The following is a 144,179-nucleotide window of genomic DNA, read 5'->3' as shown; positions in this document are numbered from 1 at the left end:
AAAGCCTGTTTGGTCCTTATGAATCTCTTCTGCTAAAACTCTTTTCAATCTTTTTGCCAAAATGTCTGCAAAAATTTTGTAATCCACATTGAGTAAAGATATAGGGCGGTAGTTTTTAACCTGGTTCTTCTCAGTCTCTGTTTTCGGTATAAGTGAGATGAAAGCCTCTTTCCACGATTCAGGTGCCTTTTTCCCCTTCAAAATTTCATTGCAAACTTCCTTCAATGGTTGTATCAGCCATTCTTTCAACATTTTGTAGTATTTGGCCGTCAGGCCATCTGGTCCTGGTGATTTTCCCAATTTCATATTTTGAATGGCACCCTCTATTTCTTGTTCTGTTATTTCCTCATTTAAGATCCTTTTACTTTGTTCTGAGATTTTTGGTAAACCGTATTTTCTGATGAATTCTTCTATTTCTTGCTCGTTGATTGGCCCTTGTGCATACAATTTCTTAAAAAAGCTTTGAAAACAATTGTTGATCTCATTGGGTTTATGGATAATTTTTCCATCCATTTCTAAACTTGTTACAGTATTCATTTTCTGCCTTTTTTTCAATTGCCATGACAGAAATTTCCCACATTTATCCGCTGATTCAAAAGTTCTTTGTCTCATTTGCCTTATCTTCCATTCTATTTGTTGGTTCATAAGCTCCATGTACTGCATCTGATAGAACTTTATTTCTCTCAAAATCTCATGGGATTTTGGTTTAGACCTCAACTTCTTCTCTCCTTCTTTTATTTTTTCTAAAATTTTTTCCTTCTTCTCATTTTGTTGCTTCCTCTTAATAGAATTTTGTTGAATCAGGAAACCTCGCATCACGGCTTTGCTTGCGTCCCAAATTATTCTTTTTTCCACATCTGTTTTCCTGTTGATCTCAAAGTAATCTTTTAATGTTTTAAGGGCCTTCTTGTGGATCTCTTCATCCTTAAATAGGGTGTCATTCATTCTCCATCTAAAGGATCCAGTTGTTGTTAGTTTCATCTCCATCTTCACCGCATTATGGTCGGAGCACGTTTTTGGGCATATTTCTACTTTTTTTGTTCTTGGCGCCAGACTGCTAGAAATCCAGATTTGGTCTATTCTTGTCCATGTCATTTTTGCTTCAGAGAAGAAAGTTCCCTCTCTCTCTAGAGGGTTCTTTATTCTCCAAATATCAATCAAGTCCATTGTTTCAGTCATTTCGAAAAAGATCTTTGGTAGTCTCCCTTCTTTTGAAATCACTTGTCTCTGTGCTTTATCCATGTTTGTTGAGACAACTCCATTCATGTCTCCCATCATTAGGATTTTATAATCTAAAAAGTCAACTAATGTCTCATGCAACTTCCTAAAGAATTCGGCCTTCCCTTCATTTGGGGCATAAACTCCCACAATTAATATCTTTTCTCCTTGAATTTGTATTTCAATTGCCAGGTATCTTCCTTGTTCATCTTTAAATATCAATTTTGGAGCCAACTTTTCCTTTGCATAGATCACCACACCTCTTTTCTTTACTTTGTCTGATGAGATAAATTCTTGACCAAGTCTCTTATTTATCAGTAATTTCCTATGTATCCTGGCAATATGGGTTTCTTGCAAACATATTATGTCTAATTGTTCTTTCTTCAAAATGTGAAAAACCTGTCGTCTTTTCCGAGGAAGGTTCAAACCGTTACAGTTCCAACTAAGGAGTTGCAGAGACATTTTGTATTTAGGTAGCTGTTCCTCCAACTGCTCCAAGCTTCTGCTCTTCCTCCGATGGTGGTAGTGAAAGTCCAAATGACAAATTTGCTATATCAGGTGGTTCCCTCTCCTCCACGGTTCCTTTCTGCAGATCCTCCAGGTACCTCTCCAAAAATTGTTCTTTGTCCTGAATTGTTTTTATTTTAATCTTCCTTCCTTTGAAGTTAAAGGACAATCCTTGTGGAAACTCCCATCTGAATGGTATAGTGTTTTTCTTCAGCAGGTCTGCTAGGCTTTTGTAATATGTTCTCACCTCTAAAATGTATTTAGGAATGTCCTTAAAAATCTGTATCTGACAATTTTGGATCACCAATGCCTTTTGATAATGCAGATTCAATATTCTATCTCTTTCTTCTTTTGATCTCAGTGTAATTAGACAGTCCCTTGGTTTTTTATCCTGCTTTCTACCCAGTCGAAAGGCTGATATTATCTCAAGTTCCTCGTCTTCCTCCCATTCCTCCTGCCAAAAAGTTATAATGTTCTCTGTAAGAAATTTCACAAGGTTGTCCCCTTCCCCTTCAGGCACCAATCTAAATTTTAAGTTCTTCTCTTTACGTTGAAGTTCCAGTAAGGAGAGGGCTGCATCATGCTCATTCACTTTTTTAATAAAGGGCCCAAACTTTTCCCTTGTCTCTTCAGCCGTTGTTTTTGCACTTTCTGCAATCTTTCGTGTTTCTGAATTTTCCTGAATTAATCTATTTATAGAATCTGTGTTAGATTTAACACTAGCTGTATTCACATCCAATCTTGTTGTCAACTCTGTTAATTTTTTAGAATTCTCTGTCGATAGCTTTGTCAATGCTTCCAGGGATTGATTTATTTTAAGTAGTGCCTGAGTCATAGGATCCATAGAAGCTGGTGTTTTTTCCTGCACAGCTACAGTTCCTGATATAGAGCCCCTTTTCTTCTGAGATTGTTTTGCTTTCAGCCTTGTTACTATCTCTTCTGTAGGGGCACTCATATCCTCAAGGTCGTTTTCACAGAGTTGATTCCCAAGTGGAAAATCCCACTGTTACTTTTCCAAGTGCAACAGTTTCACATAGAACCCTCTAGAGGGAGCATTCAATTGTATCCAAATGGCAAAGATAGAAAAAAAAACAAAGAGGCAAGGAAGTATAACAGTAGCCAGAAGTTTCCAATATCCAAATTGTAATGTCTCTATTTTCTATGTGGCCAAAATGCAACAGGGTACGTCTAAGGTCCGGTAACTTTGTTACAAACAAACCCCCACTTCTCAAAGTTTGACAGTCCACGTCCCGGTGTCTTATTTGGGCAGCCCGACCCCGGGGGATTTGGCAATGGAAGATCTTAATTTTCCATTAATTTTCCAGCAGGTTAACAACGTTCCAATCCCTTCCCCCCTTCTCCTGCCAATCTGGGGGGAGGTTTTAAGTCCGATGTCAGTTTGACAGCTTAAAAAAATTAGAAAGATTCCCTTTAAGTGCAGCTTGATTTTCGTTGCTTTATCTCTTCTGCAGTTCCGGGGAGGCAGACTTCCTTAATTTTTGCCTTTCCCGTTTTCAGCCAAATTTCTTTTTTAATGTCCCGTTACTTTTTCAATCTTACTCACGGGTGCTGTAGTCAAATTCCAATTGCAGGAAGGAATCGGCGCTCTCCGCTCATGGCGACGCGGCTTCACTCCGCTAGCTGGGTGACGACTCTCAGCACCGCGCTTAGCCCGATGCCGCTCAGAAGCCTTTAAAAAGGCTCCCTCACAGTACCGGGGGGCGCAAAAGGTGCCCACCGAATCTCCTTTGTTCACAGGCTCCGCGCCTGTGATTTTAGGGGTCCCCCGCTTGCCGTAGCGGGTAAGACCCGAACTAACGAAGCAGTCCTGCCTCGGAGCTCGAGGCTCGGACCGCCATTAAGCGCTGGCGCCGACCGGAAGTCTACAGCCAAGCATTTAAAAATGTATTGCTAGACAATTCAGCACCAATTCCTGCATTCAGCAATCCAGCCACACAGGGTCCCTCAACCAGCTGCAGGGCAAGGCCAGCGATGTGCCTTGGCAATGAGGGCTACGTAAAGTATAAAAGAGGGTGAATAATTTGTGGCTCTCCAGGTATGGCTGACTCCAGCTCCAACCAGTCCCAAACAACATGGCCAGTTGTCAAGGATGATGGAAGTTGTAGTCAAGCAACTTCAGGAGAGCCATAGGTTCACCTGGGAAAGAGAAACCCTACTTGAAATCCCATCACCACCAAAACTCAGTGTAGGCATTCTGCATATAACTTTTGAAAGGCTCTCTAACTAGATGGTTAATGGAATCCACATTTTTATGGCGTGTAGAGGCCTTGGCAGACTTTTGTAGAGAGCTCTGGACAATAATGTGCTCCCCAGATGTCACTGGCACACAAGTATCTGAAGCCCACTGCTAAAGGTTTGGTCCTTGGTCTTACAGGTTGGCAAGGCATCCTTCTTCCGGAATAATTTTCACCTTTGTGCCATGATTAATTCTGGCACAAAGGCAGAGTTGCCACAACTTTGTATGACCTCCTTCCGAAATGTTCTGAGGGAAAGGGTGAGGCACGACACAGGCATGTTTATATAGCTTGATATTGCAGTGCCTCCAAATTAAGCAATTAACATCTACAACTGGGGCTCCTTAATTAGCTGCAACTGCTGCTAAAAAGTAACAGATATCTCCATTAGAATCCATTCTTTTCAATGGTTCAAAAGCAATTTTGCTTGAGCTTCCTTAATTAAGCCATGCAATTATTTCTCCTAAATTTAAAGGGTTACCAAAGAATGGCTTAGAGATAACAACTTTATATCCACATATTTTGACCCTGGAGAGAGAGAGAGAGAAAGGGAGAGATATTTAGACTGGAGCACAAATAAACAATATTACAATCAATATTCCTCTTCTCAAATCAAATCCTCAAAGCTCCCCAATCAAGAGGATAAAATGCCGAAATGAATAACAGCTCAAAGGAGGCAGCGACCTTTTAACCCAACCAAGGAAATAACAATTTCTTGTGACGCTGATTGCCCCATCTGCCAGGGGGATGCTTTATGGAGGCTGTCTGAAGCAAGTAGTTTCCCCAGTTCCATTTGCAGCGAGATTTGCACAAAAAGCAATAGGACCCTTTTATTCTAAAGACCACGGAAATAGTTCTTCATAACAAACTTGCACTTTCAAAGCAAAAAATGTTTTCATATTGGCTGCCTGGGTCTCTGCCTCTGTGCTTCCTAATGACAATGCTGGAGCCACTGTGAGACGCAGGAGGCAAAAGCAGACAGGGAGCAGACTCACAGAGCAGCCCACTCACCGGCAAGCTATTCACCATTTAAATTATTCCATTTTGCCTGGTGCAGCTCAGTTGGACTGAGGAGGAGGAGGGGACCGTTCCAGTTGTTGCCTCGCCAAGGATATCTGAAGTTGACTTTTATCAGCATGAAACTCAAGCAACGTAATAACTGAATAGGAAACTCTATCTTCCGATTGGGAGCAGTTAAGCTGAATGGGACAGAGTTTCAAGTGCAGTTTCACATATACAAGGCTGGACAACAGGAAGCCTCCCAGCCCTCTGGAAGATTAAATTGTCATTAGCATGTCACTTTTCCTGGTCCTTGTTTAGGGGGTAAACTAGCAGTGGGTTTGGTACTACAGGGCGGAACAAAGTATACGCAGACCAGGTCTTTGGCACCTCAGTGCCGTTATACAGGGCCAAATGGTTCTTGCTCATATGCAACTGTTCCAGGGCTATTTTAGACCTTGGGAGCACATCCTTACATGTCCATAGCAGCATACGAGCCACTTGGACGGTGCCCTTCCACTAGATGAGACCTGAAAATTCTGTAACCCACCATCACGGCCCACCAACCACCAAGGTTTGGCTAAATGTTTTGTTTTGTGCCTGATTAGAACTCCAGCAACAGGGGAAGCTGCCAAGCCCCTGTCTGGCCTCACCATCTGGCCAATGGTCTGTGTTTGGCTTGGTGGCCCTGGCGGAGGAAGAGGAGTGGGGGGGGAGCACACCGTCCCCAGCAGCGCGATCCCAGCAGGGTGCCATTGCGGCTGCCCCCCACCCGCACTGGGCGCCAAGCCCCCACAGGTGGCGCGTCCCACCCCTAGGATGCGCGCCAGCCCCGTCCCCACCTGCTCTCCGCCCCCGGTGCCGGAGCATGAAGCTCTGCCACTGCTTGGTGGGTCACAAATTGTGCAGGCCTAGTCTACATGGATATACCACAAAAGCAGGGCAAATACGATTCTTCCTTTCCACACTAGCACTGCTACATATCCACAAAGTATCTTAAATCAAAGGAAGCTGGAGTGTTTTGTTTTGTTTTTAATCAACATGGGTGCAGGAAACATCTTATGTTACCATGACAACGTAAGTTACCATCCATATTCATTCATTACATTAGGCAACCAAACAGCTTGTTACTGGTTTTTTTTAAAAAAAAAAATTATAAAATTTTCAAATTTAACAATAAAAGAAAAACATTCCATTTGAATTATACATCCAATTCTAGTCTTTCCACTTTCAGACTTCCTTCAGTCTATCTGGAAATTTTTATGTTTTCACAGTTATTCACATTTCTTTTTTTTCTTTTTTTGTTAAAATAATATTTATTAACATTTTAAAGACTGTAAAAGAAAGACAAAGAATTAAACAAAACAAAACAAAACAATGCAAAAACAAAAACACCACACAACACCAACCCCCAAACATTAAATTAACAAAACCAAACAAACACAATTTAAAACACATCTAATAAGTTCAGTATCTTAACTTTCATTTACTTGTTTCAACGACCTCCTCACACCTCCCTTTTTGTATTCCACTTTAATTAACTGTTTCAGCAATTCCTTTCCATCTTCCTCTGTTTTCTGTCCTGTAATTTATCTTAGCATATTCTAGCCTTTTTCCCCCCTTTAATATATAGTTGTCTTAACATATTTTAACTTTATTTTCCCTTTAATACTCTAATAATCTATTTGTACTTAATTCCTTGTAACATTTCTACTAAAGCCATATAGCTCCTTTCCAACATTTTTCTAACACTCATTAATTTTACAATATTTTTATAAATAGTCTTTAAACTTTTTCCAATCTTCTTCCACCGACTCTTCTCCCTGGTCCCGGATTCTGCCAGTCATATCCGCCAATTCCCTATAGTCCATCAACTTGGTGATCTTCTGTCCGATGCTCTTAACTCTTTTCCAAGTCCCTTCTGCTAGTCTTCTTCATATTTATACATGGACTTTACTTTGTCTTCCACTGATCTTATTTTCATTTTCCTTCCTTTGAGGCTAAAGAGTAGATCTCGGGGAAACTCCCACCCAAAGATGATTTTATTCCTTCTCGACAGGGCAACCAAATCTCCGTAGTTAAATCTAAGATCCGAAAGGTATTTCAGGACGTCTTTCAAAATTTCCACTCTTGACTGTTGTTCTTCTAAGTTCCTCTGGTATTTCCAACAGTCTCTTATTTTGTTCTTCTCTTTTTCCCCTCCTTTTCCAAGTCCGAGAGCCCTCACAGTTTTAACCTCTTCTTGACCCAAGTCCCGGTCCCAAAAGTCATCAAATTCCTGTGTAGGGAAATCTATCAAACTTTCCTTCTCCAGTTCAGGTAGGGCTCTGATCCTCAAAATCTGATTTTCTTTAAATTCAGTCATAGCAGGCATCAACTTTTGATCATCAAATTGCATCTGTAAGGCTGGGACTCTCTCTCTCTCTCCCTCTCTCCCTCCAATTGTGTTACTTTAGGTTTAACTGCAATAACTTTCTCCCTAGCCTTCTCTGCAGTTTGCCATGTCAAAGTAGATTCCTGTGTCAGTTTCTGAATAGTTTCTATATTGGTGTTCACTTTTTGTTCCAAATTGTCAATTTTGGTAGTTACCACATCCACCTTTTTGTGAAGCTGTTCCAATGAGTCACTTATCTTGCATAATACAACCACTAAGGCCTCTTCTGTCAACATTCTTAACTGATTCAAGGTCCCCAGAATCTCACAGGTTTTTATCTTGCAGCTGGAGATTCCCCCAGCTCAACTCTTGTGACAGTTTCAAAAGCTTCCTCTAGAGGGAAACAGTTCCTCTAGAGGGAAACAGTTTCTATTTGTATTAGTCCTTTTAAACTCAATTCAAACCATAAAGTTAGTTTCAATTTTCTGTTACTTTTACTCCTTTTTAAACGCAGACGGAGACCATGGAAACAATGTATTCCTCTTATTTAACTAACTGTCAGTGAACGTTCTAATCACGGTCAGTCCTGTTGGCAGCCCATTTCCAGGATCGGAGCAGTGGTATATTAACTCTGTTCGCTCTCTCCTGCAGGTATACTCAGTCCAAAACTTTTTCCCCTCTTCTCCTGCCACCAAGGGGGGTTTAGTATTTTTTACTGATGGAAATTTAGTCCTTTACAATAGGCTTTCCGAGACTTCAGCTTGCATCCTCATTGCTTCAATCTATTTACAAAAGGGGAAGGTGGACTTCCTGTTTTAGACCTCCCCGTTTCGGCACCAAATTAAGACGTTTAAAAATCCAATTCTCTGCTCTACTCACGGGTAGTTGCTTTAAGACCAAATTGTCCACAGGAATAAGTCAGCGCTCTCCGGCAACAGCTATGCGGCTTCGCTCCGTGGAAGAAGCAGTCAATTTGAAGCACCGTGCCGCTCACCCCACGTCGCTCCGGATCCCCGAAACCGGGTCTCCCCGTGAGTAGGGGAGGCGCAAAAGGTGCCAGCCAAATCCCACGTTCACAGGCTTCACCCGCCTGTGATTTCTAGTGGGTCTCCGCCTTCGCTGTGGCGGCCAGACCCAGATTTCCACGAGGCAAATTCCTCCCGATCAGAGGAATTCAGCCATTACCAGAGGCGCTAACTAATATTTACAAGAATATCATGGGGCACCTTGTCAAATGCCTTGCTGAAATCAAGGTAGGCTACATCCACTGCATTCCCTTCATCTACCAGGCTTGTAATTCTGTCAAAAAACGAGATCAGGTTAGTCTGACATGACTTATTTTTCAGAAATCCATGCTGACTATTGGTGATCACAGTATTCCTTTCTAGGTGCTCACAGACTGTTTGCTTAATGATCTGCTCCAGAATCTTCCCTGGTATTGATGTCAGACTGACTGGGCGGTAATTATTTGGGTCCTCTCTTTCCCCCTTTTTGAAAATAGGGACAACATTTGCCCTCCTCCAGTCTGCCAGGACTTCGCCTGTTCTCCAGGAATTCTCAAAGATGACTGCCAGTGGTTCTGAGATCACATCTGCCAGTTCTTTTAATACTCTTGGATGCAGTTCATCTGGCCCTGGAGACTTGAATACATCTAAACTAGCCAAGTATTCTTGTACTATCTCCTTAGTTATTCTGGGCTGTGTTTCCTCTGCTGAATCATTTGCTCCAAATTCTTCAGGTCGGGCATTGTTTTCTTTATCGGAGAAGACTGAGGCAAAGAAGGCATTGATGAGTTCAGCCCTTTCTGTGTCCCCTGTTTGCATTTCACCATCTTCTCCTCTGAGTGACCCCACTGTTTCTTTCTTCTTCCTTTTGCTACGAACATACCCATAAAAGCCTTTTTTGTTGCTTTTAACCTCTCTAGCAAGCCTGAGTTCATTCTGTGCTTTAGCTTTTCTGACTTTGTGTCTACACGTGCTGGCTATTTGTTTGAATTCCTCTTTGGTGGTTTCCCCCCTTTTCCATTTTTTGTACACATCCTTTTTTAATCTTAACTCAGTTAAAAGTTCTTTAGATAGCCACCCTGGCTTCTTTAGACACCTTCCATGTTTCCGTCTCATTGGTATTGCCTGAAGTTGTGCTTTTACTATCTCCCTCTTAACAAACTCCCAGCCATCATGAACTCCCTTTCCTTTTAGTATTACTGTCCATGGGATCTCACCCAGCACTTCCCTAAGTTTTATGAAGTCGGCTTTCTTAAAGTCAAGAAATTGAGTCCTAGTATGCTTGGCTGCTCCTTTCCGCTGTATAGTAAACTTCAGAAGAGCATGATCACTCGCGCCTAATGATCCTTCCACTTCTACCCCACTAACCAGGTCATCAACATTGGTTAGGACCAGATCTAAAATGGCTGTTCCTCTTGTTGCTTCTCCCACTTTCTGGACAATGAAGTTGTCTGCAAGGCCAGTGAGGAATCTGTTTGTCCTTTTGCTCTTGGCTGAGTTTGACATCCAGCAAATATCCGGGTAACTGAAGTCCCCCATTACTACTATCTCCCTTCCTTTTGCATGCTTGGCCATCTGTTCCAGGAAGGCATCATCTATGTCCTCCGTTTGGCTTGGGGATCTATAGTAAACTCCCACAATGAGGTCACTGTTATTCTTCTTTCCCTTAATTTTGACCCAAATGCTCTCACTTTGGCTTTGAGGTTCTAAATCTTGGATCTCTTCACAGGTATACACATCCCTGACATATAACGCCACTCCTCCTCCTTTCTTGTCTGGTCTGTTTCTCTGAAATAGATTGTAACCCTCCATTATTACATTCCAATCGTGGGACTTATCCCACCAGGTTTCAGTGATGCCTATTATGTCATATTTAGTTTGCTGTACCAAGAGCTCAAGCTCATCTTGTTTATTTCCCATGCTTTGCGCATTAGTGTACAGACATTGAAGTCCATTAATCATTCCCCCGTGTCTCTTATTTAAGGATTTTTTCCTCCCACCACTAGGTCTGCGTGCTGTTTGCTCCATTTGGTCTATGACATTTGGATGATCATCTTCATCAATTGATAGACTCCTACCTTCAGGAGCACTGTCTCCCTCCCCCACATTAGTCAGTTTAAAGCCCTCCTGATGAGGTTTCTGAGATTTTTGGCAAAAACATTCCTCCCAACCGTTGTGAGGTGCAGCCCATCGCTTGCCAGAAGTCCATCTTCAAGAAACTGCAGTCTGTGATCTAAGAATACAAACCGTTCCTGTTTACACCATTTGCGAAGCCAGCTGTTCACTTCCACTATTTTTCCCTCTCTCCCTGGGCCACGTCGTTCAACTGGGAGGACAGATGAGATGACAATTTGTGCATTTAGAATCATAGAATAGAATCATAGAATCATAGAGCTGGAAGAGACCACAAGGGCTATCGAGTCCAACCCCCTGCCAAGCAGGAAACTTACTTCAATTTCCTGCCCAGAGCCTCATAGTCTCTTTTGATCTTCTGGAGGCTATTATTCTCTGAATGTTATGGAAGTCAGGGTCATTCCATGTAAAAGATGTGTGAATGGGTGCATGTTGTTGTTGTTGTTGTTGTTGTTGGTTTAAGGGTACCAGATTCTGGATAGACATACATATAGGAATGAGATGCACAGTGCATTCTCTTTCCTCCCCCTGCTCCCTTTGGCTTCTGTGTTACTTGTCATGTTGTAATACTTGTAATGCCTACTAGGTGTCACTATAGTGCTATTTGCACAACACAATATCAACACCTAGTGACAAAAAGAAGCATTTAATCTTTATGGTAGAGAGGAATGAAACTTTCTAGTTCTATGGAAGAAGATATTTATACCAATAAAGAAGCATGGAAGAAAGCAAGAGAGGTCTCATAACTAGATATTCAATACAAGGTAAGAAAGACCCACATGAAATACAGAGAAGGGAAACCAGCCCACATGTTTTGTTGCCTGCAAGCTTGTGTTTGCAAGTTATGGTCACAATAAGAAAAAAAAGTAATTTACATGGAAGGAAATTGTGCTCTTTACACTATTATTATTATTATTATTATTATTATTATTATTATTATTTATACAGTCTTCACCCATAGATCTCAGGTTGGTTCACAGCATTAAAATACAAATAAATACAAAATGCGTAATAAAAACAAGGGCAAAAACATAAATAGTAGTGCCAAAGAGGCAAACTGCTTTTAAAAGATGTTTTCACAGTTCCCTTAATGCATATGCAAACATTTCTGAACATGACCAAAAGGCTTGATGCAGTCTCTCTTTGATAACTGCTTTCTAGAACAAGGAACAGGGACTGGATTCCCTCTAATAAAGAGCTAATAATGAAAAGGAGAGGTCAAAGTGGGAAGAAAAATGATTAGTCACCTAACCTGGCAGCATACCGGATGGTGTTATTATGTATTATGGACCATTCATGTGAAGAGGTGAATAGGGCTGGTCATGCTCAAGGCATCACAAATGGTGCTGAATCTGTAATTCCGAGTATTTTGGTGGGGAAGGGGAACTCTTTGAGACTTCAATGGTTGTTACTTTAGCTGTGATAAACTACTAATTAGACAAATTAGAAGTACCAGATTTAATGCTATGGAAGCAAATGAGCGTGTGCTGTGTTGACCCGGACACAACAGAAATATATCATGAAGAGCTCACACCAGCATAAGCAAGTTTAAACAGCCAATATGTAATTATCCATGTTGCACAGGACTGGACATTCTGAAATCAGTCAGCTGAAATACGCTAGTTTGCTAGATTCACTCTGCATGTAAGGAAGGCCCCCCAAACACTAGCCCAGGACTTTTTCAAGGGTAAGCAAAGAGAGGAGAAATCAGAAGCAGAGAGCTCTTCTTGCTCCCCTGCAGGGAGGGAAGGGGCAGAGCATCTGCTTCACATGCAGAAAGGCCCAAGAGTCACTTGCCGGCATCTCCAGGGCTGGGAATAGTCCCTGTCTGAAACCCTGGAGAGCTGCTGTCAGTCAGAGTAGACAGTACCAAGCTAAATAGACCAATTGCTAGAGGAACCTAAGGCAGCATCCTATGTCCGTTTGATTCTAGTGCATAGACAGTTAGTGGGCATTCCAGCACAGTCTTTCATGCAACCCCATTCACTCCCCTGGCTTTCAGTCACAATGTGACTTATATACATCCTATATTTTATATACATTTTATGTAGCAGATTAAATCCTTGCTCCCCTAATAATGGTCTTGGCAATCTCCTTATTCCCCAAAACTAATCTGGATTCACCCCTGCTAGAAGAGCTCACTGTGCCATTTTCTTTCCTCTACTTGTTTATCTGTTCTTCTCCATTGCCCACACACCCCTTCTCACTCTCTCTGCTCCTCTGCTAGCTTTGTCCTCCTTGAATATAAACCACTCATTCCATTGTCAAACTGAGTCCCTTCTGCTCCTCAGTTCCAAGCATCCATTGGGCTGTTGGTGGCATCCACACTCATTACACTTTCTCTTCTCTTGCAAAGGTGTGCAGGTTGCTGTACTGTTTCCAAACCTTGCAAAACTGTTTAGGCCAGAAATGATGGTCTATGGCACATGGAATGCAATGCTTCCTTCAAGTTTTCAAGAGAGAGAGAGAGAGAGAGAGATTTTCTTCAGGCATATTGCGTGGTTCTTTTAGTAACATCTCAGATCTTGGGTGCAGACATGGGATCAAAAGTCTTTTCCTTCCGTTCTTACCCTCAGCCCATCTAAGATCTAGATATATTTTTCTACCACAAAAAGGAGAGAGACAAATCTTCTTTGAGAGACTTTAAAAAGAAAGACAGGAAAGAAAGTAAAAACTTTTTATGAGGAAATAGCACATTTAATTATCTTTTGAGGGTGAGGGGGGGGGAGTATGTGTCTGGAGGACCAGTAGCTTCTTCAATCAGTCTTCAGATATTCATGCATCAGTCTCTCACTTCAATTCCCTCGTGACTTCGAAGAACCAGATGCACAAATGAGGGACACCTAGATTGCCAGTAGTACATGTGAAAAAGATCTAGGGGACTTAGTAGCCTACAAGCTTAACATGAATCAACATTGTGATGCAGCTGCAAAAAAAGCTAATGGTCTACTAGGCTGCATCAACAGAAGCCTAGTGTCCAGATCATGGGAAGTAATAGTACCACTCTACTCTGCCTTGGTCAGGCCACAACTGGAATACTGTGTCTGATTCTGGGTGCTACAATTTAAGAAGGATACTGACAAGCTGGAACGTGTGCAGATGAGGACAACCAAGGGTCTGAAAACCAAGCCTTATGAGGAATGGTTGAGGGAAGTGGATATGTTAAGCTTGGTAAAGTGGAGACTGAGAGGAGATATGATAGGTAAAGGTAAAGGGACCCCTGACCATTAGGTCCAATCATGACCAACTCTGGGGTTGCGGCGCTCAACTCACTTTATTAGCCGAGGGAGTCTTCCGGGTCATGTGGCCAGCATGACTAAGCCACTTCTGATGAACCAGAGCAGTGCACGGAAATGCCATTTACCGCTGGAGCGGTACCTATTTATCTACTTGCACTTTGACGTGCTTTAGAACTGCTAGGCTGGCAGGAGCCGGAACCAAGCAATGGGAGCTCACCCCATCGTGGGGATTCGAACCGCCGATCTTCTGATCAGCAAGTCCTAGGCTCTGTGGTTTAACCCACAGCGCCACCCGCGTCCCAGAGATAAGATTCCCATCATCAAATATCTCAAGGGCTGTCACATGATGGATGGAGCAAGCTTGTTTTCTGCTTCTCTGGAGCTTAGGACCCAAACCAATGAATTCAAGTTACAAGAAAGGAGATTCTGAATCATCATCATCATCTATTATTTATACTCCGCCCATCTGACTGGGTTTCCACAGCTACTCCGGGTGGCTCACAGCGTAAATCAGAACATACTAAAACATCAAACATTAAAAACTTCCTGATACAGGGCTGCCTTCAGATGTATTCTAAAAGTCAGGTAGTTGTTTATTTCCTTGACATCTGAAAGGAGGGTGTTCCACAGGAAGGGTGCCACTACTGAGAAGGCTCTCTGCCTGGTTCCCTGTAACCTTGCTTCTCGCAGTAAGGGAATCAGCAGAAGACCCTCAGAGGAGGACCTCAGTGTCTGGGCTGCACAATGGGGGTGGAGACACTACTTCAGGCTTGAAGGCCAAAGCCGTTTAGGGCTTTAAAGGTCAGTAGCAACACTTTGACTTGTGCTCAGAAACATTAGGAAGAACTTTCTGACAGTAAGAGCTGTTTGACAGTGGAGCTGACTCCCACAAGATGTGGAAGAATCCAATTCCTTGGAGAGTTTTTTTAGCAGAAGTTGGATGGCCACCTGTCATGTATGATGTGGTTGAGATTCCTGCATTGCGGGACTAGATGACCCCCAGGATCCCTTTCAACCCTACGATTCTGTGATTTTTTTTTTTTTTTAAATATTTTTATTAAGTTTTATTAAGATTCTGTGATTCTATGGTAACCAAGGGTGCTTCCAGCTGGGGGCTTAATTTGCAAACAAGTTGTGGAGTTACTGCAAATGGGTCATAGGCAACAGTGTTTGTTTTTTACTTATTGAATTTTGCCTGGAAAATATGAAGCCTTTTAATACCAATGATATCATGTGGATGCAGCAAAAAGAAGCAGCAGCAAAAAGCATGCAGGTAGCCTGCCTGGAGATGCCAGGGGTTGAACATGGGACCTTTCGCATGCAAGGCAGATGTGCTTCCACTGAGCTACAGCCCTTCCCTGTATCACCAACCTTTTTGGACTAGTGGATACATTCTAAATTTTGAGAAAGTGCTGGGGCATTTGGCATAACATAAAATGGCCGCCATGGGAGCACAGCATAACACAAAAGAGACAGCTCTCTTCTTCTCCCCACCCCCCCAACCTTATGCTTATCATGGGAAGTCAGCTATGTCCTGCTGGTCCTGATTGCAGAAATCACATAATATCAATTTTACAAAAACACTGATGCTGTTGGTGTTTGAAAATAACAGGGAGCATTCCTCAGTACCAGGGAAAAGACACAGCCTACACATTTTGTCCCATAACTTTCTTTTTGGAGGTCTACAGACTTGCTTCAAAGAAAGAAAGAAAGAAAGAAAGAAAGAAAGAAAGAAAGAAAGAAAGAAAAGGGAAGGGAAGGGGAAAGCTCAGTGTCTGGCGGCCCCTGCTGTAGATTATCACCCCCACCCCCCAGTTACATATAAGCTATTTTATCTAAATTCTTTATGCTAGTGGTAGATCTGAAAACAAAGGATGACAGCCAAAGCAGCAGATTAAAAATTAAAGGAACTCACCTGAAAACCCTTTTCCTCATACAGCCTGATCAAGGACAGTTGCTAAGAGAAGGACAATTTCTTCTTATATCATATATTTGAACATGAGACCCTAGCACAGAACACAAATTGGGGGGCGGGGGCAATACTTCTGTCACCACCACCCTGGTACTCTCCCATTTCCCTTTGCAGAAACCTTTGACTGGATGGCCTCTCCTTAGCGCTGATGCAGCCAGTCTTGCCTCAGTTACCTGGGCTCTGCTAACCTCCTGCTTTGACTACTGCAATTTATCATACACGTGACTGTCCTATAAAACGGCTCTGAAACTTTGAGTGGCCCAGAATAGTGTAGTAAAACTGTTAATGGCGTCTCCAAAATTTGATCATATTCTGCCAGTGATTTACCCTCTGCACCAGTGTCCAGGCCATTTCCAGGTCCAATTGAAAGTCTAAAATGTTTGGGACCAGATGATCTGAATGATTTTGGAGACCCTGAGATGACCTCCAGAGGCCCTCCTTGATGGGGTTCTCCACCAGGCAGCGTGCGACAACTACAGAAGTCATGTCCATTCCCCCAGATTTTCAATAATGTGAACTTTTGAATCCCTTGCATTTTGCATGTGTTGTATACTTTTACCGATCCCACAATTTTTTGTACTGCTTTACTATTTGCTGCTGAGCTTTAGTCCTGGGATTTGCTCATTTTTAGTATATTTTAATGTTTTACAGTATTGTTTGTATACAGTGTAGAACACTGTGACTGGGTGACATATATATGTTGTTACTAATTATAAAAACTCCAGTGAGCTTCCGCTGGCACCTGATGCTGATGCTTCCTGTGTCACTGCTGCATATTCTCCCATATTATTAAGGAAAGAAAGGTCTTGGATTGCCTCAGATGAGTGGGTACCTTCCTTCCTTCCTTCCTTCCTTCCTTCCTTCCTTCCTTCTTTTTGCTAGAACCACAAGATCTACAGTACCAACCAGAAAGCCTTCTGTTAAAAGACAGACTTAAAGCACAGTGTGTCTCTGAGTCTAACAAATCATTTTCTCTACCAAAATTAAACTTGAGTTCACAAGCAAGTGTTAACTTCTGGTTAGATTTATTAATTTCCACAGTTGTTGCTATTGTTAAAACAATCAGGATCCAGAAACCCATATCACTCTACAAAAATCTATCTGCAGTTTCCTTCCCCTGCCCTCAGCTCCATTAAAGATGGGAGAGATATTCAATTCAGTTCATATTTAAATGTGAATCAATCCAGTTTGCATTTTCCCAAACAGCATGTGACCTCAAATACCGCCATCCTTTGAAAGCCATACTTCTCCAAACTTTACAATGTAGTTCTCCAGACAAGGGACATCTACAAAAATGCATATACTCAGGTAAAGTGTGTATAAAATACAGTGACAGTAACATGCAAAAAAAAAAAAAAAAAAAGGGGGAAACACTGCTTTGCAAAAATGTGATTGTGAGGCAAAATTTCATACAAATGTGTTTATTAAAAGAAATTCACAGCTAAATGCTGATGAATTTCCATGAGCACTTAAAAAAAATCCAGCGCCAAGGCAATCTTTCTTTGAGGGGGCCGAGCCTCCTCAATGTTCAGAGAGCCCCACACCCAACATCCTGATGTTGTGTTGGGCCCCCTCAGTCCTCCAGAGAGGCTGGCACCTCCGATGTGAAAATGTAGAGAACCAGACATAAGACTAGAAAATGAGAGGAAGCAAAATAATTAGATTCACCCAGCCCTAGACTCCATCTGTGCTAAGGACTGTATTTTAATTCTGTTTCAGAATTAAACAGAATTGTTGCTCTAGAGTCATGTTTGTTCTCCCCAGAAGCCACACAGGACTCGCGAGACACAATTGGCTCACCCATCCAGAGCAATTCAAGAAGCTGTAGTGCTCTCTGTGAAGTAAACTCAGACAAAGAACAGGATTGATACGACAGTACAGAACACAGTGAATCAAGATGGGGTGGTGGGTGTGAACACAAAATAATCATTCCAATGTTGGGGCATGGGGATCCCCCAATTATGGATGGCCTGAGCTGTGGCTCCTAATCAGTGTTTCTGATAAACCTTTGAGACCTCAGACAATACAGATGTGGGCAGTTCTCCCAATACAAAATCTCTCAAACAATCATTACAATCAACCATCTTTCAATCAAGAGACTGAGGGAAAGATCCTTACAGCCAACTCATCATTCACTGAAGTAATCCACATACTTTCCTCCCATTACTGATTTGACCACTTCCTATTGCTGCCAGAACTATAATTTGATTTTCAAAGGGGTGGGAAGAATGTGCTGGAGTGGGGAGTAGATGACATCTGTGATTTTCATCATGGAAAGAACAACGCTGAAAAGAACAAGCAGTTCACCTGTCAAATACACGAGATTTCCATAGTGAGATTGGTAAACACTTTCTCTCTTCATAAAGAATTATAGGATTTGGAAACAAGTTAAAAGTCACTTTAATACTAGTGGCAACAGCGGCTCCATGGCTTATCTTTTGTTGTAACTACTGCCATTCAATTCTCTGCTTGCCCTGCAGCACCAATGGCCACATTCTGGGCAAGGCCAGTGAAGGCAGCTGCCTGGACTTCCATAGCAGGACTCCCTGGGCTGCAGGGTTTAGAGTGCCCGGCCAGGACCTGGGAGGCCAGGGTTGAACACGCTGCCCAGCCATGTGGGCCACCTTAGGATCCTTGGAGGAAAGGTGAGAGATAAATGCAGTAAGTAAATAAAGACTACTTGTCAAGATATCTCCAGCTCCCCTTATTATTTAAATTTGTTGAACTGATTTTATTGTTTTTAGAACTTGTGTTTCAATGTGTTTTATCTTGTACACCACTTCAATGGCTTTAAGTTGTGAAGCAGTCTATAAAGGTAAAAGGTAAAGGTACCCCTGCCCGTACGGGCCAGTCTTGACAGACTCTAGGGTTGTGCGCTCATCTCACTCTATAGGCCAGGAGCCAGCGCTGTCCGCAGACACTTCAGGGTCACGTGGCCAGTGTGACGAAGCTGCTCCGGCGAACCAGTACCAGAGCAGCACACGGAACGCCGTTTACCTTCCCGCTAGTAAGCGGTACCTATTTATCCACTTAAGGGTGCTTTCGAACTGCTAGGTGGGCAGGAGCTGGGACCGAACGACGGGAGCTCACCCCGCCGTGGGGATTCGAACCGCCGACCATGCGATCGGCAAGTCCTAGGCGCTGAGGTTTTACCCACAGCACCACCCGCGTCCCTTGAAGCAGTCTATACATTTTAAAAAATCATTTCCCCTCCAAATTCATTCCCATCACCAAAAGCAGTTTAATAGCCCATATTGTCCATGGCTCAGCCATGCACTGGAGTGCCAAAATAGCTTAAACCCATATAATTCCCGAGGTGGGACTGAGTAGGATAGCTCATAATACCAGGAAAATGGGTTAGTGAACAATTAAGATACAAGACCACAACTTAAAAGCCTTTCTGTTTTTTGCTTTAGAGAAAACCCAGAAAGAAATATTGTAATACACAACAACAACAACAACAACAACAACAACAACAACAACAACAACTTATTTTTATACCCCGCCCATCTGGCTGGGTTTCCCCAGCCACTCTGGGCTGCTTCCAACAAAGATTAAAAATACATTAAAACATCAGTCATTAAAAACTTCCCTAAACAGGGCTGCCTTCAGATGTCTTCTAAACATCAAATAGTTGTATAATCTAATACACACACACAGTGTACACACACACACATTCTGTGGCACTGAAGACAGGAGAAGTTACACATCTCCTTGAATGCAAATACAACATTATGTATGTATCCAAATCCTGTTCACTGAGTATTTTCCTGATTTGTCACCAAGTACTCATTGAATTCAGTAATCCAGACAGATTACCATGGGACTTCTATTTTTAGGGATCCGTCTGGTATTGTGGCAATTGCCGTTGATCGGATTACTGCTATATCCTCCACATGTAAAATGCATTGATGCTGCAACAGAAACCTGCACTCTCCCAGCCGCACTGTAGTTACAGTGTCAGTCTGAGAGCTGGAAATCTATAACCTAATTTATTTTGAAACACCCTTGTACCAGGGCTGATTACTAATTTATGAGAACCCCTATTACCTATTCAAACTTGGCACTCTCCTTCTCTGCACACTGGGGACTACAAGGGTTTTCTGTAGTTTATTTTGGATGCGGTTGGTAAGCGGAGTTTGGGTGGCTGACACAAGCACATTTGAAGGCCCCTGACATATCACCCAGGAGCTTTTCTGAAGGGGGTAAATGTGCCACTGTGCAAAAGAACAGCCTTGCTCAAATATCTACAGCTCCATCTAGTGGTATTATGTCATGCAGTTTCTTAAGAGCAAGAACACACCTTTTATTTTATGCATATGAATTAATAGATTAAGCATTTTGATGCGTCAGTAAAATATTTTCAACTGAGGAAGTGATTGTACATCTTACAGAAACTTTTCCCCAGCTGACAGTCATGACTGCAAAGCATGCTTAGTTGTCATAGGCCTTTTTCCAGCCCTTAGTTTTTGTTTTAAAATTTTATTTATACTTCTGCAAAACTTAGAATATTCCCAAGCATGCTGATCTCTCTCTCTCTTATTCCTCAATGGTTGTTTTGACTCCAATCCTATTAATATTCAGCACTTGAGATACCTATTAAAGAGAGTGATGCATTCCTATAAACAGTGCTATTTTCTAAAAAAAATAAAAAATGTTTAGGAGTACTCCCATTTTCCTACTCATATTGAAATACTGCCCCTCAATGAGGCCCAACTTAGATTCACAAAATGTTTAGGGGTATCTGTACCCCTGTGTACCCCCAGAAAAAAGCACTACCTATAACATTTTCTAAATAAAAAAAAAAAATAGTCCAGTAGCACTTTAGAGACCAACTAAGTTTGTTCAGGGTATAAGCTTTCATGTGCATGCACACTTCTTCATACACACTGAAACAGAAATCACCAGACCCATAAACTTAGTTGGTCTCTAAGGTGCTACTGGATTAAAAAAATTTAATTTATTTCGACTGCGTCAGACCAACACAGCTACCTACCTGAATCTATAACATTTTCTATTCCACATACACAATAGCAGGGGGTTTTTTTCAAGCTCTGGCCCACAATCCAATATAGACAAATACACAAACAAACAATACAGACAAATACACAAATTCACTTATTTAAGATTGCTTAAGATTCTCTGTTTTGTTGTTGTTTAGTCGTTTCCGACTCTTCGTGACCCCCTGGACCAGAGCACGCCAGGCACTCCTGTCTTCCACTGCCTCCCGCAATTTGGTCAAACTCATGTTGGCTTCGAGAACACTGTCCAACCATATTGTCCTCTGTCGTCCCCTTCTCCTTGTGCCCTCCATCTTTCCCAGCATCAGGGTCTTTTCAGGGAGTCTTCTCTTCTCATGAGGTGGCCAAAACAGTTATCCTTTTAATTGTACTTATTACTATTGGTGTCTGACGCTATAAATAATTATGTCACTCCGCAATATAAAACCTGATCCCTCCTAAATATTGCTTTGGCCATTCCTAAACTGCTGGAAGGCTAGTACACAGGAGAAAAGCCCTGCTGGGTTAGGGCAAAGGTCCACTTAAGCCAGGGGTCAGCAAACTTTTTCTGCAGGGGGCCGGTCCACTATCCCTCAGACCTTGTGGGGGGCTGGACTATATTTTGAAAAAAATAATAATGAAAGAATTCCTATGCCCCACAAATAACCCAGATATGCATTTTAAATAAATGCACACATTCTGGTCATGTAAAAACACCAGGCAGGTGTTATTTTTTTAAAAAGCACACATTCTACTCATGTAAAAATACGCTGATTCCCGGACCGTCCTCGGGCCGGATTTAGAAGGCGATTGGGCCGGATCCGGCCCCTGGGCCTTAGTCTGCCTACCCATGACTTAAGCCAACATTCTGTTCTCATAGTGGCCAATCAGATGTCCATGGAAAGTTCACAAAGAGATTGAACATTAATACTAGCAGAAGCAACGAAAGAAGAAACATTTCCGTGGCTTGGTGGTGCCGGTGGGTCAGTTGGTGCCTGAAGTATCCAACCAATAATTTGTTTGCAGGCAGCTAAGTTGATTGACAGCTGGGTCTTGCACACATGGGCCTTCTCTAGGTTTGATTATTTTGTTCTTGATGATTGGCAGCTGAATGTGGGTATCAATTCTGCTGGCAAACATTGTGTTTGTGGTGATGGCCAGAAAAGCGAAAAGCACTCTGTTTAGTGTTTTATTGGTGATGGCCAAAGTTGTATCTGGGGGTTTTGTTTTTTAAAAAATAAATGCACTTCTGATTTCAACACAAAAAACCCCCACCCTGAAGGTAATAGAAAATAGGATAAGGAAAATTCCATACAGTGGTACCTCGGGTTATGCACAGCCTAGCCAACTAACTTTTTGGATTAAGAACACTTCGAAATGAGTGTTCCGGTTTGCGTATTTTTGGGGGGCATTGCGAACATAATCCCTTCAGGGGTACACTTCTGTTTTGCCGGGACGGCCTTCCCTTGCTCAGCGCCGCCCAGAAGCCGCACTCCTGGGTGGGACAGAGGAAACCCGCCTTGCTGGAGCGGGAATAAGCGCTGGGCTGGCAGTCTCTTCTGGGGACTCCGCAAGGCAGCTGGGGCTTGGAGGGCAGGAGAGCCCCCAGCCCCCGCCCGCGGCCTCAGGGACCCCGGCCCCTTCTCCGCGCCCCCTTCCTCCCGACCCCCGCGAGGCTGGGAGAGGATGGGGAGCCTGGCGGCTCGGCTGGCCCGGGGAGGGCGCACCGGGGCGGGCGCCGGGCGGAGTGGCCGAGAACTGAAGGCGAAGGGGAGCGGGGGCAAGGCGCCTTCCCGGCTGAATATCACACCGGCCCAGCAATATGAAGGGCGCCGCCCACCACCCACTGGCGAGGGGCTGGGCAACCAGCCCCGCTGCCCTTTGCCCGCTCGCCGCAGGAACCCGAGCGCCAAGACCAAAAGAGTCTCTCCCGGTCTTCCCCAGAAACCAGGCGCGCTTTCCCCCTTCCAGCGCAGGCCAGCGCTCATTCCCGCTCCAGCAACGCGGGTTTCCTTGTCCCAGCCAGAAGCGCAGCCTCGAGGACCCCCTGCTCCGCTGCCCAGCTTGGCCCCAGAAGTGCCTGCTGCGCCATTCCCTCTCAGGGCGCAGGAGGGCGCGGGCAGCGCAGGGGTTCTTATACTGGCTTGCAGCCTGGTCTATTGCTTTCATTTTATCGTTAGATAGTAAAATTCATGTTAAACTGCTGCTTTAGGGGTTGTTTATTCATCGTCCGGAATGGATCAATCCGTTTCCCCTTACTTTCTATGGGAAAGCAGGCCTTGGTTTTGAAACGCTTTCGTTTAAGAACGGACATCAGAACTGATTTAAGTTAGTAAACCAAGGTACCACTGTATTACATATTCTATTACACTTAAAAAAACCCATACAGTCATTGACAGACTTCCCTTCCTTTCCTTCACTGATTCCTTTTATCTTCCACTTCCCCTCGCATTTTCTTAGTTTCCCCAATCTTTCTCTGCTCCTCCCATTAACTCTGCTGAAAATATTACAACCTTGCTAGGCTAATCGGCTGCTTATAATAATTTTTCACATAATAAATAATACCCAGTCCTTATATCTTGAGAGGTCCAGAGGGTGGCAACACGAGAACAGGGCCTTCTCTGCAGTGGCTCCATGTCTGTGGAATGCTCTCCCTGGGGAAGCTCACCTGGCGCCTTCATTATACACCTTTAGCTGCCAGGCAAAAAAGTTCCTTTTTAACCAGGCCTTTGGTTGATCCAATTTACATCCTATGCCCTTTTAAAATGTGTTGTTTTTTAAAAGGGGAGGCTATTGGGTTGTTGTTTTTATTTTTTATTAGGTATTTTGTGGTTTTATATCTTGATTTTATTCTGTGAACCTCCCCGAGACCCCCAGGTATAGGGTGGTATATAAATTCAATAATAATAATAATAATATTTTTATCATTTTGGTTTCTTATTCTAGTGGTCATGCCTGCTAACTCCACATATTCAGTTTGAGATGCCACTCTTCTTTTGTTGGTACGTTATCCATTTTTGTGCTTTTTCTCCTTTTTTGTAACTTCTGTTGTGATTATCCCCAACAAAAAGGATTCTGGGTTTTTGGTAAAGGTTTTTTGAGTGTTTTTTAAAGTTCCATTATAAGTTGCATCTGATTGCTTATTCACACACACGTCATCATCTGATGTTTCAGAAGTGGATTTGTCTTTGTGAGCCACATCTACATACCCTCCAACACTCCTCAGATGAAAACACCAGCAGGAACCCTGGACTCCAGTCCTCAAGAGGGCAGGTCACTCACACCAGGAGGTTCAACTGCAAAGATAGGCCACATGTTCTTATCTGCTTGATTTTGTCTGATGCAGAAGGCTTAGGGTGGCCATAGAATCATAGAGTTGGAAGAGACCACAAGGGCCATCGAGTCCAACCCCCTGCCAAGCAGGAAACACCATCAGAGCACTCATGACATATGGTTGTCAAGCCTCTGCTTAAAGACCTCCAAAGAAGGAGACTCCACCACACTCCTTGGCAGCAAATTCCACTGTCAAACAGCTCTTACTGTCAGGAAGTTCTTCCTAATGTTTAGGTGGAATCTTCTTTCTTGTAGTTTGGATCCATTGCTCCGTGTCCGCTTCTCTGGAGCAGCAGAAAACAACCTTTCTCCCTCCTCTATGTGACATCCTTTTATATATTTGAACATGGCTGTCATATCATCCCTTAACCTCCTCTTTCCAGGCTAAACATGCCCAGCTCCCTTAGCCGTTCCTCATAAGGCATCGTTTCCAGGCCTTTGACCATTTTGGTTGTCCTCCTCTGGACACGTTCCAGTTTGTCAGTGTCCTTCTTGAACTGTGGTGCCCAGAACTGGACACAGTACTCCAGGTGAGGTCTGACCAGAGCAGAATACAGTGGCACTGTATTCTCTAATCTGTCAAGGTCGTTTTGAAGTGTGATCCTGTCCTCTGGGGTGTTAGCCACCCCTCTCAGTTTGGTGTCATCTGCAAATTTGGTGTCATCTGCAAATTTGATCAGGATGCCCTTGAGTCCATCATCCAAGTCGTTGATAAAGATGTTGAATAAGACAGAACCCTGTGGCACCCCACTAGAACCCTGTGGCACCCCACAGGAGTTCAGCCCTTTCTGTGTCCCCTGTTTGCATTTCACCATCTTCTCCTCTGAGTGACCCCACTGTTTCTTTGTTCTTCCTTTTGCTATGAACATACCCATAAAAGCCTTTTTTGTTGCTTTTAACCTCTCTAGCAAGCCTGAGTTCATTCTGTGCTTTAGCTTTTCTGACTTTGTGTCTACACGTGCTGGCTATTTGTTTGAATTCCTCTTTGGTGGTTTCCCCCCTTTTCCATTTTTTGTACACATCCTTTTTTAATCTTAACTCAGTTAAAAGTTCTTTAGATAGCCACCCTGGCTTCTTTAGGCACCTTCCATGTTTCTGTCTCATTGGTGTTGCCTGAAGTTGTGCTTTTACTATCTCCCTCTTAACAAACTCCCAGCCATCATGAACTCCCTTTCCTTTTAGTATTACTGTCCATGGGATCTCACCCAGCACTTCCCTAAGTTTTATGAAGTCGGCTTTCTTAAAGTCAAGAAATTGAGTCCTAGTATGCTTGGCTGCTCCTTTCTGCTGTACAGTAAACTTCAGAAGAGCATGATCACTCGTGCCTAATGATCCTTCCACTTCTACCCCACTAACCAGGTCATCAACATTGGTTAGGACCAGATCTAAAATGGCTGTTCCTCTTGTTGCTTCTCCCACTTTCTGGACAATGAAGTTGTCTGCAAGGCCAGTGAGGAATCTGTTTGACCTTATGCTCTTGGCTGAGTTTGACATCCAACAAATATCCGGGTAATTGAAGTCCCCCATTACTACTATCTCCCTTCCTTTTGCATGCTTGGCCATCTGTTCCAGGAAGGCATCATCTATGTCCTCCGTTTGTCTTGGGGATCTATAGTAAACTCCCACAATGAGGTCACTGCTATTCTTCTCTCCCTTAATTTTGACCCAAATGCTCTCACTTTGGCTTTGAGGTTCTAAATCTTGGATCCCTTCACAGGTATACACATCCCTGACATATAACGCCACTCCTCCGCCTTTCCTGTCTGGTCTGTTTCTCTGAAATAGATTGTATCCCTCCATTATTACATTCCAATCGTGGGACTTATCCCACCAGGTTTCAGTGATGCCTATTATGTCATATTTAGTTTGCTGTACCAAGAGCTCAAGCTCATCTTGTTTATTACCCATGCTTTGCGCATTAGTGTACAGACATTGAAGTCCATTAATCATTCCCCCGTGTCTCTTATTTAAGGATTTTTTCCTCCCACCACTAGGTCTGCGTGCTGTTTGCTCCATTTGGTCTATGGCATTTGGATGATCATCTTCATCAATTGATAGACTCCTACCTTCAGGAGCACTGTCTCCCTCCCCCACATTAGTCAGTTTAAAGCCCTCCTGATGAGGTTTCTGAGATTTTTGGCAAAAACATTCCTCCCAACCATTGTGAGGTGCAGCCCATCGCTTGCCAGAAGTCCATCTTCAAGACACTGCAGTCTGTGATCTAAGAATCCAAACCGTTCCTGTTTACACCATTTGCGAAGCCAGCTGTTCACTTCCACTATTTTTCCCTCTCTCCCTGGCCCACGTCGTTCAACTGGGAGGACAGATGAGATGACAATTTGTGCATTTAATTGCTTCGATTTCCTGCCCAGAGCCTCATAGTCTCTTTTGATCTTCTGGAGGCTTTTGCTTGCAGTGTCATTGGTTCCCACATGAACCAAGAGGAAGGTGTATTTGTCAGTGGGTTTTATGATTCCTTGCAGTCGTTCAGTTACATCTTGGATCTTAGCCCCAGGGAGACAGCACACTTCCCAAGACATCTTGTCAGGCCCACAGATCACTGCTTCTGTTCCCCTCAGTAGGGAATCCCCTATCACCACTACACGCCTCCTCTTAGGTCTGGTCGGGTTTCTTCCGTGAGCTGTCCATTCCAAGGTCGCCTGCACATTCCCTGAGGACTGACTTTGCTGCTCGTCTTCATATACCTGATCGACTGTAATGAGGGAGAGATCCTCAAATGGAGTCTGCTCTTCGTCTTCCATGCTAGGGGAGAGGACCTCAAAGCGATTGTGTATTTCTAAACAATCAGAGCGAACCCTGGGCCTCCTACTTCTTTGAGTCATGTTTCTGGCTCCTGTGTTGGTGAACTAGCCTCCTTCTCAGGGGAGTCCCCTGTCTCCTCCTTGGTGGAGACGGTGTGCTCTGTTGCTTCCAAGAAAAGCTCCAGCTCTCTAATTCTTAGGAGCGTAGCTACACGTTCCTCCTGTTGCTGGACTTTGTCTTCTAAGAGGGCAATCAACATGCAATTGCTGCAGGTAAAGCTGCCTGCAACCTTTGGCAAGATGGCAAACATTGCGCAGGAACCGCAGGCGACTGCATCTGTTCCCTCACCCTCCATCTTGAGAACATGTCGTTGGGGGTGGCTGCAGCGGTCCTCCATCATAAAAAGCTTGAAGTTAGGCATTGCCAAAAAAAGAGAGGACACCAAGTTGAGTACAGTAATTTATGTGTATAAGCACAGTTTTAGAATTAATCACTATAATTTAAGCAGGACTATAATGTATATTGGGACGTGGGTGGAGCTGTGGGTAAAACCTCAGCGCCTAGGACTTGCCGATCACATGGTCGGCAGTTCGAATCCCCGCGGTTTGAATGGTCGGCGGTTTGAATCCCCGCGCCTGGGTGCGCTCCCGTCGTTCGGTCCCAGTGCCTGCCAACCTAGCAGTTTGAAAGCACCCCCGGGTGCAAGTAGATAAATAGGGACCGCTTACCAGCGGGAAGGTAAACGGCGTTTCCGTGTGCTGTGCTGGCTCGCCAGATGCAGCTTGTCACGCTGGCCACGTGACCCGGAAGTGTCTGCGGACAGCGCTGGCTCCCGGCCTATAGAGTGAGATGAGCGCACAACCCTAGAGTCTGTCAAGACTGGCCCGTACGGGCAGGGGTACCTTTACCTTTTACTTATAATGCATATTATCCTTCTAAATGTTGCTAGAGATCTTCTGCTTTTTTCTTTTTATCTTTAAACTAGACTTGGACTCACTAGCACTCAAACAGAGGACTGACCTCAGTCATTATACACACACACACACACACACACACACACACACACACACACACACTGTTTTCTTTTCTGTTCAGAAATGTGCTGTCACTATAATCTCCAACGTTACTTAGATCAAAACCACAGCTCTCTATAGACAGCTTACAGTTAGCACATTCTTCCATCATCTTAGGAGTTCAAGACACACTAAACTACACTTCTTGTTTTCAAAAATGTTTATTGAAGAGGTTGTTTGGGGTTTCTCTCCTCCCCACCACTGGTTTGGACCTTTTGGCAGCAGTGAAAATTGAACTTTTTTTTTTAGTTCCAATTTTTCTAAATGGAAACGTACCCACAAGGTGGCAGTGCAGCCTAGAAAATGGGGGCTGGTTTCAGCAAGGTGTATTTACTGTACTTCTGCCAAATTCTGCTGGTAATGCTGATAGTCACGAGATAAAGGTCTTTATTTCAATGTGTTAGAATTTTAGAGCCACTTTTAGTAGAAATAACTGTGCAAAGAGAGAGAATACTTTACCAAATAATTATCTTCAATGAAGAGTCACATTACAGCAACATTTTCTTCTGGTAGGGCACATGATCCCCTCTCAACTGATTGGAAAGCATTCTGTGTTGATATTGTCTATATTTCCTTGTTATGAGAATTTATCAGTCATGAGTTAGGGCAAAGCCCCCTCAAAACAACTTGCATAAAACTAAAGCATCTCCTCCCCTACAAACCCTCTAGGCTAGCAGAGGAGGCCCTCTTGGTAGTTGTGAGGTTACAGTGAAGCAGAACCATGTATGCTGCCTTGAGCTTGTTTGAGGAAAGGCAGGATATAAATGATATAAATATAAATAAATGATACAAATATAAATGAATATAAATATATAAATGAATATAAATATATAAATGAATATAAATATATAAATTTATATAAATAAAGGATATAAATATAAATGAATGAAGGAATGAAATAAAATAGAAGTCAGTTATGATTAAGAATGGTTGGCTTCCATCTGTCTCGGGAGACAATGGAAGAGTGCACCTTCAGGGATGAAGACAAACTTCTGGAGAGTTACAGCACTTGCTGTGGCTGTAGAGACCGATACAGGAGAGACATGTTTTGTTGCAGCTGGGGCAGATGAAGGCGTAAAGTTCTGCTGATGCAGGGTCCTGCCATCTTCAGGTCTGTGGACATGACCAAGTCAGCACAGATGTCACTGAGACAGGAGTATGAACACGCTGGAAATGTGGGCTTGGGAGAGCCCATCTTTGTTTGAGACTCTGTCCTCCCATGTGATGCCCAAAATCTTTCTGACCCAGCACATGCAGAAGGCATTGAGGCATCACTCCTGGTGGTTGTTAGTTGCCCATGTCTTACTGCCATAAAGGAGCATGCTCAGCATGCAAGCCTGGTAGGCCTTCATCTTGGTATTGGTTGCTAGTATCACATTCTTTTATCTAGGATTAAAAAGGTAAAGGTAAAGGTACCCCTGCCCGTACGGGCCAGTCTTGACAGACTCTGGGGTTGTGCGCCCATCTCACTTAAGAGGCCAGGGGCCAGCGCTGTCCGGAGACACTTCCGGGTCACGTGGCCAGCGTGACATCGCTGCTCTGGCGAGCCAGAGCCGCACACGGAAACGCCGTTTACCTTCCCGCTGGTAAGCGGTCCCTATTTATCTACTTGCACCCAGAGGTGCTTTCGAACTGCTAGGTTGGCAGGCGCTGGGACCGAGCAGCGGGAGCGCACCCCGCCGCAGGGATTCGAACCGCCGACCTTTCGATCGGCAAGCCCTAGGCGCTGAGGCTTTAACCCACAGCGCCACCTGCATCCCTTATCTAGGATTGCCATATTTCAAAAAGTGAAAATCTGGACAGAAAAATATGGGTTGCCATATGTCCATGTTTTCCCAGACATTTTGCTGACTTGTGGAAAATCCCCCTGGATGCCATTTTTGACGTCCAAATCCCAGATAGGTCTGGGAAACCCTGGATGTATGGCAGCCCTTTTGCAGAAGCAACCCATTGCTGTAACTGCCTTGCCAATATGCTTGTCCAGCTTATCGTTGATGGAGAGGTTGCTGGTTATGATGGAGCCTAGGTAGACAAAATCTTCTACCACCTCGTGTGTGGTCACTAATGCTGATGTGTGCAGTGCTGGTGGCATTCTGACCCAGGATGTTGATTTTCCTCAGGCTGATGGTAAGTCTGAACTACATGTAGGCTCTGTCCTCTGTTGGAGCCAGAGCTGGGTGTGTCCTGCATCTTACTCTGTGCCCATATTGCCTTCTGTTCTGAGGTGCAGTGGAGAACACTGTCACCAATTTTAAAGTAAGTTTCAACTGCCAGACCAGTTGACTTATGTATGTGCAGTGGGGGGAGGCTCTCTTCTTCTTTGCCCAGGGCAGGCAGCAAAATGTCTGGGTCCAGAGCTGTGCCTCTCTGAGCTTCCCAGCTATTCTTTTCAGGAGATTAAATAGCAAGATGGAACACCTCAGACAGTTCTAATCTTGTATTTTTGATTCCCCATTTACAATTGAGAACACCCTAAATCTTAAGATTTTAACATAGATAATATCTGCGCAAATTATTTACTCATAATGCCAGCATTCCTTTTCCATTCGCTTTTCCAGTCTGCTGAGAGTTAAGTTTATGTAAAATGGAGTTTATTCTCACTTTCATAAGAAAGAGCTGAAGAGTTCTTTCCATCCTGCTAGCCAAGACCAAGCTAAACAAAACCAGATGCTTTCGCTGGTCTGAAACATTCTGAACATGTAGACTTTAACCCTCATGTGACAGGCATTTGCATCCATAGGAAGAATATGAAATATCTGCAGTTTCTTTGGCTGATCTCAAGATATCATTTAATAATCTCCTCTTCCCCTCTTAAAATCTCCTAATTCTCATTCTGTGAGATCCAGCAGTAGTCATGTTTATAATGGATATTTATTTACATGGGACTTGTTGCACTGCAAGGAGGATAGCAATATACACTGAAAAATCCATCCCACTGAAAGCGATGCCTAGCATTGGTCTTTGAGTCTTTTTTTCAGACACATGCCTATATGCAGACAATCTACTCCACCCTATGACACACACTGTGCTGGGTGGAACTCAGGTAACAAAGTGATCTTCCTCTCAATTCCCATATCAAGTAGGAATGGCTGGTTTGATCTGTAAGTGGCTTGGGTTTAGCAAAGCTTTCTAGGAGTGAAAGGAGCTGTCCTGCAAAGCAGTTTTCTTTCATCAACCGATGTCATAAATAGCATGGTTCAGGAAGCCTCAGTAAGATTAAATTGATGGTGGGAATCTGGAGACACACCTCACTTTATGCTGCTCTCATGATGAGCAGCTGCATTCTGCTCATTGAGAACTCTGAAGATCCCCTGCACAAACTTTTCTTCCCTGCAAGGAAGTTAAGATGAGTAAGAGTGAATTGTTGACCTCTCCCAGCACTTTCAGAAAGGAGCCACAATTAAATCCCTCCTCAGCAAAACATCTTTCGTAGCTGTATTTTTAAAAATTAGACTGAATCTGACAATGCCTTCTGCCATTCTTCCAGAGACTGTAGGGTGATGGGGAGGGCTGAGAAAGTGCTCCTCTGAGTCTGCCCAGAAAATCCTAGAGCTATAAGGCAGCTTCTGGAAGAAGCCCTTAGCATTCAGAACGCAAAACAAGGCCTTACTTGGCAAGCAGCTGCCAATATGTAGCTCAGCTCTTAAGCACAGTGGGCAGATTAGGGTTCCAAGCAGAAAGTGGCCTTTCCAACTCCGAATGGGAGAGCTGTTATCTAAGCAGGATACATGTTGGCCTTGATGTGTCCAAAGCACACTCTTTGCTTGCTTCCACTAGAGTTAGTGACACTCCCAGCTCCAAAGCCTCCTTGAAACCCATCACTATCCTCAGGCCCAATACATTTTGTCGCCTGAGGCAGACCACAAAATGGCACCAGGGATGAGTGAAGATCTACATCAGGAACAAGGGAATAAAGATCTACATTGGGATCTGCTATCTCTGTGGATCCTGCCATCTAAGGCCACCACCTCACCTTGCCTCATGACTATTGCCAAACAAGTTGCACTTAGCACCTGGTTGTCTAAATAGAATAAAAAGCAAATAGTGGCTTGGCCCAGATCCTCCAGGGTACTCTAGCATAGATCACAGCCGCTTGGCCATCCACCCATCATTTTGCTGCCATGCTTTGTCAAGCTAAGCAATACCTTGGCTTAGCATGTCATCCTGGACTTGTGGTTTAGCTGTCTCCAGACCAACCATGAGCTGTCACCATAGTTTAGCCTATGTTTTATGGCTCATGGTTTGTTCAGGTACTGAACTCTCCTGTACCTGCTGCTTAAGTCCTTGTGGTCTGTCCCTGGATTTTATTGATTTTTGTTTAACAAACCAAGTTGAGTGAAAGTGCCTTGCTTAAGACCTTGCAGTGACTCTGTGGCAAGGTAAGATTTGAACCAGCCACCACCCACATCACAGCTCATTCTCTTGACTGCTGTGGCTGTCCCATAATTCCCTTAAGCTTTTAATTACAGCACACAGAAACTCTCCCTTTACCTTCCTCCTCTACAAAGGACAGTCAGTTGAGACATTTGTATTTGCTCTATTACTCATAGGTTTCCAATGCATTAGAGGGAAGCACCCATTCTACATCACTAATATGTGCCAGAAACCTCACAATGGCAGCAAAGTTTATATTCCCACACCTGACTGCACAAAGAAAACTTGGCAAAGAACATTCATCGTGATGACAAATCAAAAGTCTGAGATCTTAGTTTGTTCCCACTGGCAAGCACAGACCTGAAGCTGAAAATATATCTTATGGGTTTATTAATCATTCATAACTAGGAAACAGATTACATTAAACTAGGTGTGTGCAGTGAGAATGAGGATATAGAACTCAAATGTTCCAGGAAATCAGGTACCCTAGAAATGAGAAGTCCTGGAACACAGGTATGACATGGTTTTCCCGTCCTGTGACCCTGCAAGCATTTAGGAGGGCTGTGTATATTCTACATTTCTATAGGACCACAGGGGAGTCCAAAAGGGTATGGGAGAATGTGACACTAACAACCAATACCAAGATGAAGGTCTACCAAGCTTGCATGTTGAGCCTGCTGCTTTATGGAAATGAGATGTGGGCAACTTACAACCACCAGGAGTCTTGCACATGTGCTGTGTTGGGAAGATTTTAGGTAGCACATGGCAGGACAGAAGCTCTAACAAAGATGTGCTCCCCCAGCGTGTTCACACTCCTGTCTCAGTGACGTCTATGGCTTGGCCATATCCACAGAATGGAAGATGGCAGGATTTCCAAGGATGTGTTCTATGTGGAGCTGTCTTCAGGCACCAGGCCTGTTGGCAGACCAGCTCTGCATTGCAAAGATGTCTGCAAATGTGACATGAAGGCTGGCAGCATCACCCCCACTGTGTGGGAATCCCTTGCAGATCATCACATAGCCTGGAGACAGAGCGATCAGGTTGTTCATCCATAGCAGTGAGCAGAGGAGGAAAGATTGCTGCGAGGAGCACAGAGAAAAGCAATGTCCCAGCTGCAACAAAACACATCACTCCCACACTGGTCTCTACAGGCACAGTAACCTTCCAACAGTTTGACTTCACACTCAAAGGCACACTCCTCTATTGTTTCCCGAGACAGACAGATCCCAATGGGGAGCAGGGGGGCAGAATTTTGCATCAGGCACAGAAAACTGCCTAAGAATTGCAGGTGATTTTCTTTGAAAGCAAGTTTCTAGCTCCTGTTGCTGTGTAGATATGCTTGACAGTCTGTAGCAGGGGCGCAGTACTGCTTGTCAGCACCCAGAGCGGGTGCGAGGGCACGTGGCCCTGGCGGGTGCAAACCACACTCATCCAGCCCTCACTGCGGATGCTGCCAGGCAGGCGCTGGCTCGCCGGGTGGAGGCGGGGCACGGAAGGTGATCTTCACCCTCTGTGCTCTCCAGGCCTCGCTGCCGGCAGGGAACAACAGGATCTCAGGGGTGGGGGCACCAGGTTCGCACCCCGCAATTGTGCACCCGGGGCAGTGGTCCCCCTGGCCCTCCATGCTACACCACTGGTCTGTAGGCAATGCTGACTGAAATCTCAGAAGCTGTAAATTGATAATGTTGTTGGATCCAAAGGTTGTTTTCTTTCAACAGGAGTTTTTTCTATTGGAAGGATTCCTTCCATCTGTAGAAAGACTATATATTAAAGGAAGGGAGCTTTTGGATTCAACCCAGGAGAATTATGATTATAATTGAATGTGTGTTCCACCTTTCTCTAATGCACTCAAGGCCTCTTCTAGGAACAGCAGCTCCTCCCTTGAAGTTGAGGGGCAGGGCACCTGTGCCTTTTACTGCTCCTCAACCCTCCCAATGAGTAGCAAAGCCATAATCAACTTAGGCAGAATAAGAGACACGATGCACAGGAGTCATCTGTTCTTGGTGAAGAACCTGGATGGTCTTTGCACATAATTTAAACTTTTTTAGGGTACAGAGTTCTGATTTTTAGTCCTAACTGACTAATGATTATTTATTTTGTGATGGGAATGAATCTCTGGACATGCTCAGAGGTACTCTTGTTTTCCAAACATCCCAGGGCTAAACTCTCAGACTGAGAACACATTCTAAGACAATGCGCCCTAAGCAGCAGAAAGCAGCAGGAATCTCCTTCCTGCATGGGGGGGGGGGGCAGTCGCAAGCTTCCAAGAAGGGAAGGGGTGCAGTTTGCTACCACTGGCAGACATGGCCATATGAGAAAGGGAAAGGCTGACAGGGGATTCACAGCATTAATTGCTTTACGTCTTCCAAAATGCCAGAGATCCCAACCACACCTTAGACAATGAAGCTGAAGTATCTTTCTGCATCAACAGTGTAGACAAATCTTTCTAGCAATGGAATTCCAATAGTTTGAGTAATAAATATGAACATGGTAAACAGGTAGCAATACATAGTTGTGGTGATATCGCCCCTTTAAGACTGGTTTATGGGAATAGGTTAGACTGAACCTCAGAAACAATTAGCTGACATGCAGCTGTCTCCCATTAAGGCTTCAGGGCTGGTGTCACAGGTAATGGGTGGAAGAGGTGAACGCCCATGGTCTAAGTCCCCCACAAAAGCTGGGTTGGTGGGAGCTCTCAGCATCCAGACAAGCTGAGGTCAGCATCTATTTGGGCTTTTGACAGCATCTTGTTCCATTGCTCAGCTTACTGAGATTTAAGTGTAAGCCTTTATGTTAATTAGCTGGATACGTTACTATTTGTTGTTTTCTTGCCTTCTGAGCTATTTTAATCTGTGTAATTATTTGGAGTTTTTCTCTCTTGTAGAGTTTTGTTTTAGTAAAGGCTGTGTATGATTTTATGGAATTTGGTCTGAACCCTTTACTTTTGACCATATTTTTTGGAGCAAAGATCATCCACGACAATACTCTTAAGAGAGACTTTATTTTATCTAAGAGAGATTATTTACTCCATAAAGATGCAGATAGGTAGCCGTGTTGGTCTGCCATAGTCAAAACAAAATAAAAAAATTCCTTCCAGTAGCACCTTAAAGACCAACTAAGTTAGTTCTAGGTATGAGCTTTCGTGTGCATGCACACTTCTTCAGATACACTGAAACAGAAGTCACCTGAGTAATACCCCTCCCCACCTTCTCACTATATAGAAGGGTCTGGTGACTTCTGTTTCAGTGTATCTGAAGAAGTGTGCATGCACACGAAAGCTCATACCTAGAACTAACTTAGTTGGTCTTTAAGGTGCTACTGGAAGGATTTTTTTTATTTTGTTTTTCCATAAAGATGGTAGGGCAGAGTTTAAGCAAAGTTAAAACATTTGTTGCTTATGCATGACTTCAGGAATTATCTAGCTGTTGGAATGTTTTTCTAGGTGAAAATATCATTTTTTGCAACCAAATATGTTTTTAATTTCCTCTGTAAGGAAAGAGGAGAGTAAATCGGTATTGTTGCTTCCTAGGTGAGTTGGCATGAGTTACCGGGCTACCCTTAACAGCCATTGCTCAAGCCAAAATACTGCTTTCTGTGTTTGTTGATGAAATATAGCAATTTGGCTTGGAAGAAGAGGATGTAACTCAAGTGGAACAGCTAAGTTGGGATAAGGGATGCATTTGTGGGTGTATGTGTGCATGTGTGAAATGAGAATTGTAAAAGCTTCATCCTAGCATTAATATTTTAAATTGTAAGGCCCCCACCCTTGTGTGTTCACTGTATGAATGGGCTCCACTCAGTGACTGTTGCAATGGGGCAACGCTGAGGGCTCCATTCCTGCCTTGGGATTCTTTGCTTAGTAAAAGCCCAAGGCATAAGCAACTCCGCATGCTTAAGCATCTTGCCAGCACCTGCACCAAGGGATGGATGTCCCGGGGGCAGGGCCAGCATCACAGCTCCACTCAACAGCCCTTATGTGGAGCCCTCTTCCCTTGGACTGAATGCTAGAAGGAGGCTTAAAGAAAACACAACAGACCAAAGCCCGACAATGTATATCACAGGTTAATTTTATTTGGAATGTTACTTAGGCCTGTTCAGGCACTTTCTTTATCTTTTACATTGACTAGGTATGTAAAAGCAAACATAGCTGTTTCTTGGCTTAGGATAAATATTAAAAAAGATGATAATGCCTCAGAAATTAAGAGCAACAAAGAGTATTTTTCCAGGCTACAGTTTTTCAAGGTATCAAGACTGAACAATAGTCTAACTTGGCTATTACTCTAAGTGCCTTCATTACGTACACATATATTTAACAGTTGGAGTTTAAAAGGAATGATATCCTCAAGGCAGAGGCTGGAGAGTATCCAAAAGATACGGAGCTCAGTTGTCACCACCACACAAAGCCACCAGAATACTTTCATAATCACCTTTTGTTTCATCCTACATGTGGAAGAACAAAGAAGAATCATGTTATGTGACCAAGAAAACAGTCTACTACTGCTAGACATAATATAATGAAGTACAGTAATAAGAAGACCTTTCCTGCTATGCTCACACAATACCTCCCCCCCCCTCTGACCTCTTCATGTGATGTTTTAGATCCAGAACATCACAAGGCGGCTACATGAGTAGAGGAAGAGCCCTGCTACAAGTGGCCCCTCTTCAACTCATGGAGGACAGCAGGGATGCTGATGGAGGGCTGACCTCAATAATGTGAACAAACAAATGGCTGAAGAGGGCTTGTTTCCATGGGGCTGATGGCAGCTTCACAAAGAGGAAAGTGTCCTGGCTCTGAACATACATCATTGCTAATGCTGCTCCACTGAAAGCAATGGAGTATTCTCCCAAGTTTGGAGGGGGTGTGGAGATTATGGAGCTATGTTGAGAGACTGTACCCAAGCTGTGAAAATCCTATTGTAGCCCAGCCAGTAACAGCTAAGAAGGAAGGACTGCTAGGTTTCTTAAACAGGGCTACTCAGAATGCAGTGCATACCTACAAAATGCAGTTGTGTGACATTGAAGGGAGTCTTACAGCAAAACCCTGCGTGCGTCTATCCAGAAGCAAGTCCCACTGAGTTCAATGGGACTTCTAGATAAATGTGCCTAGATTGCAGCCTTGATGCTACATAATTGTTTGGAAGCCCCGAAAGTAGTTTGTCAACAGGAATAGATAAATATATATACATAAACAAGTCAGGATCTACATTTGCAAGCCAACCTGTCAGAGCTCCAGACCTAACTCTTTAGCCGCTCAATCAAGTTTAGTGCAATTTAAGTTTACTGCACTTTTTTAAAGTTACATACCAAGATGGCCTGGCAGAGGGATTTGCCATACATTGACTTGTAAAATCCTTTGATCTCATTCATGTCAATCTCAGAACGTGACACCATGATCCTATTCAGAGTTCTGTAGCGTGTTCCAGAACCCTGTTAAAAATAAATGGAAGTAAATTCACTATATACTGTAGTCTGTTGGCAGAGGAGTCCAGCACCATCCTAAGGCTAAACAAGTAGCTGGTCAGTGCTTGGATGGGTTACTGCCTGGGAGTCACATGTATGCCTCCCAGTGTTCCATGACAGGGTGAAAAGAGGAATATAAATGTAATTAAATAAATAAAACTTTAATATAGGCATTTTGATTGTAGTTGGCTTAGCACTGCTCGCCAGACTTTCCTGGTTCTATCACCACAGCTCTTAAAAGGATAAAGGATATTTCATGGGCATTCACTGCAGGCAAACAAATGTTCCTGCATATTTATTTTTCAAAATGGTGTTATGAACACATTGTGACATCAGTTTTTAAAGTGAAGGTGCAATAACATTTGCTTCTCTGCAGTGAATAATGTCCTTTGGCCATATCCTTTGAATAAACTATTGGCACCCCACCCGCATCCCCCCAAGCCCCATTTCAGAGCTCCCCACATGCTAGCGCTAAAATTGGGGTGGGAGGGATTCACCAAATGTTCTCTGGAAGTAGTAGAATTCCACATCAGGCCCAGGATCACCAATAATTTCTCGTTCTCTTTGATAAATTTCAGCTCAACTAGGACTGGAGCCACAGCTGTTCCAGACATTGTCAACTTGATTCACATCTCAGAAACTGGGAGGGGGACTATTTTGATCAATATTCTCAGGGTGCGGGGATACATAAAAAATGGTGTGTGGGGGTGTGTGTGTATACACACATACATACACATTACTTGCCTAAATAATATATTATATTATATTGGGTCGGTCCTATTGGGAATGCTCCACTGATTAAATTACCCCCTTCATCATAAAGAGGGCCAGACCTCGGGCTTCCTTGCCTAGGGACTCTGATTTTAGCCTACCCCTTTAGAACAAGAGTTCTGCCACTAAAGTATATTTTACCTTCATTGCCAAGTGGAGCTTTTCTGCAAAGAAAGCTGGCTTGCTTGTGGCACATTTCACTGGAAATCAAACAGAACTGTGATTATTTATGACAGCAAAATAACAGAAACAAGATATGAGGGGAAGAACAGATACAGATTCTGAAGACTTCAAACTCAATGGGCTTTAGTCACCATTGGGAGTTAATTAAACACAAATTGCAAGCCTTGGGTGCCTTGACAGAAAGGTGATACGTAAATGCAAATAAATAACAATAATAATAGTCTCCGCACACCTACACCCACTGCATCCTCCATGAAATTTTTTAGGCAAGTAATGTGAATTTCACAAATTACTATATACAGTCAGGCTGAGCTCAGTTGGACTTACTTCTGAGTAGACAGGATCACACTATTGTTCGCCTAATAATACTTTTATATAAGGGGGGAAAGAACTAAGAAACAGAGTTTTAACTATGGAACAGGGTCACATACCAATTGCTGTCAGGCAATTCTCAATGTCTCCCTTCAGCTCCAGGTCCAAAGCCTTGTTCATGTCATGCTTGCTGTACTTGGTGTATTTCTGGAAAACTGAAAACAAGGGTGTGAGGGGAAATGTAAGGCTGTGCTTGCCATGAGATATGCAATTTTCATGCAAGTTCTGTGAATGCTGACAGCGCAATGCCCTATGTTACTCTTTCAAAACAGCTTTTGTTACTTTAGAAGCAGCCAACTGTAGTGTAGAAATGCAGACTTATTAACAAAGCTGTGGGGGCTCCTCTGTTTATCCTTAAGCGGTCACAATTTTGCACTTTGCTGTTATGCTTTGTCCTTGCAGAACACCAAAGTGGCTGAAGCAATTCTTGACTGAAGTACAGGATTAGCTGGCTTTCTACCTACCTCTTCGGAGGTGTGGCATGCTTCTTGTAATGAGGATATTAATGAAAGCATCAATATCAGTCCCCTTTCTTCTTTCTCCAGCCTCATACAAGGCCTGTGGGAATAAATTAGATTATGTAGTGTGGGAGTCCAAAATATTGTGTATAATCCGATTCAGTCAAAAGCAAACAACTGCACAGCAGAATTCAATCTGCAGGTCAAATGATTTTCTGTCCATTCTGTAAATTGACAGTACCTTAGGATTCCTGCAGTTAAGTGAACCACAGAATCACATATACACTATGGCTGAGAGCTGGTGGAGTGGAAGGAGTTGCTTATTTCCTTGCTGACCATTTCCCCACTCGTATAACACTCTCTCTCTCTTTCTCTCTTTCTCTCTTTCTCTCTCTCTCTCTCTCTCACACACACCCTTACCCTTGTTTGCACCTAATACTAAGCCATGCTGTGCCCAGGTAGAAACTTATGGCATGTGGCCTAGAACAATCTCCCCCCCCCCAATGAATGAACTCCTGGGGCACAAAGGCTACACAGAAGGGAAGAGACCCAGGGCTGCCTCACATCAGATCACCACAGGCCCATGCCTCAGTCAGGCCCAGCCCTGCCTTTCCTCCAAGACTTGGGGGAGGACTGTTTAATGGGGGGGGGGTATCATGTGGAACCTAGTTCTTTCCGTTACATTCTAGGGTTGCCATACATCCAGAATTCCCTGGACATTGCCAGGATTCGGCTGTCAGAAACAGTGTCCGGGTGGAAATTGCTTTAATGTCCAGGAAAATCCAGACATAACGCAACCCATGTTGGAAGTGTAGATTTTGGTGAACTCCCTTAAGAATAGCTCAAAAACATTTTTATTTTTTATTTTTGAGATCTTGCAAAACTAAAAAATTCAACAACTTTTGTGTCCAGATTTTCACCTTTTGAAATATGTCAACCCTACGTTAGAACCATCTCTTTGTGAGTCCTGAGATTTTATTAATGAAAAATTAATAAATTATTTGGGGCTTTGAGGGGAGTGGCTGGATAGATAACAGAGTTCTGGCAATATGAAATAGATCTGGTGCTCTTATTAGTCCTTGGCAAGAGGGAAAAGCTTGTGCTTCTGTGGGCATGGAGGGGAGGACATTCAGAACAGACACAAGCCTGCTCTTACCCGGGCATCATTATCGGCCAGCTCTTCATTCACATGAGGGTTTTCATCACGGTCACCCTGCAAAAGATCGAGTTCACCTGTTACCACTTTGCAGACTATAATCCTGGCTTACTACCAGCAAACAAACATTAACTTCTAGTTCTCAAAAAATCAAATTGTGCATACCTTTGCTAGGGCAACCAAAGCCTTCTGGAAGGCTCCAGATGTATCTGAGACAATGTCTTTGGTAAGATCCCTCTTATAAGCTGCAAAAAGTACAAAGCAATTAAAATAAACATTTGAAATCCATTTTTTAACAACAAAATATTCATTGTGGTGAGATAACTCTCTCATTCCATAGTTAACTGACTGCTACGTTTTACACCCAATGACAGATTTCCATTGGAAATCCTATAGCACAATCCTATGCATGCTTGCTTAGACACATGTCTCACTTTGTCCAGTGGTGGAGCAGAGCCTAGGAGCCCCCACCCCTGGCACTGCTAAACTTACCAGAAAAGGCTGGAGTGGCATGACAGTGAGGTCATTTTTGAATGAGCCAATTCAAAACTCCCACGAGCACAACACCTGCGCAGCCGGTAAGTCAGGAGGGCAGCCCCACAGCTCCCTCCACCACATGAGTTGCTACTGCATAGAATCGCAGCCTCAATGTGTTTTTATTTCTGTCTTTTTGCAAAGAGCACCTGCAAGTGGTGTGTGAAGAGTCCCAGTGCTTCCTTCATTTGAGAGACTGGGGAGGGGGGTCAAGAAGAAGAGAGGGATGGGGGGGGAATAGGTGTGATTTGCCTACACGATCCTTCTAACAAGGCATTTGAAAGGTAATATCACCAATTACAGAAGCAGATGCATACCCAGACATTATTTTCTTGTTGATGTGGCATAATTTTCACACATATTTTTATAGAGTTAGTGGAACATTATCCATGTAGACAAACATTTGCAGCTTAGTAGCTGTTCAGCGGCTTTGCCTCACAGTTTAAAACTGAAGGGTTGAGTGGGTAGAGAGAGTTCAGCATACAGTATAGTCTAGTTCCCTACAAGCCATAATCACAGTGGATGAAACACTGGATTGTTAGATTGCTGTCTGTGTTCCAAGAATGTCACAAGGCCAGATACATGCATTGCTCTTAGTTCTATACCCTGAACAAAATGCAAGAAGTTGATTTTTCTATCTTAAGATACATTAACAAAGAAAGCAGCTCCGAGCATTTTATTCTCCCCCTTGCATAGCATTTTATATTGAGTTTAAACAGACAAACCCAAACACTAAGTTACCTTCATTATATGCTCTGCTGACTTCCTTGATTTCTCTGTTGTTCCTTGATGCCATAATCTCGATTAAAATGTCTTCATCAGTTCCAAGACCCTGTATGGCAGTAAATCAATAATATGTATTCCTCTAAAATGACTTTAATCTAAAAAGTGCATAAAGGACCCAGAACAATAAAGGAACAGGTGGTATATCCAGTCAAAATCACAGCCATGTCATGCATTCACAAAATAAGAATTTATCTTCAACCTTGGGGGCCAATATGTTGTTGGGCTACATCTCTCTTGATCCCCAGCCAGCTTAGCCAATGGTCAGGGATGATGGAAATTTGAGTTCAATGTCATCTGGTGACCCAAAGTCCATGGGACCTAATATATAATATCTGAAAGACTGCTGCCTTTCCTATAATCCCTCTCAGGCAGTAGGATCAGCAGAGAGGGGGCCTCTCCGAAGTTTGTGGGGCTGGCCCAAAATAGAACATTCTCTGTGGTAGACCCTAAGCTATTTAATCCACCACCCCAGACATCAGTCTGGCTCCTTCATTCTGTAGTTTCCATACCCTGAACTTTGGCACTGGAGATACATGCACATGGACATGTATATGTACATGTATACAGTTGTACCTTTCTCAAACAGAATGCATTCTGGGAGTCCATTCGACTCCCGGAACCATTCAAAAACCAAGGCACGGCTTCCGATTGGCTGCAGGAGTGTCCTGCAGCCAATTGGAAGCCGCACTGGATGTTCAGCTTCCAAAAATCGTTCAAAAACCAGAACACTCACTTCTGGTTTTTGATGTTTGGGAGCTGAAACATACGAGTTCCAATGTGTTCAGCAACCAAGCTATGACTATATATATATATATATATATATATATATATATATATATGTATGTGTGTGTGCGCGCGCGTAAGCAGTGCTTTTTTTTCTTGAAAAAAATGTTTAGGGGTACTCTCATTTTCCTACTCATATTGAAATACTGATCCTCAATGAAGCCAAACTTAGATTCACAAAGTGTTTAGGGGTATGCGCACTGGTGGAGGAACGGGAATGCGTAGGGAGCGGACCGCCCCCGGCACCACTATTCCGCTAGCGTGCCATCGTGACGGGCCCCCGGACACGCACTGTGCACCCTCCCACACCCCAGGCATCACACCCTCACAGGCAGTGCATCATGCCCACAGAACGCGCTTCACGCTCGCGCGGGCGGTGTACCACACCCCGGGATGGGCAGCGTGCCATGCCCCTGGGATGCGCACAATGCCCCCTCCTGCTCTCCGCCCCCAGTAGTGGAGCATTCAGCTTTGCCACTGCTCCTGCGTCCCCCAGAAAAATCACTGTATGTAAGGTGAAGGTAAAAGGTATATATTTAGGACCCATCCTGTTCTCTTGACTGTAATTTGTTCTAACTGATTTTACTATTGTATTTATAAACTATTGTAAATTACCCTGGAATCTCATGGTGAAGGGTTGGGCAACAACCACAGAGACCAGAAAGAAGAAATGGTCAGCCACAATCTACCTGTGCAGTTTACAAAAGAATATTTCTGCCTGTAACTGACCTGTACATGAGTGGAGCCTATGAGCTTCTTGGCCCTGCTCCACTCTCACACTTGAGGTTATACACATTTATTAGATTTGTTTTTGACTCAATAATGCTGAAGACCAGCTCTTGCTTGGGTACAAGACCCAGCTTATCCCAGTCAGCAGAGAGACCTACCTTCATGGCGTACCTGAGCTCATCAGCATCAAACTGGGCTGGAGTCTTCAGCAAACCCAGGACAACATCTTCTAGTTGGCTTTTAAGTGCTTTTTTCAAAGCATCTTCCAAGGGCTGTAACCGAAAGCAACATCAGTGTAAACTACCCATTTAAAGAGTCATTTGGATTCTAAAATAAATATCTAATCTACTTCCCCCCTTTGACAACAATTCCCTCTCTGCCAAGAAGAATATTGTTCAAGCGTCAAACACTCCATATACTTGTGTCTATTAAACTTGTAATGCCATCTTAAACAGGCTCATTGCCATGTACAGAAACCTCACACATTCTGGAAAAGCCTTTTTTTCCACTTGAAATTGGCCATAGCTTCCTCTCTATACCCCATTCTCATGGGTGCTGATGGAATCTGCCTTCAGTTGTTCCTGATTCATTTATCATTCATTTATGGTTAGAAAGTGGCACGGCATTATCCCTTTCAGATTTTTTTATTTTAAAAAAAACACAATTTAAAGAAGCCAAGGAAAGGCCCTCTGTTCAAATCAGAACCATTTTTGCGGGGGCGGGGCAATATCCCTCCCCCATGCCAAATCTGGGACACATTGACATCCACCTCTTCAAACCTATATTCTAACAACCAAAAACCATGAGGATTTTAAAATGTCGATTCCTTTTTCTAAAACAATGCATCATGATCTTCAAAATGCAAACATGTATATACAAGATAGTTCTTCAGGGTGATCCTTTATTAGCAGCTGTACCTTTCCCTTTAACTGCTGGTAGGCAGCTTTGATCTGCTGGCGTTGGGCATTGTTTCGCTTGGTCAAAATATCAATGATGGTTGCTTCATCAACTCCTGAGGTGCAAAGAAGAAGTATTTGTAAGCCATATCACTGTGTGCAGATCATTTTTCCTAATTATAATACTGAGAGACAAATAAAGTTTCAGCCATAACTGGCCCATGTCACTTTTTTCATGAACATTTTCAGCGGTGCTGAAAAGATAGGTTTTCACTACTCATTCTTAAGCCATTCACTTATGTTTTGTCCTTACTTGCCCTGCATTTTATAATCATGTTGCTATATATGATGTCCTATGCAGAGCTGTGAAATCAGCCCCTTCACAACACTTCATCGGGTGGCGTCAAGCAAAAGAGGAAGAAACAGCAGCCAGGAGAAAATAATGACAGATTTTTAAAAGAATGTTTACAGACTATTTAAAGGGGAGAATTCTTCATTAAGGTTAGTAAAAAATGACATTTGAGTGTAGGGAAGCCATGTGTGGAAGGGGGTTCCACTGAAAATTATTGGAATAGGGAGGAGGCAGAATGGATATATATTTGGATTTTTATAACTTTGTATTTGTAAAACCAAATAAAAATGATTTTTAAAAAGTTTTTCCACAGAAACCTCTCCTGAGAAATGTTGGCTTGATCAGCTGTTACTTTCTTCATCCTAACAACAATCAGCAGAGAAAGGAGGAGACTGGAAAAAATAGGAAGTCAAACCCATTGAATTATTCAGCAATTTTGGTGTAAGATGAAACAATATTTAAACTTAATGCACACTTTTGCCAAAATTAGGTAGGCCATTTTGCTGAATATTCTCCAGGTGAAGACTGAAATTCTCCAACAATTCAGATTGGGATTAGGAAAATTTGGGGTTTTTTTAACTGTAAGAAAGAAATCAACTCAGCCCTAATTTTCCACCAAACTTTGGAACTGGAGACTATCCAGCCAGAGGCTAAAGTTTGTAGGAAAACCTCACACATACCAGCCAGATAAAGGAGGATCTTTGAATCCCATGATGGACATACCAGAACAATTTAGAAGACTGGGGAAACAAATTGGATGAAAAATCAGTTTCTATTGACAACCTTGGAAAAAGGACTGGTGAGGTGATCTAATCTGGTCTTCAAAATAGTAGTCCTCACTATATTAGGGACATGTCAATGGAGGACAGTTTCAAACTGCTTCCACCTGCATGATGAACAGGCCCATCTTACCTTTAGCTGTTATGGCCTTATCCAGGGCGGCAGCATCAGCAGATGGATTGAAGCTAGGATAAGAATGAACTGCAGAGCCACTTTTTGTATTTTTCTAAATGAAACAAAAGGAGTGAATGAGAAACTTACATTTGCATTAATTTTCTATCCTCTGAGGTTCAGGATGAATTGCATTTAGAACCAGGTAATTGAAGTATAAATTACCAAAAGATGCAAAATAATATATATATAGCATGCTACAGTTATTCCATTGACATATTGCCCCTACATTTTCAATGAGAATTAAGGCTTGGATCTAAGAGACAATTATGAGTACCAAGGATAGCATTGCCATATGTCTGGACATATACTGAATACTGCTGTCTCTAGCAGTGTCTGGGCAGAAATCGGTGAAATGTCCGGGAAAATCCAGGTATATGGCAGCCCATGTTGCCTGTTGCTTTTTAATTTTCCATTAAAAAGAAGCTCAAAAATGGCCTGGGGAAAGTGACCTGAAACTTAGACCCTGCTCTACAACTGAAGGCTCCCTGTATAATGTAGAAGCATGATCATGTACAAAGAACCTACATGCACAATACAACCTTTTCCCTTCAGGTGTCTTCTCTCTTCCCATGCATAGAAGGTGGCAAAGACAGGCAAATAGGGACATGACAAAGGGGGTGTGGCCAACAAGTGATGGACAGCGCATGAAAGGGCTCTTCCTTAGGCAGCAATAGTGCTTGTTAATAACACTGGGGCTCTTATAGGAAGACACTTTGACATGCCACACCCATGTTCTGAAATCTATTTGTGTTGACACCCTAATACGAAGTCATTCTCTGACTATGAAAGAAAATCCTCCCACAGGCCAAAAGGTATCATCCACACAAAGAGAGATGTATTTGCAAACTTAAGGAAACCCCAAGGTTTGCACAAGTATAAAATATATTTAAGGAAAAACACCCCAATGAAGACTGAGCATTGTTTAGTGGATATAGAGCAATGGCTGCCTGATGCTGGCAGTGGGAGTGGGGATAATGCATTCTGGAAAATGGTACAGATGGCTGGCTGGCAGGAATCCTGGACAGCAGCATATTCCACATTGGAACATTTTGTTGCAGACCCCGTGTGATTAACTCTGTCTTCTACTTTTCTTTTTTTATGCACATAAAAAAAATCTTACCACGTATTGTGGTTCATCATTTTCAATAAACCAGGCCTGTTTCAGAAACTCTTGCACAAAAGCCATGTTGTTTCAAGGTTCTGCATGGAGAAAGCAAGGATTATAATGAAATGTTACAGCAGTCTCTTTTCATGTTTTCTAAGGTTAATAATCATCTATATTGTCAGGGCTTTCTGAAAGCCATGAAAAGAGATTAATGTTTCCCAACAACCCTCTGAAGCAAATGAGACTATGACATTCTCATTCTATACTGGGAGGAGGGTGACTAGGTCAAAAAGATCACATATGCATCTCACATGCTGATTTTAGCATTGGCAGAAAGGGATAGGTGGAGGGGTCAAATTCTGTTTCTCTCCATTTCTCATTTTTCCAATCTTAAGTTCAGTTCTCAGTTTAGAAAATTCATCAGTTTAGAAAATTCATCAGCATTTGGGTGAGAATTTCTCCTAATGTTACATTTTTAGCATGATTTTTTTGCCCAATATACACATTTTTGCAAAGTAATTTTTTGTAGTATGATGCATGTTTTGTATTTTATTTTTACTAATATATACATTTATATGTACAGTTTACTCCAGTACAAGCAATTTTGTACACATCACACAACTAAGAACTACATTGCAAAATTCAGAGTAATGCGGATTTGGAAGGATGGCTGTGTTTTAGTTCACTGAATTTTGTATGATTGCCTTTAAATACAAACTGAATTGAATTTCTCCCCCATCCCTTCTTGGCAGTGCTACTTCCATAGAGGAAGCGCCCAGCCCAAACATAGCATATGAGTCACACACCACTTCTAAGATGAAGTGAGAGAGGCAGAAGGAAACCAGGGGTTCACTAAAAGAGACCCATGGGCCGCCAGAAGGCCATCCCCAAGCTGGATCTTCATTAGGGACACAAACAAGGCATATTCAGAGAAGGCCCATTGAAATCAATGGGCAAAAGTTAGTTATAACCACAGCTAGTCCATTGGTTTAATTAGGTATAGTCCTGGCATGATTTAATCAGATACAACTCATAGTATATTCTTATTTCTTACACACACACACCATATCACTAGAGTTTGGGGAGGCAGTAATAGGGTGGTAAAACAATCCTCAGCTTCATGCAACAGAGGAGGAACTCAGGCTCAGAACCACCAAGTTGGGCTGAGATAAGATTTGAAAGGTTAAGAAATCAAGATTCAATGCTTTTAATCTTCTTGGTTCAATCACACTTCCATTCAGATATTATTTCAGCGAAGTCCTTCTTTTAGTGTTATTTATTTTGGTACTTTGTGAAAGACTAATTTCCCATTGAATTCCAAAAATAGGACAGCTAGAAAGTTTGTCACCAGTGGCCTACTTGGAGGGCTTTCCAGTGATGCAAAGTTTGCAGGGACTGGCCAGGAAGGTACCACCCAATAACCTTTTATATCTCATCTCTGCGGTGGTTTTCACACGACAGTTTATTCCATTTCCCCAGTCCCCTAAGTGTAAATCTCCATGTTATGTTCCACAAGACCATAGGAGTCAACTCCTTGGGGCCGAGGTCCTTTTGCCCCCCCCCATAATATTTGAGGGGGGCCGCCCCCCACAAAGTTAATGGGCATTGCCCTTTACCAAACAAAGAAGAGTGGCTAACTAAATTGATGGACTATGCCAAAATGGCAAAATGGGTGTGTGCAATAAGAAACCAAGAGGAAAACAAAATATTAAAAAGTGGGGAACATCTGAAAAATTCTGGCATGCAAGTAAGTTCATTAGTAGGGTTAACTTAAATCAAGTAGTTAAAATTATAATTAAGAGAAAAGGAGGAATAACTTAAAAATGGAGTAAAGTGGAAAATGCAGTGTTAAAATTTTAAATTAGAAAAGAAACCACAAAAGTGGGAGAGGGAAATCATATATATAATTGTACTGGATGTATGTGTTTGCAAGTGTTTACTTGTAAAATTTTGAAAACTGAAAATAAAAATATATATTAAAAGTTAATGAGCATTGCCATTCAAATGGTGTGCATGTGTCACATCTTGCTAGCCACTCCCAATATTTTATTCAAGTTGCCATCCCTGCAGAACACATACAGTAAAGGCCACTTCTGGAAATGTAGTGGAATATGGTGGAAGCTCAGCACTCATTTCCATGTTAATCCATTTGCAAGCCCATTAACCCAGAAAACTGAGAATAAAGTGGGGCTAGACAATGTACCACCAGTATATAGGTCTTTCCTGCTATTTTCATGAGTGAATCATAGAGGAATCACTGGTGTGACTCAAATTTAGCTCAACATGCTGGTATATCAGTCAAAAAGCCATGGCTCCATAGTACGGCCATGTGAAAGGAATGTTAGAAAATGGAACAGAAGTGCTAGCAATCAGGAAAACTAATGCAGTGCTCTGCATGTCTGGATGCCCCCTGTGCCACCAGCTAGGCTAGAAGTTGCTCTAGATGCTTTGCAGTTTATACAAGACAGCTGCCCTCAATGCAGGGCTGGCTAACACACAAATCCAGCTAGTTAGATGTATAAAGCCAAGAGTTCCAAAGCCATGTTTTGGGGATCATTGCAAAAAACCAGAGTTCACATGCAATACTTGCATAACAAGAGGAATAATCCTTTGTCTACAAAAATGTAACCTGGTGCAAAGGCCTAAGTATATTTCAAAGAGCTTCTTTTGCAACATTCCAACATGTTTACTAAGAAATAAATCATATGATGTTTAATGTCACTTGTAGGCATACACCAGATCAAGTATATCAAAGTACTCTCACAAGGACACAGCTATTTTTGGCATTTCATGTCCCATAGGCAATTTCCCCTCATGTCCAGAATGGATCAAAATCTTGAAAAACTTGTCCCTTGGCTCAAAAGAATTACCAAGCAGAAAGAAACAGCCCCACCCTCTTTTGAAAGCAGTTGTGGAAAGTATGAATAGACTAGGGGTGAGATTTTGCAGCTCTTACTCATACATACACCCTCAGGAGGAGCCGTCTGCAATTTTAAAAAAGGAAGGAGACTAATTACTGGCTCCCCTGCCTTATTTCTTGAAGGAGAGCTCACATTTTAATTTCATACCTAGGTAATGTTTGCAAGAAGTGACAACTCGGCTGTTATTAAAACAGTTAAGCAACGTCATAACCACAGGGTGCATGTTTTTCAAAATAAGTTTCCATACAAGGAAGTCACATTTCCCCCCTCTTAACTCACTCTTTTGTGCTTAAAAATAATTCAGTTTTCCACACACACACACACAGTTTTCACACACATCCACACAAAAGGCAGCCCTAAAAGAGCTAGTTTTAGGCAAACTAAAAAAATAAACCTGCATTGGCAGCTTTAGAAGTATTGCTGCTTTTTCACAATCCCCCCCCCCCCCCAAAAAATAGAGCAAGCAAACAACTTTTTTAAACAGACTACAGTCTTGTTCCTAGGCACATTTGGTTGAAAATAAGTACTTAATACCTGAAAGTAAATTTGCACAGGATGTCAGTCCATAAGTTACACATTTCTACAACTAACAAGCAGAAAAGATCAAGGAATGAAGAAGCCATACCTTTTGATTTCCAAACTCAGAAAGACTCTTTTTGCTCTGGAAAACTACAGACTGGAAGAATCAGACTGCTGACTTGTGGTTTTTATAAAGCTACCAGGAAGCCACACCTAGCAACCAATGCTTACTTCTACAACTCAAATGATTGGTTGCTTGGTGGGGGAAGGCTAAGAATCTAGGCAAAACTCACACCCAAACATTTTGGAAACAAACTGTCCACTGCAGTGAAGAAACAGATCTGAGCTAATGCTGAAACTGCTAGAACCAGATGAAGAACTGAGATGGCTGAATCCTGAGACATTGAAGTCAATGGTATTAACAATTAAGCTGCAAATTAGACACTCTTAACTGTTCAAAAATTAACAGATTACTCAAACTGGTAACCCGTTTAGGATTGCCATGTCAAAGTCAGTTGACTGCCATTATTGTAATGGTTCATATATCCAAATGAGCACAGAAATATGCCATGTGGAGGCACACTCTGCCATAGGCTGGTTCACACCATCCTGTTCCAGGATGGACCTGCACTGTACATAATATCATGAACATCTCTGCACATTCCTTCGGCTTTTATCTGAAAATTTGTTCACATTTCTGAAACTTCCTTCAGAAACAGCCACCAGCTGCTACAGCTCCCGGTCTGCCCCACGGAGAGCCTCAAGGTCCATAAATAGCAACACCCTAGTGGTCCCGGGCCCTAAGGAAGTTAGATTAGCCTCAACCAGAGCCAGGGCCTTTTCAACTCTGGCCCCAGCCTGGTGGAACGCTCTGCCTCATGAGACCAGGGCCCTGCAGGATCTGATTTCTTTCCACAGGGCCTGTAAGACAGAGTTGTTCCACCTGGCCTTTGGCTTGGAGCCAATTTGATTCCCTCCCTCTCTTTCTTTTTTTCTTTTCCTTCTCCTCCTGCGATGAGGCTACATTTTAATATTTTAATGTTTCAATATTTTAATGCTGTGTTTTAATTTTGTTTTTAAGTTGTAATCATTCAACTTGTTTTTATTATTGCTTGTAAGCTGCCCTGAGCCTGGCCCTGGCTGGGGAGGGCGGGGTATAAATAAAAATTATTATTATTATTATTATTATTATTATTATTACATGCATGGCTGGCTCAAGGCATCCACCCATTATGATTTTCATAAATGAAGAATATTGATGATTGGTAAGCCACCACCTGGGACGCGGGTGGCACTGTGGGTTAAACCACAGAGCCTAGGACTTGCCGATCAGAAGGTCAGCGGTTCGAATCCCCGCGATGGGGTAAGCTCCCATTGCTCAGTCCCTGCTCCTGCCAACCTAGCAGTTCCAAAACATGTCAAAGTGCAAGTAGATAAATAGGTGCCACTCCGGCGGAAAGGTAAACGGCATTTCTGTGCGCTGCTCTGGTTCGCCAGAAGCGGCTTAGTCCTGCTGGCCACATGACCCGGAAGCTGTACGCCGGCTCCCTCAGCCAATAAAGTGAGATGAGCGCCACAACCTGAGTCGGCCACGACTGGACCTAATGGTCAGGGGTCCCTTTACTTTTAAAAGCAAGGGGCGGCAGGGAGAAGATTGCTTCTCCCCGTTGCCTGCCCCGCAATCTCCGGGGACAGAGGGGAAGCAATCTTCTCCCCGCTGCCCCTTGCTTTTACCAGGTCCGGGGACAGAGAGGAAGGCGCATGCCTTCCCCTCTGTCCCTGGAGATTGCGGGGCTGGCAACGGGGAGAAGCGATCTTCTCTCTGCCGCCCCTTGCTTCAAAAGAGGTCCGGGGACAGCGGGGAAGACGCGCTGCGCTTCCCCGCTATCCCCGGAGCTTGCGGGGCAAGCTTCGTTTTGCGAAGCAAGCCCATAGGGAGATGCGTCTTGCGAAGCGGCTAAGAAAACAAAAAACTCCTTCGTCTAGCGAGTTTTTCGTCTTCCGAGGCGTTCGTCTTGCGGGGCACCACTGTAATCCCCTCTCTAGATCATCAACAAGAATGTTCCATAGGTAGCACAGCAGGAATTTAATCCTTATTTATCAGCTGAGCAGGATTAAAGCCCTATGCTAAAGCACCCTTTGAAGCAGTTTGCTCACTTGCTTAAACTGGTCAACAATGGCCACTCATTGGTGGGCAAGGTTCGCGACCTAGCGCCAGCCCTGCCATCCTCTTGAAGGCACACCACTCCGCTGGCTGTTGCTCCGCTCCCTTGGTCACAGCGATGCTTGCTGGGGTTCCTGCCAAACCCAAAATTCAAATTTGACCTATCCGCTGTGGTTTCAGGGGCAGGGCAAGAGGAGTGGACCGTGTTGAAGCAGGCTTCACTCCGGTCTACTCCTAAAGTGGGAAAGAGGGCCAGAGCTGATGCCAGAAGAGCAGTCGGCCCCCAGAGCCCACCCAGCCCTCCCTCTAATTTTATCCTTCTTTACAGGCTAACCTTTCTCCTTTCCAGGTCCATGGGCGCTACTACTGTCGGACGGTGGTTGCTGTTTTTCTCAGAGCCAGGAAGGAATTTCCCCTGCTCTGCAGGTTTTGCCTTTCCTGTAGCAAGGAAACTTTGGCAATTTAAGGCCTTGGATGGAATCCTTTAGTCTAACAATCAAAGAAGGGATGATGTGGTGACTCACCCCTTTTGTGGCGGCGATATCAGGGTTCCCTATTAGAGGGGTTCTGAGGGGAGTCTCTGACCACAAGCACACAGCAGTGGGCTGTAGAACTCCCTTCAGCAATGTGGAAGGGGGCCAGCTGTGTAAATGCATGTTTTGCAATGTCCCCATAATCCCAATTGACTCTGTCTTGCCTCAGACCCCCAGTAAGGGATACACGCTCAATGCCTAAGCCAGGCATGGCCAAACCTGGCCCTCCAGCTGTTTTGGGACAATTCCCACCATCCCTGACCACTTGTCCTATTAGCTAGGGAGTCAAAACAGCTGGAGGGCCAAGTTTGGCCATGCCTGGCCTAAGCCAAGGTTTCCTACATCTGAAATGTAGGATAAAGTTGTGGCCATTTTAATCCCAAATATGTTGTCATGTCTACTCCTTGATCCTGGGATATGGCTCGGGGGGGGGGGGCTGTGCCTGATCACGCAATTACGTCATTGGCAATGGAATAGCTTTTGCTGTGTATATTACCTGAATTATTTGAAGTCTTTCTTCAGCTTTCTGTACTGGATATATAAAGGTACTTTCAGGTGTTTACACATTTCAGGTTGTGGTGAATCCAGTTGTACCTCAGGTTACATATGCTTCAGGTTACAGACTCCACTAACCCAGAAATAGTGCTTCAGGTTAAGAACTTTGCTTCAGGATGAGAACAGAAATAGTGCTCCGGCGGCGCGGCAGCAGCAGGAGGCCCCATTAGCTAAAGTGGTGCTTTAGGTTAAGAACAGTTTCAGGTTAAGAACGGACCTCCGGAAAATGTATAAGATAAGTAACAAATGTTGGAAATGTAAAGAAAAAGAAGGTACCTTTTTTCATATGTGGTGGGAATGTAAGAAGGTAAAATGCTTTTGGGAAATGATTTATAATGAATTGAAGAAAATGTTGAAATATACATTTGTTAAGAAACCAGAAGCGTTTTTACTAGGCATTACAGGTAATGAGATAAATAAGAAAGAAAAGAAGTTATTATTATATGCAGTGACAGCAGCAAGAATATTTATGGCCCAGAAATGGAAACAGGAGGAATTACCTACGATAGAAGAATGGAGAACTAAAATGATGGATTATGCAGAACTGGACAGAATGACAGGAAGGATCCGGAATCGACAAGATCAAGGATTTACAGAAGATTGGGAAAAGTTTATCCAATATATGCAAAAACTGAGTGATAATAAAATTACGTTTGTAAGCTTTAAGGAAGCTCTGTGAGGGGAAATGGTTAAAAGGGCAGAAATGTGTAAAAAGTAACAATAGGAAGGAATGGCAGAAGTAAGATATAATTAAGATGTATGGAATGTTTAAATTTGTTTTTGTATTTGAAAACTAATAAAAATATAATATATATATATAAAAAAAGAACGGACCTCCGGAATGAGTTAAGTACTTAACCCGAGGTACCACTGTACTCAATAATTGTTGCATGCTACGGGTGTACACAATGATACCATCTGATCCCCATCTGATGCAGCGGGACTTCTTATGGTGGTGGAAGGAGCTGCCATCTGGAAGCAAGCATGTTCTGGATAAGTGTGCCTTTGCCAACCTAGTGCCTTCCAGAAGTTTTGGAACATTTCTCATCAGCCCCAGCCAGCACAGCTTGTTCAAAACATCTGGAGGGCACCAGGTGGGCCAAGACTGCTCTAGTAATAGCCCTCTGCTACTATTTCACCTCCTGTGAATAGAGCAACACAATTCGGAGGGACATTTGGGCTCAACAGTTTACCTAGTCCCCTACCCCTATCCCTCCACTTGATGTGATGTGCTAGGGTAGCCCATTTTAGTAGAAGGGCTGGGTCCCAAAATACAGGAGTATGTACAGAGTATCGTTTCCACACACTGAACAGCTGCAGTCTCCCCATCCGCTGATTTCTGCCCACACCCAGGTAGAATCCAGGAGCAGTTTGCTATGCACTCTAGCCCAGGCTGAGCCAACACCCACTTCTAGTTTCTCCACCCTATTCACGGGTGTTGAAATTGCTGGGTTTAATGTAGCAATTTTAAGGGGTATGCAAGCAATAATGCTCTCCAGACTTACTGACAGCATCTCTCCTCTTGGGGGCTGTTATTTCTCCTCAGGTGTTGCCTCAGATCAACACCTGCTAGTGAAATGTTATATTCAGTCCTGCAGTCACTCTCTGCCATGCCAATCAACATATCCACCTTGACTCAGTTTAAGCTATTGAGGGTGACCAAGCTGTTCTGTGCATCAGAATCTCCCTTTAATTCAGGGCTGGGGAACCTTTTAGGCTCCATGGGCCAGATCCTTATCAGGAGCTGCTTCTCAGGCCTAATTTGACAGCTGGGTGGGGCTTCCCAGCTGTCAAAATCCCTTGTGCTCCAATGTCAGAGGCTTAAGGGGAAGTGGGAAGAGACCTGCAATGCCCTTTTCAAGTCTCCTTCCCTTTTATGTCTTGGACACTAGAGACTTAAAGAGGGAGGGGGGAAACTTGCAAAAGTCTTTAAGACAACCACCATGCTCCCAGTTGCCCCATGCTCCTGTTTGCAGGGCCGCAGCCTGGAAGGGGGAAGTTGATGCACACAAACACACACACACACACACACACACACACACACACACACACGAGAACTAACTCACCTCACTCAAAATGGAGGGGAGCAAGACTTTTAGTTTGTGACATATCAGCTTCTAGTTAAGAAGAGCTTGGTGGTGGTGGATTTTTTAAAAATTTGATCACAACTGCACCCCTCAAAAGAGTTAAGTCTCTAAATGCTGTCTCCTTTATCTGCCCAACCCTGCTCCTGGGAGGATTTTTAAAAATCCATATCTTATTGCTAAAGGCCACAATCCTATACATACTTAACTGGGGAAGTGCTATTGAGCACAGTGGAGTTTACAATTAAATTAGCATAGATTTGTGCTGCAGGTGATCCTGAAGAAAACCTACCTGGAAGATCAGATCCACCCATACCAACCAAACTGGTAGCTACATTCATTGCGGAGGCTCTGTTAGAAATTCTATCCCCACATGTGGATTTGAGATGTGGCGGCATAGGGAAGAGCCTTTTCTGTGGTGGTCCCCAGGGTCTGGAACTCCCTCACCCTGAAGTTTTATCTGGCACCCACATTGTACATATTTTGGTGGCATTCTGAGGCACGTCTTCTTACCCAGGCTTTCTGGGCTGGCTGAATATGAATTTTCACTGGTTCTGTACTGTTTTACTTGGATTATTGTTTAATGCTTTCAGAATGTAGATGTGATTGTATTATTATGTTGTTGTTGTTGTTGCATTGTTTCTGTGAAGGGCAGGCAACAAATATAGAATAAGAATAAGAATAGGAAATCAGAGCAAGTTTCCACTCTGCTTAGAACAATCTGCATATCTTTAGCCTGGGCCTGACAAGGAGCAGCATCTGTGACTCAGAGGCACTCCCCCATGGCCTCTCCTTCCTTCTGGGGGAATAAGAAACTGCTTTCTTTGGTCTGCTACACATTCCAGCATTCCTTTTGCCAGCTCATCTATTGCCAGGCTCAGTGTCCACATAGCTCATTTCTTATGCTGAGATCTAGGAGTCCAATCTGTGAGTGTGTGGATGACATGCATTGTGTCCTGTGAAACTAGAGAGGGAAAAGCAACAAACTAGATGGATCATTCCCTGTGCTACTTCTGCAAATGAAAACCTTCCCATTATCTAGCAACCAGAAGAGAGACTGCAGTGGAATCATGTAGTCATTTTCAGTGTCAAGGCTGCTGGCTGCTGTGTTTCATCTGCCACTGCAGTCAAACCCCTGTCTGAGGAAAGACCCCGGTAGGGGAAGTGCAGTGGAATCAGGTCTGCTTAAAGATTTTGCATGGGAGAATACGTGGATATCATGATGGCATTGATGTCATCACCACATGCTGATTAATGCCTTATATAAATGGGTGCTGGGGTGGAAGGCATCAGCATGCAGCACCGTGATTGGTTGCTTTTGGAGAGTTGATCGAGGGAGCTGCAAGGATGTCTTTCAATGCTGTTACGCTTTGTCTTGTTTCTACTTGCGTTGTTTTGCTTTCTACTTTGCAGCTGGGAGGTCATATGATCACACCCATGTTATGCCTGTGCAACTCTGGTACAGCTGCAGCATAGCCAGGGGTGCCAACCTGAGTTAACAAAGTTAGTTTTATTACGGCAAAAGCCAGTGACACAGAACACCACAAGGTCAAACAAAAGGAGATCAACAACAACATCCAAAAAAAAAAACTACACAAGGGAACTTCGCAGTGTGCCATTCAACAAAAGAGATTTACGCTTCCTGATTGCTAGAGTGCAAAATTTGGCTACCTCATATGATATTGAGCTTGAGGAATCTTCCAGAAGGTATTTTCGTAGAATTTCGGGGGAGGATTCCAAATAATGTTGTAGGGGTATAAATTTTGATAAAAGCGGCAAAATAAGTTGAACTCGTTCTTCACTATAAAATTCGCAAAATAGAAGGATGTGAGTGACAGATTCTACCTTATTAGACATACAGGGGCAGAGACGCACATGCATTGGTGCCCGCGTAAATTTGCCGTACAGCACTGCTGAGGGCATTGTCTCAAAGCGGGCTCTGGAGAAAGCCCATCTATAAGCTTCGTTAGTGATGTTAGTTAAGTAAGGGGCAGCTGCAAAATTAGGCCAAGCTTTTAGACATCTATACGTCTCCGGGAGTAGGGCGTCTTCTTGTTGTAATTCGACATCGTAAAGTCTCTGAGTGATAGTTACTTTTGCCTTGTTCAGAGTTCCATTAAAAAGATTTTCTGGGTTTAGGCCAATTTGTTTGATCTTGTTAGTTATTTGCATAAGCCAAGGAGGATAGGGAACTGCGGCCAGGAGGTAAGGTGACAGTCCCTCAGGATTGTAATGGATTTTCAGCCAGAGGGATATTGCTTGCTCCCAGACTTTTAGTTCCACTCTGGGCAGTCCTGCCTCTTGCCTTAAGACTGCATTAGGTGTACACTTTGGGGTAGCAAATAATGATCTTAAGAATTTTGATTGTACTGTTTCAAGAGTTTTAAGGTGGTGCCAACCTGAATAAAATATTGGGGGAGCAGGTAAGCCCCGCCCCACATAATTGATCACATGATGTGGCGCATACCTACCATTTGAATGGCAATGCCCATCACCTTTGTGGGCCCCCAGCCTCCTCAAATGTTTTATGGGGGGGGGGGTGAAGACCCCTCAGCTCCATGGAGTTGGCTCCTCTGAGTGTAGGAACTACTGTACTAGCAAGAGCATAAGAAGGTAAATTATTAGAATTGCTTAATTTGAAGTTATTGGCAGACCTCACATGTCTGCCTAAGTCATCTACCATTTCATTCAAGGTGACAGAAAAAGTGTTTCCGATATTGGGCAAGCAGCTAATAATTAACAGGTTTATATGAATTACCACTTCAGCTAAATTGTTCATGACATCCGGCCATTTTTATGGTCAAAACCAGCAACTTTGCCCTCCAGGTTAAAACAAAAGTGGTGAAATACTATGCATTATGAACAATGAATAATAATCACAGGTTGCTATAGACTAGAGGTTTAGGCATGACATGATAGCATCTCAGAGTGCCTACAGAAACCTTACAAGTTTTTCTGGCTGCTTGCAAAATAGCTCTTTGTGTGGGATGTGCTCTTCCCTAGTTGCAGTTATGAAAGAATTTCCAGTGAAAGCTGACTTGGATGGCGTCATAGGCCCCTAAGGAAGGAAAACATGAAGCTCCTTGTGGTCAAATGATCTGCCCTGCAGCACTGCCAGAAGAAAGCAATTGCTGGCTTTATAGGGAGCCTACCCAAATAGATAGTCCATAAATGGATGCCTGAAAAGCCTCCCAAACAGGGGCAACCAACAGTGCCAGGAAACGTGCAACTTTGACTGTTATGTCAAAGGTAGTATATTTGAAAGTACATTTTCTCTTACATTTTTCTTACTTAGCGTGTGATAAGCTGAATTTTCTGAATATTTATTCCTGAAAAGTTTTGCATATGTAAATGCACTGTTAGACAAATAGCCCATATACTGTATCAATATATGCTTCTATGTACAAGACAACAAGAAGAATCCACCAACTACATATGAATCAATATGGCTAACCTGACTCAAAAACACCCACCCACTCCACTCACACACAAAAACAAAGTTCAACACAGCCAATCACAAACAAGCAACCGTACCCTAGGCCAACCACAATTTCTCTCACCACCAAAGGAACACAAGCGAATAGCAAAGAGAACCTGCACAAACGACGCTGACACAAAACCCCACACATACATTAAGCAAAATAGAAATATCGCCTCCCGACCCCACCCCCACCCACCATGGCCTCCTCCACCTCTTCTCCCCTTTTTTCTTCGTAATATAACCCTAATGTCTCAACAAATGAAACTGACCTGTGGAAAATGTAACTTGGAAAAAGAGACATTGAGCATACCTTTGTAAACCAAGAAAACTTTAATAAAATATTATTTTTAAAAATATATGCTTCTATGTGCTTCTGGGGGCACACTGAGACCAACATAACCTTGTGCTGTTCATCTGATAACATTATTCATTGCAAGCATGGTCAACTGCAGTCAGACACAGTCACCATCCTGGCAGGAACGACATTGCCAGTGGGTCTCCCCTTCTTCATTATGCGCTCCTTTTACTGGCACGACATGTCACACTCCTGCTCCTGACATATATGCCAGGGCAAGAGCACAGGAGTCACCTACTGGCAGGCATCAGTCCAGACACTGCTCCATCTGGCTCTGTTGTCCTTCTGGAGCATCACTCAAGCAGGGATTGGCCATGTTTATTTCAGCATTGGGGATAGTCTTCTGAGACACCCTAAGTCCCACATGTGATTTTTGTGAACTTTGAATTGAATGAGCCCCCAGGGTGTACAGAAGAAACACAGGGCTGCAGTGATGCCCTTTTAATTAATGGCCTGACTCCTGGCCAAAGAAGAAACCTGATTCCCTATCAGAAGCATGGCTTCATTTCCACAGGAAACCATATCCTAGTCCATGTCAAAAGGCTCCTGCATTTTTAAACATGCTCTGTGTCAGATTCTTCCACATGAAGCAGCTTGTTCTTAAAGAAACAAAACAGAAAAGCTCTTGAGTGAATTCATTATCCTGAATCTACTGTTTGTTCACCATGGAAGAAGGTAAATTTGCTCAAGTTTTTATTTTCTTTTAAGTAAATCTTTTGTTCAGCTGGCTTGAGGCTTCCTGGGAGTGGCAAATGTGACTTGCATGATCAATATTTGTTCAGTGGCTTAAATGTGATTGCTTGTTTATAAAATGCTTGAAACTGGCTCATAAAACAATGTAGATTTTGCTCTCATACTCAGAGGAGGAAAAAGAGAGATACAATTACCTATATTTTAAATTAACATTAATCTGCTGCTGGGGAGGGGTGGGACTGAGCCACACTTCCCAACTGCATAGATGTGAGAAAAAGAGAGAGAAATAAAGGAACTTTGTCCTTTCTAGCACCAAAACAGGGAAGTTAGAATGTTTAAACAAAAGTACAAGTTTTGTTTAAACTTTTGTTTAAACTTTGCAAGGACTTTATAATTTTAGTATTCGGACAGGCGTTAATTTCAGATTGATTTAGTGGGAGAACATCCAGCCCTTATCATCTACTGGAATGCTTCCAAGATAAAGCTGCTCCTTAATCTGAAATATGCTTAAACTATTTCAAAAGGTCACTGTTTGCACGGTGCTTTCCCCCTCCCATCTCTCCTCCCCCCAAGAAGCAATGCTGCAATCCATTCCTCCATGTCTCTTCGGTCAGAGACAAGGGTGTTGCATTTGCACTATGGCTTAACAATAATGATGAAATATTAACATCTACAGAAATAGTGGTTTGCCCACTTGGCAAGAAACCAAGCAAAATTTTCTATTTGCAAAAAATGCTGGTAAAAGTTCAGTGAGGTATTTCATCTGATTTATAAGTAAGCAACAACAAAAGTGTTTTAGTAAAATAATGCAAGAGCAGGGCAGACTGGAGACCTTTCAGCTTTAAATGTTTATTGAAATACTGGCACAACAAAATCAAACTAGCTTTAAATTAACTGCAGAGTTGCCCAAAGTGTTAACAAAAGGCACTTGGTAGAACTAAACCTCAGTGAAGTAAGCATTCAAAGGTCAAAACTAATACCTAAAATGGTAGCCTTAATTTCAAAGACACTGTCTCAGACAGCCAGATGTTGGATTTAGCATATGCTCCTTGCTTCAAATGACCTTGACGCATCTTCCTGGCCTTAGATGGTAAACAGATGTGGACAGAAGTGGTGTGATGCAGTAGTAAGGACTAGAGCAGAAGATTTGATGATGGTTAAACCCCAGTTCCTTGATTAGATATATAGTTCACTAGGTGGTTTGGTTTGAACACCACACACAAACACACCCTTTCCTCACAGGGTGTCTATAAAGCTAAAGCATTTCTCTTGGCCTTTAAAGGATAGGTGAGACACAACATGGGCAGAGGTGTACTGAGGGGATGGTGAAACTAGCCTCCGCTGGGGGTTCAAGCCCAGGGAGGTGTTTGTGTGGTGATGTCCTGCTGCCGTCACTGCAAGATCAAAGATGGGGGAAGCTTCCCATCCTTCTCACACTGCAGCACAAAGGTGTGCAATTTTTCACCCTTCCTTCTATTTACAAAGCTGGCAGCAACTAAAGCCCTCTTCCCACATTCCAGTGGTATTCCACACATTCCAAAATGTACTCAGTGTAGAAATATTTGTTCTCATAGATTTGTATGTGTATAGGCACCTTTCCACATAATTGGGACATTTATTTGTTTATTGCCTTTATATCCCACCTTCTTCTTCCCAAAGGTGCTCAAGGTGACATGCATAGTTCTCATCAACTCCATTTTACCCTCACAACAACCCTATGAGGTAGGTTAGGCTGAGAGGCAGTGACTGGCCCAAGATCACCCAGTGAGCTTCATGGGCAAGGGGTGGTTTGAACCCTTGTATCCCAAGGTCCTCAACCAACACTAACCACTACACCACACTGGTAGAACATTGCCAGAATGTCTGAAGAGGACTAGTATCTTCTTAATTACCTGTCTTGGAGTGGTATTCAGTGCTAGCCATCTCAGAGTAGACCAATTAAAGTTAATGGACATGTCTAACTTAGGTTCATTTGTTTTCCTGGGTCTACTCTGAGTAGAACTCAGTTGACTACAACATTTGATTTGGACAAATTATTTCCATGCTAACAATTTTATCTGAAATTGCAATTCCAGGTATTTGGACAGTGCTACCAATCCAGTTTTTGGTCGTTTGTTTTTAGTATTCAACTTTGTGTGGATGGAGCAGTTATTGTATGGTACTGGGTGATTTTTGTGGATGAGCATTTTTAGTATATTATTTTTGTTTTAATTTTTAGGATAAAATAACAATACACAATAAAAATTAAAACAAAAGGGACGCAGGTGGCGCTGTGGGTTAAAGCCTCAGCGCCTAGGACTTGCCGATCGAAAGGTCGGCGGTTCGAATCCCTGCGGCGGGGTGCGCTCCCGCTGCTCGGTCCCAGCGCCTGCCAACCTAGCAGTTCGAAAGCACCTCCGGGTGCAAGTAGATAAATAGGGACCGCTTACCAGCGGGAAGGTAAACGGCGTTTCCGTGTGTGGCTCTGGCTCGCCAGAGCAGCGATGTCACGCTGGCCACGTGACCCGGAAGTGTCTCCGGACAGCGCTGGCCCCTGGCCTCTTAAGTGAGATGGGCGCACAACCCCAGAGTCTGTCAAGACTGGCCCGTACGGGCAGGGGTACCTTTACCTTTTTAATATACTAAAAATACTCATCCACAAAAATCACCCAGTACCATACAATAACTGCTCCATAATTGCTCCAGGACTTCTTTTGTGTGAACCAAATCATAGACTGAATAAATGTAATCTGATTCTCCACTCAGTCATTTTTTCAAGCAAGGCCAGATCATATTATTGCCAATCCATTGCATTTGGGTATTTTCTGCATCCTCTTTTCCTCTTTGGAGGACATTTAAAACATACATAGAATTACAGAGCCAGCATCAGAACTTGAGGTAATGCTCTTCCATGAGCAGTTTGAAGAGGCACTAATAGTGATAACTTGAATACTGTTGTTGTTACAGGTTTGACTAGTGAAGTGCCTGATGCACTTCTCCATGCAGTTCCCTCCCGTATGGTCACCAACACCAGTTTTTGTGGGATGAGGTGCTCAAAAGAGTGGTGGCAGATCAGCTGCAGACACCCTTGGAGAAAACAATTTATCTGAACCCATTTCAGTATAGATTCAGGCCTCGATAAGGGACTCCATCAGACTTCCCTGATGGATTGGGAGAGGGACAGAATCTTCATATCTTACTGGACCAGTTTAGGGAGTGGGAGTTGTAGGCACTGTTTTGCAGTGTTTATGCTCCTCCCAACAATAAGCTGTTGGGAGCAGTCATTAGGAGATCTGGAGCACAGTGAAATCACCCAGCACTTTATGTTTGTCGCATCTTAGGTGTGGCCACACAAGTCCTGGATGCACCGGTGGGTTGGATGAGGGCCAAAAATATTAAGATGGGGGCCTTGTAGGTAGGTGGCTCCTAAGCCCAGGAAGTAGGCAATTTATCTATTCTTGATGGGGAGCAGATAGGTAGTCTAAAGTTGCTTTTACTCTTTACAGTAAAAAAAATTCATTCTTGTTCAGTAATAGTAGTAGTATTATAGTGATTCCACATGACGCTTAATATAGCACTGTCTTATCAAGGAATTCCCATCCCAATGGTCACTGTATTTCTATAATGTTTACTCAACAGGAAGTCCTGCTCAGCAAAAGACTCTGCAGCATTAATTAGCAGTTTTCTTTTTCCTTTCTGCCCCTATAATTTCTTCTTGTTCAGTGGAGCAGTAGCGTTACTAATAGCCTCAACTGCATCTTAATTGGCCATTTCTTGATTCCTAGATTTAATATATTTCATTTAAAACACAGTGGCAGGAAACATGAGCTGTCTCATTAAGGGACATTCAGGGCAGATTCTGGAAGGAGAAAGCTTCTAATAAAAAACGCAGGAGATTTTTGCTCTTTCTTCTGAATAAACATTATAGACTGGCATTGCAGGATGATGATATAGCACTATTTCAAGAGCTGTGTGGAGCCACTGTTTTATCGCCATTTCCAGATGACAGAAGAAAACAAATGTATCAAAAGAACTAAAGGGCCATCATGTGAAAGCAGCCAAAGTAACTGCAAATAACTTATCATACCTGTATGATATTTAGTGAATATAACAAATATTTCTAGTAAATATCAATGAAATATAATTTGTTCCAAAAATTATATTAGCTGTATTATCATTATCAAATTAAAAGCTGCACATATATCAGTGGTAGTCCCTGTGTACAGAACTGGAGATCAAAGAGAATATCCCTTAATGGCCTCAGCACTGGGCACACATTAACAGAGAACAAAACTCAAATTACATTCCAATTTGAAAGCAGCATTTGTCATCCTGATTGGTCACTGGTGTGTATCAGACTGATATTTCCATTAATGTGCTCAGTCTTGTTCAACAGTACTCAATGAACAGAAGTCATCAATTTAAGTTCTGTGGGTGAGAAATAATACACTTTAATAGGCCTGTACAATTTAAAGTAGTGCTGAAAACTCTTTTTAAACCCATATAAGTAGGATTTTTTCTTAATTTGTGTGGGTCTCTAAGCAGGTATTTGCAAATATGGTGCAAAACCGAAAGAAAGGAATCAAAACAGTAATCAAAGAAAAAAGAATGAAAAGAATATTGGGGTATTTTGAATTAAACGGGCCATGACTTTACTTACTAGGCAATCAATACTTTGTATGGGAGGGCAAAATCAGGTCAGTTTAGAGCACAGTTCACAAAGATCCTATTCCTCAGGCATCTGTAGGATTTGCTGAAGAAATAAAGAGCAAATCTGCTATGTATAAGCCTGGACACAGAAAGGGCTGAACTCCTCAATGCCTTCTTTGCCTCAGTCTTCTCCGATAAAGAAAACAATGCCCGACCTGAAGAATTTGGAGCAAATGATTCAGCAGAGGAAACACAGCCCAGAATAACTAAGGAGATAGTACAAGAATACTTGGCTAGTTTAGATGTATTCAAGTCTCCAGGGCCAGATGAACTGCATCCAAGAGTATTAAAAGAACTGGCAGATGTGATCTCAGAACCACTGGCAGTCATCTTTGAGAATTCCTGGAGAACAGGCGAAGTCCCGGCAGACTGGAGGAGGGCAAATGTTGTCCCTATTTTCAAAAAGGGGAAAAGAGAGGACCCAAATAATTACCGCCCAGTCAGTCTGACATCAATACCAGGGAAGATTCTGGAGCAGATCATTAAGCAAACAGTCTGTGAGCACCTAGAAAGGAATGCTGTGATCACCAATAGTCAACATGGATTTCTGAAAAGTCATGTCAGACTAACCTGATCTCGTTGTTTGACAGAATTACAAGTCTGGTAGATGAAGGGAACGCAGTGGATGTAGCCTACCTTGATTTCAGCAAGGCATTTGACAAGGTGCCCCATGATATTCTTGTAAAGAAGCTGGTAAAATGCGCTCTTGACTATGCTACCACTCAGTGGATTTGTAACTGGCTGACTGACCGAACCCAAAGGGTGCTCATCAATGGTTCCTCTTCATCCTGGAGAAGAGTGACTAGTGGGGTGCCACAGGGTTCTGTCTTGGGCCCGGTCTTATTCAACATATTTAGCAACGATTTGGATGATGGACTCAAGGGCATCCTGATCAAATTTGCAGATGACACCAAACTGGGAGGGGTGGCTAACACCCCAGAGGACAGGATCACACTTCAAAACGACCTTGACAGATTAGAGAACTGGGCCAAAACAAACAAGATGAATTTTAACAGGGAGAAATGTAAAGTATTGCACTTGGGCAAAAAAAATGAGAGGCACAAATACAAGATGGGTGACACCTGGCTTGAGAGCAGTACATGTGAAAAGGATCTAGGAGTCTTGGTTGACCAGCCAACAGTGTGACGTGGCGGCTAAAAAAGCCAATGCAATTCTGGGCTGCATCAGTAGGAGTATAGCATCTAGATCAAGGGAAGTAATAGTGCCACTGTATTCTGCTCTGGTCAGACCACACCTGTGGTTCTGGGCACCACAGTTCAAGAAGGACACTGACAAACTGGAACGTGTCCAGAGGAGGGCAACCAAAATGGTCAAAGGCCTGGAAACGATGCCTTATGAGGAACGGCTAAGGTATCTGGGCATGTTTAGCCTGGATAAGAGGAGATTAAGGGGTGATACGATAGCCATTTTCAAATATATAGAAGGATGTCACATAGAGGAGGGAGAAAGGTTGTTTTCTGCTGCTCCAGAGAAGCGGACATGGAGCAATGGATCCAAACTACAAAAAAGAAGATTCCACCTAAACATTAGGAAGAACTTCCTGACAGTAAGAGCTGTTTGACAGTGGAATTTGCTGCCAAGGAGCGTGGTGGAGTCTCCTTCTTTGGAGGTCTTTAAGCAGAGGCTTGACAACCATATGTCAGGAGTGCTCTGATGGTGTTTCCTGCTTGGCAGGGGGTTGGACTCGATGGCCCTTGTGGTCTCTTCCAACTCTATGATTCTATGATCATTTATGACTGAGAAATCCAGAGTAAACACAACAAGAAATCATTGTAATCCTATGCATGTTTATTTAGAGGGAAATTCCACTGTGTTCAGTGGACCAGGTAAGTGTGCATAGGCTTGTTTCTTCCTTAGTGTGCTAGGCAGAGGAATCCCTTTTTCCCCTCACAGAGCTACATTTCCTAGAGTTCCCTGAAAAGAGGTAATGTAAGGGGAACAATGCACAACACCCTTAACGAACTGCAGTTCCCAAAATACTCTGGGGGGAAGCCATGACAGTTCAAAGTGGTTCCATGTACTTTAAAGTATAGTGTGACTATGGCTCAGGACTCCAGCAAAGGAGAGGCTTTGGATCCAATGGACTCAGTGCCAGGGGCGGAGGAAGCAGGTGTAGTGGGGGCGGTTCGCCCTGGGTGTCACCACTGAGGGGGGTGACAAAATGCTGGGCGGCACTCACAGCAGGGCCTGCAGCGCACCCAAGCCATGTGCCTCTCCTGGGAGTGATGTGGTGGCTTGGGCTCTTGCAGGCTCCTCGCTGCCCAAACAGTCTGCCCCCTGCCTCTCCCCTCAGCTGTAGGGCGGCTGAGTGGGAGGAGGCAGGCAGACTCCAGGGGCCCCATGGTGCACCCTGCCCCTATGGGATTCCTCTGCTGCTGCTCAGTGCCTCTCCTGACCCTCCCCTGATGTCTCTTGAACTCTTTCCACTCTTTCTGCTTTTGGAGCATTGACAGCACAGGAGTAATGGCAGCTGCAGAGGACGAGACCTGCAGGGACAGACCTCCTTTTCTGCCTGTGGACTTCCTTCTCCAACCATAGACTGGGAGGTCCATATTATCCTTTGAGCCCTAGGACCATAACACTGCAGTCTCATTGTCACTCAGATTTGTGGGAGGTCAATTATCCGTGCATCATTTTAAACACATGACACCTGTATTGAAATGTTAAGAATCCTTAACATAATTTAAGCAATATTCTAATTAGCAAAACAAGTACCCCCCCACTCAATATACCATGGATAATTGTTAGGGTAAATTGGACAGCTAGAACGGTTCTGAAATTTATTCCCTCAACATGTTTAATTTTAATTTGATCAGCTGGAACACAGCACAGTGCTGCCAAAGGGCTCAGAAATGACATAAGCATAATAAATTACAGAAAGTAATAATGGGGGGTATTAATTGCTATGCTTTTGTTCTGCTTTATCTGTTAATTGTATTCATATATCACTCCTTGTATATAAATTTGACTTCAATTGTTTTTACTATCATAAAAGTAAGAATAAGAAGGCAGTCAGCCCTAAAGCCATATGGTGTCTTCTCTGTGGTTTTTTTGTTGTTGTTTTTTTACAAAACCCAGAAGCTAGCTATGAGTTTGGAAACAGTTCAGAGGGATATAATGAAGAGCACAGTTGGATGATGCTTTTCAGCAACCTTATTGCCCAAGAGCCTGAACAGTCAAGAAGCTATGTGGTTAAAAAAGAGTGGAAAACAAATTATATGTAAAATAATGTGGCGGCAATAGAATATTGCTTCAGCTGAGCTGGGGAGGAAGACAGAAAGTCTTAATGTATATTTGTGTGGTAATGTTGCAAACTTATATGGTTTGAAGATAAGGAACTTATCTTTAAGGAATTCTTATTTCAGGATAATGTGACTCAAAAATGAGCATTTTCTCCTACAGCTCCTGTATTATTCCCTTCCCTTTGCCATGCATGACAAACCATCCATTGCTTCCGATGGCTTGTCAATACGTCTCTTTTTGTCCAGGCTTTTACTGGACCCTGTTTTGTGTGTTTGAATCTCTCCTGAAAGCCTGTTTAATTGGTTTCCACCCTTTATCAAAAGGTCCCAGTCCAGGTTACAGCAAACCAGTGGTACAATTTAATTAAAATTAGGTAAAACCAATGTTTAATATAAAATTTTAAAAATGCATTTTAAATGGAGAACAAAAGCAGGTCTGAAAGAAATACCTCTGCTGTTAATTTGATCAGCAGACAATTTGATCAGCAGACTGAGCAGGCACACACCCTTCCAGCAGATGTCAAGGCAATAAGCAACTGTCTTACTTTTAATAAACATCTAAAGGCGGCCCTGTTTAGGGAAGTTTTTAATGTTTAATGCTCCATTGTGTTTTTAATATTCGGTTAAGTGTCTTCCCCACTATTAATAATATTTTATTTATTTTTTAAAAGGGATCATATGTACAGATCAAGGTCTGGCAGAGGTGAGCCTGTGTTACAGGTTTGTACAGTCAGTGGGACAGGGAAATGATGCTCAGTGCCAAGGAGGGGCTGAAAACTGGGGAAGGAAGGAGGACTAATGATTTACAAGATGCTAGAGGAGAAGTCTAGGGCAGGCAGTACAGAAATAACATTGCACCTGCATATAGAGCTGTACAAACTAAGTAGTTATGTTATATCATCATTGTCCGACCTGGCAGGTTGCTAGAGGCACATTGGGCACATTGTGTGCATTTTGCAAACTGAGGTCCCCTCTCCTCCCTCACACTCACCTGCTTAGTGAGCACACCTGAAAGCTCATTTGGTTTCCCCCTGACTTCACTGGTCACAGGAACATAGGAAGTCAGGACACTGGTTCATCTAGCTCAGTCTGCACTGACTGGCAGCTGCTCTCCAGGGTTTTAGACAGGGGACAATTCCCCGCCCTGCCTGGAGACACCAGGGATTGAACCTGGGACCTTCAGCATCCAAGCAGGGCCCTCTACCAGGGACCATGCAGTTGGAAACAAGCAGAGGCCATGCTCAGCCTGTCACAAGTCCTATCCTCAAACCAGCCTCAAACTTTTGCCTCTCGGTGGCTTGCTCCCTCTGTGGGAATGTCCCTGAACTTTCTGCCGCTCCCCAGCCATGTTGTTGGCATGCCTCTTCTTGGTTGGTTGTTCTGCTCTGCCTGGAACATACCTTGTTTTGCCTCCACCTGAATTTAATCCTACTCTAAACCTCTAGATTTAGTTTATATAAATTTTTGAAAAAACCAAACCATACTTTCATATTTTCATAACCCACTTTGAGATGTTATTACAATCAAGCTGTATATAATTGCCATGAAATAAATAAAAATACATACATTCATACATACATGCCGCATGGAGGGATAGCTTCTTCCTGCCTCCACAAGCCATCTGTGTTGATGGCATTTGCTCCATCTCTTACTCTGCAAAACTGAGACAGGAAAGCAACAGCAAGAAACAGGCCGCCTTAGCAAGAGCAAAGACCAAGACTGGCATTTCACACAGCAGGAACCTGGCAGGGAGTCTGTCTCCTCTCAGCTCTCCTGAAAGGAGGCTTCAATGGAGTGGTCAGCATGGTGGGGGCAGGACTATGGAGCCCCCCCCTTGTGTCTGTGGCATCCATTGAGTTTTCTTGCCTGTCTCTTCCACCAGAGCAACCCAAGAAGTCCAACATGCACTGTTACATATTTTGTACTATTTGTTTGTGTCAGTATTTTTAACATTGTAAACTGCCTTGGCTCTCTTGGCAGAAAGGCGTTGCTTTATGTCAGAACGTAGAAACTGCTCAGGGTCTAACAGACTCTGGATATTTAGCATCTGGGTTAACCTTTCAGACATCAAGCTGATGTGCAGCTCATTAATCTGTTTATTCTGTATTAACTGCAAAACAGATTATAAGTAACATGTATGTATCAGTCAAGCTAACTAGCTAGGTCTGGATTATTGTTTCTCATTCAAAAGGCGATCATGATAAACAGAGATTCAAATGAATGAATGGTTGTAAAAATGATACGGGTATTTTATTTCTATTCAGGGATGTACCTTACATCTGAAGAACATATCCCCATGTCTTCACGGTCTTGGCTTTCGAAGAAAAAAAGAAATTCTGTCTTCCCTGCTGCAGAAAGCCAAAACAAAACAGGTACAAATTAACCCAGTGTCTTTCCAAACCTCATAGTTGCAAAGTTACAAAATGACTGTTAGGAAATTGTGAAACCCTAAGACAGCAAGAAACTGTTATATCATGGTCATAAACATACCTTCTTGGTAAACAACAGACATTGAGTTCAACAGAATTACCACTAAACAAACATGCATAGGATCACAACCGATGGCAAATAAGCTTTACCGTTTACAATGCTTGTGATTGTGTGGAAAGAATAAGCAAATACTTTAGGGATCCCTCCTTACTGTACATAACACACACACAGAGAGAGAGAGAGAGAGAGTTCAAAAACTGAGGGCATGAAGCAATACAGGGGGAGCTCACTACATTCATTCATCTATAGCATTTACATACTGCCCAATTAACCATGCCACCTGTGCGATTCACACATTGAAATTTCTCTCTCCAGCTAGGCCCTCTGATTTAGCTTGTTAAGGATGCTGAGAACTGAAGTTCTGTGTGAGGTGAACTACAGTTCCCAGAATTCTTTGGGCAAAGTAATGTGCTTTCAGCACACTTTCTATGTATGGTTTGGTCCTGCAATGAGGGTTGTTTTCAGGAGTTAGTGATGAAAAGATTGTGAGGAGGGCAATCTGTGGAGGCTGCAGCCCCCAGACTGCGGAGATGAGCAGCAACAAGGAGATGGGAGAGGAGCAGGCCAGGAAATTTAATGGTTCCTGGTTACACAACATTTGTGAATGAACTTCACAAATTGAAGCTAGAAAGTACTAGTACTGAGCCTAGTATGAGGATTAGATTTATGGGGAAGAGAAGCTATAGATCTCTTGCATTCCTGTAGTAACAAGGCAAGCCATTATTTCCATGGTATATTTGGTGACTGAAAGGTTAGACAGTTTTATGCTGTGACCGTATTAAGAGCTATTTTGGCTTCTATCAACAATAAATCATGGCAGCAAATTCTCTCTGTCTAAAGTCCTCCCATGTGAATCTAGTAAGTGTTTTGAGAGCTTCATGAGAAAGATAACAAGGGAGTATAGTTGCTGCATGCCTGAATCTATTTGGGGGCAGTGGTGCAGTCCTGTGATATCTCCCTCATTGCCAAAACTTCACTATGGATTTAACTGAAGAATAATCTGCAGGCAGTGTTTTGGCTGATAAACTCCTAAATAATCTTTCATACCATCTAGGTGCTTACTCAGTGAGCCATGGGAGTTTCTCTTTTTCTCTCATCTGTACTCAGATTGTTCTCTCTCATATGCACTGATGCACACCTTCTTCTCTTCACCCCACCTTCTGTTTCTTTCTCTCAACATTTTTTCCATTATTATCCTCTCTGGCCCATCTCTCCCCCCACCCCATCCTCACTCATCTCTTCCTCCCCCCACTTTTTCCCCCACCTTTTCTTCTTGGCTAATTTCTCTCTCATTTGCCTCTTCCTTTCTTGTCTCGCTTCCTTTCTTGCCCTTCTCTCTTCATCTCTCAGGCCCCCTTCTGTCCTGGATGTGTCCCTCACTCTCCCATTTCTTTCCTGTTTGCAATGAGACTTTACCACTGCAAGTACCATTTGAAGGGCAATGTTACGTTGAGTTTTACTCAGATCCATTGAAGTTAATGAACATAATCATGTTAGTTCCATTGATTTCAATTATTATTATATCATTTTCATTTTGTAAGTTTAGTATTTGAAAATGTACCGGTACATCTTTCAAAATTTAGTTAATAGTTTCTTATAAGGGATATTCGGTAAGCTTCTGCTTTTAATGGGGATATTGGAATAGGGATATTGGAATAGGGTGTGTGTAGTATGAAAGTCAGAAATCACACATCTTTAATTCCCAAGCTGAGAACATCAATTTCTACAAATTGTTCAGTCTCACTTGTAAAGCAGAAAGGGATGTGGTTACTTTATGAGCTACATCAAATTCCAAATTTCTTCTTCCAAACCTATGAATTTTTTTCTACTGTCATCTAACTCTGATTATAATAGATGCTTTGTGTGTGGAATGCCTGTTTTTCTATTAGATAACCCAAGTGGGTTTCTCCCAAAGGGATTCGAGCCAAAATAGGGGAAGTATGATTTGGATTATGAACTAATTTGGGTTTATGCGTGCATTCCACATATGAAAATCTGTGCAGAGGGGTAAAACCCTAATATTTCCTTCAAGAAGCAAGATAATCATAATGTTACCAAGTCATATAGTTAAGAATCCTGCCGTGACATGAAATGCAAGAGACATGGCTGGCCTCATGACCTGATCATCTGATTAGAACAACAGAGCCTTTTGTTAGTGTTGTAAAGCTATACAATTCTTAACCATAAATATATCTTTATCTGATAAAATAGCTGTTCTGAATTTACAATTGTTCTGAAGTTACAAAGGGGAAACAATGCAAAAAAGCCAGGAGAAAATGAGGAGAAAATGAACAGGAAGAAAGAAACTGTGAGGGGATGGAAGAATGGGGGAAGATTAGGATGGATTGGGGCCACATACATGAGGTTGAGTGCACACATCAGGCCCCAGGCTCCAGGATGCCCACCTGTGCTCTAAGCAGAAATAATATGATAAATGTTATATACTAAATAATATAATAATAGGAGAAGCTGCCTTGATAATTCTTTTTGTGGGGAAGGGGAGGTAGGGTACAAATCCTGAAATAATAAAATTGTTCTGGCAGGTTTGGAACTTGCAGTTCATATAGCTGTTGTATATTATAGAATGAGCAAATGGTACTTGCTTCAGGAGCATATATGTGTTCCCTCTGCACAAATCCAGGAGGCTGGATAAAGAATGCACAAGGGATTTGCATGCTCTTTATTATAATATGATAGCAAACTGCAAAACTGAGCTCAGAGGTAAGACAAAGGATATCTGCACATACTGAAAGGCACTTTTGTTTACCTCTGGTTCACAAAGCACTTAGCCACTACCTTCATGTAAAGGTAAAGGAGGTAAAGGACTCCTGGACAGTTAAGTCCAGTCCAAGGTGACTATGGGGTTGCAACACTCATCTCGCTTTCAGGCCGAGGGAGCCAGTGTTTGTCCACAGACAGCTTCTGGGTCTTGTGGCCAGCATGACTAAACTGCTTCTGGCACAACAGGACACCTTCTCACCACAGAGACCTATTTATCTGCTCACACTGGTGTGCTTTCGAATTGCTAGGTTGGCAGGAGCTGGGACAGAGCAACGGGAGCTTACTCCAACCACCTACCTTCCGATGGGCAATCCCAAGAGGCTCAGTGGTTTAGACCACAGCGCCACCTGCGTCCGATCAGAAGGTTGGCAGTTCAATTCCCCGTGGCGGGGTGAGTTCCCATTGTTCGGTCCCTGCTCCTGCCAACCTAGCAGTTTGAAAGCCCGTCAAAGTGCAAGTAGATAAATAGGTACCACTCCAGTGGGAAGGTAAACGGCATTTCCGTGCGCTGCTCTAGTTCTCCAGAAGTGACTTAGTCATGCTGGCCACATGACTCAGAAGCTGTACGCCGGCTCCCTCAGCCAGTAAAGCGAGGTGCGCGCCACAACCCCAGAGTTGTCCGCGACTAGACCTAATGGTCAGGGGTCCCTTTACATTTACCTAACATAACAAAATACAGGTTCCAGCCTTGAACAATTGGAAATACAAATTTCAACACAGGAAGGGAGGGGAAAAGAGGGAAGGCTAGCAGAGCCTGATTTTGTGTGATGCACTTATATAGATTTTGTTTCTGATGTGGGTAATAAAGGAATAAAGGGAGGCAACAAGTGAATGCCCAGGGAGATGTTTCAGGCAGAAGCAAGGGATTTGAGGAAAAGGAAACTTCTGGGGGTCTGGAAGGTGGTGGAACAAGAGGTGAGGAAGTTACAGGCAAGAACATGTCAGTTTATAAACTGAAAGATAATGTGGGGGAGGGAGCTTCAATATAAAAAAATTTATTTGTGCAAGATATTTTCTATTTTAAGTTCTGTGAATCAAATAATTTCAACCTCGTGGCTTTCAAAGATGATCAGACAAATTCCTGGAGGGTGAGGCTGTCCGTGCCCCGTCAAAGGCTGGGCATTGCAGTGGGGCAGAGCTTTGCTTTCAGGCTTCCCACGGGCATCTGGTCAGCCACTGTGAAAAGAGGGTGCAAGATGGGCCATGGCCTGATCCAGCAGGCTCTCTTTGTGTTCACCACAATGAAAATTGAAAAGCCTGCAACTTTAAAATCCAGCAACAGGCATGGTCAGCCCTGGGGCTGTGGGCTGTCACAGCCCTGCCTTAAGCCAGTGGAGCCAATCTTTGAACTTAATAATAATAATAATAATAATTTTTTATTTATACCCCGCCCTCCCCAGCCAAGGCTGGGCTCAGGGCGGCTAACAAGCAATAATAAAAACAAGTTGAATGAATACAACTTAAAAACAAGATTAAAATACAACATTAAAATATTGAAACATTAAAATATTAAAAATGCAGCCTCATCACAGGAGGAGAAAGGAAAAAGAAAAAAGAAAGAGAGGGAGGGAGGGAATAAAATTGGCTCCAAGCCAAAGGCTAGGTGGAACAACAGGCCCTGCAGAAAGAAATCAGATCCTGCAGGGCCCTGGTCTCATGAGACAGAGCGTTCCACCAGCCCGGAGCCAGTGTTGAAAAGGCCCTGGCTCTGGTTAAGGCTAATCTGACTTCCTTAGGGCTTCATTAGTAGAAGTGGGAGCTTCGGCAGGTCCATCTTTGCATCTTACTATGGCCACGGTCTGAAACATGCTCGTTTATATATGCTAGCAAACTGTAATTCTCTTTATGCTGTAGCCTTCCTCTTATAGCCCTGCTCCTGATTCTGTGCTGTTCCAGAGGCCTGGGTGCAAACAGTGATCCCATCAAGCTCTCAAGTGACAGTGGAGTCGTTGAGAAGTGATGCTGAGCCCAAATCACAAACAACCATCAGCTCATCTATCCCTCTGCCGGGCAGTATTATGGACTACATGGATGAGCTGCAAATGCATCCTCCATGTGCTGCAAAAAGCGCTGCCATTGTTGAGGAAGCTGGACGTGGTAAGCATTCTGTCCCTGACACCAACAAAATCACACCATTTGTTTCCATATTGTACACATTAAGCACCTTAACATCTCACACAAATGAGCAAGAAATGTTTGAAGTCCATGGACTGGATAATAATAATAATAATAACAATAACAACAACAACAACAACAACAACAACAACAATAATAATAATTTATTATTTATACCCTGCCCATCTGGCTGGGCTTCCCCAGCCACTCTGGGCGGCTTCCAAAAAAATATTAAAATACTGTAATACATTAAACATTAAAAGCTTCCCTAAACAGGGCTGCCTTCAGATGGATGGGTTGGATCCAGAGTGTTCTTCCATTGGCTGAAGTTCCTTTGGATCCAGCCATATTTTTCATCATTATTCATGCAGATCTGCATAATACTTTAGGTGGAGATTTCCTAGTCATGGCAACTATTTTAGATTCTCACAGGGAACCTTCTGTGACCATAATTAAAGTCATTCTGCAGAACCCAATGAAGTATCAGCAGGGAAGAGTGAAGTATTAGGCTGTTACCCTGTATCACATAATGAATAAGATACAGTACATTGATGCCATCATTTGATACATTTGTGTGCAATGAAAGAACTTGGAGATACATTCATATAGATAAGGTTGCCAGGTTGCAATGTGGAGAACCTAATATGAATGTTAATACAGTAAGACACAATTAATTTATGCAGTGACTGTACCTCTTGCCATGGCCTTTACAGTGGAACCTTGGGTTGTGGGCGTAATCCATGACAGAGGCACGTCCGCAACCCGCAGCATTCGTAACCTGCAGTGCTGCGTCTGTGCATGCGCGTGACATGATTTGGTGCTTCTGCGCATGCATGAGTGGCGAAACCTGGAAGTAACCCTTTCTGGTACTTCCGGGTTTCCCGCGGTCCGCAACCTGAAAACACGTAACCCGAAGCATTTGTAACCCGAGGTGCCACTGCACTTGTTTTTCCACTTAGCCTCCTGTGAAGAATATGTTCAATCCTTGTTGCACACTTCTCTCAGTTTTGTGATGCAGTTCTCCAAGCAAATAATGAGTACAAAAATGTGTGTAATAGGTGAATGTGCATAAAAATGAATATATTAGTGAAAATAATATAAGATATATTATGTTAGGGGAAATTGCTTGGAAAAAATGTGTATACTGGTGAAGATAACCTATAATATGTGTTTTACTACGGGAAAATTGCTTGCAAAAAGGTGTACATTGAGCAAAATTGCATATTAGGATGAATTTGCACTAAAGTGGTAATGAATTTTCATGAGGGGTGTGTGTGTGTGTGTGTGCGTAATGTGGGGAACTGAACTTAAGAGTGGAAGAAATGAAAAACCAAGGGAAAATGAAAAACCAAGGAAAAATGAACACCAACAAGCTTCCTCTACCCTTAACTGGCAGATGGCATTATTACTCAGCAAAATGTGAGGCTATAAATTGTTCTCATGTACAAGGAAGAGGTTACAGCTAAAGCTTCCATCTTAGATTACAAAACTGAGTTAGCATATCTGTCTATTTCTGTGTTTGAATCCATAATTCTGTTCCATTCCATTTCCGCATTAATCTGCTAATTTCTTTTTAAAGAATTAAATTAAATTTTGAGAAGGAACAAAATTATCTTTAGGTGGTCTTGTGGGCTTATGGCCGAATAAAGTATTATCTATCTATCATCTATCTATCTATCTATCTATCTATCTATCTATCTATCTATCTTTAGGTGGGAGTTTCCCCAAGGTCTATACACAGGAGAAGCAGAAAGAAATGGACATTGATCAATTTCTGAAAATAAATGGACTACACAAAATTTCTCAGGAAAAACAGCTAATGTTGAATTATAAAATAACGGATCAGGAGGTGGAAGGGGCCATCCAGAATATGCAACTAGGTAAATCTCCAGGACCAGATGGTTTGACTTCAAGATATTACAGATCTTTGAAAGAATGGTTAATACAACCATTGAAGGAAGTCTGTAACGAAATTTTGAAAGGGAGAAAGGCACCAGAGTCGTGGAAGGAAGCTTATATTACACTTATACCAAAAACAGAGATTGAAAAGACACAGTTTAAGAACTACCGCCCCATATTGCTGCTTAATGTGGATTACAAAATTTTTGCAGACATTTTGGCTAAAAGGCTAAAAAAGGTTTTAGAAGAAGAAATTCATAAAGACCAAGTGGGCTTTCTCCCGGGTAGACAATATTAATATTTAATATTAATATTTTAGAAAAATTACAAGTGAACATCAATACCAAGGCAGTTTTGATATTTGTGGATGCAGAGAAAGCCTTTGACAACATCTCATGGAGTTTTATGAAGAAGGATCTACAGGGGATGGGGGTAGGCCAAGGTTTTGAAAATGGTATAGCTGCAATTTACTCAGAACAAAAGGCAAAACTAATTGTGAATAATGTGGTGACAGAAGAGTTTAAGATTGAGAAAGGGACACGACAAGGTTGCCCAATTTCTCCATTGCTCTTTATATCGGTCCTTGAGGTTTTGTTAAATATGATTAGAAAGGACCAAGAGATTAAAGGTATACAAGTGGGAGTTAAACAGTACAAACTGAAAGCATTTGCTGATGACTTAGTGTTGACTTTACAGGAGCCAGAATCTAGTACTAAAAGGGTATTGGAACTGATTCAAGAATTTGGACAGGTAGCAGGTTTTAAGTTGAACAAGATGAAAACTAAGGTTTTAGAGAAAAATTTAACTGTGAATGAGAGAGAAAAGTTTCAGGAGGAGACAGGATTAACATTGGTTAAGAAAGTGAAATATTTAGGGGTTAATATGACAGCCAAAAATGTGAATTTATTTAAGGATAATTATGAAAAATGTTGGACTGAAGTGAAAAAGGATTTAGAAATATGGACAAATTTGAAGTTATCATTGTTAGGCCGAATTGCTGTGATAAAAATGAATGTGCTGCCAAGGATGTTGTTTTTGTTTCAAACATTGCAAATTTTGGATAAGATGGATTGTTTCAAGAAGTGGCAGAAAGATATTTCCAGATTTGTTTGGCAGGGCAAGAAGCCTCGAATAAAATTTAAGATACTAACTGATGCTAAAGAAAGAGGTGGATTTGCCCTGCCAGACCTTAAGCTATATTATGAATCAGCTGCTTTTTGCTGGCTGAGAGAATGGCTGCTTCTTGAAAACACTGGCATGTTGGATTTAGAAGGTTTTAATAATGTATTTGGTTGGCATGCATATTTGTGGTATGATAAGGTAAAAGCACACAAAGCGTTTAAAAATCATACTGTTAGAAAAGCATTGTTTAATGTTTGGATAAGATATAAGGATTTGTTAGAAAAGAAACCCCAAAGATGGTTGTCACCAATGGAAGCGAAGGCACAGAAAAAACTCAATATGGAGGCCAAATGGCCGAAATATTGGGAAATTTTGGAACAAGATGGAGACAGAATAAAATTGCAGAGTTTTGAAAAATTGAAAAATAAAGTGCGAGACTGGCTCCATTATTACCAAATAAAGGAGGCATTCAATTTGGACAAAAAAGTTGGCTTCCAGGTGGAAAAATCAAAATTGGAAACAGAATTGTTAGACTCAAATATCAAGAATTTGTCCAAAATGTATAACTTGCTGTTGAAATGGAACACTCAGGATGAAATGGTGAAATCAGTTATGATTAAATGGGCACAAGATGTTGGACATAACATAATGATGGCTGACTGGGAACAGTTATGGACCACAGGTATGAAATTTACGGCATGTAATGCCTTAAGACAAAACTTAATGAAAATGATTTATAGGTGGTACATGACACAGTCAAGCTTGCAAAAATTTACCATTTGCCCAATAATAAATGCTGGAAATGTAATGAGATTGAAGGTACATTCTTTCACCTTTGGTGGACATGCCCAAGGATTAAGACATTCTGGGAGATGATTTATAACGAAATGAAAAGGTATTTAAATATACCTTCCTGAAGAAACCAGAGGCCTTCTCCTGGGAATGGTCGGCCAATTGGTGCCAAAGAAGGACAGAACATTTTTTATGTATGCAACAACAGCAGCAAGAATACTCATCGCGAAGTATTGGAAGACACAAGATTTACCCACCCGGGAAGAATGGCAGATGAAGTTGATGGACTATATGGAACTGGCGGAAATGACTGGCAGAATCCGAGACCAGGGAGAAGAGTCGGTGAGAGCTTGCAGGGCAGCAGCTGAAGAAGGAGCAAAAAGGGTTTTCTCGTGTGTGTGTTTCTTTGTGGCTGCTCTCCCTGTGCAAAGGTCAGAGGGGGCAGGGTTTCTGTTGAGGCAGGTGATTAGCTGTGGGAGGAGCCTATCAGAGCTTGCAGGGGAGCAGCGCGCGCCTAGCAGCGTGTGCAATTTATTCCATCTTTTAGATTTAGGGGAGCTAGTCTCAAACGTTTGTTGGGGGAGACCTAGGGTTTTTTTGGGGGGGAGTTATTTGTCCTGTGTGCACGCTTCTTATGATGGAGGACCGCTGTAGCCACCCCCAACAACACGTTCTAAAGATGGAGAGTGAGGGAACAGATGCAGTCGCCTGCGGTTCCTGCGTAATGTTTGCCATCTTGCCAAAGGTTGCAGGCAGCTTTACCTGCAGCAATTGCATGTCGATTGCCCTCTTAAAAGACAAAGTCCAGCAACTGGAGGAACGTGTAGCTACGCTCCAAAGAATTAGAGAGCTGGAGCTCTTCTTGGAAGCAACAGAGCACACCGTCTCCACCAAGGAGGAGACAGGGGACTCCCCTGAAAAGGAGGCTAGCTCACCAACACAGGAGCCAGATATATGGAGAAACGTGACTCAAAGAAGTAGGAGGCCCAGGGTTCGCTCTGATTGTTTAGAATTACACAATCGCTTTGAGGTCCTCTCCCCTAGCATGGAAGACGAAGAGCAGACTTCATTTGAGGATCTCTCCTTCATTACAGTCAATCAGGTATATGAAGACGAGCAGCAAAGTCAGTCCTCAGGGAATGTGCAGGCGACCTTGGAACGGACAGCTCACAGAAGAACCCTGACCAAACCTAAGAGGAGGCGTGTAGTGGTGGTAGGGGATTCCCTACTGAGGTGAACAGAAGCAGTGATCTGTGGGCCTGACAAGATGTCTCGGGAAGTGTGCTGTCTCTCGCGGGGCTAAGATCCAAGATGTAACTGAACGACTGCAAGGAATCATAAAACCCACTGACAAATACCCCTTCCTCTTGGTTCATGTGGGAACCAATGACACTGCAAGCAATAGCCTCCAGAAGATCAAAAGAGACTATGAGGCTCTGGACAGGAAATTGAAACAATTAAATGCACAAATTGTCATCTCATCTGTCCTCCCAGTTGAACGACGTGGCCCAGGGAGAGAGGGAAAAATAGTGGAAGTGAACAGCTGGCTTCGCAAATGGTGTAAACAGGAACGGTTTGGATTCTTAGATCACGGACTGCAGTTTCTTGAAGATGGACTTCTGGCAAGCGATGGGCTGCACCTCACAACGGTTGGGAGGAATGTTTTTGCCAAAAATCTCAGAAACCTCATCAGGAGGGCTTTAAACTGACTAATGTGGGGGAGGGAGACAGTGCTCCTGAAGGTAGGAGTCTATCAATTGATGAACATGATCATCCAAATGTCATAGACCAAATGGAGCAAACAGCACGCAGACCTAGTGGTGGGAGGAAAAAATCCTTAAATAAGAGACATGGGGGAATGATTAATGGACTTCAATATCTGTACACTAATGCGCAAAGCATGGGAAATAAACAAGATGAGCTTGAGCTCTTGGTACAGCAAACTAAATATGACATAATAGGCATCACTGAAACCTGGTGGGATAAGTCCCATGACCGGAATGTAATAATGGAGGGATACAATCTATTTCAGAGAAACAGACCAGACAGGAAAGGCGGAGGAGTGGCGTTATATGTCAGGGATGTGTATACCTGTGAAGAGATCCAAGATTTAGAACCTCAAAGCCAAAGTGAGAGCATTTGGGTCAAAATTAAGGGAAAGAAGAATAACAGTGACCTCATTATGGGAGTTTACTATAGATCCCCAAGCCAAACGGAGGACATAGATGATGCCTTCCTGGAACAGATGGCCAAGCATGCAAAAGGAAGGGAGATAGTAGTAATGGGGGACTTCAATTACCCAGATATTTGCTGGATGTCAAACTCAGCCAAGAGCATAAGGTCAAACAGATTCCTCACTGGCCTTGCAGACAACTTCGTTGTCCAGAAAGTGGAAGAAGCAACAAGAGGAACAGCCATTTTAGATCTGGTCCTAACCAATGTTGATGACCTGGTTAGTGGGGTAGAAGTGGAAGGATCATTAGGCGTGAGTGATCATGCTCTTCTGAAGTTTACTATACAGCAGAAAGGAGCAGCCAAGCATACTAAGACTCAATTTCTTGACTTTAAGAAAGCCGACTTCATAAAACTTAGGGAAGTGCTAGGTGAGATCCCTTGGACAGTAATACTAAAAGGAAAGGGAGTTCATGATGGCTGGGAGTTTGTTAAGAGGGAGATAGTAAAAGCACAACTTCAGGCAATACCAATGAGACGGAAACATGGAAGGTGCCTAAAGAAGCCAGGGTGGCTATCTAAAGAACTTTTAACTGAGTTAAGATTAAAAAAGGATGTGTACAAAAAATGGAAAAGGGGGGAAACCACCAAAGAGGAATTCAAACAAATAGCCAGCACGTGTAGACACAAAGTCAGAAAAGCTAAAGCACAGAATGAACTCAGGCTTGCTAGAGAGGTTAAAAGCAACAAAAAAGGCTTTTATGGGTATGTTCGTAGCAAAAGGAAGAAGAAAGAAACAGTGGGGTCACTCAGAGGAGAAGATGGTGAAATGCAGACAGGGGACACAGAAAGGGCTGAACTCCTCAATGCCTTCTTTGCCTCAGTCTTCTCCGATAAAGAAAACAATGCCCGACCTGAAGAATTTGGAGCAAATGATTCAGCAGAGGAAACACAGCCCAGAATAACTAAGGAGATAGTACAAGAATACTTGGCTAGTTTAGATGTATTCAAGTCTCCAGGGCCAGATGAACTGCATCCAAGAGTATTAAAAGAACTGGCAGGTGTGATCTCAGAACCACTGGCAGTCATCTTTGAGAATTCCTGGAGAACAGGCGAAGTCCCGGCAGACTGGAGGAGGGCAAATGTTGTCCCTATTTTCAAAAAGGGGAAAAGAGAGGACCCAAATAATTACCGCCCAGTCAGTCTGACATCAATACCAGGGAAGATTCTGGAGCAGATCATTAAGCAAACAGTCTGTGAGCACCTAGAAAGGAATGCTGTGATCACCAATAGTCAACATGGATTTCTGAAAAGTCATGTCAGACTAACCTGATCTCGTTGTTTGACAGAATTACAAGTCTGGTAGATGAAGGGAACGCAGTGGATGTAGCCTACCTTGATTTCAGCAAGGCATTTGACAAGGTGCCCCATGATATTCTTGTAAAGAAGCTGGTAAAATGCGGACTTGACTATGCTACCACTCAGTGGATTTGTAACTGGCTGACTGACCGAACCCAAAGGGTGCTCATCAATGGTTCCTCTTCATGCTGGAGAAGAGTGACTAGTGGGGTGCCACAGGGTTCTGTCTTGGGCCCGGTCTTATTCAACATCTTTATCAACGACTTGGATGATGGACTCAAGGGCATCCTGATCAAATTTGCAGATGACACCAAACTGGGAGGGGTGGCTAACACCCCAGAGGACAGGATCACACTTCAAAACAACCTTGACAGATTAGAGAACTGGGCCAAACCAAACAAGATGAATTTTAACAGGGAGAAATGTAAAGTATTGCACTTGGGCAAAAAAATTGAGAGGCACAAATACAAGATGGGTGACACCTGGCTTGAGAGCAGTACATGTGAAAAGGATCTAGGAGTCTTGGTTGACCACAAACTTGACATGAGCCAACAGTGTGACGCGGCAGCTAAAAAAGCCAATGCAATTCTGGGCTGCATCAATAGGAGTATAGCATCTAGATCAAGGGAAGTAATAGTGCCACTGTATTCTGCTCTGGTCAGACCTCACCTGGAGTACTGTGTCCAGTTCTGGGCACCACAGTTCAAGAAGGACAATGACAAACTGGAACGTGTCCAGAGGAGGGCAACCAAAATGGTCAAAGGCCTGGAAACGATGCCTTAGGAGGAATGGCTAAGGGAGCTGGGCATGTTTAGCCTGGAGAAGAGGAGGTTAAGGGGTGATATGATAGCCATGTTCAAATATATAAAAGGATGTCACATAGAGGAGGGAGAAAGGTTGTTTTCTGCTGCTCCAGAGAAGCGGACACGGAGCAATGGTTCCAAACTACAAGAAAGAAGATTCCACCTAAACATTAGGAAGAACTTCCTGACAGTAAGAGCTGTTTGACAGTGGAATTTGCTGCCAAGGAGTGTGGTGGAGTCTCCTTCTTTGGAGGTCTTTAAGCAGAGGCTTGACAACCATATGTCAGGAGTGCTCTGATGGTGTTTCCTGCTTGGCAAGGGGGTTGGACTCGATGGCCCTTGTGGTCTCTTCCAACTCTATGATTCTATGATTCTATGAAATCTTTACATATTGATAAATATACATTATATTCGTAAATTCACATTTTCACATTTCATTATATACCAACATTTATCCATTTCTTATTTCTTGACCTGTGTCTTCCCTCCACCCGTGCGTGACTTATTATTTTTGTAACTTTATTATTGAGATTGTAATTCTGTATCTTAATAATTAAACATTTAATCTTATATATCTGCTTAGCTTACCTTAGCTTAACTTTGTGAAATCAGTCTATACACATCAATAAATTCTTGATGGAGTATCTTTTGGTCATGTATTCTTCCACACATTTCCATTCCTGTTTGAGATTTTGATTAGATTGCATTCTAATTGTTGCCGTCATTTTTGCTAATTCAATCATTTTTAAAAAAATATTTTGCCAATCTTTCAATGTTGGTGCTTCTTCTGATTTCCATTTTTTTGCAATCAGTAACCTTGCGGCAGCTGTTGCATATAAAAAGATTATTTTCATGTCTTTTGGGTTGTCATTTGTTATAATTCCTAAAAGGAATGTTTCCGGCTTCTTACACAAGGCTTGTTTTTACAGGTGAAATTGGGCAGGACCAATCTTGGTTGAACAAACTGAGCTTCAACAATGACCGCTCCCCACTTAAAACGGGGGGCGCCTTTTGCGTGGACGCGTGCAGCCCTGGATCTGGAGTGGCCCCATCAGCATAGGCTTTGCCTTCCCTCAGGTGGGATACCTGGAGGTCCCCGCCTACCCCAGTGAGCAGTCCAATCCCACCTGGGGGAAGCGTTGCCAGGGAAACCAGGCCAGGTAAGGGGAGGGATTACCTGCCCACACAATAGAGGGTGGATCTTAATTGTTAATCCTCACTTGGCTCCAGAGCTTCTCCCACCCTACCCACCCTCAGTTAATGTCTTCTTTTGCAGGTTAACTTTTCTTCATAGGTTTTGCAGGTTAACCTGTCTCCACAGGTATGCGGGCACTGCTACGATAAGGTCGCTGTTAAAGGGCCGGAAAGGAATTTCCCTGCATTGGCAGGTTTCGCCTTTCCCGTAGCAAAACGTCACAACTTTGGCGGTATCAGGCCTTGGGCGGAATCCTTTAGTCCATCTTCCTCTTTGCGGCGGCGATACCAGGGTTCCCCGTTAAAGGGGTTTTCTGAAGGGAGGCTTTGGCCGTACGCCGAAAGGTCGTCATTGCTCTCCCCTGCGGCGGCGTAACGGGGGCAGCTATCTCTGCTTGAACATATGTTCTCCAGAGCCGGCCCATCCCCCACACACACACTGGATAACCCTGATGCTCCCTAGGTCCCCGGCTGGGGACTAGGGAGAGAGAACGCCCAATGCCTGAGCCAAGGTCTACCCACATTTGAAATTTAATAAAGTTGTGGCCAATTTAATCCCATAGCACGTTGTCTAGAGTCGTTATTCCACATGACGGGGGATACCACTCGGGATCTGGGGACTCCGCCTGTCCACGCAAGAACAAGCTCTCATTTGTAACATGCCTGAATGAAAGTAAAGGAAACAAAACTGCACAAAAAGGTATTTTGACAGCATAGGCTGAAGCATATATTCTGCCTGACATACCTGATATTCTGCCTGACATGTACCATTCCCACGGTGAGACATGGGTGTTTCCTTAGAAATATATCCTATTTGTGGTAAGTGTAAACTCCTCTTGACTCACCTCATTTTTGTGTCTGTGACCCCAGTAGTCATTCAGGAGTTCTGGAGAACTAAATTTCCTAGGAAGCCATGGGCTCCTGAGTTCAGGGAAAGAGCTTGCTGCCACTGCTATGACTTGCCTGCTGCAAATTGGGAAGAAGGGATGCGGTTGGCAGCAGGAAATGAGATGCTGAAGGAAGAACAGAGGCTGATTGGCAGGCAGCAATGCTACCTGCTTAGATCTGTGGAACTAGCGCATCTACAAGTCCACATAATGTTCATTCAAACATTTGAAAATCCTCTAGTGTGACAACAACTAACCTTTGGAACCCCCTGTCCATTAACATTACATGGGTACCTTCACTGTATTATTTTCATAATAATCTGCTAAAAACCCTTTTTGGTTCAGCAAACCTACCCAGGTATGTAACTTTAGTGTGCAGTTTTAACATATGATTTTAATAAGTACAATTGTTTTAAAGAACTGTTAAAAGAACAGGCAACTTGCTTTAAATGTTTGTTTTTACTAGCATTTTAAAATATTTTTTATTTGAACATTTTATATTGTCTTTTCTATACTGCTTAGTAGAGGTCTTTTGTTTGTATGGTAAGTGGTATATAAATTTTATGAAATAATAATAAATACAATATGGTCCAAACCAAGCCCAGGGGCAAATATTGGAGTATTTATGCTCGTCTCATAAGTGGGGGAGTTTGTGTATCAAGCTTCTCTAAGTCAGAATTCACCACCAACAATAACTTTACACACATTAGGTCAGGACTGGTGAACCTGTGGCCTTCATAAGTCACTATGTGGCCTTCCAGATGTTGTGGAATCCAGCAACCATCAGCCCATCCAGCATGGCTAATGATCAGACACCATGGGAGTTGTAAACAAGCAACATCTGCTGCACCTCTAGGTTCCCCATCCCCGAATTAGCCAAATTTGGGTAATTCCTGTGCTGTGTCAGGATTTCTAACATATTTTGCATGGTCTGACTGAGTTCACCTTACTTAAAGTGCTTTTGTCCTCTCTCTGCTGGTGAGTGCATAATAATGCATTCTTTGTGTTTAGTGGTTAATATTGAGTGCGACTGGATAATGGTAGAGGAAGTTTTCAGCTATGAGCATTTCTGGTTCATTTTGCTTCATGTCTTACATAGTCAAGAATTATATTTATATATACATATCACAGGTCATCCCAGTGCTCCTAGAGCTCATGACAATCAACTGGATGGATGCCTGTCCAAAGAAGAACAGCTTTACATTCCATACAGACTAGCAAAATTATATATTACCAAGGTAAACAAACAAAGTAATTTCTGATATGAATTGACTTCAGTAGATAATTAACTGCTAATGCATTACTTCTTTTTATAAACACACTAATGTAGAGAAAAGAGTCTTTCTTCCGCTTTTCCTACTGGATGGTACTTCTCTTAGGGCAGGTAATTAATTTATTGTTAAATCATTTTCTCCATTTAAGGGAAGGCCAACATGAAAAACTGTCTGTTGCACTGTTAGCCATGGAAAACCAATAGTAATAGTAATAGTTTTAACTGCTGAAATTGTTTAAACATGATAATATGTTCATGTCCTGATCCTTTGGCAAGGCATATTTTGTTTCATTTTTAATGTTTACTCTGGTGGAAGGGAAGCCTGGCTTGCATCCAATACACAGTGCTTATCCAAACTAATACATGTGTCCTGGGATCAGGGCATCTGAGGTCAGATGAGAAGAGTGGCTTTGTGTGCTCATCCCCTAAAATACACCTTCTGTCATAACATTGTTCCAAGCTAAACAAGGCAGAGAAGGAGCAGACTGGGCACCCACCATATAGCATCATGCATTCTGGTTTGCATAAGAATTGAGGATGGATTGAAGTTATCTGTATGAATAAGCTTTATTTTTTTCTCAGCAAAGTTCATAATATCATAATGCAAACTTCTCATAGTTTTTATATTATAATAACTGAAAGCTCAGTAGAGTATAGCAACCTCAGTTGCTATACTTCATCCAAAGAAACTATGCCCAAAAGGGGGAAAGGAGAGCAATCCAGCCCCCCTCTCTTCCCAGTTGATCCAGCTACTGGTGCTGGGCCCAATTTAGAGCTAGTGCAGCCAAAAAAGGGGGGCAAAATGGTCTCCTGCACATTCTGCCCTGGCCAGTGTGAGCAGCAGGGCTTTGGGTGTGAAATGGCTCCACCACCTTGGTCAGCCATGCTGATCCTGGCCAGGGGTTGGGATTGCTCCCCAGGTCTTGAAGCTAAAACTCAAGAGAAAGCAAACAATTCTCCATTGTAAGGCTGCGCAAATAAATTTCATTGTGTGTCTGCTTCTGTTGAACTGATACGGTAACAGGCTTGTGAGAATCAAAATCAAATATTTGCCTGCCTGTGCACCTGCTCTGGTCTGCTTGTGGGAAATGCTTGAGGTGTGCTTAGTGTTTACATCTAGTTGGGAACATACCACATTTCCATTGTAGTGTGGCCTAGGATATTCCCAAAGCAAGTTTTTATCAGAATATGTCCCAGGTTAGGATCAAAGTAAGCACTTCTTTCCCACCACCTGGCAAGATGCCTGCTTTGCTCTGCAAGTCATCATAGTCCAGGAAGGAGCCTGCTAGAGACAGAGGCATAGGAAGGGGGTGAGGGGGGTGCTGTTCGCCTCGGGTGTCATGACTGAGGGGGGTGACAAAATGGCAGGTGAGTGGGCGGCACACCTCGCACGTGGCAGCAGCATGTCTTCTTTTTTATATATATATAGATTTTTATTAAGATTTTAAAGGTTACAGAGAAAAAAATTGGGAAAAAAAATAAATAAAAATTCCAGTCAAAAAAGAAAAAGAAAAACCATACATATAGAAAAACATCATCAAAAAACAGAAAAAAGAAAAAAGAAATAAAAAACAGGTCAAACCTTTAAATCACTTACTTACATTCACTTATTTCCTTGACCTCCTCGCACCTCCCATTTTTGTATTCTAATTCAATTAGATATTCCAGCAAATCCTTCCAACTTTGTTTTTATCCTAATAATTTATCTTAATATACTATAATTTTACATTCTCTCTTTCACCAATTCATTTTTACTTAATCCTTTATATCTTTTCTGCTAAAACCACATAGTTTTTTCCCCCCAACATCTTTCTAACATTCCTTAATTTTACAGTATTTCTGAAGATAAGCTTTAAATTTCTTCCACTCTTCTTCCGCCGACTCTTCTCCTTGGTCTCGGATTCTGCCAGTCATCTCAGCTAGTTCCATATAGTCCATCACCTTCATCTGCCATTCTTCCCGAGTGGGTAGATCTTGTGTTTTCCAATACTTTGCGATGAGTATTCTTGCTACTGTTGTAGCGTACATAAAAAAAGTTCTATCTTCCTTTCGCACCAATTGGCTGACCATGCCCAAGAGAAAGGCCTCTGGTTTCTTCTGGAAGGTGTATTTAAATACCTTTTTCATTTCATTATAGATCATCTCCCAAAAGGTCTTAATCTTTGGGCATGTCCACCAAAGGTGAAAGAATGTACCTTCAATCTCTTTACATTTCCAACATGATAAATTTTTGCAAGCTTGACTGGTGTAAAGTACCACCTGTAAATCATTTTCATTATATTCTCTCTTAAGGCATGGCAGCAGCAGCTCTTCTGACCCGGAGGCAGAAAGCAGCCCTCCTTAGCCGTGGTGAGGCACACCCGGCCACAGCAGCTCCCGCGGAGAGCAGGAGGAGAGTGAGCAGGAGCTTCCCTGCCCCTCTCCTACCCTGAACTGTGGCGCATGGGAGGGCACCCTCCACACCCCGCCCCCCTCGGGAGCATGCCCGCCCTGGGCAGCACAGGCATATGCTCTGCCGCCGGCTAGAGAAAGGTCACAACAGCCATTTAGCATTCAAAGGCCACACAAACCAATGACACGCACAACACAAATATAAAGTATTTGTTTTAAAGACTAGACATAAAACCCTGACATTCACATAAACCAGAGGTTTTCAACCCTGCATAGTCTCCCACTTGTCTGTCCATTCCCAACAGCAAGGGCTGGTGGACTGGCTGGCTGGGCTCCCTCGCCCTCTTGCTTGCTCCCCCCCCCAAAGGCCACCTCAGCTCCTGGCAACCAGCATGCCCTGGCTAGTCCCAGAGGCACCGTTCGCCTGGGGAACTTGTAGCCAGGGCTGCTACAACAGCTGCACAATCCTTGGGAGGCAGAGACACAAGAAGACACAAGAAGACATGAGAGGAGGGAGGAAAGGAAAGGGGGACAGAGGCCACTGTTGCCCATGGCACCCCTGACCACCGTTCAAGGCACCCCAGGGGGCCACGGCACACGGGTTGAAAACCCCTGACATAAGCATTGTACTTTGATCACTTTTTCACTTCAGCCCTCTTCAAATGTTAGGCCTCTTTCTTTGCATAGACGATGAATGTGAATAGAGAAGGTGGTGGCAATCCTCCACAACTGCCTTTGTGTTCAAACTCAGTGTGTAGTGACAGGGCTGCTGTTGGGAACTGCTGACTGTTGTCCCAGCTGCCACAGAATGGCCGCATCTCCTGGAAGAACATAAGAAGCTGCCTCATACTGAATCAGACCATTGAGGTCCATCTGGCTGAGTAGATCTACAACTGTTTATTGTCTTCCAAAGCATCTACTCTATTCCCGACTTCAGAATGGTAAGCCTAATGCTGGTGGACAACAAAAGAGGTTTAAAAACGCTCTCAGTGCAAATCAGTATAAGCATGGGTAACGGAAACACTGGCCTGAGAGTGCTCCAATTGGAGAACAGCTGTCACTATCTGGTTGACTCCTCAACTTCATTAGGCACCAAGCAGACACCTTCTGTTTTCAGGTAGTTTTATTATATACATTAATTTACCATCAGAGCTGTTGCTACAGCAATCAGCATCTTTCAAGACATTGAGGTGTTTGGACTCCGACCCCTCCTCCAATAGGATATGCTCCAAGAGCCCCCCTTTCGCCTCTTTGATTGATGGTGTTCTTTAATCCTTGTTAACCTACAAACGTGGGGAGATTCGTGCTGGCTTCCAACCCCTTCCTCTGACGAATGCCCCCCCCCTTTTCAGTTGTTACCTGAGACTGCTTATCAGTGTCTGGGCTCTCTGCCAGCTCTAGTTCGCTTTCCTGAGAATTTATCTCCTCTGCTATGACAGAAGACGAGGGGGACTGAGAGGAGCTGGATTCAAACTGCTGTAAAGGAAGGAGAACTACCTCTTCCTCTTTTTCTCCCGCGCTGTCTCTTTGCAGCTCTCTGTCCCTGACAATCTCTAGTTTGCTGTCCCCAACGTCGCTCTGGGAAGTTATGTCTCTGACAACAGCCTTCACCAAAGACATCGTGAACTTTGAAGAAGCACAAACTCAGGACAAACGGGAGAAACAAGCTAAGAGGAAGGCACATTTGGCAAACCCTCACTGTGATTAACTCCTGCTTGGAAACCTATGTCTCAATTTTGGAAGCACATGTGGATCCAGAATTGGCCTCCACAGTCACTTACGGACACACCATTAAAACCATATTCCTGGTCTTACTTGGCTACGACAATCTTACTTTGCTACGAGTGACCACCAAAGAAGATACACGCTGGCAGTGGTCCCTCAGGGTTTCAGGCAGGAGTCTCTCTCAGGCCTACCTGGAGATGCCAGGAATTGAAACGGGACCTTCAATATGTTCCAAAACTGAGCTATGGCCCTTCCCCAACTTGCGCCTCCATTATTTTCAATAGCGCCAGTCTCCAGCCATCTTTTCTGTGATAAATATTTATGCCTCAGTTCACTCTGACATCTGTGCAGCAGCTGGTGGCAACAGTTGGTGTGGCAGTGGCATGTACCTCACCTCCTATCACCAGCATCACTGCATTATACCAGGAGAGGGGGGCAAGGCAACATCGAGGGCAATGCTAGGAGAGCGCACCAGGGGAACCGACCCAGTGTTACCACCAATGCATTTGTTCTGTACTAACCTCACTGCCGCCTCAACATGCACCCCCATAAGCCACAGGGATGCTGGTTGCAAGTTGTAGGTAATTGCCACTGCCTTGCTGAGGCTGCAATGTATAAACACTTAACTTGGAAGTAAGTTCTCATTTAAATCAGTGGAATCTTTATTGCCATTAATCTATTTAGGATGGAGCTATAATTATTGCAGTTTTTCCTTCCATTGAGATCAGAGTACCTTCTCTCTGTGTCTGTGCATATTTCTGTAGTCTGCTATCATGTGCCAGGGACTGGACTGAGGAAAAATGGTGGGGACCCCCCCTTTTTTCTCCTGAATCTTCCCAAGAACAGGAGGACAGTATAGATTTAGAATAGTGATTTGCAGAAGGGCATAATTCAGAGGCGGCAGAGGGGAGAAGCTGGGAAATATTGGAAGAGGAACAGCAAGAAGAAGAAACACCAGGGGAGAGACAGCTGACTGATTCAGTGTCTTTGGAAAGCATTCCTGACCCCACCCCCCTCTCCCAGGACCAGGTGTGCTTTGAGGGTAGTAGAACAGGGAGCTCAGAAGCAGAAAGCCCAGATCAGCCGACACAGGGTGACGTAGAAGAGGAGAGACATAAGGGGTGGGACTTTACTTGGAGCAATGCCATTATTTAAAGAAGACTGCATCCTTCGACTCTCTCTGTGAATATTAATGAATTACGTGGTAAGAACTTTTAATTGTTTCTCTGCTTCTTGACTGCTACCGTGGGAGGGACCGGATTCCCCGAAGCCTGACGTCATGTAAATATCTTCCCACAACACACCAGTGTCTGCTTAAACCAGAATTTGGCAGCAGGCATCGCATTCCGCCAGAGGGGCAGTGACCTCCCAAACTCTAATAAAAGTCTTGTTCAGTTCACCCACACTCTTTATCAGGCCTCACTTCACATCTTCCTGCCAGTTTCAGAAACAAACAACAAAGCCCCTACAGAGCCTCCCCATCCTATGGGATTAAAGGGATGGCCCAGCATGCCAAAGTGACTGCAATTACCTGTCCAAGGTCTGGACAGGTTGTATTAAGGCTGCATTCCTGCACATATATATAATAATCATTCTCAGTTAATTTGGTGGGATCTGATTTCTGAATAAACAGACATATGATCAGCTTTTGCTTACAACAGCTACTTGTTAAAACCATTACTGTTTTTTAACATCAAAGAATGAAATGCATATTTCAAAATCTTAAAAATCAGACACTGACCCAGAAAAGGACAGTATTATAAAATGCACTAAATTATATGGCATGGTAAAACAGACTCATTATTCTGATTGGTTTTAGTGCTTTAGCTTTATTCATTCATTGCTTCTCTTATACTACTGTCATCATTTAAATGGATGTTTGTCCACAACGCACTCATTCTTCGCACTGACAGATGAAAAAGAGGGCAGGGTTCGTCCACCTTTATCACTTGTTAGTTAGAGGGGGGGTTCCTAGGTACAGCTTGTCATGCAAACTATTATTCCTGCTGAAATTTCCTTGAGTACACAACTGTTAAAGACGCAAGAGTCTGCCTTCTTTTGCATCCATCTATGGTACTTTGTTTATTAGTTTGCAGTAAGTGATGGTTATTGTTGGGAGGCATGAATAAAAGGTTCCAATCTGCTGTTGCTTTTTTTTTTTTTTTTTAGATTGCTAAAGACATGCATCAGATGAAAATTGGGTACACGAAGGCAATCAAAGAGCTGGAGCATGTAGGAAAAGAAAACCAGGTGATTTTTCTAAAGTTGCAAATAAACTCCAGGGGTCCAGTTCTTCCATTTACTTTGAGAACAAACAAGGCTCAGCAAACCACATTCTACTTTTGTTGCACTAACACATGATGCATCAAAGTGGGTAGTGCGGGGGAGGTAGAGATAATTTATTTGTTCAGGTAGAAATCCTATACACAATTACCTCAATAGGACTTACTTCTGAGTAGACCTGTTTATGATAGCAAGGGTAGCTTCTCTCCTGCTTTACAGAGGACAGTCCTCTGTTGGACGGGCTGCCAGGTCCAAGTCCAGATGAAAGATCAAGAACCACAAGAAGGGCAAGGAGGAGTCTTGAAGTTGCCCATCAACACTTAGTGCCTGGACAGACTGAGCAGGCATACAGACCCCCACTTTGGTGAGAGGTTTTGTATTGCTATGTAAATTATAGTAATATAGTGCACATCTTTACATATCAACTAGAATTTGTAATTTTTATGCAAACCTAGGTTTGAGTTTTCTTTCCCTTTCCTTCTCTCATTTTTAATTTTAATTTTATTTTTTATGATGCAAGATGGTCACCCTAAGATTAAGGAGATTTAAAACTACATTATATGCAGAGATGGACATCCCTTAGCCTGTTGAAAAATGGGTTTTAGCTTGTTGAATTTGGCATAGGTGTAGCTAACTTTCTACAATGGTCTTGCTTCCTTTTTTAAATGTGTGCAAAGTCCAATTTATTACAAAAGTGTGAAGATGAACACTAGATTTACAAGTGTATTTGTCTATTCTTCATAAATATTCTAGGAAGTAAACAATCATGCTGAAATATACTCAGAGTCGCAAAGTGATTTCATGCTCTTTATTCAGCTCATAGTGGTGAGGAGGAATGAATGAAAGTCCCCTCAAAGTATCTGCTTTATATACATTATTTACACAATGGGCTGCACATGATTGGCTAATTCCGGAATTCTGCTGTAAGCCAATCAGGTTGTGGATTCACTTCAATCTGGAGCATGATTGGGTGGTTCCTGCCAACCAATCATACTGCTGCATTGTTCTAGGACCAATCAGACTGCTGCATTCTGAATCCTATTGTTCTAGGACCAATCAGACTGCTGCCTTTTGGATCCTATTGTTCTAGGACCAATCAGACTGCTGCAGTTTGGATCCTATTTGACTCAGTACATAACACCCCTCCCCTCTAAGTTCCAGTCCTGCCCGGGAGGTCGCATTCATAGTCCTCAAGGTACGCTGGCGGCCTACGTGTGCGTTGCGGCCTGGGGTGTTCCCTGGTCCGGGGTTCAGGTTCTGGCTTGTGTTCCAAGCATGCTGGCTGTGATGGGGCTGTTTGGTCTGGCGCAACCGGCTCGCTCAGTCGTGGTTCTGGTTCCGGTGTCCTTTCGGCCTCACGGGTCCTCTCTGTATTTACTGATTCTGCCTCTCCTGCTGGCCCCTGCTGCTCTATGGGCCTCACTGCCCCACTGTTCCCTTGGGACTCCTCTGACTTGTCCTCCTCCTCCTGGTTTTCTCCCGGGAATCGTCGGCGTATCTGGTCGCAGTGGCGGCGCCAGCATTGCCCCCCATCCGTTAGCACCTCGTACGACACGGGGCCAGTGACCCTGGTGACTGTGGCGGGTACCCATGCAGGGCCTGCCCCAAAATTCTTTGCGTACACTGGGTCCTGGGCCTCGAAGGTCCGGGGGTTCCTGCCTTCCCCCACCACTACCTCATCCTGAGCTCTATCGGGGTGAAGGCGGTCCAATCTGATTGCAAGGCGCCGACCCATTAGTAGTTCAGCGGGGCTCCGGCCAGTCGTTGAGCTGGGGGTGCTGTGCTGTGCTAGAAGGAATGTGGCAAGGCGGTACTCCCAATCCCCTTGTGTCATGTGGCGAAGGGTTTCCTTGGTGGTCCACACCATGCGTTCTGCTTGGCCATTGGTGGCAGGGTGGAATGGCGCCGAACGGATGTAGCAGATGGCGTTCTGCGCTGTGAAGGTTTGGAATTCTCCTGACGTAAATGCAGTCCCGTTGTCTGAGACGAGAGTGTCAGGGAGCCTGTGGGTAGCAAACAGCCTGCGTAGTACCTGGATGGCTGCGGACGTAGAAGTGGATGGTACCAGTGCGACTTCCAGCCATTCGGTGTAGGAGTCCACCACTATGAAGAATGTTTTCCTGAAAGGGGCCAGCGAAGTCCACATGCAGGCGTGACCATGGTGCTCGGGCGGACTCCCAGGACTGGACTGGGGCCCTTGGGGGATCTGGGCGGGATTCTTGGCAGGCCTGGCAGTGTTTGACCCAGGCCTCTATCTCTCCGTCGATCCCCGGCCACCACACATAACTCCTGGCAAGGGCCTTCATTCTTACTACCCCTGGGTGTGTCTCGTGTAGGGCTGTGAGGACCCTTTTGCGGAGGGGCTGGGGAACAACGACCCTGCTTCCCCATAACAGGCACCCCTTGTGGGCCGACAGTTCATGTTTGCGGGTTGTGTAGCCGGCGAATTCTGGCCCGGGGCTGCTGCTGGGCCACCCCCTCCACACCCAGTCCAGGACCCGGGAGATGACCCTATCTTTCTTGGAATGGTGTGCAACTTCTTGTGCCTGAATGGGGCGGTCGGGAAGCAGCTCCAGGCTCATAACCTCTTGTGCAGGTGCTGGGTCGGGGCCTGTTTCCGGTAGTGGTAGCCTGCTGAGGGCGTCCGCATGGCCCATCGCCTTCCCAGGGCGGTGAATCAGTGCATACTGGTAGCTGGCAAGGAAAATTGACCACCTGAGGACGCAAGGAGACAGCACTTGGGGGGTCTGCTTTTCGGGGGCAAACAAGCCAAGCAACGGTTTGTGGTCAGTCACCATGGTGAAGGGCCGCCCGTACAAGAAATCATGGAATTTTTTTACTCCCTTCACGATTGCCAGACCCTCCTTGTCGATTTGTGAGTAGTTCCGCTTGGTTGCGTTGAGTGTCTGGGAAAAGTATGCTACCGGTACCTCTCTTCCATCTGGGAGTTGGTGTCCCAGGACAGCGCCAATGCCATAGGGCGAGGCGTCGCATGCTAGCACCACCGGCAGCCTCTCGTCGAAGTGTGCCAAGACCGAGTTTGAGACAAGCAAGTCCTTGACTGCCTGGAATGCGGCCTCCTGGTGCTGGCCCCACACCCAAGGGGCCCGCTTGTCCAGGAGTCTGTGTAGGGGCTCCGCTACCGCCGCCTTGTGGGGAAGGAAGGAATGGTAAAAGTTCAATAGTCCCAAGAAGGCCTGAGGTTCAGTCTTGTTCTTGGGCGCTGGGGCACCACAAATGGCCCGTACCTTGTCCCCAGTCGGGTGGACCCCTTCTGCATCCACCATAAATCCCAGAAAGTCCACCTGGGGCACTCCTAGTAGACATTTTTCCCGCTTCACCTTGAGACCCGCTGTCTGGAAACGGTGCAGAACGGTGCGGAGGCGGTCCTCAAACTCCTCTGGTGTGGGCCCGGCAATCAACACATCATCGAAGAAGGGGGTGACGCCAGGAATCCCTTTAAGGAGAGAGTCCATTAGATTCTGGAATATGCCTGGTGCCACGCTGACACCGAATTGCAGCCGCTTTACCCTGAATGCTCCTCTGTGCGTCACAATCGTCTGTGCAGATGCGGACTGAACCATTAGGCTTGACAGGTGTGACGATTGGGGTTTCCCAGGGGGCATTAGGCACCGGTTCCAGCACTCCTTGCTCCATGAGCCAGTCCAATTCCTCGTCTATACGGGGTTTCAGGGCGAACGGGACCCAGCGGGCCTTGAGCCTGACCAGTCGTACTGCGGGGTCAAGCTGTAGAGCAATGGGGGGGGCCGTATACTGTCCCAATTTCCCATCGAAAACCCCCGGAAATTCCTTGCATATGGCGTCCACGTCCACTTGTAAGCTAGTGTGGTTCACCCCGGTGACAGCTAGCCCCAGTGGTCCAAACCATGCCAATCCCAGTAGGCTAATGTAGGGGCCCTTGACCACAAGTAAGTCCAGTTGCCGCGTCCGCTCTCGGTATTGCACCCTGAAGGTCCCCACCCCCATTGTGGGGACCTTACGTTTCTGGAAGTCCCGGAGGGTGAATGGGGCCGGCCTGAGTTTGGGACCCCCAGTAGGACACAGTTTCCTTAAGGTCCTTGCCGAGATTATGGATAGAGTTGAACCCGTGTCAAGCTCCATGCGGCATGGGGCCCCCTCTATCTGTACCTCTACATAAATTTTCTCTACGTTGGGGTGGGGCAACTGGTATACCTGGAAGTCCGTGAGCTCCGTTGAGTTGCCTTGGTGCGTTGGGCCCCGGGACCTGGGGTTCTTGGATTGGTCATCTGATGCCTGGCATCGGGTGGGCCGAGCCCAACACACCCGGGCGATGTGTCCCACTTTTCTGCACTGCCTGCACTCTGCGTTGCGGAAACGGCAGGTCCTCCTCTCGTGACTTTCTCCACAGCTTGCGCAGTTCCCTCCTTCTCGTCGAGGCAGCTGTGGTATGTGGGCTGCTTGAGTGCGCTGCTGTACTCGGTGCACCTCCTCCCTGTCAGATCCTGAGTCGTTGGTGAGGTCTTCGTGGTGGACCCTCGGTTGGGACGGCTGGCTCGGCCGTGCCTCTTGCGTCGACCTCTTGGCAGCTTCCGTTGCCAGGGCCTCCTCCAGAGCGACCTGGAACGTTAGGTTCTTCTAAGTGTAGAGGCGTCGTTGCAGCTTCTCATCCCTCAGGCCACCGACGAGGCGGTCATGAAGCATGTTCTCCAGCTCTGAGAAGTTGCAGAACCGGGCGGCTTGGTGGAGAGAGGTCACAAACCCAGTTATGGTTTCCCCAGGGGCTTGCCGCTTTGCATAGAAGGCATATCGACGAGCCACCACTGAGGACTGTGGCGAAAAGTGCCCCTTCAGCTGTTCCATTATTGTTTTGTATGGAGCAGTAGCAACGTCTTCAGGCGCAAGGAGAGCCCGGGCGATTTCAAATGTCTCCTCTCCGCAAACGCTGAAGAATATTGCCCTCTTCTTGGCGTCTTCGTCATCGGTGACCCCTTTGGCTTCTAGGAGGAAGGTGAAACGGGAGGCGTACGATTCCCAGTCTCCAGATGCTGGGTTGAACGGTGTGAAGCTGCTGTCGGTTGCCATTCTGAGTTCCTTGTGTCCCGGAGCTGAAGCCTGGATACACGGTGCGAGGCAGCAGTGCGGCAGGTGGTGGTGCTGCGGTGCTGTGTGTGGCAGTCAGCTCAGCAGGATCCCACCTTCGTCGCCAGTGAAATATACTCAGAGTCGCAAAGTGATTTCATGCTCTTTATTCAGCTCATAGTGGTGAGGAGGAATGAATGTCCCCTCAAAGTATCTGCTTTATATACATTATTTACACAATGGGCTGCACATGATTGGCTAATTCCGGAATTCTACTGTAAGCCAATCAGGTTGTGGATTCACTTCAATCTGGAGCATGATTGGGTGGTTCCTGCCAACCAATCATACTGCTGCATTGTTCTAGGACCAATCAGACTGCTGCATTCTGAATCCTATTGTTCTAGGACCAATCAGACTGCTGCCTTTTAGATCCTATTGTTCTAGGACCAATCAGACTGCTGCAGTTTGGATCCTATTTGACTCAGTACATAACACATGCAGAATAGGAAAGAAAGGAATAATCACAACTTATACTGCCCTATTCTCTGTCTATTCATGACACCACACCTCACCACACCTGTGCTCGCTTCATACCTGATGATGCACACACAGTCGATCCACACCTGAGTAGATTTCCCAGAAACAGAAGGAATTTATGCACAATGAAATGTCATGCATGAAATGTCATGCTTCGAAAGCGGAGTCATTGTTCAGCCCACAAAGAACAACAGACAGCCTGGTTTCTGGGTGTATTTGCTATTTATGTTTCATGCAGTTGGGAAGGTAAAAGAATGCATTCAGTTGAACTTGGGCAGCTCCATACATTTAAAGCACATCCAGCACATGCTGAAGCACATGGTTTCCCTCAAAACTTCCTGGGAACCTTAGTTTGTTGAAGGTGCTGAAAGTTCTGGTTCTGTAATGGAGAAACTGCAGTTCTTAGGATTCTTTGAGGGAACTCAAGTGGTTTAAATATATGTTGGAAGGGCAGATGGAATTCTTTGCTTTGGCCTATAATCATAGAATTATAGAATCTTAGAGCTGGAAGGGATCCAGGGGTCATCTAGTCCAGCCCCTGCAATGCAGGAATCTCAGTTAAAGCATCCAGGACAGATGGCCGGCCGATCTCTGCTTAAAACCTCCAAGGAAGGAGAGTCCACCACCTCCCATGGGAGTCTGTTCCACTGCCAAACAGCTCTTACTGTCCGAAAGTTTTCCTGATGTTTAGTCAGAATCTTTTTTCCTGTCACTTGAAGCCATTGGTTTGAGTCCTACCCTCCAGAGCAGGAGAAAACAAGCTTGCTCCCTCCTCCATGTGACAGCCCTTAAGATATTTGAAGAATCATAGAATCATAGAATCATAGAGTTGGAAGAGACCACAAGGGCCATCGAGTCCAACCCCCTGCCAAGCAGGAAACACCATCAGAGCACTCCTGACATATGGCTGTCAAGCCTCTGCCTAAAGACCTCCAAAGAAGGAGACTCCACCACACTCCTTGGCAGCAAACTCCACTGTCGAACAGCTCTTACTGTCAGGAAGTTCTTCCTAATGTTTAGGTGGAATCTTCTTTCTTGTAGTTTCGATCCATTGCTCCGTGTCCGCTTCTCTGGAGCAGCAGAAAACAACCTTTCTCCCTCCTCTATGTGACATCCTTTTATATATTTGAACATGGCTATCATATCACCCCTTAACCTCCTCTTCTCCAGGCTAAACATGCCCAGCTCCCTTAGCCGTTCCTCATAAGGCATCGTTTCCAGGCCTTTGACCATTTTGGTTGCCCTCCTCTGGACACGTTCCAGTTTGTCAGTGTCCTTCTTGAACTGTGGTGCCCAGAACTGGACCCAGTACTCCAGGTGAGGTCTGACCAGAGCAGAATACAGTGGCACTATTACTTCCCTTGATCTAGATGCATATCTAGATCATATCTCCTCTCAGTCTCCTCTTTTCCAGGCTAAACATACCCAGCTCCTTCAACCATTTCTTATTAGGCTTGATTTCCAGATCCTTGATCATCTTGGTTGTCCTCCTCTGCACACCTTCCAGCTTGTCAGCATCCTTCTTAAATTGTGGTGCCCAGAATTGGACACAGTATTCCAGGTGGGGTCTGACCAAGGCAGAATATGACTTCCCTTGATCTGGACACTAGACTTGATTAGGCTAGTGGGTCAGTGCCCCATTCCCCCTAGTGGACCAGTCCCCACTATATTATTCTGTATTTATTCTATATAAAATGCTATATTTGCTATCTTCCAACACCTGGCTGAATGCTAAGTGCAATTTACACGGCAGTGTTTAAAACAGTTTTTGTATTAGGTGGCAGCTCCCTCTGGTGGTGTTTTAGGTGTGTAAATCAGAGCAGTTGCAAGGATTAAATTTGCAACAGGCAGCTGCCTTCTGTTAAGTGCAAAGCAAATTTAGATGTTCTGTCACTTAGCTGTGTGGTATCAGTGGAGTACAGAGGTCCTGGCCCAAGCAAATAACCAGAAAGAGGGAGAGAGAGTCTTTTGAGGAGCAACGTAAGTTGGAGAACCATAGGGATGTCAGACAATTTCTATTAAAACAGGCATGGGAGCAGAAATTGCCAAGGTTTGCTTATTTGTCTCATATCTAGAACAGAAATTAATCCAGCATTTGCTGCTGCTTATTTCTTCCCACAAATTTTATGTTAACAGTGACACCCACTCACTTCTATTTCCACTGTCTTTCCTTTGGATTGAAACAAATGGCATGTGCATTTAAATGAATGGTTGTTGATAATGATGATGATGATGATGATGATGATGATGATGATGATGATGAATGGTGTTGAAATAATAATAATAATAATAATAATAATAATAATAATAATAATAGTGTAATTAGCTGCATAAATTCTGGCACATCACTAATAACTTTGTTTTTGTCAGAAGACAAACTGCAGCAGAATGGAAATAGTGTTGCATGCATGGGTTAGAATGGAAACCAGTGCCTTCTTACAGCCCTATTGAACCCCAAGCCATGCTTCAGTTCTCTCCTCACTGACCACAGACTGTAGCCAAGGTCTGCTCTTCATCATAGCTCATGGTTGATGAGGAGAGACCTTCAACATGCTAAACTAAACCTGTTGGAGTAACTAAAATTAGGGAAGGGATTGATTTCTTTCATAAGCATTAAAAAGCCCATGGATGAGATAATACAAGTGCCTGTTCAGCCACGCCAGTTGCTACAGCAATGGCCCAGTGCCAATTATATATGTGATTAAGGCATGCCAGCTCATTAGTCAGTCTTGTTGGTCTGTCTGAGGTCAGTGAGTGAATGAGTCTGTCTGTGAATCAGAGTCTGTGTTACGCATTGAATTGCTGGAGCAACAGAGATACTTTGTACGTGTGTGTGTGTGTGTGTGTGTGTGTGTATCTATCTATCAGCTATCTATCTATCATCTATCATCTATCATCTATCATCTATCTTTGCAAAAGCCTACAAGCTGTATATATGTTTCTACACCCAGAACTGTTTTACTGAGCCTTACCTTCTGCAGCGCTAAAGTATTTTGGACCTTACTCTGCTTCTTTGTGTTGACTGGAACTAGGACAACTTCCACCATGTGGGTATCTCTCACCTCAAATTCCCAACAAAACGGTAGCTTAGCTCAGCTTGAGATGGGAGGGGCAAAGTGGGAGCCCACACATTTGTGTGATCACACCAAGCCATAGTTTGACTTACTGCTGTGGCAGGAAAGTAAACAGCATTTCCATGTACTCTGGCACTTGTCATGGTCCTCCATGCACCAGGAGTGATTTAGTCATGTTGACCACATGACCCGGAAAGCTGGCTGCAGACAAATGCCAGCTCCCTTGGCCTGAAAAGCAAGATGAGCACCACAACCCCATAGCCATCTTTGACTAGACTTAATCATCCAGAGGTCCTTTACCCTTTTTCACCTTTTACATGCACTTGTTCATAGTTGCCATTTGAAATCGATGCCATAGAAATCTTATCAGCTCTTGAGCCAAACACAATTCTTCCTTCACACAATTGCTCTGTGTTGACTCCTTGTCCTGACATATAACTGTTTCATCATTGGTCCTCTATATCACACCCTCGTTCTAAGATGTAAGGTAAAGGTAAAGGTACCCCTGCCCGTACGGGCCAGTCTTGACAGACTCTGGGGTTGTGCGCCCATCTCACTTAAGAGGCCAGGGGCCAGCGCTGTCCGGAGACACTTCCGGGTTACGTGGCCAGCGTGACATCGCTGCTCTGGCGAGCCAGAGCCGCACACGGAAACGCCGTTTACCTTCCCGCTGGTAAGCGGTCCCTATTTATCTACTTGCACCCGGAGGTGCTTTCGAACTGCTAGGTTGGCAGGCGCTGGGACCGAGCAGCGGGAGCGCACCCCGCCGCAGGGATTCGAACCGCCGACCTTTCGATCGGCAAGTCCTAGGCGCTGAGGCTTTAACCCACAGCACCACCTGCGTTCTAAGATGTAGGCTAGCTTTATTCCTGTCATTTTTTTCATTGACGGTTCAACTCTTTGTTGTAATTATTCTTGAAATGATTGATTATGAAAATGTTGTAAAATAGTGATCATTGTTTTGCCCTCTTGTCCAATTCATTGGCTTATTTAAAGGTAATGCTGTTATGAGAACAACCCACAGAGTAGCTTGTGCATCTCTCCTTCCCTGCTCCTCCATGATGACCATTAGAGTGACTAAACCTGGCAAACTATGGTTAATCTTATCTATGATTGGTGGAAACAAGTCAACTTCAGACTAGGGTTTAATGAAGTTTGCTTGTTCGAATCAGCCATAGTTAAGACCAGCAATAGTTTAGGATTCAGGTGGCACTCTCAATTTTAGTTAGTCTAAAATAGAAACAGAGCCTTCTGATCTCCTCCTCATGGCCACTAGAAGAGTAGATTGAGCAGCACGCAAGCCCAGAGCTCTCTGAGGCTCATTGTCGTAATGCCCAACCATGGCTTGGCTGCTAAACTTTAGCATTATATCCAAACAATTAGCAATTAGATAACAATTAGAGGCTATCAAGTGTCTTTATGCTGGGTACAGAAAAATCCAGAAATCAATGAACTCCTGTTAGCATTTGCTCAAAGCTGAAGTCAATGCCCCAGAGTTTTAACCAAGTAAAGAAAACTAACATTGAAAGGTGGAGAGGTATCAAGAACCATGATTCAAAGGTTTTGGCTTATACCTGCCACTCCTTTTTTAGTTGCCTTTAAAGCTAGCTTATTTTCTTAATCATAATATTTTGGATAGGAACAAGCTATGATGGCTCTGAAAAATCAGTATAGCAACAAAATGAAGAACTTGCGAGCTCAGCTGGAGGCCTATCAAGAGACAGTAGACAAGAAAAACCAATACTGGCAAGACACAACAAAGGTAAAAAGGAAAATACTGTCACCTTGAATGGATGGGATACAACTTTCCCCCTAAAACTTCATGAGGCTATATGAACAATATTCAGGACTAGTAGATCAGCAATCTGCAATTTCACATTTGCCCTTTAAGTTTATAAATAAAGGGCAAATGTGCTATTGCAGATTGCTGATCTACTAGTCTCTTTATTAAGGAAGTAAAAGGTAAGCTACTTTGCACAAAAATATTTTCATTTCTTATGGGCCGTGAAGATCCTGTGAGGTTTGCCACCATCACAACTTCACAGGCATGAACTTGTAACCCAATATTTGCAGATGTGCAAAAAATCATTTGAAAGAAACCATGGTGGTCGGGGGGGGGGAGACAGCCCAATGAATCCAGAGTGTGCTCTGTGGTCATGGAATGTTGACTGGCTATTGCTGGGAGGAGGAGACAGAAAACATTGGGAGAGGAGGGGAAACTGAATGGGGGGGGGTGGCTGGAGTCCTACGGAGAAGCTATTATTCGATCTGTAATGATGGTGATGATGATGGTGATGATGTTGATGATAATTCTGGATGGCTTCCAGCAGAATACAAAAACGTAATAAAACATCAGATGCTAAAACCTTCCCAATACAGGGCTGCCTTCAGGTGTCTTCTAAAAATTGTGTAGATCTTTTTCTCCTTGACATCTGATGGGAGGGTGTTCCACAGGGAGGGTGCTATTGCCAAGAAGCCCCTCTGCCTGGGTCCCTGTAACTTCACTTTTCACAGTGAGGGAACCAGCAGAAGGCCCTTGGGCTTGGGCCTCAGGCTGAATGAGCGGAGACGCTCCTCCAGGTACACTGCAACCTTTTGTTATAGGTACCATTTCTACAGTACTATTACTGTAGCAATTAGAGCAAGCAAGCAGGTTTCTCTATTTGCCCGTCTGGTTAAGATAATAGTCTCATTTCTGTATAATTATACACCCAGAAACTGAAGGAAGAAAACAGAATACTGAGACAAGAGAAAGAAGAGCTGGCAAATCAGATCACACTGCAGAAGGAAAAATGGGGTGATGAAAAGGTAACTCAGAAGTAGTTTGGAGTAATTTGACTTTAAAAAATCCAACTGAAATTGTATAAAGTTTTCTCCTTTTTTGACTAGCAAATTTAAACAGATGTCTGAACACATAGATTATGTAATTAGGACCTGTAAATTAAATTAATGGTCCTTAGATTAGTCCACTGGCATTGCATTTTCTGATTTCAACCAAAGTCATGTTCTCTCTGCTTTGAGGATCAGGTGAATAAATTCATTGATCCCTGCCAAATCTAGCACTTTCCTGGTCACAGTGGAGCTGACCCATGGGAAGCATGCATGCCTAAATGTACCTAGTTAATCTGAGATGCCTGCACAATATACCAGTTGCACTGAAGCAATAGATAACTAATGAATCATGGTAAAACGCAATCCTACAACATCAGAGCAGGCTAACGAGGTCCACCATAAGCTCAGGTGAATAAAAAAAAATGTCTTGAGCTGGCAAGAGAAGCATTTGATGCCAATAGCAGGAGGGGGTGTCTGGGCAAGTTGGCATTTTTTGATTAAATGCTTACCAAAAAATGCATATTTTGTGAAAAATATGTTCAAATATGTGAATTTCCATGGAGGTTTTTTTTAAAAAAAACACACACAAGCAAACAGAGTTTAATTTGGAATACTGTAAATAGGCCGGTCCCTGCACCTCTAGGGCCAATGTTTGACCCTCAGCCTAGAAGCCATCATCATTCTCTGGTGCTCTGCAGGAGAAGCACATAGCATCCCTCTTCTCCTCACTTAAAGTGTGTATTATTTGCAAAGCAGTATTATAAGTGATTTATGTTGAAGCCTAGCCTGCCCTGCAGCTTCAGAGCAGGTTACATCAGAACTAGAACTTCCAGGATTTAAAACTAACCTTTAGTAATATGTTGTTCTATTTTTCCATGGTGTTTTCTTGTGTTGGTTTTCAGTGTTATTTTTGTTTTAATACATACTATATTTAATACAGTACTATATTTTGTAAACTATTTAACTGTGAAATGAAGGAAAATATATAAATATTTTAATAATAAATTAAAAAACCACAATATATATGAGACATTCTTCTATTGATCTGCAAAAGAATTGAAAATTGAACAGTTATGATCTTTTGCAGGCTTGGCTGCTCAAGAGCACCACTCAAAAGCTAGACTGCCTGCATAACCAGCACACCTTAAGTAAGTGTTTCCCTTCAAAAGAATGACTGCTTGAATGAATTATAGACATCGTGCCCTTTATTTCTTCCTTGCATTTCATTTGTAGTTACAAACTAATGTCTCTTGCTCAATGGGAAGTCTCTCAGTGGACTTTTAATAATGTCATAATTGAAAAATAGAGTTGACAAAAGGACTCCTACAATGTCCAAAGCACAAGGTTTCATTTATCACATTTTAGAAGCCCTGGTTGATAACTGAGCATGCAAACTATGCTGCAGCCCCCCCCCCCAAATGCTGTCTTTCACATGCTTGTGTGCATCGCAAAGCCCAAACCAGACAATATACCACTTGCTCTTTGTGTGAATGGTGTTGGATCATAGTTCTATTTGCTATGATAGAAGCTACAGGCAAGTAAGTGTACAACTCTGGAGAATTATTCAAAATTATTATTACAATTCTTTTGTTAGAACTGTTTTTTTCCCCTTTAGAAGTTATCTTTGTTGTTGTTACATTCTCCTATTCACCCCCCTCCCAGCTATTGAAGAACTTCAGAGGAGTAGAGTAAACCTTGAAAAAGTGGAGAAAATTGTAGATTTTCAAATGGACTTACCCTGTGATCAACGAAGGGCATTAATTATATTGGATGAGGTAAACTTCTTTTCATCTGTGTTGCAGATGATGAAATAGAATAAATGGTCAGTTTTTCTGTTTTGAAAATAAGTTCCTTTTACATATTTGATCCATTTATAAATCACTTAACTGGGAGAGAGATGGGTTAGAGTGTTTTCTGTAGTAGCAGAACTCAATTGCAGATGATTTGGGAGTGTTCTAAAATATATGAGTTTAATGTGGGCTGATTATGGATTCAGTTTGCAAACTTCACCAAGCTCACTTTCTGTTTTGTTCACCCAAATCTGATTGAAATCAGGGGAGAAAAATAGCAGATGCTATGTCAAATATTCCTTTGGAGGCAAAATTCCATTCTGCAGTGCCAACAGTTATACTAGCAGTAAATGGAAATGTTCTTTTGGTTGCAAAACGGGTGTGATTAAACTGGAATGTATAAAAAAGCAAATTTCTTTCAGATAACAGAAAAAGGAATCACAGACCATAATGCGGGGGTGGAAAAGTCTAATGTCACAACACAGGAGTCAGACACTACAGAGCTTGCTCACAGGTCTACATCTGTTGTGGTAAGCCTTCCATCCACTTTCCCTTTGCCAGAACATATTAAATCACAGATATGCATGGCAATATGGCTGGTGCAGGAGTAATAAACTTGCTGCTTGTCACTTCTGTTGCTCTTGTTGCTTCAATAGCCTGGACCTCATATCTGCTAGGTGAAGTACAGCACATTGGAGTGCTCAACCTTCAAAAATGGGATTCATACGGGAGTTTACCCTGCAGTGTCATGGGTAAAATCTGAAAAAAGCAAGTCGAGCTCAAGCATCACAGCAAAAAGATTCTGGTCTCATTAACCAAAGAGATTCTGGTCCCAGTGATAAGCTCTGCAGGGTGGAGGAGTGTCGTGGGTGCCCTTCTCCCATGAACAGGGCAGCCCGCAGGGTTTCTGAGTCATCTTACTTTAGATTCACGGAAGAGCAGTGGTGCAGGGCCGCCACTCCATGGAGCCTATGCTCTGAGGGATCCAGAAATCCTGACACTGCTCATTCAGCCACTTCTGGAAGCACTCGTTCAGAGGCGGCGACTTGGGCCACAGATCATGGGTGTCCAGCAGTGCTGATGTAACATGTTGTCATGGTGTCAGATTACATCGCTCCTGGAAGTGGCGTCAGAGGTCCTGCAAGGCCTAGGACGCCACTTTCAAGGCCCCGCAAGACCTCAGGTGGGACGTCCAGGACCTCATGAGGAATCGGAGGTCCCATCCGAGGCCTTGTAGGGCCTTGAAAGTGGAAAGTGTAGGCCTCATGCGGACTCTGATGTAACTTCCAGTTCTGCATGAGGAACCAGAAGTGGCACTGGAGGATGTGCAAGGCCTGGGACACCACTTTCAAGGGCCTCGGATGGGACCCGGAAGTCACATCCAAGACCCCACAAAATGTGTGCTGAGCATACACAATTATGTTTTTGTGGCTGCCTGGGCCCCCAGGGCCCCCTCAAGTTGGTGTCAGTGCACTGGTTCTAGTAGCCGGGACCCATTTTCCCACACCTGTTGCTGCAGATCAATCAATCAATCAATCAATTTCCTTTATTCGACCGATAGTCAGAGATAAAACACGATACAGAATTATAAACTAAAACATCATAGGGGTACATAAATAAGGTAGGGCCACAGTACTAAACCTCTCACAGATAACCCACTTCAAGGCATTCAGTTATACGTTTCCGACACTTAAGTGCCAGGAAAAGGAATTTAGCCACTGACAAAGTTGTTTTCTCAGAAGACTTATTTAGCAGATATGCTGTCTGCTTTCCTCTTTGTCGGGGACTGAGCTGGGGTAAGTATGGGGCTATAAGATACTGTCTTAAATCGTTATAGAAGGGACAGCTCAGTAAAATGTGCTCTGTGGATTCTACCTCACCCAACGCACAATGGCATAATCTCTGGTCATATGGGACTCCTCCATATCTTCCCTTCAGAACCGCCGAGTCAAGAACATTCAGCCTAGCCGCGGTAAATAGTCTGCGGTATTCCATGTAGTGGATATCCGCCAGGTAGCGAGCTGGAGCAGCCCAATACATCTGCTCCCCCAGAAACAACCCAGGTTTCACACGGGCTATGTCCTCCTGTCTGGCATATCTGCCCAAGAGCGGGTGGCGCTGTGGTCTAAACCACTGAGCCTCTTGGGCTTGCTGATCAGAAAGTCAATGGTTTGATTCCCTGCAACGGGGTGAGCTCCCATTGCTCTGTCCCAGCTCCTGCCAACCTAGCAGTTCAAAAGCATGCCAGTGCAAGTAGATAAATAGGTACCGCTGTGACAGGAAGGTAAACAGTGTTTCTGTGCACTCGGGCTTCTGTCACAGTGTTCAGTTGTGCCAGAAGCGGTTTAGTCATGCTGGCCGCATGACCCGGAAAGCTATCTGTGAACAAATGCTGCTCCCTCAGCTTGAAAGCGAGATGAGTGCGGCAACCCCATAGTTGCCTTGGACTGGACTTAACCGTCCAGGGGTCCTTTACCTTTTTTTTTTTTTAACCAGTAATGTAACAGATTTGGGAGGACAGGAGGGCGGCTTCACCAGACTTTCTCTTTAGACAAATAGGCTCAGCGTATTGATACGAGTCTCCTCTTTTCAGGCCAAGCAATGGATATTTGGGTCCCATCATGGATTTTGCCTGGGGATCTGTGCTGTGCCTAATCAGTGATGTTGCTGGCACTATGCAGAGATCTTGACTGCACTCAGGCAGGCAGCCACATTCCAGACTGCCCGTCATATTGCACTGGTGCCAGGAGCCAGGACTCAGATTTAGGTGTGAATACAAGGAAAATGTGGCACCCTTAAAACAGAAGTACTTTCTTCCAGGCAGGAATATATTTGGATTTCACACAAATAATAAGCTCCAACTCTTTATTTATTGCACTGTACACCTGAAAATCTGGGAAAGTCCTGAGAGAGTGCAGTCAAAGAAAGAGCTACTTCAGATTACAATAGTGTGTGGTTTATTCCATTTCCTTCTAAACAAGGTTTAGAAGGTTTAGAAGGTTCAGTGTAGTTTCAGCCTGTCTTGGTAATTTAGATACATTGTCGCACATTATGCTAGGTACAGTACTTCAATTGTCTGAGATGGTGATCAAGATTTGTTCCTCTCCCTCAGGTGGAGATGGAGGAAGCACATAATGGTTTGCCACAAAAGAAACTTCTGTTGGAAGTGAAAGCCACCTTGGAGCTGGTCAAAGGGTCTTTACAGAAACGGGAGACAGAGATCAGTGAAATTCTGCAAAATGGACATTGGTGTAACTCTCAAATTACAGATATGTTGTTGACAGAGTCTACTGTATATTAGCTAGTGAAGACACATTTGCTTAGTTAAGACACAGACCAGATATGGGCTGATGCTTCTATCCTAAACGCTCTTTGGACTAGGATTTAGTTTACACTGTCTGTCTCTAATAGTGAGCAAAACTGGTCTCTGAACACAGATCCACACCATACATTTAAAGCACATGACTTCTCCAAAATAATATCATGAAATATAGTTTACCCTCATAGAGCTCCAATTCCAAACACCCTCAACAACACCCTACAGATCCTAGGATTCTTTAGAGGGAAGGTTTAAAGTTTTAAATGTTTGGTGTGGATCTGCCCTAAAACGGAAAAGGAATGTTCTGCTCCCTCACCATCTCCATGAACTGGGTGAGAGCCAGAGCATTCCTCAAAGCATTGCCGCTTGTCTTCTCTGCCCTGGGGGTGGGAAGGTGAGCAGCAGTGTCACGTGCTGGAACGCCTCCCTCTTGGCTGGGAGGGGGTGCTGCAGTGGCAGCAGTGGGCCAGGCGGGCGCCGCCTCTTGCGCTTCTACTGCCTGAAGCAGGTCTTTCCCCTCCCTCATCGGTGGGCCAGCTCTGTGAGCGTGGACCCAATGAAATTACTAAGCATGACTAAGTTAGATTCAGTGAGTTTACTCTTCCCATGCATTTAAAGCACTACTTTATCACTTTAACGATCAAGGCTTCTCCGAGAGAATCCTGGGCGCTGTAGTTTGTTAAGGTGCTGAGAATTGCGAAGAAGTGCCTATTCCCTTTACAGAACTACAATCCCCAGAGCACTTTAACAACTGAAAATTTTGCAATGCAAAGTACCCTATGCAAATTAGCCTAATTTGCACAGGGAAATTATCCTGTTCAAAATTTCTCAGAAAACCTGCTTCAATGTTCTAAACAGAGAGACATAAAGACTTAGATTAAATGCTATTTATATTTCTTTTTGATATGCCTTCTTTATGTTTTCTCAAATAGGAGGGGGGAGGTTTTTGATTTGTCCCCAGGTTGTTGAAATCTCTAACCAGTCTTATCTGACTGCTGCAATTTGCTGCTGTTCGTACAATCATATATGCATCTGTTCATATTAAGGAAACTGAATAGGCCCATGTCAGCCTACAGATATCTAGGTACCTTGACTTACTAAGTTTTGAGCAGGTTAGTCGCTGATAACAATATGAAATATCCTAGTGTAGTACAAACATTTACAGAACATTTACCTCATTTTTTTCCTTTCAAAGATAAAAATAAAACATGTTTAGTTTTACTGACAGCACTCAAAGGTCCCCTGCTGTGACACTGTGGTGCCAAAATATATTTGTTGTCCTCCAACCCCAACCCCCACATTTGTCATTTTAAAAAAAGCCGACTAGTTCCACAGGGACCCCACAGTGAGGTTGTGATTCGAAAAGTTTTTTGCGACCCCCAAAGCCCCCTCAGATGTGTCCATTTTTAAAACCTCCTTTGGCCGCAGCCATGTTTGCTCTGGGGCCAGGACCCCTTTGACATGTGCCGCCCTGAGGGTTGGGTATGGTTCAGTGCAGCCCTTGGTCCAAAAAGGGGTCATCTCTGGTTTAGTGAGCTACCGTGAACCTCAGGTTCACATATTCACCTCTCCTGCCCTACTTTCCTTAGCCATCAGTTGTCACGGCCTGCCAACTGTGGTTTGTTCCAAACTAGGCAGCTTCAAACCACTGTTACTGAATCCAGCTTAGAATCATAGCATTGTTGAGATGGGAGGGACTGAGGGCCAGCCCCTACAATGCAGGAGCAGTTTGCCCCATATGGGGCTTGAACACATGACACAAAGATTAAGAGTCTCTTGCTCTACTGACTGAGTTTGTATAAACTTATAATAATCAATATTAACCACTGTTCCAGGGCCAAATAACATAGCAAGCTGTGGCTAATCAAAAGCAGAAATGAGAGTTTTTGAACCCTTTTCTCCTGTGAGGAATGAGAGCTGCAGCTCATTCTGCTAAACAGGCAGAATGATGTGAAAATAACTTATGAATGCCATTATTGGTTGGAACTAAAAGTAAATGAAATGATAGTCAAAACATACCACAGGGATTCAAAACTGACCACTTTTAAGTGATATCTTTTTCTCATAAGTACATGGCACATTCTATCTACATATGATTGTTGTCTGAATAGAAAGAAGCTGAATATACTGGTTGTAACATTTTTAAAAAATCCTACTTCCCACCACAAAGCATGTTGCTGACATATTCTCTGTATGATCACTTACTAAGAAGGTCCATTTTTAAGATTTATTCATAAGATTGACAAGCTGCTTCATCAAAGAACTCTGCAGAGTTCAAATAAAACTGTAGATAACATATAGCTAAAATCCACAAACCAATTAAAAAGCAAATATACATAAAATGATGATTCAGGCACTGATAAATAAATGTTTTAAAACAAAAATAGTTAGCTAAAGTTATTTATTTACTTTGAACATGTAAAATCTGCTCTTTCCACCTTCTACACACACTTCCTCTTCCTGATGGCAGTTTGTGCAGTAAAAGGACAGAACTCCTTGGCTCCATGCCTTGTTTTCATTCTAACTTGTTGCCCTTTGCCCAGCTGTACTAGTTTTACCCAATCCTCCCTCCTACACTGTCCACTCTGCATACTTGGGATCCTTTCACGGATCTGGCCTCGGCTTAGACTACAACTGTTATGGTGCTGTGCCACCTACCAGGCCTCCAGAAAGTGAGATGAGAAGCAGCTGGCCAGAGTTCACCCAGGCTGGAATTAAGATGAGCGAAAAAGAGCCAGTCTTCATGGACTGGTCTTTTCCCTCAACTAACCATCGTGACCAAGCCCTCTCCTCTGGTGAGATGCATCCAGGCAACAGTGCCTGCCCTCTTACCTACCACCTGAAACTCTGATCCTGTAGCAAATCTTTATGAATTCCAGCAAGAGCTAACTTATGCCACCACATCCCACAATAAAGTGCAGATCAGAACATAGTTATGCTTTGCATTTTGCACTTCTCCAAAGTTTGTGTTTCAGTTCTCGGTTCAATAAAGCAGCAAATATACATTTAAAATGCTTACTTTAGAGCCAGGGGGATTTAGAACTGTGTATTTTGTGAGAAGGGGGGCAGTGGTAAAATTAGAACTGCATATTTTGTGAGAAAATATGCTAATTTTCATTCTTAATTTTTTATTAAGAATTAAATTATTTATTTAATAAATAAATAAATTTAAATAAATTTAAATAAATAAATTTAAAGAATTTATTATTTATTAAAAACAGGAGAGGGCAGATAGGATTGATGAAGATGTGCAAAAGTGATAGAGACTGATCTGTCCAATCCCCATCCCTCCAAGGGGGTAACAGTCAAACACCTTTGGCAGTCTAACAGAGAATTTGATATATTATTTCAAGCAAGGTAAATGAAGAACAGGTCCTTGCCATCAACATTCATTACCTCCCAATGTTATCAATGACCTTTCTTGCTGTCCTGTCTATTTCATTACCAGTTTTGTCATTTTTCTCTCAGAATTACATTGTGCTTGTTATTGTACATGGAATATGCTTTTGGCTGATGAATTAATGAAGCTTGTTAGGAAAATATGTGCATTTTGTGAAAAGGACAAAAATTGTTCTAAGCACAGAAAGTATAGCAGAGATGAGAGCCTTCATGTGAAATTGCAAACCACACAACACCAAAAGAAAAGAAATCCACTGAAATATGCATGTTTCTAATGTACAAAGTAATAAACATTATTTTCCCCACATTTTTCAAAACAGCGAATGCAACAGTTCCAGGGACAGTTAAGATAAGTGCCAGGAGTTCAACAAAGCAGGAAACTCAGGAGTGGAGATTAAGCTAAAAATATATAGGAAAACATTTAAAAGCAGAAGAGTTCAGCTGAGTTGGAGAAAAGAACTTGCTGTAAGAGATGTTCAAGTTGTTTCAATATGTTGTTTCAAGAAAATCATTACATAATTTTCCTTTTTGTGCATTACTTCTTCAAGTGTGGACTGAAAGAAACCTGCCCACCAACTAGGCTCACACAAATGGAACATGAGTTTGAACTTTGAAACTCTCAGCTCATTCCTTTCAAAATTAATGTGAAGTAGTTCTTGATATTAGTCCCTGTCTGCTGAGAATGAATATAAATCTCTGATCTGAAAAGGATTGTCCTTGGAGTTGGAGAACAAGCTATTCTCAATCTCCCCCCCCCCCCAAATTGTTACCCCCTTCCTAAACTTAGGCAAGTTTCCCCCAATCTGGTGCCTTGCAGGTGTTTTGAATTAGAATTCGCATCAGCCACAGCCAGCATTGTCAATTGTGTATTTATTAAAATATTTATAGACTACACTTCCACAGCAGGACAGAAGGTGGAATACAGCATACAGAATTACAATAAGGAGAATAAAAATGTCAATAAAAACATCAGGTAAAACATCAATACTGATTAGTGAAAAGAAATTCCCGTGGCAAAGGTCTGACTAAAATCATTTTTAGAAGACATCCAAAAGGCAGCAGGAATGAAAACTGCCAAGTCTCTACTAGCAAGGAGTTCCACAGAGCAGGCTGACACACTAAAGTCTCAGTCCCTAGTAAAGGCCAATCAAACTCCATGGGCATTGGGAACCACCAGAAGTGCCTCATCAGACGATCTCAGTGATCCAAACCAGAGCATAAGGAAACAGACGGTGCTTGTTAGAGATTATTTAAGAATGATTAGAGCTGTTGTCCAAAACATCTGCAGGTTGAGGAAGGCTGGTTCAAGCATTCAACAAGCCTCAGGAGGATAAAGAGCTGCCAACACATTTTATTTTAGAAGCAATCTTGAAAATTCTTTACTCATTCATTCTGGTTGAAGTCAAAGATTGTGTTTTGTCACTGCCTCTGCCACCTACTTGCTTTTTAAATGAACTTTTTGTTCAGGCCAGGTGAATGGCTTTTGCCTCATAAGAATACCCGCATAAGAATAGTGGAATACCCTAGGCTTACATTATAGATATAGCTGGCCCTGGTGTCTATCAATTGTTCAGTGAACTAATGTAAAACTATAAGGCAAACATAGTTTAAAATAATGACAAGACTGGTGGCATCTTAAAAATCTAAAAATTTTATTTGGCCCAACCAGTGCTTTTTTTCCTAGAAAAATAGGTGCCGGTAGTCACCATGAAGTTGTTAACACTAAGTGTCACACTTCTTAACAGGAGCAACAAAAGAGGTGCTAGTACTGTGTATCTTTGAGTACCGCCTGGGGGGGAAAGCTCTGGGCCTAGCCTATAGAGGACCCAAGCGCACGTTGTCAGATGCATGCAAGAAGCAACAGACTTGCATCAGCCATAACCGATTCTGGCAACAATAACGAAACCATGGAAAGTTGTTTAGGTAACAGTTGACAGCTACCTTGTTCCGTTACAAGAGCAATGATTTTTTTATGTGGGGAAGTTTATCCATTTGCTAATGCTATTTCTCCAGAGAAAAACTGCAAGGTAGGAAGAAGGCATGGGGGGAGAAGAGTCCTGAAGCCAAACACCTTGCAACCTCTTCCCCAAGCTGGTGCTGCCCGGATGGTTTCAACTGCAGCTGACATCAGCTCACCACAGGCACCAGGTTTTGGAATGGTGCCAATACCTTCCAGAGTAAGATCTCTCAGTCTCTTTCTCTGCCCTCTTTCACATGCTAGGGAACAGTCTCTCGCTTTCAACTCTTTGCTTAGATAAACATACCCCTATGCTTATTTCTTAGCTTCATTCTCTCTCTTATGGGGAAATCCCCACTTCCTGTAATGGAATCCCAGTGTAAGTGGCTTCAACAGGAGAGCCACAGAAAGAATGTGGTTCGTCAAGCTGTGGGCTCAAAAACCTCTGGGTCACCTTCTTACAGAAGCCATTAGATGTAATGTAATAGATCCACAAAGTTGATGGGCCTTCCCATTCAAATGGTGTGTGTGCACTGCATCATGTGATCGATTATGCAGTGTGGGGCTTACCTGGGCCCCCACAGTATTTTATTCAAGTTGGCACCCCTGTCGGGAGACCCAGTTAAGAGCAGCAATTCCCTCCACCAGCTCAAGGTCTTGGTACTGCAGAACAGCCTTTCACCCTTTCACTCATCTGCATGTCCCCTCCTCCCATAGTTCTATGCCCTGCAAGACAAAACATAAAAGATATATGGGCAACTTGCTCATGAACAGCCTGGATTAAATTCACTCTCTAGCTAATCTCATACCTGTCATCAGAGTGATTTTAAAAAATCATAATAAGCAAAAAACCCAGCATGGTTCTCCTGACAGATGCAATATAGTCGCACAAGGTTCATGGATTAGTTTTCACTGCATTAGTTCATACTGCATTATCATTGAGTTTTAAAAGCAAAGCTGTTGCCCTCATCACAATCAAGTGCGCAATAATACTTTAATTCGGTATGGTTTAGGTGACATGGACAGCCCGTAAACTGGATTCAGATCTAGATGATCTTCAGGAGGTTTCTCCAGCCTCAGCTGCTGCAAGATGGTGGTGAGGATGACAAAGACTTCACTGCGGGCGACTTCTTCTCCCAAACATTTCCGTATTCCCATTCCAAAGATCAATACCTTCTCAGCCAAGCTCTTGTTGAGCTCTCCATTTACATTCAGAAATCTTTCTGGTTTAAACAAGTAAGGGTCTTCCCATAAAGATCTGTTGTGAAAAGGGGGAACACACCATATTTTAGAGGTCCCAACTCCTACAAGAAGCAAAGCTGGCTGCTATAGTCAATGTAGGACACTTAATTTAAGTTATGCTTCACATAATTTAGCCTCACCTAATCAATGAAGAAAGCAACATTCCACTGAGATTTTTAATTCAAATTTTTGGAAACCCACTTTAAAATGGAAAAAAAAACAATGTCCCTTGTGGAGGCAGAGATGAGTTTGAAATGGATTGATAAAAGTCCTAAGCTTTATTTGATGAAAAGACTCAAAAGCAAACAGGAAGTAGAGATTAGGTCACCCATCCATGGGATATACACATAAAGGCAGGTGTCACAGGAGAGTGGCAGAGCACTTCCTGCATGCAGATGGTCCCAAATTCAATCCCCAACAGGTAGTGCTGGGAATGTGCTTGGATAGCTGCTGCCAGTCAGTGCAGAGCAGGTGTTGGGAAACTCTGGCCCTCCAGATGTTGATGAACTACAACTTCCGTCATCCGAGGCCACTGCTTGTTTGGGCTCGCAGGAGTTGTAGTTCAACAACATCTGGACAACCAATGGTTGCCCTTCTGTAGACAATACTGAAGTCGATGGAGCAGTTGGGTATAAAGCACCTTCCAATGTTCCTATCAGTGGGGCACAGAGAGGTGGGCTCAGAAAGAGAGAAAGCATTCGGTTTTAGTCCTGCTCACCACTGCCTCTGACCCACTGATGTCCTCTAACAGACTGCCCCCAAGAGAAAAATGGTTGCCCTCCCCTGTACTGGGAGATGCTTGAAACGCCCCTTGTGTTGCTGGGAGAGGAGGTCTTGCAGTGCTGCAACCAGAGAGGACACAGGCAATATCCCTGATAGCAACCCAACAGGGAAGATGCATGGCTTCCACTGACAAGAGGCCACAAGGTGGGAGTCAAGAGCAGCCAGCATGGAGGGACGTCACTGTGCACCTTGCCTCCTGGTAGTGGCACAGTTGCCAGCTGCTAAGATGGTTGGATGGGGTTGCCAGTGCACTAGCACAGCCAACGTGGCACTCCTGCCAGTCTGACCACACAGCACTGACTTCCCTGCCACCTCTCCTCTTCCACTCTCTGCCTGGAAAGCAGCAGGGATGTCTCTGCTCGGAGACCAGGTGTGTGTTTCTGCCCAATGGTCCAATAGGAGCTTCTACCTGCCATGCTCAGAAATGCATCATGCCCCCAAGACAAGTCCCTCTCCGTCATCCCCTGTCCACCCTACGTTCTAAGCTTATGCACAGCAGACACAAGAAAAAAACAAGCCCTGACTATAATGCCTTTTCTTAAAAATAGTATTGTTACTTACTCATCATGATTCACTTGATACATATTAACGAAGATACAAGTCTTTGCGGGAATATGGTACCCATTCAGAGTGGCATCTTTGGTGGTACTGGAAACAAACACACAAGCGCATACACATCACTTTTGTTCAACACTGATATGTGGAGCTGCACAACAGCTTCACAGCAATCTACAGATAGTGGTGAGAGATCAACCCATGGCCCCCACCTATCAGAAATATAATTTAGGATTGCTCCACACTGATGTACACTTCCTGCTACGATTGTCATGGTACAAACAACAGGAACCACCAAGAATGGCCTGGGTCCATCACTGCTGACATAAAGGGTCACTTAGATTTTATGTTGTTATGTACCAGCATTACAGATCTTGGCTTCTCCAGTTGGGGATTTAAGAGCTTTCCAAATGTCATGGAACGTTTCATGTGAATGAAATACTGTTTTCCTTATTCATTGTTAAAATAAAACAAGATGAACGAAAGAAGAAATAAACCCCACAACCCGTTTTTCATTTGAGCTGAGCAATGGTTTCTTATTTTGCCCTGTTTGTAGTACAGGCATTCCATGCTTACATCTCCTGAAGCATTTTGGGTTTCACCTTAACACAGCTTTTCTGAATTCCGAACATGAACATTTTCTCCATCTAAACTGCCCTCAAAGCTTCAGTCATGCACCTGTGGAGTTTTGCCTGAGAGGGCTAACAGCAGAGATCTGGGTGGGGAGGGTGATTCGGCGCTGCCTCCTCCCAAACTCTACTTTAAAGTAAAAAGTTGAAAACACCAGGAGATCCAGAATGTAGCTTGGTTCTTGGTGAGGCTCCCAGAGAAGTTTATAAGGCAGCTTACAAGACTGGCTGATTCTCCCACGTTCTTGCTTTCATCCTCAAATTTCACTTTCACTCTCCCACTTAATCTTGTTTATAAATTTGCTAAGTTCCTAAAGGTTGCTAAGTCACATGACAAAATTGATTTTGAATTGGTGCAAGTCTCTCTTCCGTCCCCCACCCCATTTTGGGTGGCTTAAATACTGTCAGCTGAGTTGAGGTAATGGACTTTGCTAGCATATCTCTGGCTGAGTCCCAGCTCAGCCGGGAAAGCACAAGATCCACTCTCATCCTGGTGGATTTTGAATTTGGGTGGCACTCATTTTTTCTTCAAATTGTTTGATTAAAGATGTCCAGCCCCTGCATTATTATTTGTTAATTGATGTGTTTTATTTACAAATAAATATAGGCCATTTAAACAAATAAATCTTTTTTGGTGGTGCTGGTGGTGAATTTTAAACAGTTCTGCCTGAGTGGCTTTCTTGCAATTGGTCACTTTAGGGCTAAGTGCATTATAGTATTGGGGGATGGCTAGGGGATCTAAGGGAACTGTAACAGGGTAGACAAATCTCCTAAGCCTAAATCTCTCCTAAATCTCTCTTTTACCTATAAACTAGGGAAACTCCTCATAAAATAAGGCACTTCTTTCTTCAGTACTCTACTGGACACAGAATTCAATCGATGACGGCAAAAATTATCTGGAATATTACTTCTGTGGTCAAGCCCCAGTGTTAAGGCAGAATCCAGTGATGGGAAGTTAGGGAAAGGGGTGGGGCAGAGTGCTAACTATTCCATGCAGTCAGTTAAGGTAACTTGGCAGTTCTGTCTGTGTTGGCAGCACCATGCAAAACATGAAGTAGTCATATGAGCAGAACTCTGAAACAAAACCACTCTCCAACTCTGCTTCTTACCAGTGAGGAATAGTGAAGGGCAGGAAGGAGGCGTGCCTAAATATTTCATGAAGGAAAGCTTCTGTGTAATGCAGAACTTTTCGATCTTTAAACATTGATGGTCTTTCTCCAATCTTTGCATCTGCACAGAACAAAATGGAACATGTTTCAAGCAATGTGCTTCACAGGATTGTTTCAATTTTCCATTTAATCAATTTAATCAAGAACATTACCAATTTCTTCTTGAATTTTCGTTTGAATTTCCGGATTGCTTATCAGGTACAGAAATATCCATTGCAAACATACTGACAGTGTAGCAAAGCCTACAAAATAAAAGAAGTGTCAGGATATGTTGTGGTTAAATTATTATTCTGCAAACAACATTTTGGTATTTCTATATGCTGAAATTCGTTGTAGGCATAATGCACAAATCCCAATAGATATTCCATCACGAATGTATGGAATACATTCCATATAAAATTGACTAGATTGTTATGATTTGACATGTTTTGGTACTACTGGTAATTGCTAATGGTTCACTTAAATCCAGGTCCGGGATATTTCCATGCCTGCATGAGCATTTTCCCCACCAGGTGTGCCCTGTAACGGGGGCCGAGGACCCGCAAAATTTTAAAGGAGGGGGCTGGGCACCCTCAAAATCCCACAACCACGCGCATCTTCTGCCAAGGCTGTGACAGGGTAAGGCGTCTTTGCCCTGTGCGTCCCTTTCACAATGGCCAGGGTGGGCGGTGGGGGACAGCAGCTGAGCTGCCCTGGTGGGTGGGAGGGATGGCATGCATGTGACATCATGCATGCGTGACGGACTCCCCTAATGTTGGGCACAACTCAACGCTTCTGTTCCCCACAGTTGCAACACTTTGTAGGATGGAGTTTTTGTCATCAGGTCCTCAATTTCTGGCCATAATTTTATTTAGCCAAATGCCTAATTCAGGTCACAGATCCATTTTTGCTGAAATTTACAACCAGTCCCAGTTTGACAGTCAATTTTGCAATTCTACCCCTTGCAATGGTCCAAGAAAATGTTCAGTCAAACAGTACTTTCCTATCAAACGTTAAAATGGATTATGTTGAGTTCCATTTTAGGAGGTGAAACCAATTCCATATTTTAGGTGTTGGAAAAAATTCACACACTTTGCTAAAGTTTGTCCATGTTGACAATGACACAAAATCCATCTACACAGAAGACACTGGGCAAGAGGTCTACAATTAATTAATGTATACTTTTTAAAAATCTCATGAATTTTAAGTCACACTAAGTCTATCCACCAACAAAGATAGGAGCCTTTATATGGTCCCAACAAAAATTTCACCTGCTCTTCACCTAAAAGATCAGCTGTCAACAGCAGGCTGCTGTGTTTTAAGGGTCATGTTTAAAAACTCAGAGTGGCAAAAATGTTCCATACTTACCAGCCCCAAAAATGTCATTGACTGTAACTATTATTTTCTGATGAGATAAAGCTGCAGCTTTCCCATCCTCTCTTTTTTCATTGCTAACACTAATGAGGGCATCTGTGATGTCTCTGAGATGGTTCTAAAGGAAACAAACAAAACCCTTGATGCTATTTTCAACCAATCACTTTTTACTTGGCAACCTATAATTTGTTTAATCCTACATATAACGAGTCTATCTTGTTTTTTCCCCTCCCAGCCAAATCAAGGGCTTCAGACTCTTAGGACAAAATTTATTTTGGAAAAGAAAGCAGCAAGTATCAGCTGTTAATAATGTCAAGTATAGTGATAAATTCCTTAGGCAACAATCCCAGCCTGACTTCATAGCAAGCTATTGGCCTAAGTAACATTAAAGTCACAGGAATTTACTGCCAAGTCAATACACACAAAAGAATGCTGCTAATGGTATTTCTCTTGACAGTACAAGTGTGTTATCTTCTCCCAATCTCACATAAGGCTGGACAGAAGTCACATTAATCTGTGACTTCTGTTTTAAACTACAGTGGTACCTCCAGTTGTGCATGGGATCCATTCCGGAGCTCTGGTCGGATCCCGAGGAATTCGCAACCGGAGGTGCCACTTCTGTGCATGCGTGCAGCATGGTAGAGCGCTTCTGCGCATGCTCGTGCAGTGAAACCTGGAAAAATACTTCTGGGTTTGCTGCATTTGCATCCTGAAGGATACGCAACCGGAGGTGTACATATCCAGAGGTACCACCGTACATAAAAATGTGCATTTCAAAATGTTTCCCCTCACAATGCACACAGAAACAGAATTGTAGAGTTGGAAAGGATCCTGGAGGTCATCTTGATCAGCCCTCTGCAACACAGGGATCTCAATTAATTCATCCATGACAGATGGCCATCCAACCTCCACTTGACAACCTCTTACCATCAGATATTTCTTCCTGATGTTTAGTAGGAATCTCCTTTCTTGTAACTTGAATCCGTTGGTTCAGGTCCTAGTCTCTGGAGCATCATAGAATCGTAGAGCTACTAGACCCTTGATCATCTTGCTTGCCCTCCTCTGAACACATTCCAGCTTGTCAATAACCTCCTTAAATTGTGTTGCCCAGAAGTGGACACAGTACTTTGGTATGTTTTTTGAGCCAAGAACTGATATGCAATATTCCCCCTCCTCAGATTTCCTGATACAAAATCAGTATCCCAGAACTCCAGGGGGTGGAGATGGGGGGTGGGGGTGGCCAGGGATACAGACACCAGCATTGTGCCTGTGCAGTCTCCCCTCCAGAGCTAATAGCAGTTTTTGGAGGTACAATTTTGCATCAACTGCTGCAAAAATGCTATTGCCCAATTAGCATCTACCAACAGTCATACACAGCATACTACTCCAACTTCCTATCATCTGCATAGTCTATTACTTTCTAGGCTCAAATCAAGATGCTGATTCTTACTTTTACAGCCCTACATGGTTTAGGAACCCAAGTAGTGGGGTAGGGAATCCTTCCCCATATGAAGTACAACCATTTTGGTTGTGGGGCTCCAGTGTTTTGCTCTCTGAGTGTCTAGTTTACACCTGGCTCTTTGAGGTTTTTAAGCCCAATTGATTTGCTACCTCTTGTTTTTCTCTGCCCTGTTGCTTCTATTTTTTCTTTTAATTGCTACTGCTCCATTTGTAATGCGTTTTTAATTTTAACTTGAGTTTTCTTTAACTAAGTTGTTTTCATTTAGGGAGCTGCTTCATTACAATGCATTTCATTTTTTTAAGAAGATCATGTTAGGGTGTGAAACCTTAGACGCTGGCAAGATAGCAATGTCATGTGACTTTAAGTAGTCAAGCTCGTTAAGTTGTTAAGTTGCTCAGTATATAAAGAGTGTTTGTTTTCTCTGCCTGTGGGGCGTGAAGCAAAAATGTCTGAAAGCTCCGGAGGTGTTTCTGTTATCTTTCTGCAATAAACCTGTCTTTGGAAAGACAGGCTTCCCTGTGTCGTTATTTCTTTGCTGCTGAGACTCTGAAGCTTGTACTGCAACAAGAATCTCTGCACTGGACTTAATCAATGCTCTGCAAAGAGAACTGTTGCTGGTTGCGCAGTGGAAGCGTTTACTGGACCAGTACACAGACTCTCTTAGATCAGAATTTTAAAAATAATTTAAAAAATATTTCGTTGAAAACTAGTATGCTTTAGCTGTTAGAGAAACTAGATAGAATATTTGCATGTCCAGGAAATAAAAGATTTATATACCACTTGGCTATAATAAATCCTCAAAGTGGTTTACAAAAAAAATGTAATTATTTTTAAAACAGCTATTTACAACATTCAAAAGTGATTAAAATCAATGATAAGCAGAAAACTAGATTAAAACACATGTCAACCTTCCACATGTCTGGAATGTTAGGAATGTTAATATGCGAAATGTGATCTAAGTTGCCATTCTACTCTGCCACAAACTGTAGAAATGTAGTGTTTGAACAGAAAGATACTGCATTCCTGTATTCACCCTTTCAATGTTTTTGGCAGGCGTGATCTCCTGCCATGCTTTGGTTTGATAAGTGTCATGCTACCTGAAGAACCCCCCCCCCCCTCGGGTTTTCCGCCTCCACGGCTGAAAGCTTACCTTATCGTATGTGGTGTAGTGGTCTTCTACACGTTTTGCAACAAAGTTGTTGAACTTCCTGTAAAACTCTCGAGCAGCCTTTGCAGCAGGAAGCGGGAGGTAACGAAGGGATGGTATAAAATCAGCTGGATTGAAGACACCTGATGCTTTTATGAAATCATTGTTTACCTTAAGCATGCCTTGAAACTCCTTGTCATCATGGTCATACCTTTTGTTGAAGCAGAGGGCACAGACAACATTCGCAATTGCACAGGTAGTGGAGGCAGCAGGGTCAAAGCTACCAGCCTGTTTGGAGAGCTCCACGAAGGTTTTCACCAGTTCCAAAGCTTCAGCACAAACATGCTCTTCAAGCAGACAAGAGCAAGTGGAAGACGTGGCTTCTGATTTGGTGAGTGACCTTAAAGCTTTGCTGGCAATTTGCTTCTGAAGCTTCCAGCTTTCTCCGTACTTCACAGAAAATGACAGGCTCTCTCCATCAGCAAAAAAAGAAAAGGTGTGCATGTCAGGTCGGGCAGCAAAACTCTCCCCATCTCTAAGCAGCACCTGTTTCACTGCATCCAGTCCATTAACTACCACGACTGGTACCATTCCCAGCTTTATCTGAAACACATCTCCGTATTTCTTCCGCATGCGCTCAAATGAAATGTAGGGATACTCTCCCAGCTGGAGAAGATTCCCCACAATTGGCAGAGACCAAGGTCCTGGTGGCCGAGGTTGCCTGCTCTTCATAAAAATTCGTATAGAAATTAAAATGGAAGCCACCGTAAAGAAGGCAATGGTCACCTTTGAAAAGGAAACTTCTTCAGCTGTAAAATTCATTTTCAAATAAGAAAATACCTGAGAATAAAAATGGCAGACTGAAACTCCTTTAAAATAAAATAAAATAAAACTTAAAGACATGTGTAGATACATAGATTTCCGGCAAGACATTTTGCAGCTCCATATCCTTCTACACAGTAGAACCCATTTGCTTCGTGGCGCATTATGACCATGCCCCCCCCCCTTTCCCAATGCAATTCAGAGGATTTCTCTGGTTGCCACAATCTCTCCATCTACAAGTGATTCTAGGATCTTTCTCCCACACTTTTGTATCTAGTGATATCATATGGTAAAACCACTACCTATCTATCTATCTGTCTATATAGTGGCAAAGCACACTCCCAACTCATTACATTTTAGATAAGAATCCGTATACAACTCTGACTCTTAAATTACAACCAAAAGCACCTTTTATTGGGTAGAGCTCCCTAATACTTACAGAAGAGCCAAATAATTAAATGTGTCTGAATATCTCTTGGGGAACACAGCAATGTTTCACCAAAGTCAAGTTGTTCATAATATATAGCCAGCAACCCTGCGGTACTCCGGATGGCTGCTTATTGCGGGATCAGTCTTGCTCAAGCAAACAAGCTTTTCACAGCATCCATACGACGTTGTCAGCATCAAAATACCACTGTTAATCTGCCTGAAGTGTGTGCACATCCTGGTTAGACAGGATTTGGTCATCTAAACGTGGCCTCCTCCTTGTTCCACAAACCATGACTAGTGGTAGGCTGGATTTAGCCCTGGCCCTAAAGAATGTAAGTTGGCCTTTCAGTGCCAACTTAGAAGCAATGGGGATATTAGGAGATGCAATGGTGGTGGAATAAGACTTGCTTGGATTCCAGTGGGGGAGATGAGGACCATCCCTCACCTCCTGAAAGCGGCTATCTTGTAAATGAGATGATCAGAACAAACAACATGGGATCACCATGGGATGATTCCTTTGAGAATGTGTGCAGGCAAAACAGAAGGCTGGCTATTTGATAAATGGAATGAGATGTAATTGTTTTGGGGAAAACATAGTAAGTGGCAAATTCATCCCAAACTATTTTCTTTTTTAAAAATCCAAAAACCAGAACATGTCGTTATTTAATTTATGGATGGAGAAGTCTGCACTTTGGCAATGATTCAGCTGAATTCAAACTCTATAAATATTTATGGTAGTGTTGCAACAGTGTGCACTTTGAACCAAGTTCTGGCTCCCCCACTTGTGCCTCTAAAGCAAGAATTGTTTACTGCAAACTGTCCCTTCTCCAATGTAGAATTCCTGGAATCAGTCTCAGCTTCTCTGCCATAAACTGAATCATGAAGAGGCGTGTGAAGAAACTAAAGTTAATTTAAGGACAGTATTTCTGGATAACTCATTGCTTTTCAAAATATAAACAAGTAGTTTAAATCTCCCCTCTCCTAGCTACACATAAGCTTTCCTCTAAAGAGCTAAAGCAAGACATGTTGGGGTTTTGCATCTATCACGACGTTTTCCAGTAGAGAAATATCAGGGTTGAAAGAGACAGAAATGTATTTGACCATTTTCACATTTCCCCCCACATTTATTCAAAAGTTACAATACCAGGCATTTTCATTCAAGATACCCCCTCCACAGACACCTCTGTGATGATGGTGGCACTAAAATAGCCTGTTCTTCAATAAAAGAGAAAACGGGAGATCGTGTCCAAGGTACCGGGATCTTTTCTGGAACTGACTTGTGAAGACCTTTGTCTGTTGCAAAGGGGGTCTCCTGGGGGCGAGGACCATTCTCCTTCTTCTGAGCTCTTTATTCTGGCTTTATCTGACTCTCTATACTCAAGCAGTCACCAACCAGGCTGGATCCCGATGGAGTCCAAACCTATGGAGGCTACAAAGACTCATCGGGGCCACTCCGTGCGGAGGAAAAGGCATTGGGCAGATCTGTCCAGGACAGCTCCCCCCCCCGCCCCCCCCCGCGGCAGCCCCAGGGGACTGGCGTGCTCGCTTGGCCTTCGCCTGGTCCCGCCTCGTGCAGAACGCGGCTCAGAGGGGGGGAGGCCAAGCGACTCTGCACATGCTCAAAGGCAGCACGGCTCTCTGCCGCTTGGGGAAGCCTTCCCCTTTCTATTTCTCAAAAGCAAACCGAGGGCTTTCTTCTTCCTTTCCCTTTTGCTCTGCGCAGGACAGCCCCCCCTGGCCGCGCCTCACCTGCTTCGCGCGCCTCCTTTTCTCCCGCTCGCCGGAGCCGCCTCCGCGCGCGCCCAGCAAGCCCAGCGGCGCCGCTTCCAGCTGCTTCCAGCAGAGGGCGCCAGCGCAGCCCGCCAGCCTCTGGCCCCGCCGCGTTTGAAACGGGGGGGGGGGGGGTGCGATGCCGCGTGCGGCTGCTGCCCGTGGGCCACGAGAGGGCGCTGTGTGCCCGCGGGAACCTCTTGCAGAGCCTTACCGCCCTCGTCCCTATCATATATTTCTAGCCCGCCTTTCCCTCTGACGGGACTCAAGGCGACTTACATATCAAAAGAAGAGCTGCTGGAACCATAGAAAGACCCATTCGACGTGGACAGAATTAAATCTGTTTTTGAAAAAAGAAAGCACAGTGCCTCAAAGTCCTGCAACCCAAGTTTCTAAATTTTACTGGTGCAGAAAGGAAGTGTTCCTCTTCCCCTCCAGACATAGTTGGGCTGCAGCGCCCCCCACTGGCCACACGGGCTGCGGCTGGGGGGACCTGCAGTCCAGAAAAAGGGGAGAGCCAGAAGTTCTCCATCCTTTACCTACAAGAAATATTTACCAGGCTGGTGGTAGTCTAAGGTTACCAAAAAAATTTCAGTGACTCTGGGGACACTTATTGTTTGCTACATACATGTGAATGCTGAGAAAGCTGTAACTCCGGGGACTGTCCCCGGGAAACAGGGACATTTGGTAACCTTATGGTAGTCTTTATGTAGTCACATAATTTGGAACATGTTGGGTTAGATCTAGATTTAGGCTGCAATCCTGACTCAAAGCACCTGGGAGTAAGACCCACTCAGTTCAGTAGGACTTCTTATTGTGCTGTATGTCTAGGCCAAAGGTCAGCAAACCTTTTCAGCCGGGGGCCGGTCCACTGTCCCTCAGACCTTGTGGGGGGCCAGACTATATTTAGGGGGGGGGAATGAATGAATTCCTTTGCCCCACAAATAACCCAGAGATGCATTTTAAATAAAAGGACACATTCTACTCATGGAAAAACACGCTGATTCCCGGACTGTCCATGGGCCGGATTTAGAAGGCGACTGGGCCAGATCCAGCCCCCAGGCCTTAGTTTGCCTACGCATGGTCTAGGCCCACTGATTTCAGCTAGGCTCCACTTTTGGGGCTTTTTGAAAAATGCACTTCTGCTGCATCTTTTTCCTTTGCAGGACTTTGCAGATAAACTTTGGTTATATGACTGTGTTTTTCATTCCTATGACTGCACTAATGTCTGTTTGGAACATCCGTGGTGCCTTCTGATATTTACTCTTCAAATAGTAAGGGACTGGCAATTACATAACACATTGCCTGAGTTACAAAGGTTGCCATCGTCACCACTGGTATACTGTCTTGATTCTGCATATTCTTCTCTCCGCAGGTTATATAACCCACCAAATACTTTTCAGGAAAGAGATTTGCCTTGGCACATATCCAGCAAACATGCCACAGCATGGGAGCTGGAGAACTTGGAAAAGAACTTTACCCATAGAGATCAGATAAGGACCCTTATCTCCTAATTATGCAGGTTAGAGTTGGTATGATAGTAATACATATTTAGCATTTTAAAATATTGACTGGCAATATCCCAGGTGCAGTAGGCACAAAAGTTGAACATTAATCTTTTATTATTAGAGCTGTCATATACATCTTAATTTCTTGACTGATGTGACCTGGGCACAATGTGCTTTACCAGTTGCTTTACATGGTTTGGAACAATAAGAAAAAGCAGGAGCTGAAGACAGGTGGAAATCATTGTATTCATTCACAGAGTGGCATCTTAAAGGCCACCAAGTCCCCCCCCCCCCCCCGCTCTGCGCAGGAGGCATTTCTACCAACTCCTTCTAGGCCTGCCCTGTGAGGCAACATTCCCAACTCTTTCAACCATTCCTCAAAGGACTCCTTTTCTAGGTTGCCCTCCTATGGACACTCCACAGTGTGTCAACATATTGTTAAAATATCCCTCTTGGGACACTGAAATAATGTGAGTAGAGGTTGTGGGTGTGCACGTGCCATCCCCGAGCCCTCCGCTCTTAACCTTCATGTGCTCCATGTCCACACGATCGGGAACCCTGTGCAATTCTGGTCCTCCCCTCTCAGCCCCCCGGGCCCAGGACGGCCTGCGGAAGAGAAATCCAGCTGCAACAGAGGGACCCCTTCCCTACTTGAACTCTGCTTTTTCTTTTTGTTCTTGTGTGTTATTGAAATGTATGTTCTTGTTTAAATAAAATATTTTAAAAGAAAATACACCTTGCCAAATTTGAGATTTCAATAGTGTTTTTGAAAGCTTATTTTCAACATATATATGCACAAACACACCCTCCCTGTGCAGAAAAGATCCTGACTTCTCTTAAAGAAAACTTTTTTGGGTTGCCACCAGGAGGTGCAATTGATACTTTTTTCCTGCAACACATCCTTGCTTAGAATAGCCATTTTACCTCATTTGCTCAGATGCACTTGCTCCACGTGTTTTCTTTTTTAAAAAAAGAAACTAGTTTTAAATCAGTCCTTCTTTGCATCTTCTGAAAGTTAACAGTATTGCCTGTTTTCAGGGAGATACAGTTTTCCCTCATTTCCCTCATTTTTCTCTTTCCAGCCTCTAATTTTGCCAAACTCCTTTTCCTGCCTCACAGTTTGCATCCATATCCAGGGGCTAAATGTGCATACCATTTATGGGGCAGGGCTGGGGAACTGGAGCTGGTGAGAATGATCCTTACGTCTCCCACTCCTTGAGGGCCAAATGATTGGTGCTGAGCAGAGGTGCCGAGTTCCACACAGAATTAGGAGGGCTCGTCAAATGTGCATGATGTCACACGTGTGACACACATGTGTGATGTCATGTGTGTCAGAAGGAGGCTGTGAGGCCTGACAAGGCCCTCTTCCACCATGGATAGGACCAGAGGGTCCTCTGCCACAGTGGGGAGGCCCAAATACCCCCGTCTCAAACCAATCTTCCCCCCTGTAGTCATTGCACTACATGAAGAAAAGCTTGTGTCTCAGCAGTGCCTGTGGTGATCTGATATAATGAGAGTAAAGCCAGGGAAGCTTTATCACTTTGTGCCTGGGGAAGGGAGCATTCCTTGTTCACAGAGCCATCTTACACAACTTGGCAACTCCCTGCCTGTTAGCATTAGGCAGGCATTTTCCTCCTGTTTTAGGTGCCTGCTGAAAACACCTTTATTTCAACAAGCCTTCTCAGACATGTAATTTAGTTATGCATATTGTTTTTTGGGGGGCACACTGTAGAATGTCCATAGGAGAGGTCCCTTTACCTTTTGAGAATCACTGTCTCCTGACCATTTTACATCCCACTGCAAGACAGTCAGTCTTGCTTTGCAGCTGCTGCACTGTGAGTAGAAGAAAATGTCAAGGGATCACAGACCAGTCCACGCAGCTAACATATATAAAAGGATGAATGTTACCGCAGCAATGTAAAATGATCAGGAGACAGTGATTCTCAAAATTACTATGATGTAACTCATTAGAACAACTTAAAGGTAAAGGTAAAGAGACCCCTGACCGTTAACTCCAGTCACAAACGACTGGGGTTGCGGCGCAAATATCGCTTTACTGGCCAAGGGAGCCGGCATTTGTCCGCACACAGCTTCCAGGTCAAGTGGCCAGCGTGACTAAGCCGCTTCTGGTGAAACCAGAGCAGCACATGGAAACACCATTTACCTTCCTGCCGGATGGGTACCTATTTATCTACTTGCACGTTGACATGCTTCCGAACTGCTAGGTTGGCAGGAGCAGGGACTGAGCAACGGGAGCTCACCCCATCACAGGGATTCGAACTGCCGGCCTTCCGATCAGCAAGCCCAAGAGGCTCAGCGGTTTGGACCACAGCGCCACCTGCATCCCAGCACAGCAACTGGGTGGTAGAAACATAAACAGCATAACAGTGCCCCCAGCTCCCAACTCCTCTAGACTGTCCAGAAGGAAATCATGGTCAATGGTATCAAAAGCCACTGAGAGATCCAGCAGGAGCAGGAAACAGCTTTCACCTCTGACCCTAGCCCGCTGGAGATCTTCGACCACAACAAATGCTTGGAAATAGAATGCAGGATGATGCCTTTCTCTGATACACTCCTTTTCCCACTCAGGGAATCACATTATAGGGACAGGTGCCAATGCTGTGAAGGCCACCACTGTCAAGAACTACTGATCATCAGCCACCACCACCAAAACCTGCTTGCAGGAAAGATGTCAACCCGTCACAGTATCTCCAGGATCAGTATACAGTAGAACCTTGTGTTACGGACAGGATCCGTTCCGGAGGCCTGTCCATAACACGGAACTGATGCAAGCCGAAGCGCCACAGCGAAACCCGAAAGTAACCTGTTCTGGTACTTCCGGGTTGCCACGGGACGCAACACGAAAACACGTAACCTGAAGTGGACACAACATGAGGTATGACTGTATACTAACTCAGACTAGAGCCCCTCCTCCTCACCCTCTCACCACAAGCCACTTTTGTATTCTACAAAAATACAAAGTAGAACATAAGTGACTTGAAGTGACTGTGTGTGGGCACCAAGCTAGCCAGCAGCCCACTGAGGAGACAGAGATACCACTATCAGAAGAGCACCATTACACACCACTATGCACCAAAGGCCAGCACCACCCACTAAGGAATGTGCCATAATGAAGCATTCAATGTTTCTCTCTTTTGTGAACATGAAAAGCAAAACCAAGATGAGGAGGGACTGCAGAACAAAGCAAGCATCTTCTGCCAGTGCAGAAAGGAGGCCTAAGAGAAGTAGAAGTACAACAATCTGGTGCTCACAATACTGGGAGCTCCAGCATCCTTGATGACCAGCCATGCTAGCGGGGGCTAATGGGAGTTCCAGTCTAACAACAACTACAGGGTACCAGGTTGGGAAAGACTGAGTGAGCCTATTTTCTTAATTTTTTTTTTAGCTGGTAGTAATTCAATGAAGAAATCAAAGAAATAGTCACTGTAATTCTAGAAGATCAGACAAAATTTTTGCATTGTGGGGAGCAGTATTGCATTCACATTGGGATGGTAGATTGTTTTTTAAAGGCACGATATCTATTTCCCCTAATTAACTTCCTCAAATAATTCAGAAAAAAGTCCAAGTTTGTACAACAGAAGTTTAAACAGAGTGAATGCTCAAATATTTTTTTTGAAATGGATAACTCTGAACTCTACACCACTCCTTATTAAAAGGTTTCTGTTTCAGGGACTTCAGTTTCTGTTGTCTTCCAAGTGTGCTGCTGTATCTGAAGTTTCTTATTTATTTTCTCCTTTCAAAGACTAATCTGTCAAAAGACTTGAGTAATGCAGTAGTACTTAGGAGTTAATGATTTTTCAAAAACAAAAAATGCAAGTGTTTGTTTCTAAATTTGCATAGACAGGGTATTTCCAAGGTATTTCTCAGACTGAAGAATGTCTACCCAGATGCTTAGAAAGTTGAGGTAATTTTAATATGCTTTAGTATTTTAACTTCTATATCCTCAAGATATGTTTGGGATTTTTTTCTAGATTTTCTTGTTTTATCTTTTTGTAGTTTTTTTTTTACAATCAAGCGGTGTATAAAGTTTATGAAATAAATAAATAAATAAGAGGGGTGTCTTTTATTTATGAGATTTCTGCCCTTTACCAAGGTAGGTTAAACCATATATATATAGATATAGATATAGATATAGATATATAGATATATATATAATGTGAGATTATAAAACAAATGAAGCAGTTGCCACCATAAAACAAGACAAATTAAAAACAGTTCCATATATAAAATAATACAAAAATTAAAAACAATTCAATATATAAAAACAGTTCAAAATAGTTCCACTACAGAATCAAAATGGGATAAAGATCTTCCTTTAAGAGGCTTGTTGAAGGAGGATGATCTTCTGTATTTGTCAAAAAGACAACAAAAACGGTACCTGATATATCATGAGAGAGTATACCAAAAGGTTGCTGCCATAACGCTAAAGGCCCAATTCCTATATTATACAGAACAAACCTCCTGAAAGGATGTTGTCTATGGGAGGTCCTCTACTGCACAGCACAGGAATCAATGTGGTATACAAGGGAGGCATATACAGTACCTTCTCCATTATATGTATGATAATGAAAAAGCAACATATGGTTGCAACCCCCTTAGAACTATTTTCCTGGAGTATAGGTGCAGTCCTATATTACACCAGGTCATCAGCTGAGGGGCATTAGAATGAGGTGGGAGGCTCTTGGCATCAGCAGAAGTGAAGAGCCACCAGCAACATACCCAAGAAAATGTCTGTGAGCACTGCAGGATGGCTCAACCAGCTAAGCATCTCTGCTGGTCATGCTCCAGCTAAAAATGGGTTGGATTCGTAGGCAGAGTCTGGTGTGGTGCACAGGGGAGAAACACACCTATGCTGGTTCCTAACCCCCTCTTGTTGTGCAAACATGCCTGCAAACAACAGAAATATACACCAAGACAGGAGCTGGCACAAGTGCTGCACCACCACCACCACCATTGACTCTAGTGGGACTTCTACCTGAAATAGCGTCTCCACCCCCATCGTTCTGGTCCAGCTCTAAGGACCTTATGGAGCTCCTCTCACTGTGAGAAGTGAACCAGGGAACCAGGCAGAGGGCCTTCTCAGTGATGGCTCCCTCCATGTGGAACGCCCTCCCATCAGATGACAAGGAGATAAAGAACTATACAGCTTTTAGAATGCATCTGAAGGCAGCTTTGTATAGGGAACTTTTTAATGATCAATGTTTTATGATGTTTTTATATATGTTGGAAGTCGCCCAGAGTGGCTGGGGCAACACAGTCAGATGGGCGGAGTACAAATAATAAAATTATGGTGATGATTATTACTTACCCATCCTGCCACATTTTCCTGGCGTTTCTCCCTCCCAAGTCTGGGATGGTTTGGAAATCGCAGACCTCATACCACTAGATCAGGGGCACATCAGAGCCCACAGGCACTGATACACAAGTCTGCTCATCACATTTACCAATCCAGATTTTTTATTTTATTTTATTTAAAGATTGAGTGACAGCTTTAAGTAGCCTGGGATGAATAGTAAGAAATCTTCATTTTGGATTGTTAGTCATGGCATTTGTTTAATTTTTTAAATTTAAGTATATGTTTAACAGTGGGAGAAAACAATAAATCTTTTTGAAAAAACACACCACCTTCCTACTCTTTAAAACTTATAGAAATATGTAGGTTTGGATCCAAAGGTATCCCTTTACACTTGGAATGCATCTTGAGATCAAGCCATGGTTTTTTAAAAATTATTATTATTATTATTATTAGAATTGTATATTTGTACTTTCATGAAGTAAAATATAAATTAAAAGTGTCAATCTGTGCAATTGAAATATTTTAAAGCATTTAGCTTGGTTCCTTTCTATAAATACTTCCCTGCAAAAATATAGAAATGTGATTTATATTCTAGAAAGTATAGAAAAATATAATTCCTTTGGATTTAGGACAATTATAGCTGTGTTCCAAAAATCATATCAGGAAATATGTTACTTTGAAATCAGGGGTAGAATTTGGACGCAACAATTAAATAACTTTCTCATCATATTCTTCCAGCATTCTGATAGGAAGCAGGCAGAGAGGAGAGGGAAGATGAGAGGAAAGCTCTGACTCCTGAGTCCAAAGAATGGGAATTACATATATTCTAAAAAGAGATGCATTGGAACAGGGCTGTCTTTAGCATATGTGGCACCGGGGTGCAAAGATTCACCCAGCACCCCCAAATTAACTTTTATTGAGCTTTTTGAGGGAGGGGGGAAGCCACGGGAGAGACAGGAGGGAGGGCGGAGGGCGAGGCTCTGCCCCTGCTCTGCAGTTGCAGGCGCCGTGTCCATTTTTGCCACAGGTACCTGCTGGGTGCTGAAGTCCCATCCCATAGTTGGGCTTGGCAGGCACAGCCATGGCGGCCTCAGGCGGATGGGCCTCGCCACCTCCATCCTCACGTGGCAGGAGCAGGCCAGGGAGGAGGCAGCCCCAGCGCCCGCTTTTGCCTCAGCACCACCTCACAGAAACGGCTCAGCTGGCCCTTCTCCTGTGCCCAAGCACCGCCGGGTCCTGGCAGTTATTAACCCACCTGCCCTGCGGTGAAGGAGGACCCACCTCTCGCTCACCCAGACCCAGGGATCAAAGTGGCGTTGGTGGCCTTGTTGCTCAGTGTGAGTGGTCCTCCTTTCGGCAGCTCTTTTCCTCAGGTTTCTCAGCACTTCAATCCCCCCACTTTTTAATACAGTATACAAATCACACAACACAAGGCCACCTGCAAATAAATGGTGTCTGTCATGACACTTCAGAGGAAATGAGATTAAACTACGGTCAGATTAGCAATGAGGAAAGGAAAAGGAAAGGGAAAAAATGCAAGGTTTAAAACCTGTAACAACGACGCAGCGGAAAAAACCCTGCTTTTGTTTCCTGACCCTTCGGGAATATTGACACTATGGAGTAACAGAACGATGGCGGGAGTGGGGACTTTCGCTCTATTGCTTTTCACTGCTGCCAATTGAGAGGGAACAGTATACAGTAGGTATGCATTTGGCACCCCCTGAATTCGGCGACCGGGTGCCCTGCACCCCTTGCACCCCCAGGTAAAGACGGCCCTGCATTTGAAGCTTCAACTAGAAAATCTGTAGCCATTATAGAAAACCATATTCCAGTTAAGCGTTCATCAATTACACACACACACACAAACACACACACATAAACACACCAATGTCCAATGTAATATGGCATTATACAGTGCTTTTTTTCTTAAAAAAAAATGTCTAGAGGTACTCTCATTTTCCTACTCATATTGAAATACTGTCCCTCAATGAGGCCAAACTTAGATTCACAAAATGTTTAGGGGTATGCGTACCTCTGTACCCCCCCCCCCCGAAAAAGCACTGGCATTATATATTTGTTCCAAGTTGAGGTGATATATCACATTTGACCAATATTGCTAATATGTGCTAGCTGCACACATTACCTTGGTTCTGCACAGTGCATTCCTTGATACCTTCCACCTGTCTGTCTTGCCTGCCATTGCAAAGTGGTCAAGGGCAAAAGGTGTTTTTCTTTCCAGTTAACATTTGTCCAGCACTCTGCAGCCTCCCTGGTTGCCCACACTTACTGATTTGGAAATGCGTCACGAGTTTTGGTTGAAGCTAGGGAGGCTGAAAATTGCAGACCACTAATGAGATGGTTTGTAGTATATAATAATGGATATTCACAAAAACCCCTCTTGCACCTCAAAAGTAAAGTAAGCACATTTTTAAAAAGGATGCACTCAGCCCCATCTACCACTCCTCATAATCTCTGAAAGACACACACACAAATCAGATCAAATTTCTGAAAAAGAAAATTGAATGAGTAAATAGTTGAGGACAGCCTTATACTGAATCAAACAACAGCCCATTCAGGTCACTATTACCTACACTGGCTGACAATCCCTCTCCAGGGTTTCTGATGAACATTCCCAACTCTACCTGGAGATATTGAGGATTGAAGCTGGGATTCTCTGCCCGCAAAGCAGATCACTCTCTTTTGGCACATCGTTGAACTCAGTAAATTATATTTTACCTTGCAGAACTGCTTGTAAAGTCCTGCCATCTAGATAAATCCTAACATCTTGCCATCAGCAATTCTGCAAGGAAGATTCTCAAAAAAATTCATACTTAGAAATGCATAAAACAGGTCAAAACTATTGCACATGTTCTATTTAGCTGCCCATTTTACACAAAAATCCATGATAAACATTTAAACTCCATGCTGTAAAAAGGTTAAATTGTCCTGACCTCTGCAGGGTTTCCTTTCTACTCAACAGTCGGAGAATGAAGCAAAATTTATGAGCGATGCCATGAAACTATGTCGCCATAAGGCATTTTTTAACATTATTATGTCTGTATTAGCTTTATCTTAAAGTAACTCCTTTTAGGAACAGATGCCAATTTTATGTTTTGATTTATATACTTTTGTATCTTCTGTAAAGGTGATTGATTGATTGATTCATAAATTGTGTTGGGCTGAAGGTGGGTCAGAGCTTCTCATTTGCCTTCCCAGCAAGTGGATGGCTATTGTTTACTGTGAGACAGAAAGGGACAGGTGGTGAGGAGGTCAGGATGGTGAAAAGTCACTAGTAGAGCCACTTTGAGCCATGCTGACCTCCTTCTAAGCAACAGCAATGCGCTGGCCAGAAAGCAAGCATACCAGTTTCACCCCACAATCCGCTTCTGGTGTGCAGTATCAAAGACATGCCATCCAATGGTCAACAAGAAGGAAGAAAGACCCCCAATTTGTAACAAAAGTGAGAAAAATTTAGGAGATTTATCAGATTAAGTAAATACGGCATCTATGGTAGAAAAAAAAATGCTTCTTAACTGCAAACCATTCTATAACACCTCTGCATTTAGAAATGTAATTAAATAGAAGACTGATGCAAACAGAAGGAAGTTATAGTAAAAAAAATATTCAAAATATAAATACAGCAATATTAAAGCAAGGGAGTCAAAACACAGAGGAATGAGATTAATTTGAAAAACATAATTTGGTTTACTCAGAAGAAATGGAATAAAATTCTCAGGAGTTTCAGACATAGATTTTCATTATTTACAAAATACAATGAGGTTTCCTTCAAGAAAATGCTGCAGTGAATGATCTCCAAAAAGTTAAATAAACTGCAGATATTGTGCTTGTACCAAAGATAAAGGGGGGAAATGCAGTACATAGTCGCTTAAATATATTTTACTGATTATCCAAACCCAAATAACAAGATCATTAAAATCTAGACTGTGGTCTAGTAATTTTTAGAAGCATGTTCACCAAAATGAGCTTCCCCATTTATGGACAGCCATGGTATATTGGAATGAATGAAGCTCTTCACATGTGCAATGGAACAGTTGTATATCGCTAGACCAGGACTCTGGTTTAATTTTTTAAAAATGCATGTAATCATATTCTCACTGTTAATATAAATGTAAGGTAAAGGTAAAATGTAAAGGACCCCTGGACAGTTAAGTCCAGTCAAAGGCAACTATGGGATTGCAGCGCTCATCTCACTTACAGGCCAAGGGAGCAGCACTTGTCCACAGACAGCTTTCTGGGTCATGTGGCCAGCAGGACTACACCGCTTCTGGTGCAACTGAACACGATGACGGAAGCGAGAACGCACAGAAACACTGTTTACCTTCCTGTCACAGCGGTACCTGTTTATCTACTTGCACTGGCATGCTTTTGAACTGCTAGGTTGGCAGGAGCAGGGACCAAGCAACGGGAATTCACCCTGTGCGGATTTGAACCGCCGACCTACTGTTCAGCAAGCCCAAGAGGCTCAGTGGTTTAGACTACAGCACCACCCGCATCCGCAAAATGTAGCTCTTATTTGGATGAACCAAGGACTATAAAAGCATTTTTATCATCAATGTATAACAGGTAATGAATCAAATTTATGACCTGGTAAATTTAGACCACAGCCAAAGAAGTGATAGGTGTTTGCTTAGGGCTCCATATGCAGAAGGTGGCCGCATGACTCGGAAAGCTGTCTGTGGACAAACGCCGGCTCCCTCGGCCTGAAAGCAGAGATGAGCGCCACAACCCCAGAGTCACCTTTGACTGGACTTAACTGTCCAGGGTCCTTTACCCTTTTTACCTGTTATTGGGGGGGGGGATCTGGACAAACAAAGTTGTTGAGCTTTTGTCAGTGATCACCCACTTGCCCCCCCCCAAACTGGCTGCTGCTACCACCAAGAGCCGTCCGCACTAGAGCCTGAGCTGCCCACGTACACACACTTTTTAACCCCCCCAAAAAACCTCGACATTTGCTTACAATTGTAAAATTCCCCTGGAAGGGCATGTAGGCCCCCCAAAAGAGGATATGTCTGGGATTTCCCAGACATTTGGCAACCCTATGTTTGCTATTTCTGTCACACCTGTTTCCACTGCAGAAAAAACAGGCTGATCTTGCATTTAAATAGCAGCTTGTTTCTTGGGTGTTGTGAGTTATTGTGTCAAGGGAAGGTTCTGGCTTCCCACAGAAATCTCCCTCACATGAACCTAGCAGCCATTTTTCATAGTTAACAAATCATTCCCTTGTAAATATAAAATGTTGGTATCTGTAGGAGTAAATATCACATTATTACTTTGCTTTGTATCTTCTAGTTTGTTCACTTCCAATAACAGCTGTTATCGTGTAGAGCGGGGGAGAGAAGTAATTCAAAATATAATCAAACAGCTTTTCATTTCATATTTTTTCAGGGGCATCAAAACAGGAGTTTTGATCAACCCAAAAGTTCACATCACACAGTGAACAGACCAAGGTGGTGAATCTTTTGATGTTCCTCAAATGTTGGCTAATATAACTGGCGTCTCTCCTCCAGCATCATATACAACATTTTGGAAGGAGAGCCCAGCATACGGAGGGGGACTCAGGATACAGTGCACAGCTCTCAGAGCTGGGTGAAGACATGATGTGGCCCTAAGCTATCCCAAGTTTAAGAAGCCCCATAGTATTACCAAAAATGTACGGTATATTATTCTTACTGAAATGACAAAAAAAGAGAAATAGAAATATTTGCATACACAGTCAAGGGTGCACCTAAAAACTAGTGTGCTCAGTAGGAAAAACGTGAGACTTTTAATCTCAGGGTTGTGGGTTCGAGCCACATGTTGGTAAAAGATTCCTTCACTGCAGGGGTTGGACTAGATGACCCTTGCGTTCCCTTCCAACTCTACAATTATAATGTAAAACTTGAAACTTCACCTTTTTTGTATGAGGAGGCAACTCATAATCTGAAACCCTAAGTTGTAGTTTACATAAATTGTGTGTAAATCTGACACTGATTGCTTGCCATGACACTTGTAATCATTTATTTCCCCCTTTTCCACATTCCTACAGCATGTAATACTAAAATGTAAGAACTGGTGTTTTTGGCGGGGAGAGGGGGTCCATTGTTTCATAATTCAAGGAATTTAATAAATGCATTTGGTGCACAAATCTGAATTGGTTAACATGGGCAGTTAGCACAGATTAAGGCTGCAAATCTATACATTCCTGGAAGTTATTGAGACTTCTTTCCTAAAAGGCATAAATACGTAATTGTGCTGTAAGCCTACATTCCTAGTCACATATACATTGGATAGTCATTTTGCTATCATTGATAACTTCTAACACACGGCACCTAGGAAACACTCACTTACCAAGGAGTAAACAAAACACATTAAAATCGCTGGCATTTACTTTGAGTAGATTGGCCTACTTGCTCTGTCAATGAAAATGATTATGGTTATGACTTTGAGTTAACCAGAAGGATTTTTCCTTAAGGACACTTTTCCCTTTTAGTCACGATGAGAATTAGTTTTATGGGTTGCTAAATTGTTACAGCATTTTTTCCTTGTCGTTACTAGTTATCATGTATTTTCATTTCCTAAAAGAAACAAATCTATATGATGTCTATAGTCCTTCCCAACTCTACAGTTCTATGATTCTACAATTCTAAATCAGTATCATGTAGCGCTATAAAATTATTTTGCAGTTCTGAGTACTATGAGAGAATAACAACTTTTTAAATCAACCACCCCTTGGGAAGATTGAGGATAATGTTGAGGAGTTTCATTTGTGTAGAAGCCATTTTATTCTAGTCTGAGGTGAGAGGGAGATTTAACATGTTCCTAAATTGTATTTATCTGCTTTTGGGTACCAAAATCAAAGGTTAAGTTATGTGCACTTAAACCCAAACTGTTTGGGGCTTGCCTAACATTCTCCACATCAGTTTGTGATTTTTCTAAAATCTCCATATAAATTCATCATGTATGTAATTTTCACTAATATATGCACACTTCACCATAGTATACACATTTTTTAGTCATTTTTAGTCATTTTAAGGCAAACTGCCTTAAAAAAATGAGAGGTGTGTGAATTTTGAAAGATGGCTGTGTTTTGGTTCGTGTGTTGTTTTGGAAAATGTGAATGACATATTCTTGCCTTTAAATGCAAACTGAATCAATTTTTTTTATTTTTTTTTGCATCTTGATGGTGTGCACACATATGCATGTCACTGTATGCCCAATGACAAGTGTTCTTCAGCATTAAGTCCTGCACCTAAGAAGAAAGACGGCTCCACAGGACACAAAACTGCAACTGGTGAGCAGACATTAGTACACAGCTTGATTAAGTAAAAGAGATTTGTGTCTGTTTTATCATTTTTAAGAGAGACAACTACAAGTTTCTCATTTGAAAGCAAACCCAGAATAGAATGGCTTTGAAACAATACCAAAGAAGCATTTTGAATCTGCAAAACTTTTATGAACAAACATCACTTCTTGCCACATTTTCACACTGTTTTTCACTGCTCTGCCCTAAACCTAATTGCATTGCATGGGATTCTGCCAGTGCTGGAAGAGTCAAGTGACCAATCTCATTCTTATACATACAGATTTTGCAGTCTGTGGAAACACTCTGGATTTTTATGGGGTTGAATACCAGCCCACTTATATTTATATATATAGTCCCCCCACAATCCGTTTCCCTTATTTTGATGCCACTGTGCCCAAGAAAGTCCAGCACAAATAACAGGCTGAATAGCAATGCTCAGAAAGAAGCATACAAATTTCATCTATATAGCATAAATAACCTGAAACTCTTTTAATAATATTCCAGTTTCTGGAGGTCAGAGCCAGATTTTTATCCATTTATACAAAATCAGTACATGATGCAATCAACTTCAAGCTCAAGAAGAAAGGTTCCACGGAGATCAATGTGATTGAGACAGAAGTGCTATCTGGCAGAAAAATAAAAATAAATAGCGTACTATATAATATGAATTCCACTTAATGAATGTATAAGACAGCTGAAGCAAATTATAGATTATTGGTAAAATAACACCCATCTGTATTACACACTACCTACTCAATAATCAAATATATCAAAGCATTCAATTAATATGCCCTGGCTGAAAAAGAAAAAGGTTTCTGTTCTGCATTCCTTTCCATGCTTAAAGTTGCTGACTGATTAGACTTCAACACAGCATTCCAGTTTAGTACAGCAATTGCCTAACTGCCTCAAGAACAGTCCTAAATCAAAAGTGACCCCAAATAAAATAAATACCAATTAATAGTAATCAATTGTTTTGCAAATGTTCAATGTTAAAAGTCTTTTTCAGGCAATACACAAGGCCCTCTGCAGAGAGTACATCTGTTTGCTGAGGTACTATTTCAGCTTCCACAAAGCCCACTTTTAATAAAACAAGAACAGCATTATTCCCATGATTAGAGAATGTATCTTAATGGGAAATGGCCACTCACAATCCAAGCCTAGCTAGCAATTTCATTTCAGCCACATTTTGCTGAATATTCACAAAAGTCTTATCCAACCTCCAGCTTCATGCTTCTGTTACCTGCTTTAAATTGCTGGATCTCGAGGCTCTAAATGTTAAATAGAACATCTCCAAGTACAAGCGCACATGAAGACTTTGTCCTGGCTGTCGTCATCACTGTTTTCTGGATCTTCGGTTGGGAAAACCACTGGAAAGTCAGCGCTTTCACTCCACTCATCTTGCTGCCTTGAAGGAGGGTAGCTTCCCATAGCGTCACCCTGGATGCCTTTAGCCTGACAGGATTCATGATCTTGACTGCAAATCTGATTAAATCCAGCATTAGGAGATGAGGTGGATGTGCCAAACATCCTAAATGGGAGTTCAGAAACAGAGAGAACAATTTTCTGGGAAATTCCTGTTTACCAGCATCTGAAAATGACTCACCAGTTCCCTTTTGTTTGGGGAAGGCAAACTTTTAAAGCGCCCCCCCCCCCCCGGTGATTATAAGCCTTAGCACCAGAGATGGTTGCTTGGCAACACATTTAGCCCTATCCTAACTAAATCTCTCCTGAAAAGCCACAGATTCACTTTGCACAGCAGAAACAGCCAACAATATACTGTGCCACACAGTCTTAAATTTATTCAGGTATTAAAGTACTTGAATGATCCATAAATTGGTTTCCTAAACAAAGCCCAAATATCTTCTACAGTTTGTATGGTTAATTCAGTTACATCTCTCTCTTCACCCCCTTTTTAAATCAACCATTCATTTTCTTTAGCGGGGGGCTGGCAGGAACAAAATCACAATCTGTTTTAGAATACAGGTCATCTGAACAGATGATAGGCTGCGTTAGTCAGCCATTTTCTTTCAAAGCAAGGATCTGCCATGCTGCCATGTAGACAGAATGTGCTTCGCTTCAAGAAATTTGTGTGGGTTTATCTTAATGTCATGTGAGGCATAATTTAAGTTTCACATTTGAAAGTGGGCTATATTGATTCTTTTATATATATATATATATAATTTTTATTATTTTTCCAATTTTAAGACAAAACAACATACATACATCAGCAAACAAAAACAAACACACAGATATAATTTCATAACCTCATTTTCATAAGCCTTCTTTCTCGGACTTCCCCATACCTCACCCTTTTTGCATCCATATTTTACAATTTTTCAGCAACCCTTTACTCCAATTAATTAAAACTTATTATCTTTCTCAATTTCATCTTATTTCAACAAACAATTTCTGCTGCAATTCTGTATCTTCCTTTCCCTTGACATTTTAGCACTCATCAATATTGTAACAGTTCTTAAGATAAGCTTTGAACTTCTTCCAGTCTTCCTCCACCGTCTCTTTCTCTTGGTCACGGATTCTGCCAGTCATTTCTGCCAATCCCATAAAGTCAATCACTTTCGTCTGCCATTCTTCCAGTGTGGGGAGTTCTTGTGTCTTCCAATACTTTGCTAGAAGGATCCTTGCTGCTGTAGTGGCGTACATAAAAAAAGTCCTATCCTTCCTTGACACCAATTGGCCGACCATGCCCAAGAGAAATGCCTCTGGTTTCTTGTGAAAGGTACATTTAAGTACCTTCTTAATTTCATTATAGATCATTTCCCAAAAGGCTTTAATCTTTGGGCAGGTCCACCAAAGGTGAAAGAAGGTACCTTCAGTCTGGAAGTTCATGAAGAAGAATTTCCATGGGATGGGGGTAGGTCAAAGGTTTGAAAATGGTATAAGTGCAATATATTCTGAACAAAAGGCTAAGCTAATTGTAAATAACGTGGTTACTGATGAACTTTCCATAGAAAAAGGGACACGGCAGGGGTGCCCGATATCCCCATTACTTTTTATATCAGTCCTGGAGGTTTTGTTGAACATGATTAGGGGGGACCAGCTGGTAAAAGGAGTTCAGGTCGGAACTAAACACTATAAATTGAAGGCATTTGCAGATGACCTAGTATTGACTTTACAAGAGCCAGATACTAGTACAAAAAGAGTTTTAGAGTTAATTCAATTCTTTGGTCAGGTGGCAGGATTCAAGTTGAACAAACAAAAAACTAAAGTTCTGGAAAAAAAACTTAACAAATGTTGAAAGAGAGAGATTCCAAAACGAAACTGGGTTAATGGTGGCAAAGAAAGTAAAATATTTGGGGATTAACATGGCATCTAAAAATGTGAATTTATTTAAAGACAATTATGATAAATGTTGGACAGAGGTAAAGAAAGATCTA

At 43.2% G+C, this 144,179-nt stretch overlaps 3 protein-coding genes across 4 annotated transcripts; 1 reads left to right on the top strand and 2 right to left on the bottom strand.

Moving 5' to 3' along the window:
- Positions 1 to 36,293: 36,293 nt before the first annotated feature.
- Positions 36,294 to 50,488, bottom strand: ANXA1 (annexin A1). The gene is made up of 13 exons (XM_079996145.1): positions 50,330 to 50,488; positions 46,799 to 46,878; positions 45,637 to 45,730; positions 44,394 to 44,488; positions 43,635 to 43,748; positions 41,920 to 42,010; positions 40,810 to 40,889; positions 40,645 to 40,701; positions 39,495 to 39,588; positions 39,090 to 39,185; positions 38,617 to 38,675; positions 37,549 to 37,671; positions 36,294 to 36,684 (listed from the first exon to the last, which is right to left on the bottom strand). The coding sequence occupies exons 2-13, from the start codon at positions 46,862 to 46,864 to the stop codon at positions 36,625 to 36,627; spliced, it is 1,029 nt and encodes a 342-aa protein (XP_079852271.1). The 5' UTR covers positions 46,865 to 46,878; positions 50,330 to 50,488; the 3' UTR covers positions 36,294 to 36,624.
- A 9,537-nt stretch (positions 50,489 to 60,025) lies between these two features.
- Positions 60,026 to 110,843, top strand: LOC307226518 (uncharacterized protein). Its single transcript, XM_079995213.1, has 13 exons — positions 60,026 to 60,070; positions 70,305 to 70,412; positions 75,208 to 75,408; positions 84,503 to 84,615; positions 85,407 to 85,467; positions 86,786 to 86,892; positions 93,213 to 93,293; positions 103,638 to 103,760; positions 104,714 to 104,806; positions 105,918 to 105,978; positions 106,493 to 106,605; positions 107,043 to 107,150; positions 109,733 to 110,843. Exons 1-13 carry the CDS (start codon positions 60,061 to 60,063, stop codon positions 109,919 to 109,921), a joined length of 1,368 nt encoding a protein of 455 aa, XP_079851339.1. The 5' UTR covers positions 60,026 to 60,060; the 3' UTR covers positions 109,922 to 110,843.
- A 3,345-nt stretch (positions 110,844 to 114,188) lies between these two features.
- On the bottom strand, positions 114,189 to 142,389 carry LOC307226965 (cytochrome P450 1A1-like). 2 transcript variants are annotated; one of them, XM_079995950.1, is made up of 7 exons: positions 142,025 to 142,389; positions 123,639 to 124,475; positions 121,021 to 121,144; positions 119,826 to 119,915; positions 119,614 to 119,734; positions 117,882 to 117,968; positions 114,189 to 116,553 (listed from the first exon to the last, which is right to left on the bottom strand). In XM_079995950.1, the coding sequence occupies exons 1-7, from the start codon at positions 142,070 to 142,072 to the stop codon at positions 116,271 to 116,273; spliced, it is 1,590 nt and encodes a 529-aa protein (XP_079852076.1). In that variant the 5' UTR covers positions 142,073 to 142,389; the 3' UTR covers positions 114,189 to 116,270. The 2 variants fall into 2 exon arrangements, with proteins under 2 accessions (XP_079852076.1, XP_079852077.1); XM_079995951.1 differs by lacking the exon at positions 142,025 to 142,389 and adding an exon at positions 126,636 to 126,697.
- Between the last annotated feature and the right edge of the window lie 1,790 nt (positions 142,390 to 144,179).

The sequence above is a fragment of the Podarcis cretensis genome (assembly GCF_951804945.1).
Source record: "Podarcis cretensis genome assembly, chromosome: 11".
Taxonomy (NCBI): domain Eukaryota; kingdom Metazoa; phylum Chordata; class Lepidosauria; order Squamata; family Lacertidae; genus Podarcis; species Podarcis cretensis.
This window is presented reverse-complemented; position numbering and strand designations above follow the sequence as displayed.

Excerpts from the sequence above, each read along its gene's own strand:
- ANXA1 (XM_079996145.1), bottom strand. The coding sequence starts at position 46,864 with ATGGCTTTTGTGCAAGAGTTTCTGAAACAGGCCTGGTTTATTGAAAAT. Across the intron at positions 40,702-40,809 it reads CTTTGGTTGCCCTAGCAAAG|GGTGACCGTGATGAAAACCC; the intron begins GTATGCACAATT and ends GATCTTTTGCAG. Across the intron at positions 39,186-39,494 it reads CATGCCACACCTCCGAAGAG|TTTTCCAGAAATACACCAAG; the intron begins GTAGGTAGAAAG and ends CCTTGTTTTCAG.
- LOC307226518 (XM_079995213.1), top strand. Across the intron at positions 86,893-93,212 it reads CAAAATTATATATTACCAAG|ATTGCTAAAGACATGCATCA; the intron begins GTAAACAAACAA and ends TTTTTTTTTTAG. Across the intron at positions 106,606-107,042 it reads CATTAATTATATTGGATGAG|ATAACAGAAAAAGGAATCAC; the intron begins GTAAACTTCTTT and ends AATTTCTTTCAG.
- LOC307226965 (XM_079995950.1), bottom strand. The coding sequence starts at position 142,072 with ATGTTCTATTTAACATTTAGAGCCTCGAGATCCAGCAATTTAAAGCAG. Across the intron at positions 119,735-119,825 it reads GAAAATTCAAGAAGAAATTG|ATGCAAAGATTGGAGAAAGA; the intron begins GTAATGTTCTTG and ends TGTTCTGTGCAG. Across the intron at positions 117,969-119,613 it reads CCCTTCACTATTCCTCACTG|TACCACCAAAGATGCCACTC; the intron begins GTAAGAAGCAGA and ends GTTTGTTTCCAG.